Source organism: Dermacentor silvarum, chromosome 1, assembly GCF_013339745.2.
Source record: "Dermacentor silvarum isolate Dsil-2018 chromosome 1, BIME_Dsil_1.4, whole genome shotgun sequence".
NCBI lineage: Eukaryota > Metazoa > Arthropoda > Arachnida > Ixodida > Ixodidae > Dermacentor > Dermacentor silvarum.
The window spans coordinates 423,600,466-423,744,644 of NC_051154.1; the positions used below are offsets into that span (position 1 = coordinate 423,600,466).

The window sequence follows — 144,179 nt, forward strand, 5'->3', positions numbered from 1 at the left end:
GTTTGATTGGACAACGATTGTTTTAATGGTTTTCCCTAGCGAGGACATTCCTGAGTTCTCCCACTCCATCAGTCATAAGTGACCTCCTCTGACACTGCCACCACTCACTACTGCTGCCACGACCGTTTGGTAAGAGCTTCAACGGATGACCACGTGCACTGCTCTGGAGACCGGATTCTTGGCCCTATCAAGGTCTTTCAAGACTTTGAGCAAAACGCTGAAGACATCAACATCGATCATCATCCTTGGTGTCATTATTATTATAATTATTAGGCATTTTATTTGCTGTTGGATTTCCTGGCGAAAGAAAGGAAATTGCATATTATGCAAAGTGCTTGCTCCCCCCCCCCCCCCCCACACACACAAATTCAACCCCCCCCCCCCCCCCCCCCCCCGGCAGAGATCCTGGGTGCGCTTCTGCGAAGAAGCGTAGAGTAGCATCGGCCGGGGAATGTTCAAAACGGTCGATGAGTGCTTTGATGTCGGCGTCACGACGTTGCTCGTCGGCGATATGAAGGAGCTGTGATACTGATAAAACGCAAGCAGCAATGTGTGTTTGAGGAGTCAGAGTCGTCAACAAGATAACGCGACAAGCTGTCAGCTTAGTGCAGGTGGCCGGACCTGTACACCACGGAATATGAAAATTCTTGCAGCCTCAAAGCCCATCGACCAAACCGGCCTGTAGGATCTTTTAGGGATGAAAGCCAGCAGAGAGCATGACGGTCAGTGACTACGGAGAAAGGACGACCGTAGAGGTAGGGACGGAACTTCGCAACCGCCCAGACAATTAACAGCAATGCATTCCCTTTCCGTAAGGGAATAGTTGCGTTCTGACGGCGATAGGAGGCGGCTTGCATAAGCAATAACGCGTTTTAACAGCGGAGCTGTTTAAGCTCTTGGTTAGGCCGCGTAGTGCGAACAAAAACTGTGGGCCGATCCTGGAGGCAGTGCAGAAAGGGTCTAAGCGCAATGTCACATACCCCTGTGAACTAGCGAAGCTGTTTAAGCTCGACGATGGTCCGTCGAGTGTACGCCAAGGTCCATCTTGAGTACGCCGCAAAAACTTCCGCCGGGCGATGACGTCACCATGCGTTGCCTAGCAACGCTTCGCCCCAGCTGCGTGAGCCGTGACGTCATCGCGCCCGCCGCATCGCTTCGCCTTAGCTTTGCCGAGCCATGACGTCACCGCGCCGTGCGGAGTGGTTGCCGCGGCTACGCCGACACGGAACTAAGCCGTGACGTCACTGCGCCAACCTACGGGATATATAGCTCTGCGTCGCCGCCAAGGTCCATCTAAATAGGTCGCGAAGCTTGGAACGAAAGGTGTACCAAAACCTATCGCCAGAGATATCAGTTAGTGGCGCACATTTGAAGCGCGACTAGGTGAGGGGGGGACAAACGCTGAAACTAGGAAACCTATAGAAAAAAAAATGTTCGAAAAATTTTAATCCGAATACTATCATACTAGTAAATATTCCGTTTCAAATATTTTTATTTGAAACGAAATACCTTTATTTGTACGAACTGTACTGATTGCTTTGTTTGTTCACTTATCTCTGTGTGCATTGTATAATTACGAGCTTCATTTGTATGAATTAACTGTACTGACTGTTTTTTTTTGTTCAACGATTTTCTTTGTATAACAACCCACTCCCCTCATTAATGCCAATTGGCCCTGAGGGTAAAATAAATGAAATGAAATGAAAATGAAACGAAATATACCATATAAATTAGAACGCATTGAGCATATGGTAACATATACAGAGTGTTTCAGCGAACACTTAAAATTTTTTTTAGTTGCCTGTGGCAGATAGCACAATTCTAGTAGACGAGCTGGTCTACTCGAAGAGGCGGACATGCAAAAAAAATTGAAATGCATAATCCACTAATTAATAAGAACCAGCGCCTCCTAGAGTAGGCGCTTCAAGAACTCATTAATGAAGTTTTAACTAATTATCTTATCTGTTGACGGACACGACGGACAGGAAAAGTGTATGCTGACGGACACGAAAAATGCGTAGAACCATAGCCAAGGTAAATACACCTGGTAGCGAAGCTTCCATAGCAGCCCATACGTTGAAAACGTGGCGGCTTATCGGCGGCTCATGGGGCTTAGCGCCATCTGTGTGAGGATGGAACACTTCCGGCAGAAGAAAAAATAATTTGACGTCATATCCGTTCAAAACAGAAGTGACGTCATTTTGTTCTCATAGGCACGAAATTTGTTTTTGGAGGCCTGCCATTAGAGCTGTATATTCAAATGCCCCGCCATTCGACTAGATGGGCGTTCCGAGCTTTCAGCGATGCAGGAAAAGGTCAGCCGTACGGGTGTCGAAATCGCATCGCTTCACAGAACATACTTTCTTTGGAGGCCGACGAACGCTCTGGGCGTAGATTGCGTAGAGTGCTCGTCCTTTCGTCGGACGCCAAGCCCATCGGCCAGCGCTGTCGCACGAAAACAACTAAAGCAAACACGTATGTGACGGTAGCAACTCACTACTTTTGACTGCACAGGTTAAGAAACAATAAAACTACCCGCGTCACCTAATTCAGACAAACGTCGACATGCAAAACAACACAACATGTGAGGGGGGCGTATTGTAACAGGTGAAGTTTAAAAGCGCGCCTTTCCACGCACTCCAAGAGTTGCATGGCATTGCAAGTGATAGCGGCGTCAACGCCCGCCGCTATCGATGGGCGTTCTCACGATGGGCGCTGAAAAAAAGGCATTTATTGATAATTATGAAGTAAAGTAGAGGTGTATCTTCTTTTCTCGCCATGCGTATATAAAATGGATTAGGAATTTTATTTTCGTTGAATCAATCCGACTGCGTCTCGCTTTAAATAAATAAAAAAACGTTTTTTTTTTATCTTTCCCAGTATTTATTCCCTCCAAACATAGTCGCGCTTCAATCGCTGCTCCCATAACCACCCTTGCTGATGTCGGTGACAATTAGTTCTGGGGCTCTATTCTGAGCCGCTATTCTGGACATTCCGCCATTTTCTTCGAGGCGTGACGTAGGCGCGACGCTTACAAAATGGCGCCGATAGCCCCGTTTCGCTTTCGTAACGTGACGCAAATTTGACGTTTCGCCTAAGAAACTGTAATGTAGGCATTGAACATAGCGTGGTTGATAAAGCAAAACAGTTTTCCTCCCCAGTGAAAATAAAGCAGCTAGCTCAAAGCGTACGATTATTCGATCAAAATCGTTTCTCGCTTCCGTCGTCTGCATGCGTGCAGGCTGTCGTCTGCTTCATTAGCTAGGATGCGTGTCCTCGGGAAACGGAATGAGTCATCGTATATTGGCGCGCACGCGCTTGCTTTCTACCTTGAGACAATATACGCGACCTGCCAGTGATGAACTGCGCCCGCTCTAGGCCGCGTTATCGCTATCTCGTGATCCGCAAGTGACTCAGCCCGACTCGTCTGGCTGAGAAGCGGCCGAATATCATCGATAGCGTTGCGCGCGCCACAGTTATACGCTTGAGCGACGCAAACGCCGGCACTGCCATCTCTTGTGCACTTCGCCGCTTACTCGCACCGCGAGAGGAAACTTCAAGGCGCCGTCTTGCGTACATTTCTTTTTGTAAATTAAAAAGTCACCGTTGTCATAGCCTCTGATGACGCGAAAAGTCATTAATATTGATTACAATACAAACACAATAGTGAAAAGTGCGAAATGTCGCAGAAAGTTTGCTAGTTTCAACCAATATTATTTCAAATAAACGTGTTTTTAATAGAAATGATGGTTCAAAACACAAATGCCAACACCACCCGAGAGCGATGCAAATGCTATGAGCACGCGTTGTGAACAAAAGATTTTCATGGCCCCAAATGACAGGGAAAATGCGGCGATACGCATGCCTCTCGACTGACACTGCATATGGCCGCTCATTACCATAATTCGCGCGGCTCGTCGCACTACCAAATTATGGCGGAAAATCTGTGCAATGGCGGCCCAGTGCAACGTCACGCAACGTCAAATTGACGTTTACGAAACGGCCCTTCCTGTGACGCTCTTCACGGGATATTCTTTCAGCCAATCAACAACTGACATGCCGGCTATCTTGAAACGCCACCACATATTCGCGAAATTGCAGATGCATTCCACGGGCTTCTGCACGCTACCGTACACTTTCTTTTTAAAGCGCTAAAGTCGCAATATAGATGCTAAGGACCACGCAAAAGTATTAGTCGATAAAATTTGCAGCTCCACGTCACGTTTCGTCATTCTGACGAAAACGCAAAATAGCATTTTGCAAAACTTCCGTTTCCCGGCACAAATTTCAAAACACGTGACCTCTGGACAGCCAATGAGACAGCCAAGATGGCGGATAATGGCGGCCGTGCAGCCGCCATGCGTGTCCAGAATAGAGCCCCAGGGGCTCTATTCTATTCTATTCTTTTTTTTTTTTTTTGGTGGGTGACCTCAAAGAGCCATGTATGACCTCAGCTGTTGCGACTATTGGCGCTTCGTTCGGCATTTGAGCATTACAAGCTTATGGTCCCTAAACAAGAGTTTCTGCGGAGACAGTCAACGCGCATCTAGAAACAATCGCGTGTCATAGCGCGCACTGTAGTAGTATGTACATAGGGTTGTTCGTTTTCGGGTTCTTCTTTTTTTTTATTCGGGGGGTAAAAATCGGGTGCTGTTTTTCAAGCTGATAATCGCGGAGAAATCGTTTTTTTTTTTTGTTTGTGGAACCGTTCCCAAATTCTGTTTTTTTTTTCCAGGTTAGATTTACAAATGTACTAAGTAATAGATTACATACGCTTTTCTTTTTTTTTTTTTTTATCTGAGGGCATCACGAGCATCGATCCTTAACGCTCACGCGTTAAATCTAGGGATCTGTTTCAGGCTGGTAATCGGGAAAATACTCCGAAGTTCGGCGTTAGTTTGGAAATTAATAAGTCATAATGACAGCAAACACAATTGATAACTTCTAGGAAATGAAACATTTTATTCACGAAAAGCTGGTCATTTATTTTTTACGCATGATTTTTACACTGTAGTAGTATATACATAGGGTTGTTCGTTTTCGGGTTCTTTTTTTTTTTTTTTAATTCGGGGGGTAAAAATCGGGTGCTGTTTTTCAAGCTGATATTCGGGGAGAAATCGGTTTTTTTTTTTTTTTTGTGGAACCGTTCCCAAATTCTGTTTTTTTTTTCAGGTTAGATTTACAAATGTACTAAGTAATACATAACATTCGCTTTTCTTTTTTTTTTTTATCGGAGGGCATCACGAGCATCGATCCTTAACGCTCACGCGTTAAATCTCGGGATCTGTTTCAGGCTGGTAATCGGGAAAATAGTCCGAAGTTCGGCGTTAGTTTGGAAATTGATAAGTCATAATGACAGCAAACACAATTGATAACTTCTAGGAAATTAAACATTTTATTCACGAAAAGCTGGTCATTTATTTTTTACGCATGATTTTTGATATACATTATCATCTGCATGCGCAACATGTCGGTCTCCATCCGAAACCTGTCCGATCTTTGAATGCATCTCAGCTGAGAGAAAGTTCTCTCGGCCTCACAGCTTCCATCAGCTAGGTACAACAATGTCAGTGCAGCATTTGCCAGCCTGGGGTCGCGAGCGGTAGAGTAATGCCAATACTCAGTGAGTTCGACAGATGTGTTAGTGAGGCTTGCTTCCAGCAAGTACTGGTTAAACTCGCCGTGAAGCGAATGCACGTCGTCGGTCACGGAAACGAAGAGAGGTCGGTAGTTAAACTTAATAGCTAGGTTGTTATGTGGTTTTGGAATTCGAGGAGAAATCGGGTGTAACCCGATTCCCCTGAAACATGTTCGGGGTGTACAAAGCGGGTAAAATCGGGTTTTACCCGAAAACGAACAACGTTTTCACGTGACGTCACGTCTGCCGTTCCGTCCCTTCGGTCGCCATTACTGCATGGTTACCATGCTTGGATCTCTCGTTCGTTCACTGCTGACTACAACGCGTCTGTGACTGGCTTGTACCAATGCTTATAGAACCTGCTTCTATAAACGTTGGCTTACACGACAGTTTAGGCCTGGTGATGCCGAAATACAAGAGTTCCGAGTTTTGCCCTTCGTATTTCGATGGGTTTTTGGGTCCAACGTGGGCAGGTTGCGAGCTAGCAACCTGCGACGGCGTGGACATGTACTTACAAGAGCTACGAGTCGGCGCAGATAGGCCTCTGCAGATGCGGAGTTGCTGCCAGCCGCGCAACGCAAGTGGATGTGTTTAATTATCTGGTCTTGTCAGGCGACTTACGTAACCCTGCTGCAAATGAAGGCTTAAAATTCACCTGGTTGCTCTGAACTACGTACTTCACAAGCGGCTGGGTGAAGAACATTGTAGCAAGGCGGTCACAGTCGGAGCGTGTCACTGTATAAGTCAACAGCGAATGAATTCTTGCACACCAGGAAGTGAGAACAACGGCTAGATTATCTAGGTTTTTTTTTTTTTTTTTTTTTTTTTTCTACGGCTCTGTTCAGGCGCAGCCGATTTGCCATGCGAGTGGCCGGAGTAGCTGCTGAGTTGATCAGTTTGTGCCCTAATGAGGTCATGCAGTGAGCCATAAATCTAAACGTGGTAAAACGTTTCTCACCATATTTTTTGGCGCATGATTGATATAGCTGTCTATCCAAAAGTAAACACAAATCTGATCCAAAAGACATTAAGTTTATAGTTCGCACAAATAATTGCACGTTTAGGTGTCAGTGTGTCATAACCGTTGTATACCCTCGCGGTAAAGCCACCAAACCAGCACCACTTCGGAAAATGTGATTCCAAGCACCATTTAATTTTCCTTTTCAGGTACACAGCAGAGTTAGGAAAAAAGGCAGTAAGATCTAGTCGGAAAGAGCGAGCATATTACTCGAGAACTCCGGCAGTGAAATCGACGGCGCGGCTTGCCGATATATGGCTAATAATGCATGCTTTTCCACGCTGTGCTGATGTACTTTTTCCTCACCTGTGATGATGTGGCGACCGCGGACACAAAGTTCTTGAAGTCATTCCTATAAATACGGGCAAGCTAGAGGCGCTTTTCGGAGAGGATTGTCTTCCTTTCACATTCTCTACTTATTCAGCTAAACTGTGCACACCTACGTCTGTTTCCATATACAGCTGGGCCTCTTAACAGTGTTGCTTTTTGCGCGGCAACTAAATGTTACTCATATAGGCATTATTGCGCACGTAACAAGAAATACGGAGCAACGCGTACACAGTAGTCCGTAGGGCTTCGCTTCGCTGCCGGATCGAACGGTATACCCAGCAATGGCGGTGGACTCTTATTATGTTGTGTGCTATTGGGCCTATTTTCGTAATATTTTTATACTTGTGTGTTTAAGAACGATAGGCAGTGTGTTGTCGGCACATCGTTCGGAGTAGTTTATTGGCTGTTTTCTTTGTTGCTTTTTAACACGAAAGTGTTTTATTCCGGGGTCCACCAAGACTTCAGTGACGTATTTCCGTCACGGAAATACGTCATAGAACATAATACAAAGAAAGAAACCAGAAGAAAAAGTTCCACAAACATGCAAAATTTGGAAATCGAACCCACGACCTCTCGGTCCGCGACGATAGATCGCCGAGCGTTTAACCCATTGCGCCACAAACGCAATTGCAGAGAGCTACACAGACGCGCCTTATATATCTAACACTCCTCCGTGTACCCGCGCTCTTGCTCGGGGCGGTGCCGCCGCCTACGAGCAGAAAAGAGAAGTACTGCATTATGACACTAACGCGCACCGACAGTGAACGCTTCGGTAGTCTCAGCACTACGATTATAGTGCCTAGAATATACTTACTAGTGTGCCGACCGCCGGGCGTTTCTAATGGGAGACGCTGGCACCGCCGGTGATGCCTTCCGCCGGAGGCCACCAGACGGCGACACTGTTTGGGACCGTGCTAACCGAGCGGCGCATCGCGCGTCGCTTGCGCTTCGGATGCACTTTGGATGCGCGTTCGTAAGCGCAGTCGGTTGCGGCGCGTTGTAGCTTTCGAGCAAGTAGCATGTGGTGCCTCCGCATGTCATTGAAGACACGTTTCACTTTCGTGTTCTATACCGATTCCTATATAAGAGGGATCAACCACATTTTTTGTGAATGCGCAGGTTACACTTCTCCGGTGCCGCAGAGTATAGGGGCAAATTCGTGTATTTCTTTACCTTTGGGCGTTATCATAATGCTCTTTCTCTCTCTCTCTTTCTCTTATATATATATATATATATATATATATATACACACATCTAAGAAGCCAACAAACAATGACGCCAAAGGCAGTATATAGACAGTGGATGATGAGAAACAACTGGCCACAGATGGGATACGAACCCACGTTTTCGCATTACGCGCGAGAAGTTCTTCGTGATTTCAACAAAAGCAAGAGAAAACAATGTCGACCCAGTCGGGTAAAGCTGATCGACTGGCTAAAAAAAGAAAGAAAATCCTTTTTAGGCGACCTTCTTGTTCCCTTTAAGTGTCTTTAATGGCGCTAGCCCCTCGACCTTAGCTTAACGCACGTCCTACCACACCCAGAGGAGCAACTGACTTGTCCTGATGCGCCGGTGGAGCGCCCCTTAGGACACGAACAATGAATGGTTCATACCCACTTAAGCAATGGCTCATACCCCCGTAAACGCGGCTTCCCCATTACGACGACAGAAGAGGAGTGAAATTCTATGCTGGAATGATGAGCGGCCACAGAGCCAGCTGTGGAAGAAGAAGACGACGACGACGAACGCGGGAGCAGTGGCACGAGCACCGTTACTAGATTACTTTGCAATCTAGTAACGTTGGGCACGAGCGCGTTCACGCGGTTCCGCGCAGGGGCGCCAACGAGCCAGCTGTGGAAGAAGACGACGACGCTCGAGCCATTGCTGATGATGATAGTTAATCATCATAATGATGAGAAAGACCTGACGGTTAATTGGCCCTTTCCTTAGCTAAACTTATGCTCCTATATCATATCGATCCTATACAACTCTTAATTGAACCATTACCTCCTTTTAGACGGGCATTTATTATTCTCAGGGTTTCGGAGACACCTCAACTTCCGGTTCCCTGAGGCCGACTTCCGGTGTGCTCCTTGAGAAACATAATCTCACTAGGAGCTAGCACCATTATATATATATATAAAGGAAGAGCTTGAGACAGTATATTCAAGTCATACAAATTGGAGGATCATACAACAACAAAAAACAAAAAACACTTCTTTCTGTAACAATAAAGTATAACAACGATTGCGGAAAAGGCTTGCCGGACACCCGTTTATAGCCAGAATATGTAAGATCTTAATTATAGCGCAGTGACGCTAGTCCCGATACACATCTATAGAGAGCGCGTGGTCTACTATTTGTGAATACCGGTTCGCATGGTGCAACGTAAAAAAAAAAGAAGAAAAAAAACAACAACATTGCAAATGCACCACGTCTCATAATAGCCTGGCAATAGCTGGCGGCGGAAAGAGCGCAGCCAAAGTCGAGAAGGACACGCGCGGGGAGACCTTGCACCGATGCTTACCGTTAATCATCCGCAACGATCTTTCTAACAAACGTCCGTCGTTACGAAAGAAAGCCTTGATGGTTATCCGCCATCTCGTATTGCTCTCGCCGGTATGCTTCGTCCCCCCCTCCCACAACCAGCGTGGCGTACAACTTCCTGTAGATAAAACGAAAAGATTGACGCGAGCGGAAAGGAGCTTTCTTTTCGCTCCCTTTTGACGTCATAACATCGCCTTCGAGGTGGAATCGAGCGGAAAGATATAAACTGTAGGGTAGTTTTCACTGCAATAGAGTTTCCAAAATTTTCGTAGGAAACTATGTGGGGAAAAGCACTGTTTAGCCGGGTGATAGAGCATCACAAAAATAAGAAGTTTCTTCCTTTCAATGGAAAAAAAAAAAGAAGAAGAAAGACTTGCACTGAGAACGAAACAATGTCCCATCCTTTGAAAAAGATCTGGCAGCTGCGTACTGATTGATTGATTCATTGATTGAATGATTGAATGAATGAATGAATCACGCGTGGCAAAACTGAACAGTATACGCGCTGGACAATATACGAGACGCCGCGGTGCAGCGCGCCGGATTATTTCGGACACCAGCAGCTCTTTGCCATTTGCCAGGACACCTGCACATTGAATCCGTGACCTTGCGATCGGCGGGGGACTGTAGCCGCGACCGAAATGCCGAAATGTTTGCGAACCTTCGCAAAGCGCTCAATTCGTAAAGGCTTCAACGATAGCTCCGCCGCTAGGAGTGCAAAGTAATTATAGAGCCAACTTTACCTACTATATAGTATATGCTCAAGCAATAGCCCGATATATAGCCAAATAACTAAAAAAATATGCAAATTAAAAACAAGAAGAAAAAAAAACAGGGACTGTTACCGCTTTTGGCTTCTGAACAAATACAGTTCTTAGAGAGAACAATACGTCACCGCTTTGTTCACTGTGTAGTTAAACTATGTATATGGATACTTTGAAATTATTCGGTTATTTAGCTTATTTATTGGCGTTGCGCTACTAAGCCCGAGGGCGTGGCCGGGATCGAATCCCGGCCGCGGCGGCCGCATTTCGATAGGGGCGAAATGCAACAACGCCCCTGTACCGTGCATAATCCGGTGTACGTTAAAGAACCCGCGGAGGGCAAAATTAATCCGGAGTCGATCCGTCACTATGACGTGCCTCATAGTAAAATCATCGATTGGGCGCGTAAAAACACCAGAATTCAAATTAGTTTATTTATTAATTTACTTCATCGCAGCTGCCAAATATGACAGGAAACTGAAAATAAGCACAAAATTAATATCCCGAAACTGGTGCAGTCTTGAGAATTCCTTCCAATTAGTGGATGCGCATCGCCTTACGAACTCAGTTCGTAGATGGAAATATCTGTCGTAAATTAATTGATTGAAAAGTTACTTAGCGTAATTGCGTGACTTATTCTGTCGGGAACCGAGGGATCGCAGAGGAGCGCCCGACCAAGAGGACCAGCTCAGCAGGCTTTCAGAACGGACTAGCGCGTGCCGTGCTTGCGCCTGCCTGCACGCGCCGCCCAACTTTATTCTCGTCGTCATTCGCAGCCGGCCCCAAGTAAATTTTCGACAAACCGACGCCGCCATAAGACCGCACCGGTCTTGTGAAACGGCAGTAATGTATCCGGTAAGGTATGTTCATGCATTAACATGTCCGTTGCTCTATCGGATACTGGAGTTAAAATTATCATTTGACCTCCCAATCAATTCAAGTTTACTCAATACATTAGAAATGATACATATTTCTGCATATACAGAAGGAGGTCCGAATGTTTTAATCACCTTTGGCGGGACCTCCTGGGTCACCTTTGGCGGGACCTTTGGCGGGACCTCCTATTTGCCAAAACATTAGAGCTAACAAAAACTTTTTTTTTTTCTTCGAAAATGTGCTATCTCTATTTACCCATCGGTGTTCGCTCGCGAGGAATCGAAAGCTCACGTGCAGTCGTGAAAAATCAAGTCAGATTTAGATTATACATTTTTATTTTTTTTTTATTTATTGCAATACCCTCAGGGCCTAGGTGGCATTACAGAGGGGGTGGGTACATTCTTATTAGACAAGCGCAATAATGAGAACAACAACAAAGCTGAGTATGAAAAAACCAAAACAAAACAAGAAAAAGAACAATGATTAAAACAGCAGTTTAACAGGTCAATACCAAAGGCCTTGAACGGCAATTGCGTTAGCAACGTTATTATACATGTAAAATACAAAACTTATTGAAAGAACAAGTAGCTGCGCAGGTTATTCTGTGAAGTGGTCAACAACTGCGGCCTTGAATGACTGTACATCTTCAATGCTGGCGATGACACTGGGAAGGTGGTTCCAGTCAGAGCTAGTCTTTGGTATAAATTAATCATGAAACAGGTTAGTATGGCAAAAAGGAATGGCGACTTTATGCTGGTGATCAATACGTGCTGACAAATACGAGCCAACTTTTAATCGCTTCTATAAAACCGGATCTATTGTTATTCAAATTTAAGTTCTCTAGGCTGATTTGTGCGATGAGCTGAACTTCGGGAAGTCAGTTAGCGGCATGGTTATCGGTGCAAGCATTCTTGCACGTTTAGCTCAGTTTTACCTCGTGTTTCCGTTGAGACAGAAACATGAAAATGTTCGTTTAAGGGAGAGAGATAAAGTCCTCTATTTTTTGCATTTACTTTTGTGTTATCATACGCTGTTCCTATGTCGCTCATTAAACCTCTTCATCTTCGTCGTTAAATGGACGAAGTTTGCAAGGTGCCCCACCCCTCGTGGTTGTGTGCCCTATGTTAAAGACAACAACAAAAACAACAAGGCTTACTGCAGCCCTGGCCCAGCGGCGGCCGGTCCCCATGCAGAAGGGGCGAAAGATTTCCCAGGCCTTCAATGCGGCTGGCAGGTGAGCGCTAACATTTTACCACTGTAACCGTATTCGCACTGGTTGCCCAATATTCGAGATGAAAGACTCGAATTAGAATGATGCCTAAAGATTGGTCGTATTTCAACGTAGCAACATTGTTAACCCCCTATTATACTCTTTTATTCGCAAACGCATCAATTATTGTATCTCAACATGGTGCAACGCCCATCCTATACGACACAATTAACACCGCTATGCAGCATTCGCTTAATCAGGTCGTCCGTATATTGTCCTTCAGCCCATACTGTTTCAGTGCCTCCGCTATGCTTTACTGCCCCGAGACGCCTTTGCTATAAACTAGCCATACCGTTGTTCAAGATGATCAACGATTCTCTCTCGCCGAACATACTCTCCAGGGCTACTCTTGTTAATTTATATCGGACAACATTCACACGTTCGCAACAATATTTTATTACCGTTAGTTCGTGCGCATTATGGAAAACCTACCGGCTACTTTGCAGCGCTATGCTTTTGGAACAGCCTCCCTCCAGACTAATTATTAAGTAATTATTAATTCTTAAGACTCATTATTAATTAAATTAAGATTAGGGCCCTCGAGATAGCGTTGTTTGCCTCTTCCTTCGACTTTCCCACTGCTGATGCTGTCTGGCACACCGCGCCAGTGAGTGAAGGCGACGCGAGAAACTCGTTTCGACCTTTGCACCGCATCGAATGTGCACAATGCGCTCTGCAGCTCTCCGGGCGTCGCTACATTAGCCTCTTGACAGCTGTAATTATCCGTGACCCCCCGTAAAGCAGTTAAATGTTCAGATACATATTTGTGTAGACAAAACTATTTGATACATCACTGCGTGTTCAACCGGGAGCCCGCATCGGGACGCCGCGCTCACCTGGCGCCAGAAGCATTCGTCGCCGCCGTGAACCGCGCGGCTAGCTGACTTTTTCGGAAGCTTGGAGTGCTTGTAGCTAACACATCCTCAAAAGGGGTGGCCAGATGCAGCTGAACTCAAGGCGCTGCCGAACAATAATAATAGAGAAATGCGGGTCATTTTTTGAAGATTTTCGAATCCCTTGCGGGACGCGGGACAATAGCCCTCAATGCGGGACAGTCCCGCGAGTCGCGGGCCGGCTGGTCACCATACGTACAGCCCCGTATAATTCGATTAAAGTTTAATACTTCTGCCACGATGCGATGTGCCACGTGAGGCAATGACAGTGCTCAACCCTCTCAGAGGTTATGAAGTATGGCGCAAAAACAACGCCTCAAGCAAACACCTACCCCTGTGTGTTCTGTGTACTGCGGAGACAAACAGCAGTGGTGCACGCAGAGTAACGTTTAACATCAACTCACCCCCCTCGTGTTGGCCTAAACGTTGAAGAAACAAAACATTCGCCGTCAACGTCACCGATAAGTGTCGCCAATGAAAGCGAACAGCACAGAAAGGTTCGCTTACATCGATTCCCACAGTGCGTGGGATCCGCATATTTTTTTTTCTCGTCTTTTGTTTTCTTTTTCTTGCAAGTTGTGTACTTTCCCTCTTTACAGCTTATAAATAATTCCGTTACGCTTTGTCGTGTACAATTACACTGCTGCTGCTGTAGCGCTACATATGTCCTGTATTAATACGCGTTAACCTATACGATAGACAAATTACTACTTCTCTTGAGCTACATATTTTATGTATTATATACATTTTCTGATAGGAACCCCGTTTCAGCTGTATACCTTGGGACATCCTTGTATGTATGTTTCTTCATAAATCGAACTGAAAATGATGTGGCAGGGCTGTTGTTGGGGATTCTGAGCTCTGAGTCACTGGCAATTCTCAGTCTTGTTAAGTAGCTTTCTGACGCTGACAATAATGTAGTAACTGTGCAAGCAACCGCTCAGCAGGTTCGTTTTTATTGCTTCGTCTACGTCGCGTTTGTTCAAAATAAGCGCTACGCGCCGGTCGCGCCATCTCTCCGATGCGACCAAAAGCGGTCTCGGGGGGTGCTCCCGATGGTGGCGCCAGCCCTGGAGCAACGCGGAAAGGCTCCAGATGTCGCAGTAGGTATCGGGAGGGGCGCTACCATCGGCAACTGCGCCACGTGATGTGGGGTGGCCGTGTTTCTCCCCTGCGATGAAGGAGGAAAAACGCATCCAATGTGTCCCAGGAAACTGTGACGACCGGGTTACATTTAGTGGCGAGCCTGCTCCCTCGCACATCACAGTCGGGCAGTTCGTAGTATGCTCAAGCAGGCCGGGCTCTTGGGAACATTTAGCGTGCTCTCGCTCGGCTCACTGTGCTCCGTCTGGATGGCTGGATTCATCACTTTCTTCCTCTACGTTATCACAGGGGGATGGAGATTCCTCCGGATAGTCTTCTACACGGCACGCCGGGACTTGACGTGAGTGCACCTGCCACATTTTCTACTTTTCCCGAAGTTTAGTCTCTTCGCTCATGCTGGGAATTCACGCCGACCGGTGGCTTACGCTACGGTGGACGGCCGGCGTAGCCGTCCACCGAGCTGAGACCACTGTTCGTTTGATTCCGATCAGCATTTCGGTTATTTGTTTTACAAACGTCACCTGCTGCGATGCTTCCTACAGGGAAATCCCGAACCGCAGTCCCCAACCCAGCCTTCCGCAGATCACACTGCGGCGGTGTTTGTGCGTCTGAATGAATTTTGCAGCTGCCGACCGCTGTTCTTTATTGCACCTGTCAAAGCTGTTCATCGTATGTTTTTCTGCTAACCCATCGAACTGTCAACGACTGCTATGATATGCCCTGTGCTGCGACAGTTTTGTCTACGCGCCTGAAGCACTGCTCGTAAAAAATGTACCGGCGAGCATAACCTTTATTTACAAATCTTATCTGCCGTAATTTAATATCGAGCACCAATGTGTGCAAGTTGCTTATGTGCGAAGGTGATTGATACCTTAGCTCGCATTCAGGTCGTTGATACGGAATCATTAGCGTCATGAAGTTCACCGCATTTATCCGCTGTCGTTTGCATCTTCTAGATTCTGTTATTAATTTACACTGTCAGCGTGTGTCGCCGCGCGCCGCTCTATTTTTATGCCCCTCGGTGTAGCGGCTCGCGTCCGAAACAATGTCAAGGATTTCGTTTTGCCGAGAAGTTTGTTTGCGAGCGGTGGGTTTAATGCGATACGCAAAAAACGCAAACTGTCAGCCGCGAGCATGAGTGTCTGGCCCGAAGGTGACCCGTGTGTGGTTGCACTCGTCGTGAAAAAAGCGATGGCGCGGTTTGCAGCCTGAAGGCTGCACGTTCCCGCAAGTGACTCGCGACCGCACTGCGTGTCGTGTTTACTATCGAAAGGCAGTAAAACACACTTGGCTGACCTACATCCTCGGCTCACTGTACTTGTGACTCGGTTGATTCTCAAACTGCCACCGTATAATTTCTCTCGCGAGAACTCAGCCGAGGATTCCACAAACGCGAGTGATCTCGTCGTTGCCTGCTCTCTCCCCCAATCTGACAACGATAGCCGGCTATCTCTGGGTGCCTACAAATATCAGTTTGAAACAAACAAACAAAGCCCGCCATTCACAGAGCCCGCTTGTGATGAGAGGGCCTGAAGAAAGTCAGCGTCTGGAGGATTGCACTGATGCAGGTAACTAAGCGTCCGCGTAGCTCTGTGTGTAGTGTCGTCCGCATCGTATTTTGTGAGGGAGCAGGTCGTTTACGGTTGCTCCTGCTTCTAAGGCGCCGTTCTTACTCGTAAATTGCGACGGTAACGCCGACACTTTGGATGAGCAATCTCTTTTGAGTGAACTGTTCCGATCACCAGACGGTTATTTTTCTAAGCTATTCCTGCAGGGGGGTGCCGGTTGATTGGTCGGCTTCTTAACGTCCCAATGCTGCACCTGGGTTATGAGGTACGGCGCAGTGAAAGGCTAAATGTTAATTTTAGCAACGTGCCAAAACCATGATCTATATGATCGCGAGGCACGCCGCAGTGCGGGACTACGAATTAATTTCGACCACCCGTTTCCTTCAATTTCTCCACCATCGTAGTGCGGCAGCCGTGGCCGGGAGTTGAACCGTCGTGCTTATCAGCGCTACGCCATGGCCACTGAGCCACCATGACGGGTACCTTTCGATTTGAAAACGTCTAGGAAAAATATCCCGTGTGCGGATAGGCCAATTTTGTAGCATCATCTCGATTACTAGACGAGGAGGACGCAACTCTTATGACAAATCGCATTGTGATGTAAACTAATTAACAATTATCACTAATTATCATTGTGATTATTATATTTAGGTTCACGTCCTAATGGGCACGATTGAAGCAAATCCCGGTCTTAACACCGGTTTCGAGAAATACGTCCTGAAAATTTCGATGGGGGCGGAATGCAAGGATGTCGTGTACTTGGATTTATACCCCTGTCAAATCTGATGTCATTTCCGTCGAATGGCATTAAGTGAACCTAATGTAATTTTTCCTGCGCGCTCTCACACGGCGAAAACAGTAGTTTTGAACATGATGACCATGACCTTGGGTTAAAAAAAAAAAAAAAAAAAAAAGCTAACAAAACGTGCATTTGTCATATCTTTCTCACAGCTGCACTAGTCAAGTCACGCTTAGTCAAGCCAAACGAAAAACATTGCCGACGACATAGGTCTCCTATAAATGGCCTTGCCATAATTTCATCAAAACTTAGGTTAGTGCTTCGGTCCACTGCGCGCAACTTTTTTGGCTCTGCGCACGCCACCCTCAACGCACGTGTGCAGGGACGGACCGAAAAGCAAGCATGGCTCACACCGGCGTCCAGCCGCTCGAATAGCTGTTTCTCAAACAAGTTGTGATGAGTTGTACGTTACTAAACTGGCACTTACGTAGTAAAACCAACTACAAAAAAAAAAAAAAAAAAAAAAAAAAAACTTAATCTCGTTTCGTAAGCGTACTCTGCAGCCACTACTACACCCGCCGTATCTTCGCGTTCCTGCGGTCGCTGAGAATGGCGGTGTGATGAGGCTATCTGTCGCGCGATCGTCGCAATCTGTCGCCCCTATTTTCTGTTCGCCCTTCGTCGGTCGCGGAGAACAATGCGAATCGCAGACCGGCACTCCATCGAGATTCCGTTGCAGCGCAGGTTTCGGGAGGGTATTGGCTATCGGGGCGACGGTGGCGTTCCCGGCTGGGCGCGTGTGAGATCCGTTAGGAACCTGAGCCCGTTTCTCACGCCATTGCGCGTGTGGTCGGGCGTTGCCACACTCTAGCCACACGCTGGTGGCACCGGCTGTCCGCCACTGTCGCGCTGTCGTCAAGCGAGCAGGAGCCGCATCGCTCGTCGGGGATTTCCGTTATGTGAAGTAACTGTGCGGGTTGGGGAGAAACACACCCCCTTCCAAGCATCCCGTAACGGCCGAGCACCAGGCCGCGTGCTCGGCCTTGTACCTACGGACTATTCTAACGGTAGAATACCGGCGGCAGCTCGTGTACTTAAGATTTAGATTCGCCGAAGCGCAGAAGCCCTCGTGTACTTGTATTTAGGTGAGAACGGTAAAAGAACCCCAACTAGTCAAAATAAATCCAGAGCGCCCTCCACTGAGCCGTAACCCACTGAGCAGTTTTCGGGACGTTAAACCCAGCATTTCGAAACACAAGCGCGCGCCTTATAGACGCATGAAAAGGTGGTATCCAAACAGAATAATTTATTTGTTGCACAGTCTCACATTGGCGTTAAGGCTGGCGAAGAGGTCTTCGGACAACGGTCGCCTGTGGCGAGGGGGTTTTGCGATGCATAAGAGGCGCGGTGGCACAAATTTCACGCAAATGGAGAAGCAACGTGCGTACGAGTAATTTTTGTTGGGTGAAAAAAAAAAAAATTGTGGGGTTTTACGTGCCAAAACCACGGTCTGATTATGAGGCACGTCGTAGTGGGGGACTACGGAAATGTGGACCATCTGGGGTTCTTTAACGTGTAACTAAATCTAAGTACACGGGTGTTTTAGCATTTCGCCCACATCGAAATGCGGCCGCCGTGACCGGGATTCGATCCCGCGACCTCGTGCTCAGCAGCCCAACACCATAGCCACTGAGCAACCACGTCGTTTTTTTCTTTTTTTTTTTTCTTTTTTCTGGTGTGGGGAAGAGGGGGGGGGGGGGGTACACGCATATTACAAATCCCGCTGTCATTTCTGGCGGCACTTGTATTTTTTTTTTTTTTCGCCGCTGAAAGGGTTAAGGCCAAAGCCGCGGTTCACCGGCCGCTGAATGACTGCAAACACGCGTTTCGTGGACTTTCCGCGCAATTTTTTTTTTTTTTTTGCATTTCCTTCAAAGCGGCGAGTGTGTGTGTGTGCAAAGTATTCACACGACGTAAGGCCTGCCTGCCTGCCATGGGGCCGCTCTTGCGGCGCGGTATATTTAGCTCTCGGTCGCTATATCCATCCACGCTAGGTGGCCACCATTCTGTTTATTTATCTATCTTTTGACACGCTTCTTTTGCCCCTGGATGAGCGGCAGTCGTGGATGCAGCTACGGAGGAGCGAAGGAAAAATAAAAATATATGTGCATACTTATGCGCGCGCCCCCTTTTCTCTCTTTTTTCTGGGAAGAAGAAAAGGAAAAGAATCGCGAAATGTCCCAAACTATACGGTCGTCTCTTTTCCTTTCTCTCACCCCCGTCGTCCTCATCGCCCATGGGCTGTCAGTCACGCTGCCTTGCGCACGCCGTGGTGCGTAGGTAGTACACCGTCGCGTGTTTTGGTGCGCTTCTCGCTGCAAAACCATCGCGCGCGCGCGCGCGCGCCTGCGTTAACTTCTTCCGGTTGCGCGCGCGGTCTAATGGTGGCCGGTCGAGCGCAGCCCGGGAAACTCGGTCGTGGTGTCCGCGCGCTCGCCGGCGCCGACTCTAATGCACCGCACCACCTCCTGTCGAGCTCTGCGAATGCCTCGCAATAACGCGAGGCCTAGTATACGCGACCCCGCATCCGGGACGTTACTCTAGTTACGGGACAACGACCACATAATCTAAAGGGGACGACCGCGAACGACCAGCGATTAATCAACGTGCACGATTTCGCGCACGCCGCCGTTGGCAGTGGGGAAATGTCGATGGGAACGCGAGACGGCTTGCGTTCCGCTTGGGTCTCGGCAATGCCCAAGCCGACTTTGGGTTCGTGGCTGTGCAAGCCTCTATAATCTATAGGACTCTCCAATAGCACGATGCCACGGGATCGAGAAGTGTGCACTGCCTTGCTTGTCGTCTTGGCTGTCACGCTCGGTATGACCTGCGATAGGTGAACTGCGGCTTGAACTTGTAGTAGTAGAAAAATGTTTGCTTACTGAATAATATATACAGATAAAGGGACGGAAGGGAAATCTCTGCTGACCGCACTGTAACTGTCTACATTGTTGTACACCTGAACGGCGGACTGTAGCCGGATGGTGGAGGTTAGGGGAGTAAAAAGACATGGAGACAAGATAGCGGAGCTGTTGCAAAGATAGGAGGAAACTACTTTCGTAGACGTACAGTGTAGCGACTGGGTAAAAGTATACACTGGCGAACGACGATCAGCGCGTAAAGCCACGGCGCAAGGCTTCCCGACGGTGTTATCGTTCAGTCCTTGCGTATCGCGGCATATATCGCGCTGCTGCCGTCGCTTCGGTCACACTGAGCGCGATAGTACATGCGGCATATCTATCAAGTGGGTGGTACGCGCAACATCTGGGCGCGTGCGTTCTGCGTTACGCACCTTTATTGTAACGTCGGTCTGGCGCGAGATTTCGCGACGAGCAGGTGATAAGCGCTTGTCAGCTTTCGACGGTCGGATGGGGGGTGTATTTACGAACCCTGTCGTATATCGTCTATGCTTCGGTAGGTGGTGCCACAACTGCACATAACTCGGATGAAAATGCAGCGGGGTGTTAATTATGCCGTAACTTTCTCCCGCAAATTTTAGTCGTTGTCGCACATAACCATTGTATGGCTAGCGAGTAACAAAGCGTTGAATTGCAACATGTACGGTTGTCTGCTGTCTCCCCAATTTCTTTTCACTTTCCTTTTTTTTCTTCTTCTCTTTTGCGTTGTCATTCACAACGCCCAGTGCACTGTTACATTCATCTCAGTTACGTTTTTCTTTCTCCCTCTCTCTCTCTCGGAAAGTGTGTCTATGGCCCGCTTTCATTTTCCTTCCTGCGCGCGCTGATGAGAAAACAACGGAGCACCCCGTTTGTCGGCTGTAACGCGGGTGGAGCAAGGCGGCAAAAAAAGAAAAGAAAAAGAAACAGCGAAATGAAAACTTTATTTGGGGCCTCGGTTTGGTCTCGCACCAGTTCGCGTCCCAGGCCTCTCATTTAAGGCGCCCCGCAGTTCATGCGGCGCAACCTCGGACGGCCACTTCACTGGAAGCGGGGGAAAAAAAAGCAAAAAACAAATAAGGAAAACTGAGTCACGTCTTTCATTGATAATCAGGTTATACACGTCTTGGATATACCCGCAGATGATTGAACGACCACAGCCTTCAACTCTTGGCGTAAGCTTCGCTCTTTCGGGGGATGCTAAATTAACTCGTAACCAGTGTCGCTCGTGGCCGCCAGCGCTTCCGTAAACTTACCACTGTGCACGTCACGCAAATGAGCGACGCGCGCTTTTCGTCCGACAGTATACGCGAGTATGTCGGACCGACCCCGTATTTCGCGTTCTTTCTTGGCGTATGGCAACTTTCCGTGATTAGGCAATGGCTGCAGCGACCCGTCGAACTTGGAAATGTTCGCAAACAAACGTTCGTGTATAGTTTCGGTGCGCATTACAGCAAGCGAGGTGTTCAGAATTAATCCGGATCCCTCCCCCTACTGTACGTCTCTGATAAGCCCGTACGTTGACTTGGCACCGTAAACCCGATCAAGCAACCAACCGTTCAATTGCCGGACAATCATTATCTGCGCCATTTCACCTACAGACGTCAACACACTTCTCCAGAACGCACGAACCACGTTCTCAGGACTGCGCTGGCGATATCTTATGACAGGTGGCACAAAATCGGCTGTATGTGAGGTTGCATGACTACATGTATACAGTTTCCATTGGTTTCTCTCGACCTGGTGGTCGGCTTAAGCTTTGACGGCTGCTTTGGCCCTCGTGAGTGTGTTCTATAGACAAGTGTGTTGACCTCTGTACCACTGTCCAGAACCGCGTTCGCGCGTCGTATGCCGTGGTAGAAAGTTTGTGGCGTGCTGCGATCTTTGAGCGTGTCCGCTCTTCTGTGTGTGTTGGCTGGCTGGCTGGCGCGATGCGACGCTCGTTTGGTCGCGGCACTTGTCGGTCCCTCGCTGCATTATTACATCATAGGCCTTGCTGCGAAGCATCCTTATTAGCGCCGCGCGTGCGCTCGCGGTTTCCTCTTTCAGCCTTTGCCGCGTTACGTCGATCGCGAGCGTGTAGTCGTCGGAGGGATGGAGAGGGTGGGCACGTTTGGTGAAGGCCGGCGGTTGAGTGCGCAATGATCATCATTCTCCGCCAGGTTGCCATCCTTCGCGCGATGCCCCGGAGCGGCACCCGTTGGGATGGAAACTAGAAAAAAAAAAAAAAAAAAAAAAAAAAAAGCTGTCGAACGTAAATGTGCGGACCCGTCGTCGTGTACGTGTTCCACCTTGGCGCTCGCCGCTTGTGACCTTTATACTTTCCTGGTTGTGTTGTTGCCTGTTGCTCTCTGAAAGGCAGCCGCTTAGTTTGTTATGGCCATATCTGGCGATCCTTTGTTTGTTTAGTCTTTCTTTCAGCTTTCTTTTTTTCTCCCTGCCCTCTTTGGCCTGACTTTTTATTGGTCCTTCATGGGCCTCTCGTGGTTGTAGCAAAGGCTGACTTGATGCACGTCTGTTGGCTGAAAAAAAAAAAAAAAAGGCAGGGAAAAAAAATCGGTACTTTACCTCTTTTCCTTCCTATAGTCGAGCCTTCAAAGCGCATTTTAACGGCCCTAAAGAGCGCGGAGGACGAGTGCCTGCGATGTTATCGTTATCTAAAGTTTTTTTTTTTTTTTCTATCTCTGTCTATGCGTGTTTAATTCAGGGCTGCGATGTAAACTTGATGAATGACCCTTGGGGCGCCTCCACTTTACGTTAAATTCAAGTTGTAGTGAACGTGCGGAAAGAAAATACGGGGAAGCCGAGGGCCCGATTTTTTCATTGTTTCTTTTTTATTAGTTACGACTACACGAAGGCACCAGACAATGAAACCAGGGAAAGCATAGGAGAGGTTAACTGTTGTTTTATGTTTAAATGTAGAAGTAATCAGGAAAAGAGATATGAAAGTGGTAGGGAAAAAAAAAAACAGCTTATCGCCGATGGGAGCCAAACCCACATGTTCTGCATTACGCGCATGCGATGCTCTGCTAATTCAGCTGCGGCAACGTCCGTACTAGATCTGGTCCTGGCAGTGTTAGCCCGCGCCAATCACCGGCCGCGGCTGTGGTTCGTCATTTCAACCGCTGGCGTCACGTATATAAAAGTACGTGAACTTCATATACGGGCAGGCAATTAGCCAATAAACCATTTCGTATGCTACCTCGCGGCACGCAAGGCCGCCGAAGTCGGCACCCGCGCTAAGCGGGATTGCTTACAGGTGCATGAGGTTCGTGCTTCGCTCGTCTTCACTTGTTTTAACGGTTGCTTTACTAATGCGCAGGGGCAAGAGAAAAAGGGGGGCGCACGCCCGGTTCTCTGCAAGCGTCGCCCAATGTGTCGTAAACGGAGGAGGCGGGTGCCTCTTATTATAGTTGCTTCTAAATTTGCGTCTGGCGTGGATGACCGCAGGAAAAGGCGGAACGCGTACGTGTCGAGAACGTTTACTCAAATGAACCGCCGCATGGTCGGAATCCGATAAAAAGAAAGGTTGCGGAAATCTGGAGACCTGTACCAAGCATTTTGTTTTAATGCTTATATATTCGGTGATTTGACGTTGACGTCGTTTTACGCACCTTACGGGACAAATGGAGAGGGGCGCGTGGTCTTCGCTGCGTGTGCGCCTTATATTGGCTTTTGATGTAATAACTGTATATTCCGTACCGAACTTTTTTTTTTTTTATCATACGCGTGTGCTTCATATCCGCCCGTACTGAATCGGAAACTTCGGTATTCTGTGCGATAGAAGCAAGCTCGCACCGTTGAATTGAATGCTTGGGCTTTACGCGCCAAAACCGCGATTTGATTATGAGTCACGCCGTAGTGGGGGGGGGGGGGGGGGGGGGGGGGGGGATTAATTTTGACCACCACCTGGGGTGCTTTAATGTGCCCCCAATGCGCGGGAGTAAATGCAGCAACTTTGCTTGAACCATTGAAAGGCTATGAGCATAATTTCCAGGCGCGCGATGTGCTGTGTATAGGCATGAATAAAACATGCCAGCGCCGTTGGACTATGGGTGCGACGCGCTCGAGGATGGTTGCAAGGGGTTGTCGTACCTGCCTCCATTGTGATTCGAGGTTTCGTCCAGGGATGGAGGACATGCGGTCATTTTCTTGCACACGTCGGCCCCGAGCCGTCGTCCACAGATGCACGGGCGACCAACTTCCGGGAAGAAGAAAGGAGAATTTCGAGGTGCTTAAACGCGTTCGCTGTGTGGGTCAGGGCCGAAGGTGCCGGCGCCGTCTGTACTATATACGCATGGCATTCACGGCTCTCTAAGGCATTTTTTTTTTTTCTCTCCAGGCTCGGTTCTGACATTGTATGCGAAAAACTTGCGGTTCGTTCCTGCACCTTTTCTTCCTCAGACGCGGCTATACAATAACGCCTTGCGATAAAGCCTCCAAAGAGGATAGGATAAGATAAAAAAAGAAGGGGGGGGGGGGGGGGGAAGGAGGAAACGGACTTTCGACAATGAAGGCCCTCGGGTGATTCCCGCCGCTGTCACGAGCGGGCGATGGCGCGGTCCTCGGAATAAAGAGAGAAAATAAATTAGTCGCGTTTTTTTCTTTCTTTCTTTTCTTTCCTACTCCTGAGAGAAAGTACAGTAGAGTTCAGGAAAGCCAGCTTTGTAGTATTCGCTTACCTTCGTCCGAATCGTAGCGCAAAAAGAAAAAAAACCCTGTTTTACCGTTTTCTATGGGAAGGATAACCTTGCCTCGAAAATTAAGAGCGTCGCTTTAACCACAATCAGGGCCGTGGTTGCTTATTCTGAATGCGGAGAGGAAAGTTAGCGGAACGCTTAACTGTTTGAGCTCGCAGTAAGGCTTTGTGTTTTTTTACGTATGCACGTTGCCCTTGCACGGTGCCTCCGTCGGTTAAAGACACGCACCGCTGATTGTTCAGCGGTGAAATGTACCGATATAGGATTTTCGAGTTTACGTGGCTGCAGCTTGGCCTTTCGCACGGCCGAGTTTTTTTTTTTTTTTCTTTTTTTTTCCCGTTTGGCCGTGTTGGGGCAATGCCAGTCGCCTCCATATCTCGTGTGGAACACCGCAACAAGTAGTAGTAGTAGTAATCTGAAGTAGTAGTGATAAAGTTCTTGCTGACCGCACCGTTACTGTACATCGTATCCGCTGGCGGCCGAACGGCGGTCAACAGGGTGGGGTGGAAAATGTAACCGAGATTGTTATTTGTTCGAATATCAGCGCTGTATTCCTCCACCGCCAAACATTGTCAGCGTAGTTGCTTTCTGCAAGTCTCTCACGTGAGGGGAGGAAAATTAGGCGTAAACTTGCCGTCAGAACTTTGGCATACCTGGCAACTCTCCCGGATTTTCCGTAATGTTAACGAATTTGGGCTCGTTTACGATTTTACGAACGTTGCGTCAAGTTTGACGATAAAAATGACCTTCCGTTGGAAGTCTTCTCGGGGTGAAAGGATGCTAGAGGGATACTCGCTTCTATAGCAAGTTCATGCAGGCGATTTTTTTCTTTCAAGTTCACAGGTTGGCAAGTACAAAACAACAGCGCAAGGCATCTTGGCACCGGAGCATTTGCGCAGTTGCTCACTTGAACCCACGGTCGAACCGAGCGCTTAATAACGGGACACGCAGCAGACGAGACACGAAAAGCTACGCCGGCACTGTGTGCACGCTGTATACGTTGTGAACGCCGTTGGGATAAGGCCGTGAAGCAGCGAGGACTCTAGTGCGACAAGCTGTATCCGTGCTCGGGCCCAGCGCACTTGTCGCTGCTCCTTCCCAAGTAGTTTGTGTTTGAACAGCTGCGTGCTCGACGTCCAGGACGCGTCTTCGATTGTACGCTCGGCCCGGTTCATCAGGAGACGTCTTCGGCCGCGGTTCAAGGAAGTTTGCGAGGCCCCTGAGGCTCAAGCAGCTCCGAGCTTTTTTGTTCGTCTGGCGCGACGAGCCGAAGGCGCACGTACGCGGCCGTCTCTCGGACATTGTTTGTTTTCGCCGGCGCCAATGAATAACCTCTGGCGCGGCCGGTGTGGTTGCCGGAGAGACAGGCCGACCTTGCGGAGGGTGACGCGTGTGCTTGGGGATCTGCAGTCAAGGACGAAGTTGCCGTGCACCTCTGAGAGCCGCGCCACCAGCTCCCGTGCGCGTGGCCTCGTTCGGGGGGGGCCCCCCCGTGAGGTCCGAATCCGGAATGCGGCTTATTTACGGCGGCGGCGGCGGTCTCTCGCAGCGAGGGCCGTACGGTGTGTTTGGTAGGGGGACGTCGTTCCGTCGTTTCCGCTGGCAGTGGAAAGTTCGCGCCCATTGCGTCGCAGTCTCTGCGAAGGCGTTGGCTTCAAATTCGAGAGCTCCAGATTAGGCGACGCAAGCCGCTCGGATCACAGCGAAACTCGAGGAAACTTGGGATTCTTAATTGTGTACGCTGGCCGCTTGCGTCGCCTAATCAACAGCCGAAACCATCCGATCAAGCGGGAAAAGAGCTTGTGCCCCTCTTATCTCTGGGTTGCATTTTTTTTTCATTTAATTATTTTTTAATCGATTCTCGTGCAATTGTTTGCATTGTGGATGTAGGCTTTGACGTTGGCCGCCGAAACACTGCTCGGTATGTGTGCTGCTCGAATCACGTGGTTATTGACTTGCGGCTCGCCCATCGGCTGCAGCTCCGCGGATGACTGCTACGCTGCCGAGATTTGTAGTACGCGGGCGTAGCTCAGCATTAGAACACGCAGGTAGCCCGTCGAGAGCGGCCACGTCAATGTGCTGCAGCTCCCGGGGGAATACCGACAGCGTAGTTTGCCGGATCCTCAAATAAACACTCAGTGTTTATTTCAGGATATTTCACGTCGCGGGCAGACTGCCTGCGATGTAGGGGTGCTTCTACGGGCTCGTACGCGTATACAAGAAAAATAAAACATATAGGAAACTACACAAGTTCGGTGACGTCGTCGCGCGTCTTCGTACGCAGCGCTTAAGAGGGCACTAGTGTGCAAAAGCGGGATGCCGACCGGTCTTTACTTTTTTTTTTTTTCTATTCTAGATGTGAGAACGAGCTCCTCATTTCTTGGGCTGACGCAGGCACTGATTGCGCGCACTGCTATTTCCGACGACGAACGCGCGCTGTGCGCACAAGTCGTCGAGGTGTCGCATTGCGATCAGCGCCCGCGCGTTTGAAAGAAGAAAGTGTCCCCAAAGTTGTCGGCCGCGCCACTGTGTGAGCTGCGATGTGACGGCCGGATTCGCATTACATCTCGCTGCAAGGCGTCTGGTTCTCGCGGACGCTGAACCGCCGCCGTCCTGTTGGCAAGCTGGGCACCGGACACTCTCCAGAGCGCGAGGAATACTGGACGATGCGCGGGCGTAGCGAGCATTTCGGCCGTTGTCTGCCGCGAAGAGCATGTAGCGTCGGCTGTAACGAGCATTTGGTTTGTCCATCTGACACGCGCGTGCACGTATACATGCACGCACGCACACACACAAATCATTCCGTCGCGGACCCGCGGTAGCGAGACACGTACTGACGGCATGCTTCCACGAAAGCGTAACAAAAAATGTTGCCCCTGGCTCAATTTTGCTGCAGAGCCACTCGTCGCTGACGCGCGGCAATCAATTAGCCCCCCCGCCCTTCCATTCCCTGCGTGTGAGTGGCGTGGCTGCACAGAACGCACATTTGGGGGTTATTTCGACAGATTGTTAGGCCCATCTTCTGCGAGAGAGAGAGAGAGAGGAAAGAATGTCGTCGGGAAGACTTGCACCGCTCACCCGTGTTTTGACAATGCTTTTGCTACGCGTGTCTCGATCCGATACGCTCAACCCCTTTTACTTTCCCTGTCATCTGTCCCACGCTAGAAGGTCCGGGAGGGTATATCTTTTTTTAAGTGCGTCCCGTACAAACACCTCTGCTTTTGTGGCCTTGGTGGGGAGTCGGCAATTTAGTGTATACCTCTGTTCTGTTCGAGGAAGCTTACGCGCGATGCCGCGGTATAATACGGGATTTCCCCGAACGCGGACGTCTTCTGAGCGCCAGAATGAGAAGGAAAGCGCTGTCGGTGTGCCGAGTTTTTTTACCTGCATGGGTAGCGTTCAATGGTCATTACCTTTTTTTTTTTTTTTTTTCTTTTTGTTGCGTCTCTCTCTCTCAATCGCCCGGTCAACTAGGCTTTTCTTTACGCGTGACTACAGATGCCAGCTGCCCATCGCTTGACATTTGTTCCCTTTCACGTTGAGAAGCATTTTAGCCGAGGCCGACTGCGCACCGCCGTGCTTCGCTGTTGCTGCGTTTTTTTCCCCTTCCCCTTTCTTTTTTTTTTTTTTTTTTGCGGCTTTCACTATACAGCTTTAGTTCATCGTGTTTAGCGTAATAGCGGGAAGCCCTAAAAAAAAAAAAAAAAAAAAAAAAACCGAGATGACAGCTCCACCTATCGGCAAAGTCAGGCTGTAGGCGCGACGGCTTATGGCCTCTGAGATCAGAAGATCTCGGACACTATAAGGTCGGTTGACAGCTTGTACTGCTTGTGCTGATTTCGCCACGAATCGGCAAACATGGAACGTACAAATACAACGCGCTCCCCCGGCTTTTGTTGCGCTGGCTCGCACTTTTTTTTTTTTTTTTCGGACGCGCACACACAGAGCTTGGCGAATAGATGGAATCACTCGGGTGCATTTAAAGCCTAATGGAATAGCGCCCGTACGTAAACTACGCTATCACGCCTAAAACTCGCTTTCTGCAAAGTTCACTTGCGGAATGGTAACGCTATTTCCCTTAACACCGCTATTACGCTAACGTTAATCTAAAACTCTCTAGTGTTAAATATTCGTTTAGCGGAAGGTTAGTGGCTTTCTTCTGCTGTGCGCACTCGCTTTGACCGGTCGCTGCGACCTGGGCATTAATTCGATCGAATCCGAGCCTTTCGCCGAAGCGCCGTATTCTTCGATCTTGCTGACGGACGCGCACCGGGTGTCCGCCAGTGAAAATGAAGGAGTAATAATAATTTTGAACTGTGGGCCATCAGCGAGACCTTCTGTGTTCAGTCCAGTTCTTCGTACACCTTTCCTTGTTAATCGTCCGCTAATGGTGCGAAATTGATGCGCACACTGAGCGACCACTGAGAAGTCCGTTTAGACTGATAGAGTATGCTTTCAAATCCATATTATCTGTTCATTTGACGGAAAAACGTTGATTATTACTGGAATAATAAGTGCAAGCCGAACTGCCCCCCCCCCCCCCCCCCACCTCCTCCTTTTCATTAATGTTGCTCTGGAACCTCAGCGCCGGCAAGTCAGCATAGCGTAATGACTCAATATATGCGTATACTTTTTTTTTTTTTCACCCGTATTTCGTCCGTTTTGGAGCATGATAATTTATCGAACCTCGCTAGGTTGATTCCTTTGTAATGCCGTTTCGTAGGCCTTTTACTGAAAAGTAGCTAACAATACGTGCGAGTAGACGCTCTCCAAATTGATGACGTCACGGCAGGCCTTATGCAAGAACTTGGGGGCGGCGCGTCGCCCGTCCGTGATTGGTTTGCTCGTCTTTTCCGAATTGCCAAACGGGCTCGTATACGCTACGAGCGGTGGGCAGAGAGTCATTTACGGTTTAATCCTCTTTCGTGTCTCCTTAAGCGCGGCGACTATGCACAATTAAATCGGATGCACTCCGAAACGTTGGCACTGGACCTCCGCGACCCATGCGACAGATGGCGCGTGGGTCGGTCACTCGGGCGCTGGCCCGCCTACTTCTTTACGAACACTACACGACGTCACGCGCCTGTTTTTTCATTTGCGTCGCTAGGGCCCGAACGGCGCGCGAATGTGTTACATTTGTTACCTCCACGATGTTCGATTTTGTTCTGCGTCCTTCATTCTTCCTTCTGACTCTTCTCGTAAGTCAATCAAACTTTAGTTTTTTTTTTTACCCAAATGAATGGAGAGGGCTGAGTAAGAAGCAGCAATTAACGGCTCCAGTGAGGAATGCTCAACATGGTTAACGCTTGCTAAACGTCAGGAATGTGACCGCGTCGTCGCGAACTGCCCGTCAAAAGAGACTGAACGAGCGATACCGTGAGTCATCGCAGTCTCGTGGGAAGCAGTGCCGTGTGTGTAGGAAAAAAAAAGAAAAGGTTCGCCACTTGTGTTTGCAGCACGCTTTCCACAGGTGGTGATGACCGCAGTCAATTCTGCGGCGGCACCGCGTCATGGAACTGGTAAGCGAGAGCTACCGGTTAATAAACAAAAATAGAAATGATCAAAACGTGCAGGTTGCACATTTCGATTCGGTTGCGTGTTGTGCGCTGTTACAGGTGCGCGCTGCGTTCGACGACAAGGCAACGACCCCGCCGCGTCGTATTTGAAAAGTGAGTCTATAAATAGAGCAGTCGAATGACTGGCTGAACTTTAATTTTTGGAACTCTGATTTGCGTACAGTTGGCTGATAGAGAGGGGGAAAAAGTTACGGTGAGCGCAGAAAAAGGAGGCGTGGAAACGTAATTTTTCCTATTTTAATTTCCGGCCTTAATTTATAGCTTCATTTACACTTCAGGCTTTATTAGTTCACGAGGATACTGGAGGCTTCATCAGTTCACGAATATAGCTACATGCTTCGCAGTTTTTCTTTATTTTTTTCTCTCCCTCTCTCTTTCCGGTCGCGTAACCATGGCTCAACGAATCAATGCCTCTCCCCCCCTCGCCCACCTTATTAAACACCTTCAGGTAATTCGAAACACCCAGAAACAAGACGGTTCTCTGCGTGGGTACGCTTTTTACGCGCGCTTTGCGTCTTGCCTTTTTACACTGCAAGTAGCGAACAGGTTTCTTTTTTCTTTTTCTCCCGCAGCCGCTTGCATAGCGCTTGTGCAGCCGAGTCGTCCTTCACTGACTGTCTGAATGAGTCTGCGTAAGGTTGCCCTTCAGTCTCTCTGTTCGGTAATTTAACACCTCCTCCCCTCTTTCTTTTTTTTAATCGCTGTCGTCCGCGTGAGAGGGGCGACGCTTCGCGTTACCGGTTCGTTTCGTAGAAGCGAGTATATATGCACGCGCACGATGGGGGACGCGGCAGCCCTTCCGCCGCGACCGAGGCGGTCTTTGCCGCCTGATATACGAACGACGACAGTCTGGGGCAGTCACAGAGGTCGCGCACAGTGCTCGGGTTGCCCTGCGTATCGCCTTCTTTCGCTGGCCCCGTGGTGTGCGTACTGGCCTTCCGAGAAACTGCCACTTCCTGCGACGTCCCGCTTTTGCCCGAATGTAGCGATTCTGACCGGGCTTCGCCGTCTTGTGTGCGACGGCGGCTTGAAAGAAGAAAAAAAAAAAAAAGTTGTGAAATGCGGTCTGCGAGAATCGCACGAAGCTTAGTACGCGACGAATCTGAAAGCTGGAGCTGAGATAACTGATTTCTCTGTTCGTATGGATGGTGAACGCAGCTGCGTTCGGGACTTTAGGAAACGATCAGTAAGTATAGGACGCTAAGCTTCGATGGTCAGTAGCTCGAGTCTGCAGACCAACTAACACTACGACGACGCATACCTCAGGTATCGCCCGTGTTAAATATTGGTCAGCTAGGCTACGTTGCTTCGTAGACGCCACGAGTGACGTCGTCCTAATTTCCCGGGTAGACATCGAAATATTTCGAATAGATCGTGAATATGCATGCGACATTTTGAAACAACGGCGTCCCTCATGTACAGGGTGGTCGTTTTTAAGTTTTTTTGGAATTTTTAAAAATCGCCTGTGTCAGATAGCGTAAGTCTTGTCCATGAGCTGTATTGGTGATGTTTAGGTGTCAGAACGTCATGAACACCCTCCACTTCTCATTCCGAAACCTTATTGCTCTCTTGGAGAATGAGAAATGATGGCTTAGCGTCGAGTTATACTCGAAGGAAGTCGGTACGCGCGCGTTCGGATTATCTCTCTAGGGTCAGCCGAGTGGCTCGTCGCGGCGGAAAGCAAAAGCGTTACAGCGAACAGAAACCAAACATCAAAAGAGGCGTCCAGTAGTCGCCCTTTCTATATATGTACGCGCGGATATATTTGCGGCTCGCAAGCGGGCGGAGCCTGTATCGGGATCTGCGACGTGTCTGCAGTCGAGCCTATCTGCATATACCCGCGACACTGAGTGGGTTGCGCATCGCACCACATAGCAGATTGCAGCAGTGACGTCCACGATGTGCGCTCGTGTCAGCGTTTGATAATGGACGCTTTTTTTTTTTTTTTTTTTAGGCGTTTAGTGGCGGGCTCACCCGACGAAGGGCAGCTGTGTAATCTGCGGTGACAGGCGTGTACGTGTGCAGTCTCCTCCGCGTTTCGCTACCAGTATTGCTCGCCCACCACCGTGTTTTTTGCGCGACTCTGGCTCGAGTGGCGCATGCCCCCGGGGTTGCGCCATGTCAGACGGTGGTTGGCTGAGAAGTAATGATATGCGTCGGACAACTTTCTGTGGCAATGAAGGCAAAGCTACGGAGGCGAAGCGGGCACAAGTGAGAGCGCTTCCGAAAACAGTCTCGCGTTTTAATCCACGTCGGTGTAGGCTCGGGAAGAGAAAAACATAAACAGCTTATTAGCAACAGTTAAATGAGGCAGAACACACCACTGAGTGTAAAAAAAGTTTACTTATTCTGCGGCTTTTCCCTTCCGCGTCTGGGCAAATGCGAAACCGTCGCACGTGGAAGCTGCGTCGATTCAGCGTCTGTTCCGAGCAACCAAAAGCACTTTCAAACGCTGCCCGGAATATACTTGGCGCGGTAACACATGCGCAGCATCCACGCGCCCCTAGCTCTTTCCCTTCATTTCCACAGAAAGTTGTCCGCGAGTTTAGTTGAGTAGCGCGCGTCGTCCGCGATCTACAGCTGCACTTCTGCGCTGCTTCGTTATTTCTCCACCCGGCGAAAAAGCAAGTTTCATCAGTAAGGGATGATGCCCTGCGTTGTCGTTTCCAAGGAGTTTTCTGCGCACCCGAAAAGCTAGCTGCATGTGCGCCGCTGTTTACAAGCGCTAGACTAGGAAAGAAAGAAATTCGGCAGCAGCTACATTTAAGACTGCTTACGTGTGGAAATGCGAAATACATGTGGAAGACTGCAAGTACAGGTTATATAGATTACGGAAAGTAAAGTCGGCCAGTCTCTAAGAGCTTCTTTTTACATTTGATAAAGCACGGGCCATGGTAGCTCGGTGGCTGTGACGTTACGCTGCTGGGCTCGGAAGTCGCGGTTTCGATCCCGGTCGCGGCGGCAGCATTCCGATGGGGGCGGAATGCAAGAACTCCGGTGTACCCTTAGCATTGGGCGTGCGTTAAAGAAGCCCTGCAGGTGGTTAAAATTAAACCTTCACATTGTCCCTTGTAACCTCCTATACGCCCTGTGTCGGGATATTAAACCCCACAGTTTTTTTTTTTCCCTCCTTCAGAGAAAGCACTGACAAAAAGCGAGTGCAGTGTTCGTAGTGGTCCTTGACGCCCTCCGAAAACCCCTGAAAACCAAAATGACACATTCAAGTCGATTACAAGCTTCAAAATTGTCTCAGTTGCTTAAAGGATACTTCGCTTTTAGTTTTCTGCTATAAGCTTAGCAGATTTAGTTTGGACTTTGGCTAAACACGCAGCCGCGAAGTGTGTAAAAAAAAAAAAAAAGTATCCAGAATTTTCTAAAAGACTATTCACCTTCCGGTACGGAATACGAAATGAAAGCTCCGATAGGTCATGCGTGCAAGTGCCTTTTCTTTCTCCACGGGGCTTTGATCAACGCGGGACTTGCGTTGCCGTGATTTCCGGTGCCTGTGCATCGTGCGTGACGCGGGCGGCCGCCTATGGTTTTTGGATTTATATCCCCCAGCCTCGACATTTAACTCCCCCCCCCCCCCCCCCCCCCCCCCGCTCTTCGCTTGAGGTTTGATATGTTTCGATTTCTTCCACTACACTGCTTCGGGCGCGAAAAGAGACCTGCGTCGGCGCGAGGGGATTGAACTGCGCTGCAGCGGCAGCAGTGCTCGCGTGCGACCCCGCCGCGTGGTCCACGAGGCGCGACTAATACCGGCTTATCAGTGTTGCGCCGTTGTCTTCCGGAACTCTGCTCGTGACGGTTCTCCGGGATATCAGACCCTTTTTTTTTTCTTTTTTTTTTTGCGGGCGGCGAACTGTGACTAGGCCGCATTCTCTCCTTTTCGTGGGAAGTATAGACTGTGTTCTGCCCATTTGCGTACCTTTCTCTCTAGCTGCAGTGATTTCTTCGCTTTTCGTTGATTATCTGGCCGGTTCTTGAGCGATCGACTTTTTCTTTTATAGTTAACGCATTACCAGTCTCTACAGTTGCGAAATTCATCGGCGCTGAAAAATAGAAAGTAATAATGCTGGGATTTTACGTGCCAACACCACGATCTGATTATGTGGCACGCCGTAGAGGGCGGGGGGAGGGGGACTGTGGATTAACTCTGGCCACCTGAGGTTATTTAACGTGCACCCAATGCCCGGTCGTTGGTTCTGGGCTCTGTTCGTAGTCGTCATTCCTTTAGCGTGTGTAGTTTTCGGTGTACACTGGTTAGGGTGGTGCACGCGCGATCTCCAAGTTCGCGAACCGCCGGTCTAACCACCGTTAGCGACCAGACCCGCTGAAACGGCCGTGCTTACATTGTGTGAGGTTATATATACCTCGAAATTAAACCAATCGGTGGGTGTCGCCGTGGCGATAAGGAAGAACGGAGCGCATGGGTCTTGCTGGCCGCAGATGTGCGTAACGTCCTCGCATCTCGTGGCTCATTTGATTTCGGAACCAATTCGCGCCTCGGCTCTGCTGCGTGCTCCTTTTTTTCCGAGGAGCGATGGCATTGTCCTGTAATAAGGACGTCCGTCATTTCGCCTGCGCCCGCCGTTTTTTTTTTGTTTTTTTCCATCCTAGCGTCGACCTGGTACACTTTCTGCCCCATTGTTGTAAACGCTTCCTCCTCCTTTCCATCATCGTTAACGACCTTTGGAATCTCAGTCCTAATTGTCCCCGCAACGACACCGCGTATTGCAGGCTCCGGGTGCCCTGTCGCAGCAGCAGGGCTGCCGGTTCGGTATGGTTGGGTGTGTGCTGGAACATGAATGTGAAACAATCGAGTCGTTCAGACGTGCAAGTCTGTGTTCGTGGGCCGCGCTCGAGAGAGAGAGAGAGAGAGAGAGAAAAAGGAACACGGAGCCGCAGACATGCGTGCACACGGCTCTATGGTGCGGTGTGGCTGAGGTATCTGGTGTGTGTGTGCCGGCGCGCGTTACGCAAGCGCGTGCGACGTTTTGTGTGCGCGCAACCTAGATCTTGGCCGCGTCTGCGCGGCGCGCACAGGCCGGCGCTTTGTTGAGCGAGTGGGGTTGGGGTTTGTGGAGTAGCGTGCCGCGGGCGGCGGAAGTGCCGCGAGATGGGGTGGCCTCCTTGTGCGGGAATCCCTTTCCCTTCCAAGTCGACCGCGGCGGACGCGGCCGCGCGCGCGGAGGCGCCCGGGTCAACTGCACTGCGACTCGCCGCCGCGTCCCTCGAACAAGTCCACGCGCCTCCGCTGACCGGCAACGCTGCCGCCAGTACACTACCGTTGTCCAGAACGGGGCATGCATCCATCACCCGCGGTAGCAGTGGCCGGATCTGCAGAGTTGCTAATATGGCAGCCATGTTCGGAAGGTTCGAATTGCAAACGAGAGCCTCTGCGGCACGAGAAAGGTGTACACGAGTAGAAAGTTATGACCTACTGAAGCGACGAGGCGTTGCTGCTCGGTTGCGTGAAGCGCGGGCACGAACTACCTCTGATTCCCGAGCAGCGTACGGGCTATATGCCCCTACGATGGCACCGCTCGATGCGAATGCTCTGGTAGGTAATTGCGCCCCGTGTGATGGTCCGGGTTCGACTCTCGATGAAGCCAAGGTGCGCCTCTCCAGAGCGCCCGCGTTGTGCCCTACTGGCCTCGAGCGCTTTGCCTCGCCGCATATAATGTATACGCTCGGCGATTCCGATTCGGCATGCGACAGAATGCGACCTTCGACTGCGCACTGCGCGCGTGCCTTCTATTCCACGTTCTTCTTGGCCGGGGCAGGGGGCCCGCAAGGTGCGACGACGCACCGGCGCGAGCTCCTTCTCCCCCCCCTCCGCGTCAGCGTCGACGGCGTCCTTCCCGCCGCGCTTCAGGGCGGCCGAGTGTGACGGTGAAGCCGTCACATTTCGAAACTGGGATTTTGTGCCGCCGCCGTGGACTGCCTCCCTCGCCGAGCCTCTTCTTCGCCCCCTTTGCCTCCCCAGTGTTGCCGTCTCGCCCGAGTCTCCCACCCGGGGCGGAAGGTTCGCGACAGGTTAGGCCACGTGCGGCTGCCGCCTCCTACTCGCGCAGCAGGGTGCGCCGGCAGCCCCCATTGTCGTCGGAACGAGAGATATGTGATCGAGGCCCCGTCCGCTTCCGTCATTCTTTCATGCGATGACGAAGCGGGGCGCCGAAGGCGCGTTCGGCAGCGACGACGGGCGGCCCCGGACGAAGCCTTGTCACCTCGGGCCGCTTGCTCGCCTGGCGGCTTGGCGACGCGCGTCGCTGTGTGGGGGCTGCGCGTGTGCAGCCGCCCGCGCCGACGCCAAGTCGTGGGGGCCCTGCGTGTAAACGTGGAGGGGGCCATGATTTGGGGGGGGGGGGGGACGATGCCGGGTAACGCGACGTGCCTTCCCCCCCCCCCCCCCCCCCCCACGTGGCGCTCGTCGCATAACTTGGCGTGGACGACGGCTAGTGGATATGGCTATAGCCAAAGTAAAACCAAGAGAGCAGGCTAGCGCAGCAGACCCCGAACATTATTCCGGTAGCATCGTGCCCTGTAGCGCTACAGCGCGTGTGCGTACGAAGGCTGCCTAATTAGCGACGTAGATATCGCGCCAGCGATTGATTCGTCGTGCGATACAGAGTTATTTGTAAAATTAAGCCAACGATAACATATGTCATCGAGCAGCGGTTATTCTGCTTTTCTTGTGCGCGTGTTCTTGTCTGAATTGTCACATTGTCATTTCAGTTATATTTCCATCGCGTGAACGTAAAATAAAAACAAATGTTCACGTGCCGGGGCTAGCCTGGACCGGGCTCGGGCCGACAGACATATTTTATCGGGCGGTCAGGGCCGGCGTTGGAGCCCGACTTTGGCCCAAAGTCGTTGCTAGCGCTCCACTTGCAGAAAAAAAGTCAGATTGGCCACATGCCGGATCTTGCGCCGTCGCACAGTTGAAGTCATTTCTCACAGCGGTAGCGAACGCGTATCGAAAGTCGAGCCACGTGCGGTGCACCAACCAAGCAGTGAAGAGCTCAGCTTCCTGCATCTGCCTTCGTTTGTTCTGACGCCGCGGGCTCGCTTTTAAGGTGCTCTTTGCCGCTTGCCCGGCACTTTTTTTTTTCGGTGCCGCGCACTAAATCACATCGCCCGTCGGCACCTGCCCGATATGAGTGGCGTGCCTGTTTTGCAGTACGAAACATTCCAAGCTATATTTGTCGTTACAGGCCGCTATGTCGCCTACGTCTGCGGTGTGTACGATGGTAAGGGCGAAAACGTAATGATTATGTTTTCATTTTTCTGTCATCATGTGCTTAAGTATTGCGCGGGGGACAGACATGTTGATCCGCCGTTGATCGGGGTGGGCTTTGGGTCTGACACGTCGAGCCCGTCCTTTGTCCATCGTCGGCCCGGTCTGGCCCGCCTTGCGCATTTCTAAAAAGAAGCCGACCGCTTTTATAGTGCGAGCTCAGTAGTCGTCGTATAGTGCGATGTGGAACGGCTCCCATGCCCGGAAGGGGGGCTACTGTTCCTTAATGCCTGCATATCGCGGTATATAGGCGTCACAACACGGCCTTGACGACTGACTCGGTGACGTGCTGCGTGATCTGTGCGTACTTTGGATAGTCTTGCACATGTTTGCCGGTTGAGTCGTAGCCTCGCCGGCAGTGTTGGGCCGGTTTTTCGCCTAACAGTGCGCGATGTGGCCCTAAGCTCCACACTTCGTTCTCCTCTTCATCGTTGGAAAGGGCGGCTTGTTCACAGGACGAAAAGAAATGCGAGCTTTGTGTAAAGGCTTGTGACACACGATCTCCCCGGCTATTTCGGTTTTAATATCACGCGTTATAGAGGCCTTGCTTGTTGCGCGCTCGATAGTGCGCAGCCATCGTTCGCAGAGCGGAGGTGTGAGACTTCTAGTCGGTCCCTGCGGCCCTTCCAGACGCTTTCTTATTAGTCGGCAGGAGTGATAAGAACACGCGTGCAACGAGAGAGCATTTTGACTGTGCTGCTGCTGCTGCTACTATGCATCCCTAGCTCTCTCATCTAAAACGTTGAAGTTTTCACTACTACGTGACTGTTTGGCTGCGAGCTCCAACATGTTCTCCCGCATAGATTTCTCTCTCACACAAACAAAAAGAAAACGTGTTGAAATGGAAACTGTTCGCAAAAATACGTAATCCGGAGGAGAGATTACGTGCCCACACATGCTTCCTGAACTTTCCTTGTGTGCAGACTCGAGGCTGTTCCGTTTGTTCTTTGGTATAGGCGTTGTTTGTGGAGTGACAACGTCCGACGACTACGTTCGCTTGGTTCGGGCTGTGCACGTCTCCACTCCGCGGCATCCTACACCAGCTTCATTCCTTTGTGGAAGTATCGCGTACTTTTCGAAGTGCGAAGTTCAAAGTACTCGTTTTCAACGACAGAATGCCGAGCGCATTAAGTTTGTAGGGATTCATGGATACGGAGGTAATTAAGGGCGGGGTTTGCGAAACACGGGTCGCAAGAAGGAACAACACAAACGCCATCGTGTCGGCGTTTGTGTGTTGTTCTTCTTGCGTCCCGTATTTCGCAAACCCCGCCCTTAATTACCTCCGTATCCATGAATGCTCGTTTTCGGCGCTCATTTCAGCGTTATCGTTTCGACGAGGATTTACAAGTGGACTCGTTCCCGTCCTGCGGAGTTGTCCTTTCTGTAATAGGAAATCGAAACTATAAACCTGGTTTCTATACTTTCGAGCCAGAAAGCCACCATACAGAGAGGGCTTATTGGAATGCAATGCCAGTTTGCGTGCGGGCGCGCATTGTCTCGCGCGCAGGCCGCCCCCTTGATCGATCTCTGTAATATGTGCCCCGAGGAGCAGATGCTACAGGTGTGCTCGGACTGAAGCTTTTCCGCCGCTTGACTCAGCGCGGCCGCATTGCTGCCCCCTAGGAGCACGCGGCGGCTCTCAAAGTAAAGCAGACGCATCAAAAAGAGTGACACGTCATATGTGGGACTCGTCACACTGCGGCGCTTACGCGGGTGAAGGGACACAGCGCGTGCTTGTATACTTTGCACTGCCATACACGTAAGTTACTGTGCGCTCTCGAAATATTTCCGGCGTGACTCGCGTGTATAATAAACCTTTCCCTTTTCGCTTCCTCCGCGTTCTAATTCCGGTAGCGACCTAATCCGGCCGTTTGTCTAATGTTCTTTTTTTTTTTAATTATTATCTTTGATGGTATTGGCGGAGCTCCGTCATGCGCCTCCGTTTACTCATGCAAGGAAGCGCCAGAAAGAGATATATATGCGGGGTGCGGTTTTTCCGATATCTTGAGTTTGCGAGCTCATCAAAAAAAAAAAAAAAAAAGAATAAAGTGCACGAAGTGAGGCGTTAAGTTAAATAAGTGACTTTCTTTCTGAGCTGCTGGCTGTCTGGTTTTTTGTGTTTGTTCAATTGCTTGTTTACGGGTTTGTTGTTTTAGCACTTTGCGTATTTCGCAGCATGAGAGCGAGAAAGTGGGCAATAAAATTCGGTGTTAGAGCGACACGTCATTTCCGTTCTTTCTTTAAAGGTCAGATTTTTCATTCCGCATCGGCCGGTCGTGGCCTAGTGGAAGCTTCGTTCGCCTACTCCTATATAGGTACAAGGTCGCGAGTTCGACTTCCTGCAGCGGCGGCCGCATTCTGATGGGGCGGTATGAAAAAGAACGTATACGCTGTCGGCGATATGGGCAGACATGAATTAAATTCGAAATTTAAACACAGTGCCAGGAAACGAGAGAAGTGAGGCGCACTCAAAAGCTCTTTCGAAATCGTGCATCAACTAGCCCAACAGCAAACTCTCCTAAAATAATTTAAGGATGATCAACCCTAAGTAGTAGGAGGTTGTATTGATGTCATTTGTGCCCACTTTTGGTTGGAAAACAGTGTACCAATTAAAACGATAAGTGCAGCCCTGCCCACGCTTCTGAGCCCAGAGGAAGCTTGTTCATTTATAGAGGGGGGGACGGGAGAGAGAGAGAGGGGCCGAGGTGCTCTTTTCTCTCTCTCTCTCTCTCTCGGCACTGTTTGTATCATGTATGCCGTGAGTGAACGGCAATTGGCCCGCTTATAAGTTTTGACTTTAAATCGTTCGGTTTAATTGATCTCTGCGGCCTGAAAGAGTCGCTGCTTTACGCGGTACGTACTGCTTCACGTTGCCGTTTCGACGCTCGTCCGGTGTCCTCGACACGTGTCATCTTAGCACGGCGACTCCAACGCACACAGCTCGTCCGGCTGGCAAAACAGATAGAGAGAAGAAAAAAAGAAACCTTGCAAGTAGAGTTACATTACCGACCGCGGTCAGGCTCTCTCGAAGGCTTTGGCGCACTCGTCTCTTGAGCGTTCTGTCAGCGGCGATCCAAACGCTGCCGTGTATACTCGCGGTGTTTTCTGTATAAAGTTCACTCACTGGTAATATTTCGGTAAAATTGAAAACATTTCATTATTGTGGCCTTATCAGAAACTGTGCGCGTGCTATTGCGCTCAGTATGGATTACACAACGCGTGACCGCTTTGCCACACGCTTTCGCGCTGTAGTTCATCATAATCCGCTGAGCGACAATAACGTTTTCTCTCTCTCTTTCTCTCTCATACTGAGCGTGAATGTACATCCGTCTCGCGTCTGTGTGGTGAGGCGTTGCTCTTCAGTGACCCACGAAAAAAAAAAAAAAAAGCGTATGGTCTGCGCAGCTTGTCTGCTTGCAAGGCTAACCCCGCATGGCTGAAGGCACTTCGTTTATACCCCCTTGCTGCCGGTTCGCGTTTGTAGCGATGCCCCCACAGATGTCACACTCGACTTCGCGATACTTTTTGCGTATTGTAAACAGATGGATATCTTCCGCGTATAGGCCTTGCGGGTTTTGTTGCCATTGGCATGGTCCGCAAACTTGGAGGTTGTCCATTTTATGCTCGGCGCGCCGACTTGGCACTCGGTGATGGTCACAGTTCTTCGAGGCTGTATAGCGTTGCGATAACGTTTCTGGAGGGTGGCTGATATACTGTTTTTCGGCTCTGCGATGCCCGATAATCTCTGCGCGGGTATCTGAACGCTAAAACGCCACTTGAACCCTTGAACTTCGATGTCAGTGTGTTCGTGGCCGTAAAGCTCGCGCTGCGCTTGCAAAAGGGGTGCGCAACTTCAGTCACTCATCTGACCTAAATTCATTGGCCGCTCGGTCTCGCGCCAAAGAACGTGGCCAAAAGAAGTGCGGCATGTTCCGACTGCGTCCTAGAATTTGGGCGCTGAATAATAGGTGTGCTGTGCACATGCACTTGGTTTTGGTGACGCTTCAAACTGTTTTGTTTGTTTGCTGCGCTGGTGTAGTTGAGACCGTGACCTCAATACATTTCACGCGGAAGGACGTGATCGTCCCACCGCCAAGGTTTTTTTTTTCTTTTTTAATAAAAGTGAATAGAGATGACGCGCTGTTCTTTGGTTCACCCGCGTTTGTGATTTGTCCAGTTTTTTTAGGGGGGGGGGGGGGGGGGTGACGTAGCGAGAAACGAACTTACAAAAAAAAGTAAGCCATTTTGTTGGTTATCTCCTCAGAGTCTGACGAAAGATTGTAGCTCACATTATTGGTGTGTACGAGGAAATATAAAACGCATTTTACTCGCGATTTGGAATGCGCTGCTGCGTCGTCATCTAGCTTAACAGGTATATAACAGTCTCGTAATTATAGCTCGTCATCCGAACCAGACTACTGTCGCAGTCAGCGACCGACGAGCGTGGGTATGCAAAACGAGTGCTCGTATGTATTTATCTCATAGCGTTTTAAATTACGCCGATAGCGTTTGCACATGGAACCGGTTCAGCGAGAGCCTCGCGCATCTGGATAGGTCTCTCTGTGTGCGTATGTATGTTTGAGAAGGGTCGTATTCGCGTCTGTGGCAAAGATAACGGCGGGGGCGTCGCTCGCAGGCTCACCCCTCTTATCTGCCCATCGATGTGATGAACGCTCCGACACATGTGCAACATCTGATAACCGGCCTTTCATTTTGGTGGGAACTCGTTAACCACGGAGAGCTGGTCACAGAACTTGATTGTTTATGTACTGTTTCGAGAACGCAAAGTTCGAGAAAAACCTTGAATTTCTTAGCAGTTTATGACAGTAGCCAGCAAAACTGTACAACGCAACGTTGTTCGCGTAAATTAGTAGTACACATGCAGGAAATATACGAATACCGGACTGCGTGGCCCCGCCTGATAAAATATTCAGCTTCTTCTCGGACCCCGTGCTCCGTAAACTTGTGGCGCTGACTGTGCGTACAGATGCTGTTGACTCATGAGTGTCTGGATGATCGTAGAGTTAATTCAGCGCCTGAATAGTAATTCCACTATCCGCGCGAAACACAATACGTGATGCGTATTGTGTTTTGTGTTTCTGTGGAATCGTCAATTTTCCATTCTGGACTCCCGTGTATTAAGATATTTCGCGGCCTGCAGCGTTCAGAATCGTCCGCGCAGAATTGTTTTTGACATAGTTGGTATACTGCCGGTGATTATTTAACCTACGTTGATAACAGTAAAGGGGCCGCTTCTTTTTATTTCTTCATATGTCGATTCTGCCGTGGGAATTTTTGTGAACATGCGTATCATCTTTATCGTCCGAGTCGACTCGATAGCTGTAATCCCCTCCGCCGCATCCTCTGTGGTGCCAAACGAGTGGTTAGGGCTTACTTGACCATTATCCGTGTTGCACACTCCAAGTTAGTTCGTCTATGCCGAGTTGTTCCCAAGCCCCTTTTAGTTTTGGTTCGCTGTATAGTTTGTCACAGGAACGTTTTTTCTGCGATACGGGTCCGTCCTATCTCCTGGCATAACCACCTCATATGAGATTTCTCAGTGTCGGAGATAGGGTTAAGGGGTCGAACACCGACTCTAACCTTCTCGACCTCCACGGTAATCCCTCTCCTTCCTTGTCTCGTTCACTTTTATCGTCACGCGTCTTGCAGCTGGAAAACGGTTTCGTGTTGAAGGCACCGCTAAAGAAAACGAAGTTGAGCGATATATATATATATATATATATATATATATACACTCCCGCTGCTCCTCGATGTGGCGCGCCTTCCCTTTGGAAGGCGTCGTCCTTGGCAGGCGTGTGGAACACAGCGCGCTTGTCACGTGACGCGAAAGTGAGAATGGTCGCGAAGGTTGCGCCCTCCGTTTAAACCAACCACCACAAAACAGCCGACGGCACAAACGAGGCGCGCTAGAGGACGAGGGGGATGCTCTGCTCTGCTCTTTCTTCTTCATTGTTAGCTGCCCCCGAGTGAGAACCCGCGTCGTCTTCTCTGTGGCCTTCGCGCGGGTTTACCCAACGTGCGCTTGCCACGCAGCGCTCGGTGGAGGCGCGTGCATGCGGCTACGGTGTGCATACACATCGCGACACTATTAAAGTTACACACGCCAATGATAATTTGAGCTCTATATTGACAAGTTATCCTTCTACGACGCCAAAAACTCATCTTACCGCGAGGTGAAGCTTGGTAAGCCAGAAAGGACGCCAAAGCGCGGGACGGGCGTCGCCGCCGCCGCCATTGGAAGTTCCCGCGCCACCTACAGCCGTGACGTCATGGATTTTGACGGCGTCTACTCTGATCTAGTTAGTTTTTCATCGGTCAAGATGGATTACGTTGTGTTCCGAAGGAGCCGAAGACTGACCTTCAAGAATCTCTACTGAGCCACCAAGGCCCAAATACGAAAAAAAAAAAGAAGAAACTTCAAAATTCGTGTGTGTGTATACTTTATTTAAAGAGGTCTGGAGGCTCGACTTAAGCCGAGGCGGGCCGCTCCCACGTTGGCACTGTCAGGCCAAGCCCTTCAGCGACATCATGGGACCTCTGATGGACAGCCCTTAGTTGGTCTTGAAGCAATGGACTTTGTATTCTTCTTTCCCATCGAGTCCATTCTTCCAGGAGGCTGGGAAGAGTTGCGGGGCACCCTGCGAGCATATGTTTGATTTCAATGATGCCATGACAATCATTACATTCCATCCTAATCTCCCTCTCTGGATATATTTTGTTAATGTGGTACGGCGTGGGGTGTGTACCCGTTTGCAATAAGCGCAGCGAGACTGCCTGAGCCCTGTTTAGTTTTGAGTGTGGCAATGGGAATTGCCTGCGACCTAGATAATGTTTGGTTATCTCATTATAAGTTATTAAATGATCTCTATATTCTCCGGCCTGATGGTGAACGGCTCGGTTATGACTGTCACGGTTAGCAAGTCCTCGTGCCAAGTCATGCGCAACCTCGTTGAGGTTTACCCGAGTCTCGTCCACTTTCCCCGTATGCGCAGGAAACCATCGGATTTCTCTTCTCCTAATCCTAATGTTTTCAAAGAGTTTAGCTGCAACTTCAGCTACGTAGGCTTTATCAAAACTTTTATAGCGGCTTTTGAATCACTGTAAATCAAGGCCCACTTATTACTCCGGATGGCTAGAAATTCGTGATGTAACTCTAATGCGCAGGCCTACGGGATTCGGCGCGAAATTCAAGAAATTATGCTTTGACCTTCATTTTATCATGTCCTATTACCGCCAAATCGCGAAAATAATGTGTTTTTTTCTTTCTTTTTCGTCGAAAGTGGTTTGGTGTGTCTCTTTAGTGTCCCTTTCAATGGATTCTAAGGAGGCATGCAAGATATGTTTATACCGGTAAAGTATTCATTCAGACCTCTCTCACTCCGTTCATTTGGCATAAAAAGGTCGATCATTAGTGGGGCGAATGTGAACCCGCCCTTCACTTTTGTCCATCTTCTTCTTTTTTGTAATTTTATTTGCCGGGACCTCGGTTTGGCGCGTCACTGTGACGTCACCGTTTTCACTGTCGTGTCTTCACATATTCCGGCTGAGTTAACGCCGGGAAATTTCTCGGAGCTATATCTATACACCGTTTCATACTTAACCTGCAACGCTGTGTAAACTACTCAAGAAGTTCGGTAGTCATGCAAAATGTATCACTCCGCGTGTTTCGTTGCCGAGCTTGGTGAAGGTGATCTAAAACATCGTATTAACAGCCGTATAACACAATTCATTCATTTTGTAAGGATGAAAAGCTTTATTTCATTTATTACTGTTGCTAAATATGTAAACAATGTCATGTAACGGCTGGTAAAGAACACCGAACTATTTCTTGATGCGAACGCACCTACTGCAAGCAGTCTTCCTAGCCTCCACAGCGTGGTACCCAATGTTCGAAATGCCGTATATGTCGAGTCTTTCGTTACTATTATAATGTAATGTAGTCTTCCTTTATGCGGTCAAAATCCACGAAGTCACAGGGGAACTTCGGGGCATTGGCGTTACCCTGCACGCTCCTGTCGTTCTTGCGTCTTTTTTTGGCTTGTAACAAATCGCCTCTCACGGTACAAGAGTGGCTGCGGCTTTGCTAAATTGCGGCAGCGTGACTGACTATAATACAACAGCCGACTTGGAAAAAAGAAAAAAAAAAGGAAAAAAAAAAACCGCACATGGTTTGCAGCATGTCGTCCTCGCCCATTGTACCGTGTCGAGTCTGCGAGCACTTTCCCGGCAACTTTCCTCCGCATTGTCGCGTCTTCGTGCATGCATTGTTTTTCTTTTTTATCCTTTCCTTGGCGCCCACATTAGGATTGCTTCGGTTTGCGCCTCTTTGTCTTCGCATGCCCTGAGACATCCGCGGGCGGTTGTGCAGCGGTTGTGTAAGATAAAGAAAGAGGCGTTTAATAGGGTTCTCATTGTTGTGCATGCACTTGCGGCAAAGGCATGCTGGTTGAGGAAAGGTCACCGCGGGAGGCCAGGCGGGCGGGCCCGTCTAAGATTCTTCGGCGAGTTGCGACCACTTGAATTTTTAAGCGAGTTCCTCGAAGTTCCTTCCGCGTGTATGCACAAGGGCGTTTCAGTGAAGGTTCTCGGAAAATTGCTGGGACAGCAGCGCAGTAGAGATATGCTGGTGGGATTTTTCTCCTTTCCTTTTGACAAGACGCATTCGCGGCGGCGGAACTTTTGCGGTAGTCGCAAAGCGCGCTATATAGTCCGAATTTCACCAGTTTTTCGGCGACTTCAGGGCAAACGTGTCATTTCGAAATTGCGGCTGCAGCCAATGCTCGGGGCAAATGTCCGATCACTAAGAGTCTCATGGGAGTGTTACTGTTCGAGAAAGCTATCTCAAAAAAAAAAAAAGAAAGAAAGAAAAAAAAAAAAAAAACGTGCGGCGAAATGTGTCGACGTTCTCTGGTGTTGTCTCGAAAGGCCTTCCTCACGCGATTCGGGACAATTCTATGCCTAGAACGCTTGTGTATCTTTGCCCAGGCGCCATGATTATTTATGGCTCGTATTTAGGCCTGGGGTGTGCGTAAAGATCTTCCCGTGTTACGGCGTTCACTCGGAAATAGTGTCATCGTACGATTGGTATGCAAGCGTTGTTCAAGTAAGTTCAACAAATTCGCTACAGTATTACTCCCGTGGAAAGGGCACCGTCAGACCTGGTCGTGGCACAAAAGTTCTTTAAAGAAGTGCTGACAGGAAACCTTTCTCTAGTTTTTATTGCTTTATTGGTAACCGTCGACATTATAATTACGCTATGGAACCCCAATTCCCCGAGAGCGCTCCGAATGAGGAATTGCGTTACCTTTTAATGCGACCATTTCAAAACGCGCGCAAAGAGCAGCGCGGCTTCGGACACGGCTCGTCACGTCACCGAAACCTGTTGTGGGGGTCTCGTGGTACCAGATACCACTGACGCGTACACACACCATGGCCGTACTGCCGAAAGCCGAGTCCATTCAGCACTCGATGGGACAAGATGTGAGAGCGTATGACCTTCAAACACCACACCGGAGCTGTCTGGCGGGCTCTTAAGTTGTTTTGGGATACCACGTAAACGCCTCCTCCTATTTTGGTGACCTAATGAGCCTCCCTTATTTCCTCTCTTTTTTTTTTTTTAACGTCAAAAGCCGCGCTGCGCGCTCGACGCGCGTTTTCACCGGGTCGTTTACGACTTAAACACAACCTACAGACACGATATCTTCGGATTGCAATTCTAATATACGAGTAAACATAATTCTGTTACGCGGAAGCTCAAAACACAAACCCCTTTTTCCAGCTGCCGTTTTCTTCGGTGAGCACGCCACGAAAACTCCCGACCGACTAGAGGCTAACAGCTTCCCTGTAAAAAGGGGCTACCTGGGGACGCGACTCTGTCCCTCCGAGCTCGAGCGTTTCCTTGCACTCGCTCGAGCTAATGCTGCGTTTGGCGCGGTGGCATTTTTGTACTGTTGTTATGGCTAGTTTGCTCGCTTCCATTGTCTCGGCGCCTTCCAATGCTTGTCTTTATCTCCACACACACACACACACACACACACACACACACACACCTTTCTCGAGTCTGATCCGACCGCTCGCGCGACTTTCGCCCGAGCGTTGACGAAACGGCGAAAGGCGGCGGCTGCTGTCGCCGTCACTATGACGTCCGCGCTGCGCGTGGTCGACCTTGGCGCGAACCAGCAGGCATGCTATAGTGAGTGGTGTTGGCCGCTGTTTTTGTTACCATTGGGGAGGAACAGACAATACCCCTCTCACGCCGCGGCCGTGAGGGTCTTGTTTGCTGGCTGGAGTTCTTAGTTGGTCGGGGTGAGGATGGGAGCTGCTAAAGTTGTCCAAGAGCGATATAGTATGTTTTTGTTCTTCTCATAGCTCCCTTACCTAATTGCGCTAAACTACAGCCTGCTTTCGCGACGTTCTTTGTCCGTGCTGGTATGACTAGACACAGTTGTGTTTGCACTATAGAAGCGGGATCCTTATCGATAAGTATTCAGTTAACCAAGTATTCTGAAGCCGTTCGCCCTTAGGGGGTGGGGGGATTGGAGATTGCTCGGGTGATGGAGAGGAGTCTCTCTTCCAATAACTGACTCGATGCGCCTCCCTTTTGTGCGGGCTGCGTAAAAAAAAACGCTGTCTCGAAAGCAGCAATTCGCCGTTAATCGGTCGTGCTCGGCTGCCGCAAAGCTGCAGCGTGAGGTGTTCCCGTGGCTCGAACTGCGTGCACTGTCAGAATGCGCGAGCAACGCACAAGTGGCGGTCTTGGGTGAAGGTTCGCATTTTCCTAGCAAGTCCGCGGCAGTTAAAAAAAGAGAAAGAAAAATACATTCTTTGGTTTCATGTGCCAAAAACCACGGTCTGATTGTGAGGAAGGCGGTAGTGGGGGGCTCCTGAATTAGTTTGACCGCACGTGGTTAATTTTGACCATCTGGACACATAATTATAGTGCACGAGCATTTTCTGGCTGTGCAATACTCCTCCGACTGACATGGAAACGCGGCGCAACTCTCACGACCGCGCGGTGGTCTTCTCGAATAGCGACGAACCTCGTCCAAGCATGCGGCTTACGCCGATCGCGTTCGAATGGTGCAAAACGTCGTGCACTTTTCGAGAAGGCTTGCGTGGCATCACAGCCAAGCGCGCTGGAAGCCACGGTCGCGGCTGCGGCGACGAGTTGTTCGTGCCGCCCGTGGGCTGAGCTCGCGAAGGTTCTGTGCCCGATGGAGGTCGTTGTAGGGAAACGTCGCGCGCGACTGACGTATCGCGAAGCACTGTATCGGCTCGCGTATGGGACACTGAGAAGTTTCCTCGCACGCGTCATGCTTGCATAATGCGCATAAACGATCGCTCCGTGTGGCATAGGTTCGTATTGTGGGAAAGTCAATGGCATCTTGGGGGGCGGAGTGCGGAATGTGGATACGTACTACACAGCGGCTTCGTTTATGTGCACTTTGCGTTTCTTTAGTTACCTCTGTAGTATATTTACTGAGCACAATGTTCGTGCGGGCACGAAGCTTTGCACGCTGCTAATATAGTCGTAATATAAACTGCTTATTTCGTATCGTCGGAATATGCGCGGCTTGCGTTGTAACAGCGGGCTATACGATAGCGGAAATGTATCCCCCCCCCCCCCCCCGCCCCTATTGAACTCCCGCCAGCCTCCAGAAAGGCCCGCCTACGCACGAATAACGTGAATACTGGCGCATATAGTAGAGAGACGTGGCGCATTCTCAGGGATCGGCGGGCTCGCTCGGTGGAGCCAGTTTTCTCTTTTCCTTTTGCCTTCCCCCGCCGGCCGGCCATGCAGGAAGGAAGGAAGGAAGCTGGTAGCCGCCGTGGCGCGCAAATTCTGTGCGTTTGGCGGCGCGAACCGTTTTCTGCGCTCGGCCGACTCACCGCCGCTCGGCCCAGGACTTCCCCGTCGCCTGACCCGAATAGCGCGCGAGCAAGGCACGCTCGCTCGTGTGTGTACGAGTCTCTCTCTCTCTCAACCCCTCGGAGTCCTGGGGGGGGCCAGCCAGGTGCCGCGGCGAGGAGAGGCGGCCTTCGTAAGCCACTGGTGCTGCCCCCCCCCCCCCCCCCCCCCGCTAAAAAAACCTGGAGCGTGCACGCTGCCGAACGACGCTAATGATCTAACGTGCCGGCATGACAGCGTCCACCGCGGCGGGTGCATAGGCAAAAACGGCAGGCCAAAATTTAGACAGTGACAGCGGACGCGCGCTGAAGGGCAGTCGAGAAGGATTGCGGAAAGAGAAGGCGAGATGCCCTTTCTTTTTTTGCCACTGACCGGTGCCTGGGAATGAAGGACTGTCGTGAGGTTCGAGTGACCCAAGTCGCGTGTCCTCTCACCATGGCAAGATGAGTCCCGCCGCTTTTTCTCCGAGGGGATGGGACGCGCGAACGTACTGCAGTGAATGCCCCAGACTTTTTTTTTTTTTTTTTTTTTCCCTTTTGTCTGCCTTGTGTACGCGTCCAGGAGAAGGCCCGGCGCGATGGTGACTCTCAGTTGCGGGAGCAAGCACTGTTGAAATCCTCTTTTCGGAGATCAGGAATTGACGTGCGGTTTCGTTCGCTTCCGCCGATTTGCGCTGTTTGTCTGATACTTCAGACAGCCCCCTATAAGAAACAGGTTTCCAGCTGGCTAGAAATAACCCATTAACTTGATGCCACGTTAGAAGTACCCCAGGAATAAATTTCTGGCTACGGTACTGGCCGAGATGTGGGCGGACGTGGGAAGGCTCAGCCCGCAGCCAACGTTTGGACAGCAAGACTTGTCTTCGTCAGGCAAACGTGGGCTTCCCTTGCCCACCCACCGTTAATCAACTCAACTCTCCATATTCGTGTGGCCGCATTGACTTGTTTGGTTAGCTTTGGCTGAGTGTGTCGAAGGGAAAGCGCTTCGCGCGTGCTCTACTTTCTCGGCATTGCCATAACGCTGTTTCGCAGCTGTCGGTCGCGGCAGAGCGGCTTTGGCCAGGAAAACAGGTTAATTCGGCGCGATTATGGTTCGTGGCTCGTATGCAGGTTGCCATATCAACAGGGAATACAGAAATTAACATTAAATTCTGGTTTTTCGCGTGCCAAAACTACGATCTGCGTATGAGGCACATCGTAGTGCGGGAATCAAGGATTAATTTTGACCACCTGGGGTGTACCGTGCACCCAACGCACGGTACACGGTAACCCCACCCCTCTCTGTTTTTTCTCCTGTTGAAAACAATCTCGATTTCGTCCTGAATTGTGCATGCCTGTTGTGTTTCTATTGACTTTATGTTGGCTACGTTAAATATATTTGCCGTAGTGGAACGCGGTTAAATCAAGTTTGTCGACCGATAGCACGGTTTTGCTTGCTTTGGGAAAGGACACAGACGCTGCTCGGCGCCGTCAGCAATTACCGCATCTACGATTGCACCACAAGACAACGCACAGACGCTGCATGCTCGGCGCGACAGCAGCAGCGAGCGAATTGACCTTCGTGCTGCGTCTCGCTTCAACGCGAACTAATGAAGCGTCGAAAGCACAGCGCATACGAAGCTACCAGCGCTCGGCGCACTTTCGACACATCGCAGGTCGCTTTGAAGATGAGGCCCGCGCGGCCGCGCACATCGCAGGGCGCTTTCAAGATATGGGCGCCCACGCGGCGTACGCAACAGCCGCCCGTATTGGCAGGCTAAGTCCCAGTTTGGCCTTGGCTGAGCTTGAAGGTCAAATTTACGATTTACAGAACCAGAAGTTTTGGAGTAGTAGAGCTATCGGTTTAAAATGTCTGTTGAGCATGAGCTGCAAGTGGATAGCAGGCGTTATTTTTGCTCTACTGGGGCGCTGTACTTTTTCTAGATATACCATTCATGTCCTTTCTGCATTCGAGAACGAACTACAATCTCGAAAGCGCAACTCACGAGGAAACCTTCAGTGCGTGTTAAGGGCGCTAGGTTGCGTTGGATGTTTATGAAATTAGCTTCGACCATCTTGTCGAAACGGTACGCGGACCAATTCGTTCTTTTTTCCGTACATCGCTCTAATATGAGCGGAAGCCACACATCCAGCAGTAGCTAATTCGTTTGCTTGTTAGCAGGAAGTCTGCGAGAAAACCCTCCATTTAATTTTTTGTTTCTTCACGCGGAAGCAGCTGCTATAGCAAATTGAGCGTTTTAGCCGTATCGCTTTCGCTATAATAAGCAGCGGATGTGCCGCTACAGGTGTGCGCTGGTTAAAACGCATCGCAGCGCTATAGTGTTATGGCAGCGCGGACAGGATTAAACGCTCTAGCTTTCTCGGCGTTATCGAGCGTTTCAGTCGTCGACCTCCATCGTCACTTCAGCTAACGAACCTCCCCTGTCGTTTCCGTAATCCGGCTGCGCAAGCTGCACGTTCGCGGAGCTTGTGAGAGATAGGGGAGGCGGGTTGCCCAAGAAGGTTTACCGCGCGCGATAACGATAAATGTCGACGCAAGGATTTTGCAATCGTCGGGGCAATCTCGATGCCGTCGTATTAGCTTGCCCTATAAGAGATAGTCGAGTCCGAGCGAGTTCCATTTACGGGTTTTCTGTTCCTTTTTTCCCCCTTGGTTTTTGTTATCTTTTCGTATCTGTAAAAGTTCCTAATTGCGCTTATATCACCCGGTCGCGGGCACCAGGGCTGTATACGTTTTTGGCACTGCTCACCTCTCCCCACTCGCCCGATCGACCCGCCGACCTTGGCGCCGCGAGCCAAAAGTTACCTTTCCTTTTTTTTTTTTTTTTGTAGCGCCGAAATATGGTGACCTCATTATTTTTATGTTGCAGAGTTTTTCCATCTCTGTTTGATCGACGGTTCTGCACGCTACTAACCCTGAGCGCGCTCAGCACTGCGGCCAAGCGCGATATATATTATCTCGCGCGCCCTTCCGTCCACGCTGATTTGCATTTCTTTTTGTTTTAATACGCTAATCTCGCTCGCCATCGGAGATTCCGTCTCAGTCCTGCCTCGCTTGGCCCGTGCGCCCGCCGCCGCCGGGCATCTCTTCGACACCGTGCGCCCCCCGGCTTGAGCCGATTCTGATCGGTCCTCGCGTTTTAGTTCTCATCCACGCGGCCTTTCGTTTCCCGCTATCGGCGGGTGGCGCGTCCGGGGAGGATCCGCCATCGATGTCGCGAGGTGGGAAACTGTGCGCGCGCGCCTTTCTCGCGCCCTTCGCACCGGGGCCCGGCTGTCACGTCGCGTGGCGCCACGGCCGCCTGGATCGGCGCGCGCGGCGGGGTTGCTCCGGCCGTCCCATTCGGACGGAGAGGGTGTAATTGCGAAAAGGGGCGTGGCCGCTGCTTTCGCCGCACCGCGGCGCGCGCCTCCCACCCCTCAAACTCCCTTGCTACGGCTGCGCGCGAGACGATTTGCGCTATAATTCGCGCTATAATGAAAATATTGCTTTATAAGAAACCGCGAGAAGTTGTGCCGAACAAAAAGGTCCTCAAAAGCACCGATGTCCCTTGACGCTATTTTTTTTTTTTCTTTGCACTCCAGCCTCTGTCAGGATGATGCTGCCTGAAACGCGTACACTCGTAAGCCAAAGTTTTGCGGGAAAATTATTTCCGCGCGCTCAAGCGCAGCATGCCAATGGAAAGCCTGCACGCGAGAGAAGGCATTCGAGCTCTATCTGCTAGAAGGAATGCCAGCTGACTGACGAGGCAACCATTTTTTTTTTGCGCGCGCGCGAATCCGCAGCCAGCAAACTTTTGTTTATGACTTGCATTTTCCCCAGCTTGACCAATTGACTGTCAAAATACGCCTTGGAAAGCGAGAGATATGACCCGGTGCTTTTAAATGGAGAGCTGAAGTCGCGGCAGTCTTGCATCTGTACATGCGAATGCGCTGTTTATTGGGTTAAATAAGCGTGTTAAATAAGCGAACTCATATCGCGCGTCTTCCTGCACGAAGTATCAAGCTGCTTACCTGAGTCGCAGCCACGGACAGACATTTTTCAGCAACTTTCTGAGCCATCAGTAAATAATTGAATGCCATGTTTGTATTCATGGCGAAATTACCAGCATAACACATTCACAATACCTACAATTTATTTACGATAGCAAACACACAGCGCTTGTGCACTCGCAGGACTCCTTCAAACGCGGAGAACTTTTCGGCTCAGTGGCTTACTCATTAGTTTTTTGCGGTAAGCCGCTGTGTCCGTAACGACTGCGCCAATATTTGAGAGTAGGGGCTTTATAAATTTGCTTGCAATTCATGAAGAAATCGATGATGCATGCTTTTCGTTTGCCTGGCAAGCAAAATGAGGGCAGCTCTCTAAGTGAGGACAAATTAAAGCTCCACTGCTCCAGTTTCCTCCACTGGAAATGCGTGAAAACTTAGACCAAGCTTTTTCTTGGTGCTCGACTTGCAGCACGGCACGCAGCAGTACGGCATGTTTTTGAAAAATACAGTAAATTACAAGCAGAATTTCAGGTGAGATTATAAAAACAAATCACTTGCCTCAATTCAATGTGGTACAACAATGTGAAATGCATATGAAAGCATATATCCTAGTTACACAGGGCCTTCAGCAGCAACATTTCCAAGTAACATATAGTAGTTCGAGGCTTGAAGGAAAAGCCGCTTCAGCACCACTGATGTATTCGCGGGAACTTCACAATGTAAATGCGACGCGCATGCAAGGGCCCCGAATAATTAATTCGGCCGGTAAATCAGGCTGGAGAAAATGTACTGCAAAATTATTATTACCACCGTGATGTCTGTATATGAAGACTTCTGTGAACACAGCGCTCGACCCGAGAACGTAGCCATACAGTGACCACGATGATGAAATACGCTTCTTTTTGAAGGGAAAAGCGAGCGCAAGAAAAGAATGACGAGCCTGGTCAGGGGAAGCGCTTCAGCACAGCGGCAACTCACTCGCCAGAATACGTCTCAAGGCGCATGCAGTGCGCCACACAAAGTCGCGTAAACACCCTGCCTATGCGTTAGCTGCATGTCTATCGTATTATGCTACAAAGAAACACCCTCGCTGTGTAAAGCTGGCTTAAGAATCTATCACCACGTGCCTTGATTCTCGTGCAGTTTCTTGCAACTGTCAGTCCACTTTGGGCCAAGAATCAACCTATCTTCACCACGTGCACGATGTCAAATGCGCATCTCTCCAAGCATCTCCACGGCCGCGACGCCGTCAGCAGAGGGGTGGGAGCACAGCGCCGCCTCACGGCGCGCGGGGCAACTTCCTCAATTACATGTTTTCAATGGGGCGCGCGTCGAATGGGACGGCCGTAGCAACCCCGCCGCGCGCGCCGATCCAGGCGGCCGTGGTGGCGCCATCATGATTCCATCAGTCACCGACCGTGGCGTCATTGCGAGCAGTGCACCGCAAGGTTGCTTATCGTCTCCGTGCTGTTTTCTCTCCTGCGAATTACGCGATGCGCGCGCGCGTGTGTGTATAGGCGCGCATTCTGTGTTCTTGTTCGCCTTCGGCACTCGAACGGATAGTGTCGATCTGTATCGAAGAGTGAAATGGTCAAGGGCTTAAGGGAAAAAAAAAAAAAAACGGTAGATGTATTGCGTCAAAGCCGAGCACTTGTAGTGGGTCCGCACCAGCGCAGAATCTGAGCGTTCTGTAATCGCTTTTTATCTCTCTCTCTCTATCTTTTCTTTAATCGCGTCTACCGGTCGATACTGCGCAGCAGCGTGGTGGTCGAGAGCTGGTCACTTGTGCGCCGTACATTCAGTGTTTCTTTCGTTTCTTGCGTTATCTAAAGGTCACGCAAAAAAAAAAAAATGTGATCGCTGCTCGTCAGGGACAAGGCGTTCTCACACCTTGCACAGAGAGCTCCTTCCTGTGCGTATATACGTAACCCGCAGTGCGCTGTATATACGCGTGCTGCGCGTATCATTCCATCAGCGCAGCGCCGGCCTGCGTTTAATCAGATGTCGATCGGGCCGTGCGTTGTAATTAATCCTCGTCTTTGCAACGCGGCGCTCATTTACCTTCGTTCGCGTCCTCGACAATTGCTTGCGTATGTATGATCCGCGTGAGCGTCCCGCGACGAGGCCGTTCTGCGTGTGCGCCGGCGCGTGTCTCATCCTGCGCAATTCATTACGTCCGCGCAATGCATATACACCGCAGTCGTGGGTATTTCCGCCGTAACGTTTTCGCTTCCACGTGGCGTGTTCGTTACGCTTGACTGTGACGCGCTTATTTTCGTTCGTCCTCCGGTTTGTCAACACGTACCCGCACTGTGACAGTTGTTTCCAGCATAGAGCTTCCTACAGTAATCACTAGGGGGAGCTCTGGCGCTGCGATCGACCATGGGGATGATGGATTAGCACATGGATTTGTCTGATCTTCGTGCTTGTGGCTTCGTTTATTACGCTTTATCTGGACCTAAATTGGACTAAATTTCAAAGCAATTAATATACTTTTTTTAATGCGTAGGGTATAGGAAGACTCTGCAAGCACGCATGATCGCTGCTAATTGCAGTGTTTCCGCTTTCCACGCGTCCGTGGCGTAATGGTTTCGATATCGGGCTTCTGTGTTCGAATCCTGCCCTCGGACAACTTTAATAAGGTTTATACTTGACTACTTATAACGCCGTACATTCTTAAAAATGATAAATTTCCAAAGTCGCGTAGTCATTTAAAAGCCAGAAGGACGAAGTTTAGGCAAATACGTCTACTATGCCCGTCATTACCTAGCTGGCTTAAAACTTTGGTTAAATTGGTTTAAAACTAAATTGTGAGGTTTAACGTCCCGAAATCACAGTTGTTCATATGCTGCATCTTTGGTTAACTGCGCGACGATCTACATGACACGATCTACATGTTAATTATGACCACCTGTGGTTATTTGACGTGCAACCTATATCTATAAGTACACGAGCGTAGTCGCGTTTCGTCTCCATCGATATTCGCCTGCCGCGGCCGGGAATCGAACGCGTGACCTTGAGCTCGGCAGCAGAAGGACGTAGCCTCGTGAGTTACCGCGGCGGGGTCTGTATTCGAGTGTCGCGTCGGTGTCTAATACACCGAGTAGGCGTAGCGGGGGGTCTTTCACGCAGCTCACGCGCGGAGAGCACCAACAGCTGTTACGTTAGCGCGCAGGTGTTTAGAGAGGCAGCGCTTGCGTATTGTTTGCCGGTTTATACGTCACCAAAACTGGTGTTCGTATATTTCAGTGCGACCCTACATGTAGGACATTTACCGCCGTTTCATTTGGTAGGTGAAGTTGATCGCGTCGTTGCGATCGATGTTCAGATGCGTTTAAACGTCAAGCTTTCCACTTCGTACTTCTCACTACGTGCATATACACGCCCCTACTTGCAATGCTGCCTGCATCGCAAGAACCAGCAAGCGCATCGGTATTCAGAGTATGAGGGAAGAAGCTTCTCGCGTCTACCGATTCCCACCGGGCGTGGGATCCACGTATACTTGTTATTGACGTTATTCCTGTAAGGCGCTTCTTATTTTTGCGCGGTACGGCTTTACTTTCTACTGATAGTATCATTCTAGAATGCGTTGCTGACAGCGGTCATCGGCCGGTTTTATCGTACCGATGGCGGTCGAGCCTTCTTTTTCTACAGGGCGCCGGAGAATATGTGACACGCGCTTGTGAGTGACAGGGCAGCCTAATATCGGAACCAAATGATCGAGCTTGTCTGCTGCGTTCACGTGCACAGCGCGCGAGTGCCGATGCATGGATGCTGAAGGCGCGAACGGTACTTTGCGCATAGACCTCAAATCACGATTCTTCAACGTGAATGAATTGAGATATGTAGTGTGAACCACATCCAAAGCCGCCAAGTGAGCTTCCCTACACAATGAAATTCATTCCTAGCTTGGCTGCCGTCGTGGAAGAATCGAGGCAAAATTTCGGCTGCATTTAGCGCGATGCAGACTCGTACATCCCTGGCGGTGTCAACTCCCCAAAGCGACAACTACATTGAGCGCGTTTGTGACGTTTTTTTCGACGTGGCAACGCCTGACGTTAGCGCGTCCGTTCCACGCCGCTCCGTGAGGCCTAAAAGCACAGAAAAAAAAAAATATGTTCTTTAAACGGTAACCTCGTGGAACAGTGCATGGCTGGCATTTAAAGCACAAACCGAACGTGAGATGGACGCGACGACACCGGTAAACAAGTCGCGAAAATACGTCGGAAATGCGCGCCGTGTGGTTGTTACTTCAGGAGGGAAACTGATGACCCACTCGTTCACGACACCGCGGTTCGGGCACGAAATTCGAAAACGGGGAAAGCTCCGCCTTCATTTGCTCGGCTAATAAGCTAGTCTTTTGTTTCTTTCTCTTTTTTTTTTTTTTTTTTTTTTTTTTTTTTTTTACTTTGCTTTGAGGAGATTCAGAGAGAGTTCCCAAAATCGAGTAGTCTAGCTTCATTTTTTTAAGTGTCCCTTTGAGATCGTCTGTACGAAATGGGAGAAGAGGACGCCGAAAAGCGCCGTCGAGCTGTATCACCCGAGCACAACCGAAGTGTCGAGAAGCGAATGCGTCTTGTAAATCACGGCTCCCGCAAAGGTTTTGCGCTCTGGTTGTCGTCTCGGTGGCACATTCAACGCCTTCACTTAAGGTGTTGCTTCACTAATTGGCGCATGGTTTTAAGGGATACGTAAACAAGAAAATACGATGATCGTTTAAAACGCGACACACGTTTGTCCTGGCACACTGGTCTTGTGTCGCCGGTGTCTCTCGCCACGCCGTTTCGGCACAGGAAATACAAAGGCGATTGTATTTCATTTTACCTCCGTATATGCGCTCGCGTGTGCGTGTTTGCGAAATCGGGGGTCCGAGCGGCCACTGAGACTTCAGGGCTGGTGCCATACCGCGTGCCATGCGAAAGGAGAAGTCCGGAGGAACGAGAAAATGAGTTTTGTGTACAGTAATTTGCATGACGAGGTTCGGAAAAGTCAGCGAGGGCGGCGAACAACTCAGTTCCCCAGGTCCCCTAGGCTTTTTTAAGTGTTCCTTCACCGGCCTTCATTGCCAGCAGCAGGGCCGGAGAAGTCCCGTTGACCAGCTCGCCGTTGGGATGCACGGTGTCGGGAATGTGGGCTAGCGCTCAGCTTGGACACACTCGCCTTCCGGCGACACTGCAATCAACCATCTTGATTGCAGTGCTTGCATCTTTGCCAGCTCTCGGGCTTCGATCAAGCATTGAGTCGAGAACGCCATTCAAAGCAGCACGCTCGCGGGCGAAGCACCTTTGTTCAGAGGGGAGTGTCGGGCATAACAGCGTGCATGCGTGTACGTGTGTGAACGTTCGTGTCAACTGTGATTTTTTCGAAGAGATGCTGCTTCGGTGAAGGTGCATTCTTCTCTAGATTACATTAAATGCCATTGGCGTAGTGCATGCAAGACGGGACAAAGAGGTGTGTTTCTGTGCCTCTTTGTCCCGTCTTGCATGCGGTATACGCCAGTGGCATTTAATATGACGCACCAACAGCCCAACGTGCAACCTTAGTCGCCTTCTCTAGAATTTCGTGCGAGTGTTGTTAATTTCTTGATTCAATGCCGTGACTATGTCTCGTATTTTTTTGCGTGTCTGAAGGGAGTTCACGTGCTCGCTCAGGGTGAATCGCCCCAGAGGAGGGAAAGCTCGGCGAGCGGACCCTGCGGCAGAAACAGATTAGTCGCGAGTCCTAGACCCGAATTCAGCAACGTTTTCTTTTTGCTCCTAATGGCGGTTCGTTCTCTCGCGCGCCGTCATTGTCGGCTCCATTAAATTGCGCGTGTAAACGTTCTTGCCCCTGTCGCGAAGGTCCTGCTCGACATCGTGCTTTGATTAATGCCCGCCTAATTGAATTCGACTGCCCCCGGTACTCGTATACTATAGTATGGCGCGTGCTTTGCCGTTGTTCCGTAATTGATTCTGGATCGGCGGCCTTGAGGTCTGTAAATAATGTTCCGCGGGATAAATCGTTTCGCGCGCGAGTGGTTCGTGCTTATAATGACTGCTTCGACGGAATCGATGAACAACAACAACAACAACAAAGTGTTGTTCGCTTCAAGGTAAGTTATGGTCATCGCGCTTCGCTACAACGTTCGCTTTAAAGTTAAAAAAGAAAACTCCTGATCTTATGGTATACTATAGACACATTCTTGGCTACATCCATTTGTAGCTGAAAGGATATTAGCAGCTTCGAGCTGAATGACGAGTGTATACTGCTTCCTGGTGTAGCCGCATGTCTCTTCCCGTAGAGTGCTAATTTATGACGAGGAAATTTTTATGCCCGCGGACGCGTACGTCTTGAGCGTGCATGGCGAGTGTGCCACCCGTATGAGATATCCTTTCTGCGCCCTGAGGTTAAAGCGGCATATTCTGGATAGGGACCTCTCCCACACTTTCGCCCTCGGTTTCCCCTTGGGGCGGTAATTGGCGTCCCTTGGGGTGAGAGAACCGCTTCGGGCTTGTTTCGTTGGTCTCTGCCGGTTTCTTTTCTGCGTCAAGTTTCGACAGTGGCATGGTGGCAGGGCTCTAGCTAGCCAGCCCGAAGTCCTTCTTCCCTGCACGTCCTCCGCGGGTACTTTAATTCGTCCTTGGGTGCATAACGTCCTTCTTGGAAATCGAGGAAAAAAAAAAAGAAAAAAAGACGAGCGATATAGAGACAAAGGGGGAAAAAAAAAGACCTCTCCTGGCGGACAGAAGAATAGCCGTGCGAAGTTGGCTCTGCCACCCCCTTTGTCCTTTCGTCGTCTTAATTCCTCCACTTCCACTTCTTCTGCGAAGTTTTTTTTTTTTTTTTTTTTTCTTTTTTCTCTTCTCCAATACCAGGAGGAGGCGTCGTCCACGAGTCGTTGCAGATGGGCGCCTCTGAGCGCGGCCGCTGTGTGTGTTTTTTCCTTCCGCCTTTGTCGGCAGCTGCCTCTCTCTCTCTCTCTGAACGCTGGAGTCGTTCGGAATGCGAACGGCGGCCGATGCCGCGCACCAAGCTTCCTCGTGCGGCCGCCACTACACACACGCACACACCTGCGCACGCGCGGGAGAGAGAGATGAGTCGCGCTATGGCAACGCCACGCATAGACATTTTCCTGGCTCTTTCAGTGTTTGCACTTTCCGAACGTCGCCTCGACTGGTTCCACATATTTACTGCCAAGGCATTGTGCATGTATACGTTCGCCGCGCATTCTGAGAGGACCGGCTGTATACACTTTTCCAGCGGCACTCTCGAACCAGCGAGCCGCAAGCCGATTTTTGCCGCCTGGTGACGAGAGTAGCAGGCTTGTGGGCAACGCCTCCTTCCTCTGGGCTGTTGCTGGAGCGTGTTCCCCGTTCACGTTATGTGGTGGCTCTTCAATGCGTGCGCTGTTTTGCTGTTTTTGTGAAACATTGAAATGTCGTTCAAGAACAGTTTATTAACAGGGCATCACTGCGTTGTTTACGGCTGCAGTTATAACCAGAAGAAGAGGAACGCTGCAAGAAAAGAGCTCTGCGGCACGCACAACGTGTTGCAAGAGGTGTGCGGATGCAACGTGTATTTGCTGCATCGGTTTCCCGCTGACGCCGATTTGAAAAGACAGTGGGTCGCCGCAGTCAACAGAAAAGATTTTGTGCCGTTGCCTTCATCACGTGTATGTTCTGCGCATTTTGTTGACGACAAGCGCACCGATCTAAACCCCGTGCCGATGATTCGCCTGGTCAATGCGGTGGACCAACAACTTGCCGACCCAACCGCTCTGGAGATAGTTGTAGGATTCCAGCGACCTGTAATTCTTCCCAGCCTGCAGGTCGCATGCCTTGGAATTCAACAAGTAAAAAATTATGTCGGGGACTCTCACAGCAGGCCACTCTCGCATGTCGTCCAGCCATCTCTTCACCATGCAAGGATGGTCATACCTGCGGCCGCCTAAAAAAAAAAAAAAGTTAGCAAAAGGGTTATTGGTTTCCTCGGATGGGTAACAATTAGCGTGAATAAATTATTTTTTACCGAAAGTGGAAAATAATTAAGTCAAGGAGAGCAATGACACCTGATGTAATTATGAGATTGTATTCGAGAAAACCATGATATGCGGCACAACCTAGTCGGGAACACCAGATTAATTTTAACCACCAAACTGTGGATACGCGTGTGTTCTCGCATTTCGCCCACTTCAACTTGCGGTAGGCGTGGCCGATAATTGAACCCGCGTGTACGATCTCAGCAGCGCGACAGCCTACCTTCTAAGCCTTCTAAGATACTACGGCTGCTCACAACGATAAGTCCACAATATGCCATCAATTACTGCATAATTCTCGCACGGACACACCGACAGCGATTTTGCTCCATCCGGATCTATGCATTCACGATCCGTCAATCGAGACTGCAGGCAGTCGCATGCCTTCCCTAGGCACCGAGCCAACACCACCCAGGAAAGTCTAGGTGGTGATGACTGAGCTTAAGTAGTTCTACCCAGATTGTTGGCGCCCACGCAATTAATCATTTTTGATGTCAACAAAAAATATGTAGGCGCATATCGGCCTCATGCGACAGCATATCGCGACGAGTCAATAGCGAGGTTTCTCGATTAGCTTCAACGGACCACCGACTTTTACCACGTTGAAAAGCAGGACAAGCACGACGTCAATGCAGTACAGCTACAGCGAACTGCTCGCACGAAGAAACTGCGAGCGATAGCTTTCAAGTGCAGCGCTAGTGCGGTGCCACATTTACTGCAGCTAGGTGAACAATTTTCCGACAGCGGCACGGCAGCGTTGTAGTGGCATTTGACGAGCAAAAAGTGCTACTTCATCGTGCTCGCTGTGAGAATTGTCACTATAGCGTTGTTGTGAACATTAACGCGGTGAATTAAATCAGAAACATGTTGAGTGAACTTACCTCCCAAGTCCACGGGCTCCTTAGACGAAACACCGGCCATCGGAACGTAACCGCGGCCGTGGAGCGCGCACCACTCATGCACAGACACCACAAATTGCAAAGCACTCGATGCCGACCGTCCTGTTAGTGAGGTAAGCTCAGAGGTTCACAAACAAACCGAACTAACGTCTCCGCAAAGCTTACACAAAACGAACACGAGAACTTGAGGACGTACGATGAGACGAATGTACGCGTATCGACGGAAAGACCGGAGAGCAAACAGCCCAAGATGGGTCCGCCGCAAGATGTCGCTAGCGGTGAGCTATCTGGCGCTATGGCGGCGTCCAGGAAGGCTACAGTGAAAAGGTGTATAGAAGGAAGCATTTCTTTCGAGCACGAAACGTGTTTACCGTATTTTCCGGACTATATGGTCTGTCCGCAAGGCCAAACATCGGTCGAAAATAGTTTTGTGTGCGCGCGCGCCTTTTAAGATTGTCGGCAACCACTATCAAATCAAATCGATTGATTTTGGTTTTCATTTGAACCACTATACAGTCGGTAAGCGAGAAAACTATTATCGAGTGGTAAGACACTGGGTTCTTTATTTGACTTTATTAGCTGATTTCTCTATGGTTTAGCACGGCAAAGGTTCCATGCGAAGCTGGGCCTCTCCCCCATCTCACTCTCTTTCTCAAGCGGGCCTACGATGTTTACAAACATAATTTTTTGTCCGCCTACGATCATAGGCGTGAAAACACGGTAGTTCTTGCTGGCCGACGGTTTTCAGTATCTCCGGCGAATTACGTATCACTACTATTACGCTTGGGGCTGATTCTTGCGGCTGTACAGAGAGGTGAAATAAATGAACTTGTTTCGGACATCGATATTGCGCTGGTGGCCGAGTTGAAGTGCACAAAATCAGTTTTGTCGCAGGTCGTTGATGAAAGCCGTGCGTAAGAGCTGGAGACGCGGTATGGCTCAGGCTTTTGTGTCAGTGACATACTATACGAAGATCATTGAGCGTCAGAAATATCGGTGGCACGTTGCATGTCTCTCCATGTTGTCGAATAGATGGCCCTTCGCATGGTGGATTCTTCTTTCATGTTTGAAACAGCGCTGGCACACATTTTCGAAGTTATAGAAACTACACAACACGCTTCTCGAGTTGTATACAACACAGTTAGCAAGTATGAAAGTCGGCAAACACTAACTTAATTTTAAGCTTAAGTTTGCCTCTAAATGCCGGATCCGGCGTCATCGACGTTATCAGGCGTCATAACACCGAGCAAAATTTGCTGACGTTGTGTAGCAATCGGGCTATAGGCTTGATGACGCTGTTTGATTTAAAAAAAAAATTCTGGCAGAACTCATCTGCGATGACTATCCAAGTATGAGAAGAGCCGAAACGTGTCATGTATCGTGCGCATAGAACGTTAGGTTAACTGCGCACTAATATAAATTAAACGTTCCTGTTGGTACCGTTTACAAAACGGACTAACCCGCTGTGGTGGCTTAGTGGTTATGGCGTTGCGCTTCTGTGCCCGTGATTGGGGGTTCGATTCCCGGCCGCGGCGGCCGCATTTCGATGAGGATGAAGTGCAAAAACGCTCGTGCACCGTGCATTTGGTGCGCACGAAAGAAAACCCCCATGGTGGTCGAAATTAATCCGAAGGGTCCCACTACGTCGTGCCTCATAATCATATGGTGGGTTTGACGCGTCGCATCCCAGAATTAAAACAAGAAACAAAAACACTGACTAAATATAACTGCAGCGCTATAAACGACGTTCAGTGCCGAACGCGTGGCAAGCGCCAGTATGAAAAAACTCATTTCTGAATTTGCTTGTGCGTGCGAAACCGACCGCGATCGAAATTACGAGAAAAAAAAATGGCACGTTTTACTATACATTCGCTGCACAAGTATAGGTCAGGACGCGTTGCATTACGAATGCTCTTCAGCCACAGGTATATGTACGTTGTATACCGGTTGACGTCATCTAGGATGCACGCGTATAGGCTGATGACACCATTTGGATAAGGTTATCGGGGTCGAACATTCGGAACGCCTATACTGCGCGGTTCAGCAACTGTGCAACGCGGATATCCGCTTACGCGGAACACTTATCGATCCGATGTAGAATGGAAATCTTAGTGGAGACTTCTCGCAACCGCTGCGACGCGATTGACGCTCGCGATAAATGCCGACACGTGCGCGCGCCACTTCTATAGGGCATCGATCTCGGAATCTCTTGTGCCTCTTTGTGCTCGGCTTCTGACTTCGCGCAGACAAATCGTCTTCAAAGATAAGGTGGGCATGCACCCTCGTTCAATTTCACTTTCGTCTTCGTAGCCGCGCGTGGGCTCGAGAAGCCGCGGATTTTCTGCACTGTTGACCTTCGCGCCAATCTTCGAAGTGCGGAATCAGTGTACGCTCACGAGCAGCGTCTTCGTGGACAATGCGCTGTGTGAACGTTCGCGGTGTTATCGTTTCTGCTACTGTGAGACGATTCCGGGATCATTGGTTTCTGCAGGCGCCGCTGGTATAGCGCAAGAGCGTAGTACAGCGGGAACGACACTGCGGTTTTGCAGTTTTTTCTGGAATGACGATTTTTGTTTACAAACGACTGAACTCTCTATAGCGTCAATTTTAAAAGCGCTAGAACTTTAATCGTTGTGAAGGACAGGGTATGTTGATTTTTTTTTTCGTGGTATATATCGGCGGTCAGTGGGCGGCGGGCCGCTCCGGAGAGAGAGAGAGAGGGAGAGAAAACGCTGGCGTGTTTTGGGTGCATATATGTACAAAGGAAACCATCACGTGGTAAAAACGTTAGTCTAGAGCACTAATCTATGGCGTTTCCCGTGCAAAGTTGCTGAGGGATTTTAAGACTCGGTCAACCAATCGAACTTTGGACATTCCGCAGTGTCCGAAACTGCCCGAAAACCGCGCAGCCCTTGCTCGGTCCCGTCGCGAGTTTCGGTATAGATTCTTCCGCCGTGGCACAGGCGTGCTTCGATGTAGCACGCAGGCCATCGCAGGCTGCGAGAACGTGTCGGCCGCCTCGGGAAACGAGTTCTTTTATCGGTAATGACGTTCTCTTCTGTGGCGGGGAGGTTAAGTGCGTATGTTCTCTTGGGCGGCAAAGAACCAATCTTTATCGGGCGTGCGGCAGCGTTACGCCGTTTTCGGCGCGCGCGATATACCGACAGTTTCGCGATCTTGCGGCAGATTCGTCGAAGACCGAGCAGCAGTGCGAAGTAGCACCGACCGTTCGAGGTTGCTTCAAGGTTGCGACAGTTTCGCGCGGCGAACTGTCGGAAGCGTGTTGCCTTCCTTATATCGAAGCTTGTTGCGCGCTGTTTGTCCGTGAACAAGGCGAAATATGGCAGCGACCTCCGATTGCGCGTGCTTCGGTATATATTATACACGCGCGAACGAAGGCGTCGCGTCCGCTGCCTATCGACGCATCGGTTTGTCACCGCTGACTAGCAGTTCGCGGCTTCTCGGGGATGCTGGTAAGGTTACGTGAAATAGCAAGGACGTAATACGCTGCCTTCACGTGAATAGAATAGATGGCGCTTGTTTCGGGCGCTGAGCCGTGCCTTCCCCGAAGGGTTGCAGAAAATAGCCTCTTCCTCTCCCCATCGCTGTGTTTGCGTGGCATTGGTTGACGAAGTAATGTCGATAGGTAACACCATCGTGCCCCCGAAGAAAAGCGCCCGGGCTCTTTGTGGGGATCGTTATCAACTCGCTTTGGCTGCCACGTAATGATAATTGTCCGAACGCGGCAGTAGATCTTCGCCCAAGCCCATGCAGGGTCGTTCAAGATGGATATAGTGCGTGTACCCGGTAATAGATTGCGGAAAGGCTGTGCGTAGTGCCCCCCTCCCCCCACCCCTCCCCACGTTCATAAACATTATAGAAATTCACTGCAAAGTCCCTGGACATATCTTTTATTTTCGTCCGCCGTATATGCTCCAAGGGCCGATATCGCTTTTTGTGGCGCGTTTGTAGATTTCTCTACGATAAAGTGCGGACAGCTATGAGAAATGCAGCTTTCGTCTTGCAAGGTTTCTGTGACTGCGCGATATATCTAGTTCATTTGCGCGTACATGGTAAACCAAGTACTTTGCATTGGCGTCAGAGTTGTTCTCTCGATGCATACGTATGCAGATACCATATAACCGTTCTTGAATTACCACGTAACACCCGACGCCTTTAAATAGAAGCCGAGTCAACGGCCTTCGTGGTTCGCAAGCTTTGCCGATCTGCAATATACCTGCGATTCGATCGGTGGTGCGGTTTGATTACTAAATGACGAGGGACGATGACCTCTGTGGTTACACAGTCAGTCCAGGTAGAGTTTACGGTGTCCTTCAGTTCTGTATTATGGCGGGATCGAGGTTTTGGCTAGTGTTATGATCGGCGAGGCTATGACAGGCTGTGACGTGTATGCAAGCGCGAAAAAAAAAAACGCATTGAATGTTTCGGCAATTATGCTAACGTTTATATATGCCGTAATTGCGTTCGTGCACATTCACATTACATGGTATCTGATTTCCAGCAAATGTGAAACTGCTGTGGTGGTGTTTGTTATCGCGATTACAAGTTATTGTTATGGGCTATAAATATAATCTTGTTGCCATCATCAAGTGTCATTCCGCGACGGGAAATTGTGACAGCAGCGAGCGTCGATGGAGGTGAGTTCAGTCAAGCCGCCTGCAAGGGTGTGGGTTGGCTTCGCGCAAACCGATTAGTAAGATGCATGTGAGCGCGGTCCCGGGGTGACCAAGCTTCGTGGCAGCGTCGGACATCAGACTTTGCGCGATAATCGCCAATACGGTTATTCGCGAACAAAAAATCGCTGAATTAATCGCTTAATTTGTGACTTCAGGGGACACATTGTAATGGAAGTCTGTCAGTACCCAGAGCAATGACCCTTTTTTGCTATGAAACTCTCTCTAACCTTGCACCAACTTCGAGAACCCCACATGCGCCGTGAAATGCCTTGCTGTTCCAGTTACGCTTTCCGTATACTCCACGCGAAATGAGGCGCAGGTGTTTTCTAGCAAGAGGTTGTTGCACTTCGTGTACTGGCTGACTTCAAAGTGATTCAGCAATTACAACATGCCTCTAAAGTAAAAGACGAATTAGTGAAATTTCGTTGTACTGGTGATTATTGCGCATATTCTGATGTTCGCCGGAACCTTAAAGCTTGGTCAGTATTAAGGTGAACATTTTGTCGCGAATCCCCTAGGTTATAACGTGAAGACAGTCGGCGGCAAAAGCGAATAATAATGAAACGCATTAATCCGTGTTGTGCACACCTTACACCTGTTTGAATGCACTGTGTTTTGTGACCACAAGTGCGCAACAGTGCAACGCCCTCGCACCAGTAAACGAGAACGCAGCTGGTGGCGCTCTCCGCAATCGGCACGGCTGGGGCTGGGGCGCGGAAGGGTTCCGGAAGCGTTGTTTTATTCCGTTTTAATGAATTCGAATACGGATAATCTGCATGTATTTATAGTACGTGTATTGCGTACCACGCAGTTTCGTAATATACCGCTATACGGTCAATGTCCGAGAAAGGAAAGCATGTGCATACAGCTAATGTCGGTCGTATGCCCTTATTTCTTCTCAACCGCTCTATATCGGACGCCTTCCACATGCACTCCTCGGCTGTACTCCTCGGCTTTACTCCTTGGCTGTACTCCTTGGCTGTACTCCTTGGCTGTACTCCTCGGCTGTACTCCTCGGCTGTACTCCTCGGCTGTACTCCTTGGCTGTACTCCTCGGCTGTACTCCTTGGCTGTACTCATCGGCTGTACTCCTCGGCTGTATTCGCTGGCTGTATTCGCTGGCTGTATTCGCTGGCTGTATTCGCTGGCTGTACTCGTTAGCTGTACTCGTTAGTGCGCGAACATCCATCGCGGGTGCCTGCTGTGCAGCTGCGGCGTCGTTTTGCCAGATAGCTGCGGGCGTGGGCAACTTCAACGCGGTCACCAACGCCATTATGGCCTTTATTCACCTCCCCTCCACCCCTTTACACACCCACGCATACTTGACGCCGCTGTTAGTGATCGCTGGTTCGTTGCACAGTTCCGAACATGTGTCGGGGGCGCCTGCAGGATGAATCTAGGACGAAGGCGCCGCCACGCAATGCGGGACGTGACTTGCAATTACTTGTGTATTGTTCACCCCGAAAACTGAATTTTTTCGAACGCAGCACAGGCACTAACAGTGGTGTCTGTGGCATCTTGCGCCGTAACGTTAAACTTTGTTGTTGTTTTTGTGGGACTTTGTGTAGAGCCACTTGTTCTGCAGAGACGCGTGCAGCATGCAGTACCCTCGTATATGCCACGAGTGAATGAATGCATGTCAATTCAATTTTATCGATAAGTCGCATCAAAATACATAAGTGACAGTATAATTACGTGAACGAATGAACTCGGTATGGCAAGCTTTGCCTATACGTATAGTAACAGTGCTCTCATACAAGCTGCTCTTTTGAAAACGGGCACTGGGCCGGTGGGCAATAACTTTAGCCTTCAGCCCGGCGTGCTCGCAGTGCCAGTATACGCCGCAAACCGTTTGACTCCAGGCGCGAAGGGGCAACAGTCGGAAGGGGGAGAGGGGCAGAGAGAGAGAGGCCGAGATTCGGCGAGAGCGGACGCTGCGTTGGAGAGAAGGGACGCGGGCAAGCCGTGCTGCCTGCCGCCTTGTTTCCGCGCTTGATGATAACCTCGAGACGGGATCGGCTACCCTTGACGTCATTGGCGGCCGCCGCTGACGCCATTGCCGCGGCAACAAGCGGAAAGCCCGACAACGCGGGTGAATTTAAATGACGTAGAAGGCGAGCGTGGTATTAAGGTATAGCGCAACTCCTGGGCTGTGAGGTCCGGCGTTCCATTCTAAAGGGCTCTTCGACGCGTTGAGTGCGCGCTCCGTGTGTCACGTTCCGTACGGAGGGCGCCGAATTCGGGAAGACGCGCGTATAGTTTTGACGGCTTGTCTTTACTGCTATTGTCGCCGGCTCTCGACATGTTGTCGTAGCAGTTGCCTGATGTATGCGGTGTGAGTTTATGATTGTTATAATTTATTTACTGAGTTGCCCGTATAACAGATGCAGGATTACAGCTTAATTATTGAATCTAATAGGAAGTTCGTTTATTCCGCGTATCAACATTGACTTTGCATGGATGCAGCGCTTAAAACGGACGAACCAAAAGAAGAAAATCGCCAAAATATGCTACGTTTCGCTGTTTGATTCCACGATTGACTGTAAACATCCGTGTCCAATGGGAAGCTGTCTGCGCGAGCGTCGCGCTTCCGTGGCTCGGGACAAACTGCCCGCATCACGACCTGCATCCCCGGCCGGCAACGGGAGTCGTTCGTTCGGCCCAATCGACTCGACTCGCGTGTCTGCGTGCGATTCGCTGGCTGGCCGGACGAAGGCCGCGCCGATTCTCTCCTTATTTATGGTGCGGACAAAATGGAGGAAAATGCCTGAACGGGCTTGAATGTCTGTTCCGCTTTGCTGGGCCGCGAGCCTTCTCCTCCTGCCTGCCTCGGGAGCGTTTTCAATTGCCCACGAGCGATGCCACGAGGAAAAAGTTTCCGAGGAGGAAATCTGTTTTTATGACGCTTTCCGCATTATGTACCACTGTGCTCCAACCGCCCTTCAAACATGCCTTAAGCGCTTGCCGATGTACCGTATGAGCGGCAAAACTTAATGGGGCGCGATATCTCTCAAGAACCCATGCCGCAATGCCAAAACGCTAAAGCTCTTCTTAAAGAGCAGATTACAGCCAATCATGATGTCGGACGTGAGGCGGCTGGCCAATGGCGAACAGCACTTACGCATGGTAAACTTTGCCAATTCGGCCCCTGAATGTTTCCGCCGCCTGGTGTTACGACGTTCGAGCCCTCAAGACTCCCCTGCTTGGCATACAACGTTACGACATGCTAGGTGACCGACGGAGACTGGCCTTTGGCGTCTGTACACCAGGAGGCCGGGCAGTGTTGAGACGCAGGTTTGCAAAAAACTGTACAGTTTATTTGCACCGTGAGAGTTCAGAGCTAAATTTAGCCTCTCGCCCGGCGTTCAGAGGGGCATAGCTCGGCAGTATACAGGGTGTTGCACATTTCGCTGCGTGCGTTCGAAAATAGGTTTTGCGCTCACCGCTGCACTGTTCTTGCTAAAAAAATTGCAGAAGGATCGCGCATTCTGGAGTGCGCATAGTTCAGTGTAACACTTGCCACAGTTAATTGCCTGGTTTCTAAGAAAAAAAGTGCAAATTTATCTTCACTAGTAGGGATACGAGCTGACGCCGCGCCGTCGCAAGCATGAACTTGTGTCTCCGCCTGCCGGCAGCTGTAGAAAGCGGGCGGTCAGGGAAGGTTTGCCGCGGCGGTCAGGGAAGGTTTGCCGCGGCGGTCAGGGAGGTTTGCCGCGAGCGGCCGTGGCCCGCTCCTGGAACACGCGACTGCACTCCAAAAATGGTATGCAGAAACTCAGGCAGCAAGACAGAGATGCCGATTCGCGCACACCATGCACATTTGACCACGGTGGGCCCACTACGACTAGGGAGCGAGCACGAATGCAAGATTAGACTGTATACGGCCCCCGCACTAGCTGCATCATAAGTTACGCATGTAAAATTTGTAATGCGGGAATAAACGTCACTTGTGTATTTGGTTACGTCATTTCTGTACCCTAGTGCTCATTGGCGGCGAGAAGTAGGAGTAGCGCCCTCTCGCGAGTGACGTACGTCACGACCAGGACGGCGCTCGCTCCCGCTCGCTCGGCTACCGCGCGCGCGTTCGTTCGCTTCGTGCATGTTCGGTGTATGGGACGCGCCAGCCGTAATTGCTGAATTTCTGCTAAATCATGGGGTTTTACGTGCCAAAACCACGATTTCATTATGAGGTGCGCCGTAGTGGGGGACTCCGGAAATTTGGACCACCTGGGGTTCTTTAACGTGCACCTAAACCTAAGTACACGGGTGTTTTCGCATTTCGCCGCCATCGAAATTAGGCCGCCGTGGCCGGGATTCGATCCCGCGACCTCGCGTGCTCAGCAGCCCAACACCATAGCCACTGAGCAACCACGGCGGGTGGCTGCTTTCTGCTGTCACGCATTAAGTGCAGTCTCTTTTTCGAAACTGCGTGAATCGTGAAAATTTGCTGCTCGGATATCGAAGCTATATAGAGTTACAGGGGTTACTGCTTTTGCAACGTAGAGGTGCGCCATGTCTGTTCATAAATATTGCGTAAAAACAATGTCTGCAAATTCAGCATGGAAAATTTTAATTGTACGGTGCTTCGCTCCAAACTTAACATTTCTTGAGTACTTAGTTATGGCGGACATTTCGTTTTACACGGTACAGCAATATTGGAATTTGGTGTCAACATTGTATATAAATGAGTATGTTAGAATAGGATACCGGCTGCGAAGCTTTCGTCAAGCTTCTTATTGCTCTGTTGAGTTGTTCTACTCAAATGTGGGTACTGCAGTAATGCGTAAATACAAGAGTTAGGCGCACATGTTTTACGAAAAAAACATTTGCTGCTACTTTCACCTTTCTCCGAAACAGCCACCCAGAAAAAGCATTCTACATGGTATAGCTATCACCTGAAAGGTTCGTGGTTAAGATCGAGAGCCAAGCCATTACGTGTCATGCAATGTTTCATGGCGGCCTGAAGCGATCCTTATCGGCAATATGGTAGGCACCTCCCGCAATGGAAGCAACCGACAGTCATTATGACGTTGTGACGATGGGCGCATTGTTCGCGAAACCCTTCCGTTCGCTACAACTTCGAATTGAAACCATGAAGGAGTCCTTTACAGCGCCATTTGGAATGCCTATAACGTACTCGAGACACCAGAGTGCAGCTTTGTTATGCAACATTGTCACGCAACTACCGTCTGCATGACCATGTCTCGAACTACAGTGGTGTTTAGCTATACGAATAGATAACTATTCGCTACGTCAGCCCATAAAAGACGCCCTCGTACACCCGCCTTATAAAGAAGACACTATATATGCAAGCCTCATATGAACTCACTTGATTTTTGACCTCCTTCGGTGAATGCTGATATTTTCTGTGTGTCCCATACCACTAAACAATGAAGCTTCCTCTTGGTGACTTTAGCCGTATAGTCTAAAAGGCATATTTCGCCCAAAAAAGTTGCGCCTAGCAGCTGTGTCAGTTGCGCAAAGCAGATCGGACAGAACGGATGGACAGCTCGTCGTGAGCAAACAAGATTTAGTGGGTTTTAAAATCAAGGTAAATGTTGTGGAAGTCATATGGCCAGCGTTTGTTACACGATTGTTGCACCACGGCTACCGCTGCAGAGTGTAGAACTGCGCATGAAAAACCCACACCGCTCTGGACTGACCTCCGTTGGCCGCATGTTGGCCGGCACTGTAATGTTGTCTTTGAGAAATATATTGTTGTCTAGAAAAGAAGCTCTCCCAATGAATTTTGACGAACGAAGACATCGTCAAAATATATTTGAGAGGACTGTCATAAGTGCACCAGCATAGGGAACGAGAGCGAACAACCGGAAGCGTACCGCATTGCGGTTGCGTCCCCGATACAGCCTACCCGATATTTTTTTTTTTTTTTTCTGAGCGCCCGTCAAATTTTGAATCATTTCTACTCGCGAGCGTCAGTATACACCACGCTGGTTGAATCGCGAATCGCAGAGCGCCTCCTGGAAGCGCAGCTACGTAGATCGTCGTCGCTCGAATCCAAATGCCCCGCGCACGTTCGGGCCGCGGAGGGTCGTCGACACGGCCTCTGCGAGCAGCCGTTCGGGCTTCATTGGCCAAAGTACCGGGTGTACGGGTTGCTGGTATTTCGCCAGTGGTAATGGATGCGTCTGCTGACCGACGTCTAGGCGGCTCTTTCGGTGTGTAGTGGCAGGCTTTACCGCAACACGATTCTCCACGTGCTTTCTCTTACCTTCCAGGCTTGTGTGGCTTTCCGGTGTCGCCGACTCGCGGCCTTGCCTCGGTTTTGGGGATAATTTCTCGATGTACGGGCGTCGTGCTGATGCCGTCATCTTGCTGTTCCAGTTCTTGCACTACTTTCAACGTACTTAAAAAAAAAAAAAAAAAAAAAAAACCGTAAGCGCCGGCTATAGCCCAACTTCAGTCTTCACCAATTTTGCTTACTTGCGTAGTTGCATGGAATAAGATGCGTGATTCTAAAGCGCAGTAGGCGTGCTTTAGAGGGACGGTTTCGCTTCCGTGCGGCTTTGATGCACGTGCTGGGCGCAAACAGGCGCGTTGGTCAGCTTGATGTGTTCGCGTTCGCCCTCCCCTCCGTCAGTTCCTTCGCGCAATCACGTGCGGTGTCGAAAGCGTGTCTTGCGGCATCGCGTGCCGGTTTTTGAGGAGTTTAGAGATGGCGACACGATGGGTCAGGCACGGACCACGCTGTTGCGGCTCCTTAGCCGTTGTTAGGTACGACCAGCAACACGCCTACATGCTGCTGACCATGCTTCGTTCGAGGAAAGTGGGGCGAGACGGCAGTTACTGTTGGCCCGACGCACTGCGCATAATGGATTTTATGATTATGAGTCAGGCCGTATAGTATGGGACTCTGGGTTAATTTTGACCCCCTGTGGGTATTTGACATGCACGAACGTTATTGCATTTCGCCCCCATCGAAATGCGGCCGCCGCCGGGGTCGGAACTCGCGACCTCGTGCTCAGCGGCACAACGCGGGTAGATGGGGCGTCGTCTCTAGAAGACAACTACGTGGGAGTGACACGGACAAAAGCTTTGCTGGATGGCGACATGACAGCAAGGATGACACGGGCGAAAAGAGGCGACGGCACAGAAATACCGCGACACGAAAAGGGGGGAAAAAAAAATATTTCCTTTGTGAGATGAGTAAGGGTGGAGTCTTTGGTGAACGGACATGTGTGTGGATTGATCGGTGGGGTTCGCGTGCGTTTCCTTCACACGTATAACTGAGGACACGAGGGCTTACAAGGAGTGGCGCGAAGTGTGTTGGGAGGATTTTGTGGGTTTTCGAGGGATTCAATACACCGTCCTGGTATATGGAGGCGTGCGAGGCGTCCAGGAGGAAAATTCGAATCTCGGAGTCTTAACACCGTTTGGTGTTTCTGATCGCGTACTCGTAGTGCTCGTGAAAACGACTGAATAGCTTAGCGCCGGTGACGCTGCTATAGCGCGTGGTTGTATAGGCTCGACAGCTTGGCGCGATGAATGTTAACAACGCGTGATTGTAAGTGTTGAGATGCTCCCTAACTAAATGGATATATACCAAGCGCAGCAACTTGGCCTCGTGACGCAGCATCGAAATCATCGTTGAATCTCTAGACTGTACCGCGGAGCATCAGGACGGGCGCAATGACCCCTGCCGCATGATTTTTGCTAAACCACGTTCTGTGTAGCAGTGAACGCTTCATCAGTCGACGAGAACCGTACGTCCAACAAGACAGCTTCTCCAAACGGTTTCCTTTCGTGGCGCTGTCGTAACTACGGGCCACATAAATGCCAGTACCCTATCTGCTGCTATCCAGCAATATTTTTTAATGGCAATCAGCTATAGGCACGCGAGCGCCCCTTCCTGAAGCGTGTTGCTTTATCTCACAGTAGTACAATGTCAAGGGGGGCGCGTGGCGGCTTTTGGGAAGCTGCACCTGTAATCTCTCTAACGGTGAGAGTGAGTCACACGCGCCTGCTATAAACATGTATCTTGGTCGTTCAGGTGCGAGAATACGCGCACATCCCCGAGAAGCGCGAGCCCTCCTCCTCTATTTTGCATGCACTCGTTGCCATCCAGGAAGGATCGGACTCGCCCCCGGAATAGTCGGGCCCGTGACCTCCCGAGAGGTGCACGCTCCGCCGCTCTCCAGCGGCGTTTCGTTCTCCGACGTCGGTCTTCTCCCATTGAGCCCTTCGCCGCTGCCGCCACGCGCCGCGTTTTGCGACACAAGGACGCCTCGATCAGTAGCCGCATCACAGGCTGCTTGTTGCGCCGCATTGTTTGGCAGCATCCCCCTCCGCATCCCCCGCTCTGATCGTCGCTTTGCCTGCCTCCTCGGGTGGCGGCGGGCGAGGGAGGTGGAAATCGCCGGTTTGCCTCTGACCCACTTCTGTCAGTCTGGTCGTGTCGCTGAACGCTCGCTATGCCACGGCGGTCCCCGAGTAGGTTCGTCCTCTGCCCGATTATATATATATATATATATATATATATATATATATATATATATATATATACCGTATATGACGGAAGCCGAGTTTACTCAGCAGGTCCGTCAGTCATCGATTGCTGGCCTCGCTTCACAATGTTTGTCTGCGCGGCGTTTACTTTCTGTTTCTCTTCCGTCATCCGCATTCCGCGGCTGTTGGACGAAGCGAGCTGTTTCCATCTCGAATTTAATGGAATTGTTTCGCCGTGCTACTAAATTGCCGGCCATAGTTTTTTGTACACTGCGTAGCGTCATTGTGCAATGATAATGCTGCTGCTTTTCTGAGGCATTGTATACTTTTTCGAGGTGTCGTTTTCGGCAAAATTTACCCCTACGTTCCAGATTCGCGTACTTAATTGTTTCGTGATGTTGAATAGGCGCTAGATCCGCCTCGTCCTCTGTTGCAGGCGGTGATGTCCCGCTGATATACTGACCTTCTGCGCAAGTGGGACGTGCCTGCCCAGTGTTGTTTAGAGCGGTTCACCTTTTCCTCTATTTGTAGAAGCGACATTGCTTCCGCAGGAGAAGGAGCAAGACGCGAACATACTATTTGTTCTAATTTTTCTTTGATGGCGTTGACGTCTCCCGAGACAACACTGGAGGCGGTGAGAGACGCCGTAGTGGATAGCTCCGGATTTATTTTGCCCGCATTGGGGGTTCTTTAATGGGCCCACCTCTGACATTTCTTTTTCCTTTTCTTTTTAACATATTTCAAATGAACACACGCATCGCGTACAGTGTGTCGTGAAGATCATCATATACAAAAATAGCAGTGCTACGCGCCGAGCGGAAGCTAAAAAAAAAAAAAGGAAAAAAAAAAAAAAACCGTGGGCCTCTCCGCGGGCTTTTCCGGTGCCTTCGCACGTCGTGACGTCAGCAAGGGGGTTACGCGTCACGTCATCAGGGCAAACGCTGTCGATTGGTACAGTGCCAAGATGAGGAGAGCCGGTTCTGTTCTCCGAGATCGGAGGTGGGGGGGGGGGGGGGGGGGGGGGGGGGGTTGTTGTACGCCACTGAGCCTTTGATGAAGTTTCCATTCAGTCGGCATGGGAGGGGCGATTGGGGGCGGACACTGGAGGATGTTGCCTTTTGGTGTGTGTGTGTTGACGCCACCCGTAGCTTTCGCTGCGCTGCGGCGTGGAGTTGGTGAGAGCCGCTGTACAACGGAGAACGGAGGCCGTCTTTTGCACCGTGGGTGCAGAGAAAGAATTGGTTGGATCGAATACACCTATAAGTACACGGGGTGTCTTTTTTTTTTTTTAACATTTCGCCTCTATTGAAATGCTACCGCCGCGGCCCGGAATCGGAACCGCTTGACCTCGTAATTCAGCAGCAGAAAGCTGTTTTGCTTGAACGAAGGTATAGTTAATGAATACGTCATAACGCGAAAAACGTGATATGGGAGTTCAAATGATCCTGGAGGATTTCGGAAGGTGAAGTAAGTCTGAGCTGGGGGGGGGGGGGGGGGGGGGGGGGGGGGGGGCGAACGAGCACCGCTCACGCCAGGAACTGAAATTATGTGTGTGTGTGTGCGCGCACACACACACACACAGAAAACACGCTAGCCAATCATTAAAAAAACAATATGTGGAGGCTGCTGCCCACTCCTTGTATGAACCTTGTCAGATCACTTGATTATACGGAGGAAAGAAAGAAAGGAAAGGACGCTTATGCCTCGTGGGTTACTTTAGCTTGTTGCGGGCGTCTGCGCATTCAGGCTATTGCGCCGCTTTTGTCTCGCGAAACAGACACGCTGCAGCACCAGTTGAGTGCGCATTTGAACTGCTTGCTGCCGCTGTGACTACTGCACCATGACAAATTACTGTTAGAGAGGGGAGAAAAAATTGCGGGAGTTGCGTGATCGCGAGTCGGTCAGTGCGTAGCGGTAACAGCGCCTCGGGTGCAAAGCGAGTCCCACTACGTTGTTGCGTCGCAGCCATTGGCCAGAAATGATGAGCGATGCAGTAGGAAAAAAAAAAAAAAGAAAAAAAAAAGCAAGCGACGAGGGAAAAGAGCGGGACGTTGTCTCTGCTTAATTCGTTTTTCTTCTTTCTATTTTTTTCTTTTTCACGGCGCGCAGTTTTACACCCGACGGGGCCTGAGGAGGTTCGCTTTCTCACCAAAGCCCTTTCTTGTATACGTATAAATGCAGCAGCTGGCGCGCGGTGGTGGCCAGCGTATTAAGCGAGTGCGTCCATTCTAGTTTTCCTCCGCACGAGCGGGTTCTTCATGCATTGTGCGCTGCCTTGCGGTGCACGTATCTCGCATTTCTTTGTGACACTGTAGTCGGAGACTGGAGAATACGCGTAGGGGCAAGTCCTCGGCCACTAGCCAACCTAAATGTGTGCGGCAGCCTGCAGGGAGCGAAGCAGAACGGCTGTAGCTGGGCCGGTTGATTCATACTTGCAGGTTTAACATGCGTACACCTTACACGGGAATAGAGCAGCGGACAGAGTTTGCGAGTTAGCGCTTGTCACGTGTCTGCCTTCCCGTCTAAGATGCGAAAGTCTCCCGGAGGAGCTTCGCATACATGTGCGAAACGTCTCTTTTTGCCATCATCACAGGCAGCCTTCTTGCGCCGATCTTGTCTTTTTTTTTAGAGGCGAACACACAACGCCGTCCCTTACACCCGTCGCGCTGGCTCGGGAGTTCCGTTGCTGAGCGCGATGTCATGGGTTCGATTCCATGCCGCGGCGGCCGCATACCGACGGGGACGGAATCCAACATCGCTAGGGCACCTGCGTTCGGGTGCACGTTATTGAAGCGCAGGCGGTCAAAATTAATCCGGAGCCCTCCACTATACGACGTCTCGCATAGCCGCAGTGTTGCTTCGGGACCTTAAACGATCGTGAATCAATCAATTGACGGGCGTAGACGCGTAGAGAAGGTTCTCATTCCAGCTCCGCCGTGGCTTGTGCACCACCACGCACTGTGCTTGCTGAACTGAGGAGGAAGGAAGAAAACAGCCGTTCGCGGGCCTCCGCAGAGTCAAGGTGCGCGCGCGTGTGTGTGTTTGTGCGTGCGACGTGAACCTTGGAGCGAGTGCGCGGAAAGAACAAAAACAAAAAAAGTGTTGTGCCTGCCCGTGCCACACTCGAGGGGCAGTCAGCCAGGCGCCTCGGTGTGGCTGGCCCCTCTACTTTCCTCGAAGCGCCCGAAGACAAAGCAGGAAACGAATTTAAAGAGCGCCTATCGCAACAACGCCGAAGGTCTCGCGTTCTTCTTTCTTTCTTCCTTTCCCCTCAGGCGGCGGCCACTTCTCTCTCTCTCCTTTTTTTCCCCTTTCCGCGACTCCGACGTCACTCGTAGCTTTTAATCTGGTCCGCGCGCACGCACGTTGATGAGCCTGTCATTTACTTTCCCTTCGAGGTGTATAGCTAGAGTCCGAAAGGTATTTTCTCGTTCTCTCTACCAAGGTCTCTTTCTCTTTATGTAGTTCGCTTATAAGATCGTTATGTTCTCTTTGTAAGATCGTAGCTCTTATAGCTGTCCGTGAAGACTGCCTATCTGCACCAACAACAATCTCATGCGTGTGATGGAAACGTTCCTATAGCGTCTTTGTTTTTTCTTGTTTTTTTTTCGTCAATTTACGTAATACGGTGACTTATCCGCAGACTGCGTGTAGCATGTAATATTTTAGTGTAATCATTCGAAGGCAAAGGCCGGAGGCACCTTAACTATCTCCCCTTTCGGTGAGCGATAAAAAAGCTAACCGAGGGGGTTGATATTAACGCCAATAGGATACCAACAGACAATCCTAAAGAAAAGTATAATTTCTTTCGTTGAACTGTATAATTAAGTTGAGGTGAAGGTTAAATGTACCATATAAGCTTCTTATTCTTAATAAAGGAAAATAAAATGTTACCGCCGGTGGGAGCCTAACCCACAACCTCTACATGACGCTTGCGATGCGACCGTCCACTGTCTCTCTCTCTCTCTTGGGTATTTCAGCGTGTCATTCGAAAACGCAATGGTGGCATGAGCGATGTTTGCTCGTAAATATTTCGGTAAATTCGCAAATGCAAGAAACCGCTGGTTTCTCTGAAGCGCGATTGTGATACGGTGTTGATGACTCATTATCGAATAAAAATGACTTTGAAGGCCATACTTCTTTCCCGTAGATGACTTCATTTTGTGACGTCACAAATTTCCAAGACCCCCCCCCCCCCCCCCCCCCACCCGCATCCCCCGCGCGCGCACACACACCGTGCTGCAGATATTGGTCCTTTAGGAGGATAACTTGCTAGCCACATCCAACTTTCTTTTATTTACGAATTCACTTTATTTGTTTGTAACCGAGTGACAGTTAATTATTTCCGGTAGCTCATTGGCATAAACTGTCACGCCATTAACTGTGGCGCTCCGCGTATGCGTCGGTATATACGCACGTCTGACTTTTGCGTATGTGGTATTTCCGGGCAGCGCCAGATATCTGCGCTCGATAAGAGCGACGCATTTGCTCGTACGCAGTCTATACTAACCTAACCCGACTTAGTATTCGCCCTTCTTGACCGTGATAGCTTGGCGTTTCAGCGCGTCCGGTATTCTATTTCCGCCTATCCGCGTCTCCCTCCTTGACCGCCATGGGGATCCCCCTTAGTTCTCACTTTTCACCCTGTTTAACAGCTAGCTTGAGCGGTATTTGCTTTCCGACTAATGCGCTCCCGGAATTGCAATTAGTGCTTTATTGATATATACTGCATGCAGCGACGGAGAGTGTAACAAGCAGAGCAAACAAGAAGCGAGCCCTCCGATTCATGCGTATTCACGCATTTGCCCGGCGCCTGCAGCGCGTGCGTTATCCGCAGCGATTTAATGAGCCTGATTGCAGGCGGTGGCTTCCCCGAGTGGCTCTCGGGCATTGCGTGAAGGTGTGTGTGTGTGTGCAGTGCACGTGCCCTGTTTCAAGGGCTGGGCCTTGAACGCAGCCGCCGTGCGTATCGAGGCGAATCCCTCCGCGCGCGCGTTTGTCGCAGCTTGGATGTCTTCAGCGACCGCGCAGTACGTGTTTTTCGCATGCCCCCGGTACACAAGGTGCCCCTCGCCCTTGTTTGTTGCTTGCAACGTGCCCGAGGAGGAGGAAAGGCGGCGAGGTTCCTCGACCCGTGGCGCCCGTATAGTCGCACTCTCGGTACTCGTTGGAGGAAGCGCGGCTACAATTACGTTCAGTATAGCGTCCGTGTAGTAGCCGAACATATGACGGAGAGTTAGAGATATAGCGTCTTTTTTTTTTTTTTTTAATGCTGAAATCTGTTTGATATTCTCGCACTGTTTGTTATTGTGCTGCCGTAAGGTGAATCGCCTATTGGGATAAAGAAAGCAAATCTTGAGAACTTGAGGGTAACAAACAGCTCTTTTTTAAAAACAGGACCAAGACGAGCGTATACGAGCATCCGCTTTTTTTTTACTGTCGTCTGCTATTACCTCCGAGTTCCTAAATGTTTTCAACCAGCCCAATTCGCTACACGTTTCTGCAAATCTTGGGGTATAACGTCCCAACACGGGCTATGTATGAGAGACGGCCGTGGTGGCGGGGGTCCGGATTAATTTCGATCACCGGGAGTTCTTTGACGTGCATGTAAATTTGAGTACACGAGCGTGTTTGCATTCCACCTCCACCGGAATGCAGCCGCTGGGAATCGAACCCGCGACCTCGTGTTCAGCAGCAGCAGAACACCACGGCCTCTGAGCCGCCGCGGTGGCTCTAAATGGGACCACAATAAGGATTACAGGTTCGCAATGGAGGGGGTGTCTCGACGTTCGCAAGGTTTAACAGATGACGTCAGCGTGCACGCTGATGAAGGGAAGCTCAAGATTGGGCCGTTGTGTTCTCTATACACACTCACACTGGATGAAAAAAAATAAAAAATCTGTTGTAGAAAAGAAGAGCTTTGGCAGCAAACAAGTCTAAGAGCCTGTTACGTGGCTGCAAGGTGAAAAGCCGAGGTTCCGATCTCCAGTATATATCGGGAGACAGTATACGACGGTTTACTAGGTGTCGATCCCTGTCGACATACTTGCAGCATCAATATGGGTCGAAGTTTCCTGCATGTGCCTGCGCGTCGATGTCTAATTTCAACGCGAGATTTCATAATCTGCAGGAATGGTGGTTCATTTTGAAATCGAAGTCGGTTCTGTACATCCCTTTTTCTCGCCTGCAACTGACAAAGCTCGGAAGAATTAAGTGTGTCTCTAAACTAGGATGTTATTTTTTTTTCTTCAAGTGCGAACCCTCCTCGGATGACTGGTGATCTAACCATTAGGCCACACTCGCGCGTATACGTGCCAACGCCGACTAGCTCTTTGAGATGATCGACGCGGGTGTCACATTGCGTAGCACGGTTGCTCCAGAGCACACGCACCCGAGAAGGGGCTGCTCCGTTCGGACAGCCTGTGACGTAGATGATGCGATCCGGGCGAGGGCCTTCGGTATGTTCTTGCACTGGCATTGCAATAACGCAGAGACTAACGCAACCCTCATTATTCATTTAAAACAAAACTTCGCTGTATGTAGATTCCAACAAGGTGCATTGGATCTGCCGCAATTTTTTTCCCCCTCGTTTCTTCCTTGTGTTGTTTTTGATCAGGCCATGGGCAAGACTGCTGAATGCAGGAGCGCGAAGCGTTTATTTTCTCTCTCTCTCTCTCTCTCTCTCAATCTGTCTATCTCCCAAGTACGCACGTGCTCGATGCGGAGCGCTGTGCAAAGCCGAGAGAGCCGACGGAGGACATGGTCGGGTGCACAAAGCGCACATCTCTCTAAGAGCTCCGTCTCTTCGTTCATCGCACGGCGGCGACATTCACGATTTGTGACGATGACCTGACATACTCGGAGAAAGGTACCGAAGCGGAACCTCGGAGACTTGGCTGAAACCCGATTCTAAGAAACGGGGAAGTTCGACCTGGATTGCACCTTGGCGAGAAACAAAACAGGGAATGAATGAAAGAAAGAAAAGAAAGGCTACAAACGAGTAATATCATAAACCCTAAACTTGGAAACCAGCGTCTACCTGAAAACAGACCTTCTATTCTGCAGTGCACGCCTCAGAATGCGAACCTTGCCTGAAGAGTTGCGCCAGCTCGCTATCGTTTCGTTGCGATGCTGTCTGTACTACGTGACCTTGCCTCTCCACTATGCCCTTGGCAACAGCAAGCTCGACTGCTTCGACATCACTATACGTACGAGCACCGTAGCATTGTCAACCTATCTGCACACATCCCCCAGCTGCGAGGAAGGCGTGTCGCGTGATTAAAGAAACGAGGGAGGGGAAGGGCCGACCACCTGAGGCAGAAGAGCCAGGCAAGCTCTCCGCGGTGTTTCAATCATCCTTTCGCGGACGCTTCCACTTGTCCCGTGCCTGGGTTCGCCGGCGTCTCGAGAACGGTGCTTTCTCTCCTCCGACTCCGTGGCTGTAGCGGCAGTGGGTCGCGAAACCTGTCACTCACGTCGGTGACATCCTGGTGTCGCGGCTGGCGCGTGGCCAACGGTGCGCCGCACGCACTGCGGCGCGCGTTTCCTTCCCGCTATTTCCCGTCTTCAGTTTTTTTTTTTTCTTTCTTTTTTTTTCTGTTCTCTCGTCTCTTCTCGACGTTCGAGGCGGAGAGGAGATGTGTTGGTGGGCGTAAAAGCGAAGACGGCACAGGGGGTACTTAGGCGAATGTGCTTGTTGTACCTAGTGTCCCTTTACCACTTCTTTCAAACACCTCCAATCTGTTCGTTACTGATTCGGTACGTGCTTTGAAAGAATATGTTTAAACAGAAACTATGCACCGCGGCCGATTCTGAAAGACGAAGCTGCAGGCAGGCGTTAGCCAGTGCAGGAGCGCGGCCATGCGAATGACGCTACGCAAAGCGTAGGGATTTCGCGTAACTTTTGTTTCGCCCTCCCTGGTTGTGCCTATAGTGTCAATTAGTGTTTTTTAACAATTGAAAAAAAAAAAATTCACCCGCGTCGTTCAAGCCTCGAGCACCTTAGCGCGTTTCGTACTTTTTACGCTCCCTGCAGTGCCAGGTTATGTGGCAGAGAGTATTGAGCTACTTGACAATGTTGAACGCCGGTGCGTTTGCGTGCAGAGATAACCGCCTTCGCGCCCGGCATTAATATATGACGATGATTTTTATTGGCATCCTGATGAGGATTTCTAACGGGGCGGCGACAAATAGTCACCTAGCTAGCTTGAGCTTATCGAGGTTTACTATGCGGGAATCGGCGCCAGACGTTTTATGCGCGTATAACTGTCCGTTTACCCTCTCTGACGTGTTTATTTATTTATGCATTGCCTGTTCCCGCTCGTTGCGCAGGCTGGCTGTCGGTCGCGTGACGTGCACTGCCTGTCCACCTACGTGCACTCGCGTGGAGCGTGATCGATCGTTCAATGCGTGTCGCGCTTCTTCGCACTTGCTTCGGTCGGCTGCACCCGAGACGGTCGGTCTCGAAAGGCGGTGCCGCTGCCGCGAAGTGTCCCCGTCTCTTCCTCTGCCGCCTCATTGCGTGCCTGTCCGCTGCTCTAGTGCTCGGCGCGCGCGTCTTCGAGGAGGAGGCCTGTCCTGTCACGGTTCCGTGCGTGCGTGCGTGTGTGCGTGTGGCTCCATTGCCCTCGAGTTCCGCGTGGCTCTGCATGTGGTTCCACTTGGGGAGAACCAGTCGGCAACTGTGAAAACGATGTGTTATCGGGAAGAAGGGCGAAACCGACCGCGACCTTTCGCTCTGAGCAACTTGTGTCCATATATAGTAATAGTTGCGCACGCGAAATCCATATTGTCGCGTTCCTTTGTCGCGAAGCCTTCGCGTATACGCTGCTCGGACTTTAGGTGGATGTTGGCGGAATTCGTAGACCGCGTGGAGGGAGAGACATGATCGCTTGGCGCGTCCCACAACTGTGGCAAGGAGGGGCTTGCTTGAAAGGCGGTGACGTCTGTGTCGGAATGCCACTTACATTGCTCGTGTGTCCATGGCGTGCTTCTTTTATTTTCCCCCTCCTCCTTGTTCTCTATGCCGGGGTTCAGCCTGCAGCACCCAGAAAGAACGTATTTTCCATGTGGCTGATATCTTGCGCAGTGTTTCGTAATGAAGCCCCGACTAAACTCGCCATGACTGAGGGAATCCCGTTATGGGAGGTCGCCGTGTTCCCTTCGGCAGACAGGTGTCCATTATACCGGAGGACCGCTCCACCCACCAAATGAGGTCGCAGAGCGCGCGAAAAGAAACTTAGCGCCGAGAAAACTCTCTCGAGCCGAGCGCCATCAGCAACGTAATGATGTGCCTCGCGCCTGTCTAGAGTATGCCTCTTGTGCGTGAAATCCTTTGACCAAAACAGCAGAAGCCCACTTACGCGACAATGGAGGACCGCTGAATGAAAAAGAACGTAGCCGACCTCGCGCCGAGAAAAACAAACCCAGAAACCACTTTATGTGTAGGAAGCTTAAAGGTCGGATTGCCAACCGTCCCGAATTGAGCGGGTACAATCCTGTTTTTTGAGTAAATGCCCCGAGTCACGACTTGACCCAGCCGTGTCGACCAGATGTCCCGAACTTACCTTTTTTTCTACTGAATACTAACAATAAACGAGATTTCCTTTTTTTTTTTAATGCCTGACAGCTCGATTGCACATTCTTCTCTTTTGTCTTCAGTTACTTAGTCATAAACAGGAAGACGGTTTTGTTTTGTCGCGGTTCTAGTTCTCTTGTAGGCCCTAACTGTTCACCAGCCTCTATCTGCATTGGTAGCCGTGTTAGCCGGGTAACTACGTACTGCACCTTTCTTGTAAATCGTGACATGGTAGGGACAAAAGAAATTTATGGAACATGGTTGCACGTACAGGACTGACGGCTCTTAAGTCGGTCGCCATGCCTCCTATCCCCCGTTCCCGACTTCGCCTACTCGAAAGTTGGCAACTGCGCGTCGTCACGCAAGTATCCGCTCCAAAGTTGTGTAGAAACTGAGTACGATAGTACAAGACTTCGCCAGTTGCGGTCAAGCGCAGTTGGCCAAGCAGTTGTGTGTCCGAACGTTACAATTCGCTTTCGTAAACTTAACGAAATTATTTTGGAGCTCAGCGGCGGCTTTCTGTCCACATCCAACCACATCGTTTTCCTTATCGACGTTACAGCTTGGTTACAGTTGCTTTAGTGCAACGGACTGACTATAGCATCGCATAAATTTTTCACATGTACATAGCGCGTGCAAAGTTAAAAGGGACATTCTCGGCACGGGCGCTGACGCTGCTTCAGGTGTCAGTTCTGCAAACATCAGTGTTCGTTGACCATTTATCTTTTCATGCGACGATAGAAAGCGAAACCCTTTCCACTTCCGTCCGAGTATACAGGCGGGGATTTTTTAAAAGTCAATCTACCTTAATTAACCGAACGTGACGCTGGCTGTGGCAGCACTCTATCGTCTGTGAGAAGTTCTCAAAAAGAATCAGGGGCACCGAGTGGCTTATATAGCGTGAAAACAAGGAAAACGCAGGAGAATATTATTCCGTTCTAGCCATGCCACATTTCCGTGTCGGCCGTGTATAGGCAAAACGGCAATCCTCTCCCTGCCTTGTGTCGGTGCAGACGCAAGGCGGACTTTTTTTTACGGTACGGTCAGGCGCTTTACAGGTAACGTGATTTGGCCAGAGCTCTCTATATACACACTTTTCCCTACTATTAAACTTGCCTTCTTTTTAGCGCCGGAATCATTTCGGCCGGGGTCTGTCCACCAGCTTCCTATCCAAATCTAAGTCAGTTTGCGCCGCCACATGCCGAGAAGTGGGGGGAAGAGACAATGACTTGAGAGAGTGGGCCGCCCCTGCCGTCACGCGACCACCAAATGGGTCATGCGAGAAGCATATGGTCCGTGCTGCATATGATTTTAGAGAACGACAGTTGAAATAATTGCGACTCCGCGGGCGTGCAGAGTTCAGCGTCCAAACGTTTCATGCCCCCTTCCATTCATGTACGGTACAGAAACGAATAATGATCGTCCAAGTGTCGATATCGTGTCAGGGGCTTGTGTTAGGTAATATATACAGCATAGCTTTCGTTCATTCAATCGTTATTGCTCATTCAGGTTCCTTTCAGTTGTGCAACTCGGTTATAGTGTACTGCTGGTTACTTGGTTGTAGCGTATGCTCTTAATTTCGGTGTTACGGAAGGGCTGGCATTATTGTTGTTGTTGTTGTTGTTGTTGTTGTTGTTGTTGTGGTACGTGATGGTATCGCAACACTGCCGCGCTGGTCTGCGGCGCCTGTCGTCGCAGCTGACGAATTTGTTCTCCCGGTACTCGACGAAAAAATTCGGCAACCACAAACTAATCGAAATTTTGTATCGGATTCCGCTCCAAATACCAGTATTCGCACGCTCCTGCTTGACAGCAACTATTGCTTGTTTCTCCCCCCCCCTCCCCCCCCCCACACACACACACCACCACACACACACACACGCATACACAATAGAGAGAGAGGGAGAGAAAAGTAGAGCGAGAGAAACCGCCCTGGCTTGCGTTTTTCTTCTTTTTTTTTTGCATGTATTTTTGTTTACCTGAAACATGCCGGCATGTACAGCAGCTCTGCGGTTCGAGCATTCCATGGAGCATTCCGATGATGCCTCTTCCCTCCTACTCCTGCGGCGGTCATTCCGCGAAGCATTCGACCTTTCTCATTACTTTTCTCCCGGGCGGTGAGGCGCCACGCACGTTCGAGTAGCGGGAGCAGCAGAACGGCAAGAGTGAAAACTAGCTGCTGCTGGTGCTTCTCGGGGAACTGGTTTTTCACTTGCCGGAAGGAAAAAGGAAAAATTTCCGCGGCGGTGCGTCGTTCTCTCATCCTTGGCACCCGCTCTCCTCGCCTCGGGCGCGCGGCGGTGCTTCCCCGCGCGTCACTACGACTGTCTGTCTGGCGCGCGCTGTTTTTACCGCCGCTCTGATGGGGGGCACGCGAGGTGCGCGTCCGCCCAGCGCCCAACTGGTCGAGCAAGCGCCGCTGTGCCAGCCAGCGAGTGCTTCCTCTACTGTGGCCGCCGCCACCGCTAGCATCTTCGTACGCCGGCAGAGACCCTAACGTCGTTGCTGCGAATTACGGAAAAAGAGAGGGCGCAGGTAGTAGTAATCTAGCTGAAACAAATGCGCCGCGCTCACGTGGGAAACATGTGCGGAAGCTGTGCAGATGTTGTGCTGTGCGTCAGTCATTGCGTTAAAAACAAACGCACCGCACTGAGGGGCCGTATTCCACTTGGCGATAGTTCGCCTAGGCGACAATTTCGCCTTCAGGCACGCGCTGATTGGCTGGTTGAGCAAAATTGAATGACGACGGGCTCAACCAGCCAATCAGCTCATCCAATTTTGCTAAAACAGCCACTCAGTGCAAGCCTGAAGGCGAGATTGTCGCCTAGGCGGCCTAGGCGAACTATCGCCGAAGTGGAACGTTTCAGCATACGACCCCTGCTGACCGATGAATTGCAGCGAATCATACTTATTGCACTTTATCTGTGGGGACCTGACATATTTTAGAGCTCCTTAAGATTTACACGCTGCAGACAAGCATTTAAGGCCGTTGTAGGCACAGAGCATAGTTTAAAAAAGTTAACAGCAAGCGAAAACCCACAATGTGATAAGCATAGTTCATTGACTGTACTATATTACAGATTAATACGTTAGCTTAGGCTGCCTTTATTGCCTTCACTTCCTGCTCATTTCTGCTTGCAAAACTTCTCCAGCAGTCGTCCGAACTGTCCAGTTCTTGTTTACATAAATTGGGTGCAAGATTTCCAACGGTGAAGAAATGAGCAAAATGCTATAGAGCTGCTGGAAGCAGCATTGAAAAACAGTGCTTCAGCTTGTTAATCGCATATACTGGCCGTTCACAAACTGCGAGGTCCCCACTTGTATTATTAGCTGTTGCTACTTTTTCAGCATGAGATCTCGCACCATGCTATGAGAAGAGTACATATTTGTCAAACCCTCATACATAGCCAAGCTTGAAAACGCTCGACTCATGTAATAACTGGCCCTGAAGTATATTATGGCAACTATGTGTTAAAGGAAAAATTAGTCCCAGCATCTTGTACAAGCCATATTATAACTAGGGCTCAGCATTTTCGGCTTGAACTGGGGGGGGGGGGGGGGGGAATCTGCCAAATTCATTTCACTGAATTCGGTTTTAACTGAAAAAGGCCAGTTACCTCAACCACTGGGTGCACGTGTAACAGAGTGACTCGAATGTTTCTGATCATTCTCGTGGGCGCATCGAGACGCCAGCAGATGGGTCTCTTGTCTCCGTCATGGAACCTCTACACCACCAGCATCTAAGGTGAAATTTGTGAGAGAAAGGTCGAACTCGCTTTTGACAATCTTGGAAAAGGGTAGAATCACATGCTTGCGTGCGATGTGTATTCCTTGCTCGTGATACAGCAGGGGTGGGCTGAGGAGGCTCGAGGCTACCACAAGTTGTTGCTGACATCGTAGACCTTGTGGACAAAGAAAAACAGTCTGAACTTAAGTCAACTGTAAAGTTGTGGCACAAAAGTAGAATGACAGTATCATAAGAAATGTTTCAGGTAGCATGGGGTGCACCGCTGCACTGACATTGCGAAGTCTGAAATGCCCCATACTTCTTGATCTATGAGAGCATCTTTACTGTTAGTAACTCGCTGTTACTGGCACTAATGCAATTCAAGCCCTGAAGCAAGAGCTATGTGAATATCTGCAATACGCTGTCCTCTAAAACGTGGTACCGGTTGTCTCCTGGTGATCACATTTGATTGGTTGACTAACATTAGGTACCGCTGCACTTCACCTCATTAGCTTTGTCTGTTTCAGGTGTAAACATTGAAAGGGCATTATCTAAATTTAGGGTGATAAACAGAAATGGTGCATAGTAATGAAGAAAACCTGGGCAAATGCGTTTGTTTGTATTGTGATCAGATTAAACAATAGTGACTTGATTGGAAGTGAAATGTATGGTTGCTGCGTGGGCTCAATATCTCACTTGTGTGTGCATGTTTCTTCCTTTCTGTTCCAGTTTGATGAATAAATATGCCATTTTTATGCCTGTCATTTTATTTTAACAGCAATGCTAAAACCAGAAAACATATTCACTGGAAAAAAGAAAATGTTCAGCTGTATAGATATTCACCAATAAAAAAAAAACGAAAATATGCATTCAAAATAAAAACTGGGAAGGCTGAACCATAACTATAACCATTGCTGTGATGTGCAGCATGCATCTTGTAGGAAGAGGACAAGAATCAAGAGTAACATGTGTTTCCAATCATTCTTCATGCAGGGGCCTGATTCGGATCACTAAGACGGGCTTATACTTCAAATCATGCCTCAAAGCCAATCGAACAGTGCCTATGGTGTTTCAGTCCGTGGTCAACAAGAACATGGACAAGGTGTGCTTCATCATGGAGCACAACCGATGGACGTTCAAACAGGTGAATGCGACTCTTATGTTTATTCGCCACCCTGCTTCACATTGGACACATGATAGCTGTGGCATGACAATGAAAATGTTGTCTCACGGTGTTGTACATTCGATCTTGCTCAGGTACGCTTTGCACTCGTAAAAAAAAAAAAAAAAAAAAATGTCGATCTGCTGATCACAGTTTCGCCGCATTTGTTCGAGAAGTATAACAGAGTATGCAGAAAGTAAAAAGTCCCATGTGGTGGGCTAATAAAATGTGCTGCAAAAAAAAAAAAAGGGGGGGGGGGGGGAAGTACACAAGGAGTTCAGAAGGAGGTCATGAGCATCATCACCACCCCTCTACTGCATCTATTATGGTTTCCATGTTGAAAGAACTTAATTGTGCTACATACTTTGAAGATAATGAAGTGGAGGGCACAAGTGGACATCTTATTATGGAATAACAATGAGAGCTGACTACTGCCAATGCTATTCTCCAATCAAAAAATGATAATGCTGCTTCCACATACATAAAAGCAGCCTACTGAAAAACAGCATCAGACAAAATGGATTTGTATTCCTCTTTACTTACCATATGGTGGTATGGAGAACAATATCACGTAGTAGGTAAACTTTTTACTGTAAGACTTAGGTAATATATATCCATTCAATTTATGAAGGGCCTGATAGTAGAAGGAGACACAATGCATCATTGCAGTTGTATATGTAATAGTAAATTTTTAAATCTTTCTTAGTCTGCAATGTTAGTGAAATAGACAGATGTACAGGTCAAGGCTCTGTGCAGGAGAGTTCTTATGCCTTGCAGTGTATACAGTTCAGTATGATATTGTTGAAAACATAATTATTAGCTTTGATATGAATAAACACAGATGCCTGGTTGCATTTGAATGTGTATGCAACTTCAATTCTCAAACGAGTCTGCTGCGTCATGTGTTATAGCAGCTCTCATCAATGTAAACAGTAGCTTGAATATGTAATGCAGGTATCTTTTCAGTATTCATGCCTTGTGAATATTCACTGGTTGGCTGGTTTTTGGCATGTTGCTCTGCCTACTGGGAAGCCAAATAGTGAAATAAAAAGTCTTTCTTTAGTTAAGCAGCTTCAGAATGCTACAAAAACAGTGTGGGCTGACTATACTTTTAAGGTATTAGTTCACCAATATATTGAATTATCACGAGTTGACTGTACTGATTTTCTGAAAATGGTGTAGATGTTGCGCTCTGACAGCAAAATTGTTTGGTAGTTCATCACCACAGGAGTTTGACTGAAATTTTCTCTGAACGTTTTTGAGAGCATTGAATGACTTTTATTGCTTGTTCACAGGTGGATGACTACACGAACAGGGTGGCCAACTGCTTTCTGCAGCAGGGACTGAGGCCTGGTGATGAAGTAGCCGTGTTTATGGATTCTCGGCCAGAGTTTGTCATGCTTTGGCTGGGAATGTCCAAAGTGGGCATTGTGGCTGCTTTGGTTAACACTAACCTCAAGTCTGATCCGCTGCTCCACTCCCTCACCTGCATCAATGCCAAAGCCATTGTCTTTGGCAAGGAACAAGCCAATGGTGCGAATTAGCTTTTTACTATGCCTCCAATCTAGTGGAAGATGTTGGGACAGCTTTGCATTTAGACAGGCACTTGATGACCACTGGTTCTTGCTTAGCTGTTTGTATTGTTTTACATCCTGTAAATTGTACGACAACATTTTTACCATGGTTCATGAGCAATATGGTACGTAGCCAGAGAAATGCATGAGGCATCATCATCAGCCCAAAGTTTATTGTAGATTACAGAGGCCTGTCCCCAGAGATCTATAATAACCCTTGTCCTGTGTCACCCAAATGTGCTCCATACCCAGAAGTTTCCAAGTCTCGCCTCTCTCTCTGATCCTCTTGTCGCATTCAACTGGGTCACTCGAACAGACCATTCATTGCGTGATCTGCCCAGCTCCACTTCTTTTTAAAGGGGCCCTGAACCACTTTTTATCGAAGTGGAGAAAGAAATTTGAAGTGAAAATAGGCTATTTCAGAATCACTTTGCTGCAAAAAGTACTTCAATGTGTTCAGTATAAGCAGAGTTGTTGACAATCAGACACGGCCTCCGTGGTGCTCCCCTTCCTCCTTCAATGCCTTGCACTGTGAAGGCTACGGCAGAGTGGGGCAGGGCCACAATGCTCCGCCTCCGAGACGTCATCGTGGCGCGCAGTTCAAATTTCATTTTGGACTTCCGATTTTGGTGCCTACGATGCGCTAAACGTAAGCCAAACGCGGTTGTCCTCACTGAGCCGCAGTGCGCTTAGCCAGTGGACTCGTGGCGGCACCTCGCGGCTGCTGCAGTGTAGCCGACCGCAGCGACCAATAGCAGCCGCGTATTAGAGTGTGCTTTATTACGAAATAAAGTACACAGAAAGGAGTGAGGATCACGGGGTTTTGGAAACGTGAGCGTTTGAGAGAAAGGCGACTTAGCACTCCGCTTGCGAGCTCGACGGACCACGTACGACAGCAGAACTTGGCTGAGATGTTCACAACAGCGTATGCTACCCGCGGACTATGTTATTTCACCAAGCCCGAGGGGTGGTTCAGGGCCCCTTTAATCCCATCTATAACATCATCTACATATGTTTGATCCCTAATTCTCTCAATGTTATGTATCTTATCTTTGCACTGCACAGTTTATAACTTTCTTTCAAGTTCTGTATTAGGGTCTCTGTTCCTAGCACTGACAGAATGTAGTGATTGTATGCTTTTCTTCTGAACATTGTACCAATACGAAATCATAATTTCCATTAAAGCCAGCATTCACTGTGATCAAAATGATGTTATAGCTATATAAGGACAAATTGAAAAATTGGTGTATGCGGTCATCTGTGTCTTGGAAAGTAGGACGGTACCACAAGGTACATAGGCCTCTGCTGTTATCGCATTCATTCTGTGCTTTTCTGGCTGATGTTACTGCCTCATTTTTAAAAATCTTTGTCTGGAATGCGAAAACCAAAGATACATTGATGTGCCATATGCTTCTTTAGAGCATATACTCGTTTGTATATGCTTCTTTGAGTGACGTGCTCTGCTGTCTGAAATGGCTGGTGAATTTTACTTGCTGTTACTGACTCCACCCTTCTGTGAACATAAATTCACAGAAGGGTAGAAACTGCATTCTGGTCTAGATATGTGAAGCCAGTTAGAGCATTGTGTGGACAAGGCAAAATAGATTGACTTGTGTTATATCTCGGGCATGTTTATGTAGTTTCTGTGGACATTCTATATGCCCCAGCAAACAGGAGTATTTTTCAGTATGCCCATTACATATAACTAATAATTGTGTTTCAAATTCTTTACAATCACTGTCTTCATGCCGGAAGTGTCGCATTGTTCACCTTGTACTCGCATTTTTAGAGCATATATGTTCCAAGAAAATGGAGATTCCCTGTTTCTAGCTTCCATTGCAATACTATATACCGGGTATTCGAAATTAAGCTTTACGGAATTTTAAAAGATCACATGTAGCAGGTTGCAGAATTCTTATCGTTGAGCTGGGTTATTTGAAGAGGCAGACATTAGTAGCACAAGAAATCGAAACACATATTCAACTAATTAACAAAAATTGACTAATGAACTTCTTAGTTAATTACTTTGCGACACATATTGCAATTCACGAATTGTAGCCGCTGAGTTTGCAAGATGCATCCACTTGAAATGAATTTCCAGAATGACACCAGTTTCGAGATATTACTTCCAAAAGTGTGGGACGAAATACATGGGCGTTCCAGTTACTTTTGTGCTTCAATACATAAAACAGCATTCTGGTAAAAAAAAGTAAGTAGAACAACAGTGCATTTTTATGGCAAGTTTGATGGCACATATCTCCAAACTGGTGTCATTCTAGAAATTCATTCCAATTGGATACGCTTGACAAGCTCACCGGCTACAATTCGTAAATTGCAATATGTGTCGTAAAGTAAAACTAAGATGTTAATTAGTGAATTTTTCTTAATTAGTTGAATATGTGTTTCGATTTCTTGTGCTATTATTGTCCGCCTCTTCAAATAACCCAGCTCAACAGTAAGAATTATGGTACCCGCCACAGGCGATTTTTAAAAATTCCATAAAGCTTAATTTTGAACACTCAGTATAGTGAAATCAGATGAGTGGTAGCTTGCGACTTTATTGACTCAAATTTAAACACTCATTTTTCTCAAATTCTAAGACCCTTGAATCAGTGTAGGCAGCTTAGCATTGGCTTTGCTTCACAAAAAGTGGCATGCTTTTTTTACCAAATTGCGGTTTTCAGAAGACTGCTTTAGTGGCTGTCTTAAGGCATTCTTTAGAATTGCAGAGTGGTGAATTTCATCCTAATACAACATGCGTCTACGGCCCTGAAAATGTCTTCACATGATGGAGTGAATCACAATTTGAGTTTGCGGATTGCATATATTGGCGATTATACATCAACCATGCCTGCTGTGCTCACTCGGTCCTCGTGAAGTGATTCACAATACGCCCGAAAGAAACATCACTTTTGTGATTTGAGAAACACCAAGATACCATTGGCAAAATGCCTTAATTTGGCAGCTACCCTCTACAGTCCAGTCCAAGCCACTCGTTGAATTGAAACATGGTAAACAAATGTTTAGCTCGCACAGTTGGCTTGATCACCAGGAGTGAACACACGATGCATTTTCGTGCGTTTGCCCTGTTGCCCGTACTTTGAAAAGGGAGCGTAGGGCTAGGTCGTATGCATTGTCTGCTTTTCTCCACCATAAGATTGCTAGCTGTGAAGTGGTCCAATGTGCGTCGTATATCACATGATTGATTTGTCCACGATCAGGTCTGTCGTGTGAATCCAGCTTAACAGTCTAAGTCATGAACCTTTATGGTGACATTTCATTGTTCTTTCTTTATGCAGCCATGAAGGATGTGGCCCCTTCCCTTATGGAGAAGGGTGACTACCAGTACTATGTGTATGGAGCTTGTGACACCCAGCCTCTGCCAGCAGTTGATCTGGAGGAACTTATCAAGAACAGCTCATCAGTTCCTGCAGATATTGACTACAAAGGCAGCATTCATGGTAGGTTGCAAGCAGCATGTATGCACAGATTATGGTTTGCCTGTGTGTGCTGTGATGGTGTAGTCAGTCTAGTTCTCCCCCCATAATTTTGTAATTTATTAATTTTTCCAAGCAGTAGCATTCAATTGTCTTCTGTAATAATTCAGTTATTTATTGTTTGTTAGAATTTCTTGGCACAGCAGCTATGCTTGGCTATAATGCACCAATTCATTGTTTATAATTCGTGGATATTTGAGTGAAATAGTATTAGTACTTGTTTATAATCGGTGTGAAATGTTGATAGCCTTATAAGTTCAATTAGGTTCTCCATTTAAACTAGTTCTTTTTCCCATAAAAGATGAGTAGGATGACATGGAATGTTATATATGTTATATTTGTAAAATATGCTAAAAAGTTTTCTGCAGTTTTCTGCTGGGATGATATTAACAAATGGTTCACAGTTAAAACTGGTTTGCAGACAGGTTCTTCTTGCTCAAAGGAAAGATGCACATGTGTTGAACGCGTCTGGCCAATTGTAAGTTGGTGCAGTACCACTTCATAAAGTCGTTTACCAATACTTCAGTAACAGTACTGCTACAATAACCACATCCATTACTACTCAGATGGTTAAAAAGGCCTAGATTATGTTTGGCCAGCAGTGGCAGGAAACAACCATGGATCACAAATGAGGCTACCCAACAATTCCAGGGTTTCCACAGCAGAACTACAGGCAGTAATGAATGTCTTGGAAAGGACAACACAGTACAACATAAAAAAAAAGAAGCCATCATCCTTGTGGGTTCACTAAGCACAATGAAAACACTGGTTTCCATGAAATAATATAAAAACCAAATGGTTTGCAAAATACAAAACTATGGCGTGCAATAATGCACATTTAGAGGAAACTTTCTCCTGGATTCCCAGCCACATCTGAATTACAGGGAATGAGAGAGCAGATGCGCTGGCTATAGCTGCTAAAGATAAACTATTTTCTGATGCCTGATTACCACACCAAGGTTTCAGATGTCGCATAAGAAATTCAATAATGGCTAAATGGCAGAAAGAATGGGATCAGCTAAGTAAAATCAAGTTGCACTTGATGAAACCTGCACTATAGGTCCGATTCACCTGCACTTTCTGAACTAAATTAGGTGTTGCTGCACTTGTCTAGTCGTTTCGCCAGTTCAACATAGTGGCATATACAAGTCGCCATTTGTTTCACCCAGTGCAGGCTTCATGCAGGATGAGTTCACAGCATTCTCTGCCCTCAGCAGAGAGGTAGTGCAGGGCTCGTGCCAGTGGTGCTATGCCAGTTCTGCACAAGTAAGAACTGGTACTCAACTGGCAAGAACTAGTTCACAAAGTGCAGGGCGAATGGAATAGACCTTGTGAGACCTGCATAGAAATTGTGAGCAGTACGTAATAGATATTCAAGCATGTGAATATGGCAGCGAGTCATTTCTGCCAGAGGAAACGTTTCCTTCATCGTATAGCAGCAGTGGTCAAGCTATACAGAAGCCTCACACATGAACATGTCCATAGGTGCAAGTCCAATTTGCCAGCACTTTTAAAAAACTTTTGCGAAGGCTTTGCAGGGAACAAAGTCTAAACTTGAAGAATGCCATTCAGATATGGCATTGTGGTGAAATGTTAATTGTGGATCGTGGAGCTAATGTTTTCGTCAATATTCTTCAGTGGAGTGTCGTAAACATTGCCCTGTGCTCGTATGTATATTCGTGAAAATCCAACAAGTGATATGAAAAGAAAGTAATGTTGCTTAACTGCTTTTTAAGGTTGTAATTGATAAGTGCAATCAATTACATTTTAGCCTAATAAATGTGCTTGTTGTCCGTTACTTTTTTTTATAATGTGACAAGGTTGGCACAATAACTAATTGATATATTAATTAAAATGAACAATTTGGTTATTAAACTGAGCAAAATAAGAAAAGTATTACATTTAACAGTATTATAGAGCTATCTGTATAATACTTGGGAGTATTATGCAGATAGCTCAACCTGTAACCAAGTAGGCTGTTGAAACTAGGAAAATAGACTGTTTGTGCAAATATCTCTAATACTTTCGGCAGACTCACCGGGTAGCTCAGGGGCACTGGCCATATATGGCATTCTACTGCTTAGTGTGAGGTTGTGGGTCCGGCTGTCAGCTAAGGCAGCCAAATTATGGTGGGGGCATAATGGAAAAAAAAACTTTGATGTACTTAAATTTAGGTGCATGGTATTAAAGCGTTGTCAAAAATAGTCTGGCGCCCCCGACTGTGGTGTCTTTCATAGCTCTTGTGTTGCTTTGTGACATTCAATCCCACAATATGATTTGACTTAATAGTTTCAGCTATATGTCCCAGTAAAGCTGTCAGTGTTCTACTGAATGACAATTCAGTGTGGTGTATCCATGAATTGATAAATTTTCCAAATCATCTGAAATCTTCACCTGCTGCAAAGGTCTTGTCATGTCATATAATATTTGTGCATGACAAGCTGTGTCAGAGACCCTAGCAGACAGAGGCTGCTTTCTTTAAATAAAGCCTATTGCATGCAGGGGCTCATGTGCTGCAACTTCAATCTAGGTTGATATTAAAAAAGTGTTTAATTTCAGCCTAGATTTGACTTATTTTCTGAGTGTGAGGTTAGAAATTGAAAGCAGTTTCAGGTAAGTTTTCTTTTTTAATGCTTAGAACATAATTTCTCACGTTTTGAAATCTGGCTGCATATATGTGCTTTGTGATCACTCGGGTCACTTTTGCCTACAGCAAGGGATGAAGTTGTCTTGAAAAATTTGCAGCTTGTGCATACAAAATTAATAGTTGTACCCAGGTGGGTAAATGTTCTTCTAAGGTGTACCATTTGTGATCTTATTACATGCACAGGATGAAAAACTGAACTTTTCACTCTCGCCAGCCTGTTGCTTACTCTACTTTTGAACTGGGAATCACATCCTTTGGTGTATGGCAGGTGATCTACACAAGACAAGGTTGATTTGTAAAAGCTATGTTTGAATCTCTCTCTGTTTAGATAAGCTTGTGTACATTTACACATCTGGAACCACTGGTCTTCCCAAGGCTGCTATCATAAAGCACAGCAGGTGAGCGCATATTGCATTATTGGTTCTGCCACGACGACTTATGCACGTGTTGCTGTGTAGAGGGTAACAAATTAAAGATTGCAAGGCTTGAAAAAAAAAAAAAATTAAAACTTCGGCTCTATGTTATACCTTGGATGGCACTTGTACCAAACTGATCATACAGATGTGCTAGTATATTCAGTGATTTGTCCGTTCATTACGTTAAAATGTGCAAGGAACATCAGATTGTTAACTAAATTTATATTTGTGTGTTCATAATCATTTTTTACATGTGTAAAAGTGAAACTACACCTAATCTGCTGGTGTATTAATCACTCTGATACTGAGGTACAGCAGCTAAGAAAAACTTATGCTGAACTAAACAAGTCTTCATGCTTATGCTATAACGTGGCACATTTTTGTCACAGCTTGCTGTGTCCAATGCTCTTGTGCAGTGTACATACACTGGACAAAACTTGTCCAGTGTGTCAAGCACCTGCATATTCGAGACTCATGCTGTAAGCCTTTTGGACCTAAAGATGCTCATTGTTTCATTAACCCCCCCCCCCCCCCCCCTGCCAGGTTTTGTTTTAGCATGAACCAGTTGAGCTTTCTTCTGCCATGGGTGCACAGATGTCGAGGCTCTCCTATGTTTACTGCATCTTGCACCTATTGTACTTGCTCAGCTCACGAGTTAAAGGTTTTAATTATGTGCATGCATGCATGCATGCATGCATTTTGTTGTGGATGCAGGTATTTGTCAATGGTGTCTGCTTCCAAGTACATGATGCCCATCAAGGCCGACGACATCCTGTACACTGCCCTGCCACTTTACCATACGGCGGGTGGTATCCTTGCTGTGGGGCAGGCTCTCCTTTTTGGAAACACAGTTGCCATCCGATCCAAGTTCTCTGCTTCCCGCTTCTGGGATGACTGCATCAAATATGACTGCACTGTAAGAAGAAAACTACAGTCTACCTTATTTAAAGTAGTCCTTTCAAAAATTGTTTAACATTGATATTCAGTGTACTCAAGTTTGCACAAGATTAGTATGTTGCAACATGGTCAGCTTCTGGTCTTCTAGCTGTTTGTCATGATTTTGCAACATATACATTGTAAACTCATAAACTGTGGCAGGAGGCTTAAGGAAGAGAAAGCTGGATTTATACGTATATCATTGGTAGTGTTACAGCAACAACACATTTGTGTGTCACTAGCTTTTGTTTGGAGAATGAAGCTCTACAGAGGGAGTTTCCAATGCAGGTGAACACTCCATGGAAGCTACATTCGCTTCATCTATTCAGGCACATAATTTCTAAACTGCATCTCTCACATAAAAGGCACTTTAGAAGTTTCCATACGATGCCAGATGCTGCGCTTTACAATGAAGACGATGTACAATGAGAAAAAGCAAAGATATAAATGCATTTTTAGCAGCTTAAGCATGTTGTCAGTTTTTTGTAGATACACATTTCAGATAATGCATCAGATAGATGGTGTGAAGATGTCTATGGATGTTTCTGTTAAACAACTGTAGGTGAAGTACATGCATTTTTCTATGCAGCAGAAAGAAAAAAAGGAGGCTTGTGCGAATAGTGCTTTTTTGGTTCGAAGCGAATAGTAATTCTTCTCCAATAATTTCGAAGTGAATACTTAGAATGGTAGCAAGTAAAGAAAAAAAAAAACGGCACAGGGATAAGGTCTCGGATTTATTCAAGAAAAGTAAACAACTTGATTATTTACGAAAATCTACAAATTTTCGTGCAAGCTGTTCCACATGCTGGGGTTTGAGGTGCTCCTGCAGTGGAAAAAAGCCTTTCACTTCTTGTCTGGGTGGCTCGTATCGAAAGATACCTACGGGAAGCTGCAACCAGGGTTGGGTAAAGGTGGCTGCCCTTGCTTTTCCACCACACAAGGGGGTCTTCGGCCCGGGAAAGAAGGGGGGCCTTCAAGTACCCAGCAACCTCATCCGAGATTGTACGGCTTGACTGATGATGTGCACGCGAACTGAAGTGTGTAAAAGCACTCCACACAGAGTCCCCTGATGGGTCTGCAGAGCAGGTGCTGTTCTCACTTGTTGCTGTACCATGTTGATCATCTGGCACAGTCTCTTCTGCTGCCGTTGTGAGTAGAGTGAACGCCCATTGCTTTGCGGGTCGTTCAGCATAACAGACATCTTTGTATCTAGGATCGACCAACATTGCCAATGCAGGAAAGCGTGACATCTTGATATCGGGGAACCTCGTCTTGATGCTACGCAAAAGGCTTCAGGCAAGCAATGCTGCCTCACCACTTTCGGAAACATGCTCAGCTAGAACCACCTTGGTACACTGCAACAAGGGAATGACTTGTGACAGTGTGGGATATCTGTCCCCAAACAGATCAGTTGTGGCATGGTCAAGTGGCTTCAAGACTTGCACTGCTCATTCATAAGCTTCCACTCAGTTGCGTTCAAGTTTGGAACTGTGTCAGATTCTGAAAGTTCTAGAGTGATGACCGTACGGAGCTTCACGAGCCTGGCCATCATGGCATGCTCACTGTTCCATCGTGTCGGGACGGCTTGTATAACCTCGAGAGGGTCCAGCTGCATGTTTCTCTGAATTTCCTTAAGCCATCCTCGGGCCTTGGCACTCCGTTTGCATCTAGCCACAATCGCTCTGGCTTGAGCACAGAGCCGCAAAAACCCTGACACTTCTCTTTTGGCATCACTGACACACAACTGAAGGGTGTGTCCAAAACACTGCACACCATTCCAGGATGACCGCGCTACTGCAGAAGTAAAGTTCCTTCCATTATCTGTTGCAACGAAGATCGGCACAGTATCGTGGGCTGAAAGTTCCCACTCCTCGATCACACCTGTGATAAATAGCTCCAGGTTTGCTGCAGTGTGCGAGTCTGTCATCTCCGTGCAAGCCAATGCATGCACGTGTTGCACAAAGTCACTGTCCATGACGTGACAAGTTACACAAACGTAGCTGTCATTTGCCCGCGATGTCTAACCATGAGTTGTGATTGAAAGCGACTCCACTCCACTTGCAAAAATGTCCCCGAGCTTCTTTTTCACCTTCTCTTTGCGTGTGCATAGAGGTCTGGAATAATGGCCCTTGAGAACGTTGTCCAAGACTGCATGGCATAATCCGGCATAGCGAACTTCATCATGCCGAGGAAACCCGGTTCTTCGACAATGTTGTAGGGGTGCATACCACGAGCTACGAAGCGAGCTATCATTTTTGTCAGGTGTTAGGCTTTTGGGGCCGATGTTTTCATTTTTGGCTTGAAACTGTCGGCTATGAATGGCTGTTGACCACTTGCCTTGCTTGCCCCCTTGAGCTTGGATGGCCTTTCGCGTGCATCCCACTTCTCTTGGTAGTCCTTGTGCAAGTCCGGGTGTCTCCTTAAATGCGTTGCTAGGGTTGTTGTTGTACTTGTCGGGGTCTTCAGGACTGCCTGGCATTTAAGACATCGAGCTTTGGTTCCCGGGGGAATCTTTACAAAAAAGTTCCAAATCGGATAGCTGGCCATGGTGCTCTCTGGAGTGGTCCAAGGCGGCTGGGATTGATAAAATGCCGCTGCGGCAGAGACAGTCGCCCACTAAACACAATCGACCACACCACCACGCCGATGAGATGCATTCTTGTACGCCTTTGTTCTGAGTATAGTTCTGTTTTCCTGGCTTGGTTTGAATGGGAAAAGTATTACTGAATCCAAAACCGAAACTTCTGAAAATGTCTTCTCCCTGCCGCGTGTGGCTATTCGTTCGAGCCGAATACTTCGAAATTTCCGAATAACAAAATTCCAATCGAAGCGAATATCGATTAGCGCATTATTCGTTCAACTATTCGAAAATATTGAATATTTGCACAAGCCTAAAAAAAAAGTCATAAGCACTAAAACACTGCAAGCACAAGCAGCACGGCTTTCAGCAACAATTTAAAAGTACACAGGAAAAAAATGGTTTCTATGGTTTCTACATAACTGTTAATTACACCATGCACGTACACAACCGGGAGGGCTGACAAATGATCCAAGTTTGCTTTACTGGTTACTCTGAATGGATTGAGAACATGGTTCCACTTTTCTAAACTGACTACAGTGTTTCTTGCCTTGTTGATTTGCAAATAATTTGGTTGGTTTGCTGAGATTCGCTCAAAAGGGTCTTTCAAAATTAACGTTTGACATGATTGCTGTACAAATGAGTTTATCGCATGTTGCTGTGAAACTGTATGTGCCTAATAAAACTGTTTTTTTGTCTCGTCTTGGCATGACTCTTGTGTTGTAGAGCTGAAATAAATCACTTGCCTTGTTGCTTCAGGTGACACAGTACATTGGCGAGATCTGCCGGTACCTACTGGCTCAGCCGGTGCGTCCGCAGGAAAGGCAACACAAAATTCGCATGATGTTTGGAAATGGCCTGCGACCCCAAATCTGGAGCCAGTTTCAAGAACGCTTCGGCATCAGGGACATCCGTGAGCTCTATGGATCCACAGAGGGAAACGCACACGTCTGTAAGTATCAAGCAACACCAATCTTGTGCTGATAAACCATAGGGTGATAGACAAACTTTATTTTAGAAGCAATTTGCTGCTTTTTACTGCGTTTTTACCAGAAAACATTATGGATCTTGCAGATACTGTATTACAGGCATGTGAATGGTGCAATTTCATAATAAAAAAAATATATATATTGAATTGAAAGCTGAATGTATACTTATATTTTCTAATTCTAAAGATTAGAATGTAGTATGGGGGGGTTAAGGCTTGGAGATTGACTCCAACCAAATAAGGGAATTTATTAGCCCGACGTTTAGGAGCCAATTCGGCTCCTTATTCAGGGGGTATTCTTTGGAGGTGGCGGTGTGCCGCTTTTAAAATGCCCATCGTAAGAAAGAAGAGGAAGGGGGAGAAGAGCGTAAGGTGGGGAGATACTTGACAGGGCACCTGTTCTTGTCAGACGAAAGAGGTGGTAGGTAGGTGGGGGGGGGGGGGGGGTGCGGCGATGCTGGGGGCGCAGCTTCAAGTGTGGGGAGAAAAAAAGATTTTTAAGAATTATGGCTTGTGTCCTTCAATACGCATGCCCTTTACAGACCTGTTCAAATGGGGAGCTCATCAGTAAAATTGAAAGGTCACTTTTTGTTTTTCTGAATCATTTTTATTGTGATGATCACACAGATAATGGAAGAAAGGAACATTCCTATGACTAATATGTTTCAGTCGCTCCTTTGTAAATGCCATGTCAGTCACCCTCGAGGATGTTAATGAACAAGCAGGCATCCTTTTTCATGCCCTGGGTGCCCAGGGAAGTGCTTTCGTCAAAGTTACGACAGCAATAGTTGGTACAGGCAAACAGTAGAGAATAAGACCACAAAATCTGCTTTTGAAGGTTTCTTCATTATACAAGGCCAGCATGTGTCTCACTCGGTGGCGCAAAGTGCACTTGCTCTTATGAACACTAAATTTTCCAACCTGACTTGGACATAAGTTATTTGTACTTCTTCCACAGTTCCTTTCAAATCCTTTGCAGCTTTAATGTAATGGGAAACAAGGTGGCAGTGTGGCACAGCTAGTGGGCTTGTGCAAGTTTTAGCATTGCTTTTCAGGAGACAGTGACAATCAGCCAATTGTGAGCAAGCAAAATCATTCCAGAAGAAATGTGCACTGACAGCATCAGTATGAGGGTATTTTGGGAGGCAGCACACAACAATTGTTGTACAAATAATAAGTACCGATTCTCATAGCTATGTATGTGATCACACAACAGTATTGTCTGTCATTCCAGTAATAAAAGCAGACAACATTCTTGCACAACTGTGGATGCTGCTTCACTGTTCAGTACTTCAGAATTGCCTGCTAACCTCTTGTTTAATGTGCAGTGAACATTGACAACAAGGTGGGGTCCGTTGGCTTTGTGTCTCGGATTGCTGGCAATGTCCATCCTGTCAAGCTAATTCGAGTGGACGAAGCCACTGGTGAGCCACTCAGGGACAAGAACGGGCTCTGCATCCCATGTGAACCTGGTGAGAAATGAGAATCCTTGTGGTTTTCATTCCCTTCAGCACTTGCACGAATAGTGAGAGGGCCTTTTAATGCTGCTGTGTAAACCAAATGTGCTGTGTAAACTGGATGTGCTATGTAAGCATGATGAAAGTACTTGGCTTGCATGTACTATCCTATTGCCGTGACGGCTAAAAAGAATGATTCAGAATATGTTTACAAGGAGTTGCTGAAGTGCTTAAATAGTTGGTTCGTGCTTGACACCCCTGATAGTTCCAGTGAGCCATTACTGGGGAGCTGTGGCCAGAATGTTGTTTGCACACTAAGAAGTTTTGTGCTGATTTTTCTGTGCAAGATGCATGATTACCTCGCATGGAGAGAGAGCCTTAGCGTAACCCCAGTGCATACACTCAAGCACTGGTGGAAGATGAGTTCACCTGTTAGCCGTATTTGAGGCACCATGTACTGTGCCATGTCCTATAGCTTTGTGGCATTCATTCGTTCATTCATTTAATCATTTATTCATTCAGCTGCTACTCTTAAGGTGAAGGTATCACTGTTGCCATCTTGCGTGTGTAGTTCAGATTCTCCCACCAGGCGACACCACTCAGTCATGTTTGGAAAAAGCGAAAAAAATCTGCTCTTCGCCGTCGCAGCATGCCCCGCTCTGGTCCTCTTGCGATGCTGCTACAGGTGATCCGCTGAGTTGAGGCAAAGTCCCCCTCCCCCCCTTCTTTTCATGCCCCTTCTTTTCATGTTGTGCCTCGCACCATTGTTGTTTTGTTGCTGTGCGTGGTGGCTTTCTCCCTGCTGATACTTTCAGCAATGACTCGGTCAAACCTTGTAAAATGGTCAGTGCTGATGATGGTGGCTATTAGTGGCTCGTCACTGCCGCTTTTGACGTGGCTCTCATGTGAGTGCGGGCCACTGCTTCGAAAGCCATCCCGGCAGATGACCTGCAGACCAGTGCTCACTGTAGAACCTTGAGTGACGTTGATCGTCAACTAGTCTTGTTTCTTTCTCTTCCTAGTGTGCATTTTTTTTAGCATTGTTTAAAGTATGGGCCCGCTAAACGAAGGGTCTAGGTATGAAATGGTCACTGTTGCTTTGTGCCTATAAAGATAAATAAAGGAAAGGGAAGGAAATTGCTACGGACCGCAGTAACTGTCTAGCGCAGTCTGTTGACACCTGAACAGCGGTCAGCAGGGAAGGAGAGGTGGTGGTAAAAGAGTAGGACTAAAGTTTAGTATAGAATAACAACGAAATATTTACAACAGAGCGACTAAGTAAAAAGGAAAAAGAAGACCGTTTGTGCAGTGATTTCCTCGAGAAAGTTTGTCACCGGCCCCACACACCGGCACTGTTACGTCACGTGGAACAGCCGGGTGTCGAGTCCCTGCTGTTCGAAGAAGTAGCAGTGCTTTTGTAAGCTACCCCCGTCCACGTGTATAGAAATTAGAGTTGTGGGCACGACTGACACCAGTTTTGTTTCGACTGCATGTGCCGCTTGACCTGATGCCTATTTCCCGACGTTCAGAAGCCACCCCGCAAGCTTGCTAACAATACACAGAGCCCCCATTGCACGCCTTGCAGAGTCATAGAACTCTTATCACGGGACAGCAGCTATAAATTTGTAAGTTGCAGGTGAACTGTGGTGATAAGTTTTCCGGAAATTAAATACTAGTAGGGGTGTGGGAATATTTATAACTTTGAACAGCGAATCTAATAATGTACTGTTTAATTCAGTTTTCGAATTGAATAGTCATTATTCAATTTGATTTGTCTTTGGCTGTATTCGATTCGGTGACAAAGGTATTATTCACACGCCCCTATCAAATAGACAGCATAGTACACATGGTTAGGTTGCTTAATTAGGGTAGAAATTGCACACACTCCCGTGCGCTCACGGGTTCGATGGCGCACCCGCTGGAGAGCCCGCGCGAATAGTTAGATCACGTCATTCGAGTTCCAGAGCCGCGGCACAGTGGAATGGTAAATGAAGCGGTTGCACAGAACGTTTGCTTTAGGGAATTCACACGCGCTCACCGCTGCTAGTGGTCATCGCAAGCACTCGTGCACAGCCTTGCACGCAGCCCCCAGAAGTTGTCCATATTTCGCCGACAGCCGTTTTCGTGACACAGTCGTCCAATACCAAGTCCTCACATTAGCCTATGGAATACAATCACATGATCTACACAAGCAGGGACTGCATCAACAGATTATTTGCTAAAAGTATGTTTCCTAATAGTCACCAATCTGTATAGTGTAAATTGTGCACGTGTTGTCTGCCTTTTTCGCGCTGTCCATGCTTTCCTTTATCTCTCTCTCTCCTAACTTTTTTCTGCTGAATTCGGAGACCTTTGAGCGCATGTGTCACTGTATTCAGTTGTGCACACTGTTGTGCCTGCAATGGTTGAAAAGCTTCGCAAAAAGAAATGGCAGAAAACTCTGCTCGATCAGGTTGCCGTACACTGCAACAAGCAAACTGCAGGCACTGCAGTGATTTTCAAGGGTACGATGATCACTCGAAAAAGAAAGTGGGGGTGGGACCACTATGCGAGTGCGATGATTACGCAGATAAATACGATATATTTTTTAACGAGAAAAGCACCTACTTGAAATCACGTGTTTCAAAACTTCACTGGGCGTCGAAACACGTGACATTTGGTTAGTAGCGCGTGGCTTGGAATGCAGCAGGTCACACACCCATCGGTACTTTTTGATGCAGTCTGCAAGGCTCGCTCATTGTTTGCCGCAAATCCTATTGTTCAACGGCCGCCTACAAGTTGTACCGCATGTGAGCGATGGCTTTGAGAGACGTCTCCCCGGTGTTGCCGGTATGAGGGCAGCAAATACTCGCTGAAACTCGCGTGACGCTTGCTTTATTAATTTAAGTTGATGTGTTTTAGTGTAAAGAGCAGCATAAATATTTCTAAAGGTCTTGCACTACGTTATTATCCTTGCACGTATCAAATTCTAGTCGTTTGCTCGTTCCGTGCGACAGTTGGTTGTGCTTGACTGATGTATATCCAGTTCTGGCTTCGCACTATTGGCTAGTCGCTCATAGCACTTCCGGGTGACGAGCGACGAATTCTAGATTTCTAGAACCGAGCGATTGAGCGAAAAGACCGAGCAATCTGTTCGCGCGACGGTCCGTTTCGTAGCGACGACTTCGAGCAAAGTCGTCGCTCGAAGTCGTCGCTCGAAGTCGTCGCTCGAAGTCGTCGCTCGAAGTCGTCGCTCGAAGTCGTCGCTCGAAGTCGTCGCTCGAAGTCGTCGCTCGAAGTCGTCGCTCGAAGTCGTCGCTCGAAGTCGTCGCTCGTCGCCGTCGCTCGTCGCCGTCGCGCACAAAATCGCTCTTATGCGGTTTGGGCTTAACCAGCTGGCTAGCTGGCATGCACTCATGATGTACCGTGCACGGCGCTTTCTTTTTTTCTTTCTTTCTTTCTTTCTTTCATATTTTTCTCCCCGCAGCCACAAGTTAGTGAACTCATGTAGGACTACATTGAAGGCGTGGTTGCAGACACGTGTGCTTGAAGGAATGTGGGGGAGGTGCCGTGACTAGACTGAGCCAAACACTCAAACCTGGAGAAAGAATTCCCTCCGTGTTTTGCCCACTTTGTAATGTTAGTGGCGCCACATTTGACAAACGTTGGAACTGACGTGAAACAGCTTGATATCTTTTTGCACAGATGGCGCCACTATCAAAAATCGCCTGCGAGATTTATTATTTATTGAAAATCTTCTGCTTCAAGCACTGCTTAGTAAAACTCGTGAGTGCTAGTAATTACATGACACTGTATGGTTATAGTAATGTGCAACACTTGTTGTGAATTGTACATGAAAAAGAATGTCAATTTGCATGGACCTGGCAAGCAGATAAATGAGCTAAATTCACTACTCCCCTGTAGTTTCCCTTATTAACATAAGCCAATTTTATCTTCGTAGAAGCCGAGATAAGGGATTGCTGCTTGATTATTGAAAATTTCAAAGTTTCAGCTAGAATAGTTTTGTCCCGTCGTCGATAATGCGTGACCAAGTATAGTCATAAATTGCCAATTTGAAGTAATAATAACTCGCGAACTGTTCATCAGAACACAAAACAACTTCGCATAGATGATAAGTACACTGTAGCCTAGAAAACCACTAAATGTTGTTGTCCTGAGTTTAAAAGGAAAAAAGATATTCATGCATAAACTTTTGTAGTTTGGCCCATTTTTATTGGCGCCTATATAAATTTCTTATTGCTTTATACGCAATTTCTCTTCATAGAAACCTTGTAAAACATTTCATTTAAAGACACAGCAAATTTCACTTTGTTATGTTGAACAGTTTAGCCGGAAGCGCAGTACAACGGAGGCTAGTGCAGCAAAAACGGAGTTTTTTGCTCCCACTGTTTTGCCTGCCATCAGGTAATGCTTCAGGCTAGGCGATAATACTAGGTGTCATTGGGAAGCGCAGAAAGTAAGCTTTCTAACGAAATAAAGTTCAAATTTGTCCAATGAGCGCAGGAAGCTCAGTGCATCTGCAAACAATGACTAAAATGCCGAGCGTGTGCCGCCAGAGTGGGACCGCAACCTTAAATGTAGCTTTGCATTCAGAAGTACTGAGATTAAATCCACACAGCATTATTTTACACCACTTCTGTGGCATGGCACTTCCATTGAAGAAAGTTCATTGTTCTTATCATGTGTTATATTTGTATAAAGTAAAATATGAATGAGAGAAAACATACTAGCATGCATATATTTACATTTTCACTGTGCGAGATATAATATGCAATTCACTCTTTTATACAAAGTGCTGGGCTTTGGTCATGTTTAGAAATCGTCTACGCAGCGATACGACCTCGCACCATGAATAACTGGCTCAACAAATGTGTTCTAATTCATATTTTCCTGTTGATTCTTCAGCTTATGGTGATGGTACAAGATTCATGTGGCTGTTATACACTTCAACTAAAATGTTAAATTTTTTATGTTGTAAAGGGCATGGTGAAGCAATTCTTATAGCCATAATTGAATGAGCAATAGAGTATTTGTGGGAAAATTTTTTTTTTTGCTTGCTTCCAGCCTAATAAGGTGTATGTGCTTACTTTTCCCTCCCTTTCTTTTTCATTCAGATGAAGTTGGCGAACTTGTGGGACGCATTGTGCGTGATGACCACATTCACTCATTTGATGGCTATGCAAACAAGGCAGCCACCAGCAAGAAAGTCTACAAGGATGTCTTCAAGAAAGGCGACTTGGCCTTTGCATCAGGTGAGCTGACACATGATCTGTCTGTCACCCCAGTCTGCAACATTGCCTCAGTGAAATGCAAGAACAGTGCTGATGTGTCCACAAATGTTGGATTTTTATTGTTTTTAATAGTATTCTTTGGCACAAAACATCTACAGAGTATAGACAATTATCTGGGAGATGTAAAAATGCTCTTGGAAAAGAGAGGGCATGAGTATACCTGCCAACTCCCCCGATTTGTTTGGAAGGCTCCTGAATTCTGACCAGTCCTCCCGATTGTACGGACATGACCATAAATCACCAAAAAAACTGCCCCAACCCCACTGCGAAAAAAACAAACAAAAAAAGCTCGTCGTGCAGCACAGTTGCATTGTAATTTCCATTATGCACTAGGTAGCAGCCAAATGCGGTTGTATATCCAAGTTATTTGTGTGCAGGCCTAACTCAGTTTGCTTCAGATCAAGAAATGTTTGAGGAAGGCGCGTCAGGCAGAGGTCCAATATGCATTGCATAATGGCTGGTTTTCTTAGGTCAGCTTTACCACCATACAGTACTCTTATGCGGTGAAGCACATGCAAAATATTTCGGTGAAGCATATTTCTTTCAGGTGCCAATCAGTTCTGTTGATTGAAAACTTACTGATTTTCATTTCAATCAAGGATTTTCATTTCTTCAGTGAATTTTGTCAAGTTTACAGAATGTGTACACCATGCGACAACTCGCTACAGGAACGTCAGATATGAGAACATTAACTATTTGATGTCTAGCAGGCTTGAAAAGCACCTATCCAACCACTTGAAAATTATGCCTAGTGCAACACATTGTAAAAAAACAAAGAAGTGAACCTGCTGCATACGACATACTCACACTGAGCAAAAATACCCAACCATCTAATTTCCCACTTGTTTTGCTAAAATATGTCGCACACATTATTCAAAACGGCAGCACAATTCCAAGCAGAAGTGTTACAAGATGCATTCGACACATTTTAATTGTCATTAGTTTCACCAATGCGCCTGAAAACATGGGCGTGCAAAAGGGGCACTTGCCCCCCCCCCGGGACAAAATCCTGCCGACGCCTATGCCTGAAAAGAATACTAAGAGCAGAAAGGAGCCACGGTCATGGGACTCAGTATTAGGACATAGTAAAAAAAATGAAAAAGCAGTGTACCAAGTTTGTTTCTAACTTATTGTTTGCTAATGTCTGTGTTTTGCCTTTCAGGAGATTTGCTTGTCATGGACGAGTTTGGCTACTTGTTCTTCAAGGACAGAACGGGGGATACCTTCCGCTGGAAGGGAGAAAATGTGTCCACATCGGAGGTGGAAGGAGTTGTTGCAAGGATAGCAGGCCTTACAGACTGTGCTATCTATGGAGTTGAGATTCCAGGTCAGCTGGGATGCCACATTTTTCTGTTTTTGGAGGGGGGGGGGGGGAGAAGAAGCAGGCATTTGTGATGCTGCGGCAGCGGGGTAAAATGGCAAAACACTGGATAGGAACATCACAATTCTGCTCTAGTTCGATTCAACTGGACCAACTTTGCCAAGTTGCTAACTGCCCACGCTGGCAAACGCCCGCTTCCCGATAACGGCACAAAACGAAACTTCAGGGAGCTGGCGCCGGCATGGCGGCGGGCACGCACGGTGACAGTCGAAGGTGAGAGAGCTACAGGGAGTTGAGAGGGAGGGCGCGGGGAGCCACCAAAGCGGCGGAGTTGCCGAGGCCAAATTTGCTTCCCTGCCGCCCTCCTCCCTCACCTTCCATGATCTCCGCGTGCGCCCGCCGTGCCGGCGCCGCCCGCTCCCTGAAGTTTCGTTTACTGCCGTTATCGGGAAGCGACCGTTGGCTGGCGTGGGCAGTTTTGTGGCCCTCGCTCGCTATGCACTTGCGTGCTGCGATATTTCATGACTCACACCGTTCTTGCATCATGCTATGGTGCACGAATAATTCCGGTGCCCGTTTGAGGGGAGCGTTTTCCGTCTCAGCTGACTTCCGTACTCCCAGGCAGCCACACTGTAACCGGTATTTCGTCCCCTGCAACTTCACTATAAGCGATACGCGCATACATAGAGTGCTATGGTAAAATTAACGGGACTCTGAAAAGACCGTATTATATCCGGTCCTGCACTATAAGCGGTTACGTTATAAGTGGTCTATACTGTATCATGCTGAAAGGAACACTACTGTGTTGTTAAAAAAAAATTCAGTCCTGATGATCTGATTGTTATATCAAGTGCTGCAACTTTTATATGCATACACTACTTGTGTTTGAGGACTGTCCACTTAATAAGACACCTTGTGTGCATTTCATTTTGCCAGGATCTGAAGGCAAGGCTGGCATGGCTGCCATCTGTGATCCTGAAGGCAAACTTGACCTCAAGGCTTTCTTGCGGGACGTACGAAATGCCCTCCCTGCTTACGCAATACCTCTCTTTATTCGCGTAGTGAAGGATCTGGAAGCGACAGGTGAGCATGGACACCATTCTTGAAATGAATGTAGACAGTGTAGCACAGCAAAATGGTTTGTGCACTAGAAGACTTGAGCAAAGAAAGGGGGTACAGGACACGCGAAGTGCTCAACTTTTGTCAGCGCATGTGAAGCAGTGCACGTACACACTGGCTACGAATTTCTGAAATGGAATAGCTCAAAAGCCTTCTTTTCCTTGTGTAGATTGTAATCTTCATCTCCTCTTGTTTTGCCAAAATGAATTCCACATAACGACTTGCCAATATGACTAAGCATAGTGACTAAGCAGCTATGGTGCTCTGCTGCTGAGCATAAGGTTGTAAATTTGTTTTCTGGCTGCGGCACTTGCATAGTGATGGGGCGGGAATGCAAAAACACTGTGTAACTGAGAGATCCAAGTTGTCATATGAAAAACTCCAACATAAAACCCCAAAAGTCGTTAAACAAATGACCTATGACCTTTAGGCCATTCATAGTGTTGATAAAAATCAAACCATTTCCATTAAGCATATTTACATTTGCCTACGTTATATGAGAGACTGTGCTAATAATAACTTCAACCTGCCTGTCTGTAGAAATACTCATGGATAGAGATTAATGGAATTTAGTGGAATTTAATGGAGCCTTAATCTAGAATTTTATTTCGAATGAGGTTAAACGACCTAATGTTTTACCAGCAATAAAAGACTTCTTATTGAATAGCCAGCACCACCAACAGCCATGACAGCGGATGAACATTCTTTCAACTGCATTATGTGAACTTAGGAGCGGGCAGCTGGCTAATATTTAACCTTCGTACTACCTCGTGTCATCAAGGCTGCCAAAGTTGAGGCCCTCACTATGCAATGAGCAAGCAGAATAAGGGGAACCGAGTCGCTCGATTTTTTTTGTTAGTTGCAATCATATGAAGCATATAGACAATGAAGTCAGGATATGCGTAGGTGAAATTAAACATTATTTTTTAATTCATGGAAGAACAGTAAATTCCATATGCTTGTAAAGCAGTGAAAGAAAGTGCATTTTGTTCAGTGGACAAGACACCAGCTGCAATGGCTATAGATTGCAACAATGGTTTGTGTTTGCATCATAGATTTTTGACGAAAGACTAAACAACAGATACAAATAAAAACCATGACCTAGCATGCAGGCTGGCTGCATGCGATGATACGGTAGCCTACAAACTCGTCCTAGTTTTATTTTGTCAAACGAAAGGAAGCATGGCTAATGCAGATCATTTGTGCCATGCAGATTTCATAAACTGTTTCAAGACTATCCATTAGTTGTGACGATTTGGCATTCTCCATTGTGCCAATATCGGCCATTTGCGAGCACTAGAAACAAACCTGATGACTTGGACGAGTGCATCTGTCATTGCTCTGCAGAACAAACATTGCTCCTGCAGTAAATCAAGCAAGCCCTGCAATAAATTTCACATTTGTACCCTTTCCTTAGTAGTACTAGTGCCTGGTAGAAAGCACGTGCTATGCCACTGCATTATTTGGTTATTGCAAGAATTGCATCTCTAGAAGCCAAATCACTTATGCTACAGGTGCATACCTGCCAACTTTTACAATTTTAAAATGCCCAACCTTCAGTGCTTGTCTACGATTGTTGTGATGAAAGCAATAATTTTACTATATTTATTTGCATCCTGTTTGGGGAAAACTGATTTCAAGAAAATACAGAATCTTTTTTTTTTTCCTCTTTATTTACCCTAAAGATTACAGAAAAGTGCAACAGATGGTACACATCACTCAGTCAATGGTGAACAATTTGAAAAAATAAATAAAATTTGACAGAAAACATAAGTAGCCAACTTGCAGGCATTATGCTGGGTAACTGGTGGTTAAAATACCACATTTCAAAAGTAATGGACAAAAAAAATTGACGTCATTATAACGAAGAACAATTTTAACAGATAGAACACTGTTTTAAACTATGCTACAGTTAAAAAAAAAACAGACCTGTTGGATTATTTTAACACCCTTGGCAATGTCAGCTACTTAGAGCCAGTGTATAATGGTACCCAAAATTTTGAGTCTGCATGAATTTTGATGAGCCAACTTCATGAACATTTTCGTTTATGACACAGATCATTCTAACTACGACTGTAGGGCAGAGTGCCTGTTGACCGTGCTCCTGCAGAACAAATCCAGCAATTTTTTAAAATAAACAGTCAGTGTCTTGAGTAATAAAGCAACCTTTAGTAGTATTTAAAAAAAAAATTGTTTTCTGGCTTCGATTGTTGTATTTTTCAAATTATGAGTTTGACATGTCTGCAGATCTACTTGAACCCAGCTTACAACCTAGTCGCACTTTTTCGTTTCCTTTTCCCAAAACAAAGGTACCTACAAGATCAAGAAAGTGGATCTCCAGAAGCAACAGTACGACATCGATACGATTAATGACCCAATGTACTTCCTTGACCTAACGGCTAATGAGTATGTGCCTCTAACCAGGGCTGTCTACGACAAGATTCAAAAAGGCGAGGCAAGGGTCTGAAAGCTGCAGTCAATGCTACCCTGCCCCCTTTGAGGACCAATGAAATTCTCAGCTTCATACGCATTATATGTGCATGCAAAGAGCCTGGAGGAGCAGCCGTGCAACTAAGTCCTGTTGGCTGCTGCCGTAGTCGTGTCCTTTCCGTGACACTGGAGTCGCCCATGTTGCTTTTCGTCTGTGACTGCCTTGTCTTTATGACTGTTGGGCAGTCTGGGTCATGCGGCACAGTCAAGAGGAGCAGTACAAATCAAAAACCGCAACGAAACAATACATGTTCTGCAGAAATGGTAGTAGTACCTGTTGATGCTGCTGTATTTAATTGTTATCTCTGAAGCCAATTAGCCTGCCATCTTGTGGCAGAGCACATTTAAAATTGGTGCTGGGATATCATGGAAAGAAGAGGGCAGGGCCACTTGTTTAGGAGAAAGATTGCAGCTGCCTCTTGCATGTATTTTTTTTATTACATTATTCGTAAACTGTTTTTCATAACATGCCATGTGATAGAATGTCGTCACAGTGTCAGAATGTTGCTCAGTTTGCAGGCACATATCATTGAGAAGGAAGGCAGTGCCATTTCTGCTTTGTATTTGGAACAATCTGCAGTTCACACTCTTGTGCTGCTGATGCAGAGGCGAGAAGACAAGCTAGCTTGTGAAGTAGTGTGTGTTGTCCTTGCTTCATGCTGCTCCCACATTCCATTACAACAGTGATGCTTTTGTGATGAGGCTGTCTATCATCTTGCCGCTGCTTTGAGATTATGGAGATATGCTACTTTGTGTACTACAAGCCCTTCTGTAGTGTTGCATAACAAGTGACAAGTGATGCAGCCTTGCATTTGGATGCCTACAAGTGTGCACAGTGTGTTCGTTGCTATTTTAGGGCTATTCTCCGGCAGCTGTGTTTAGCAGGCTCCGAATGCAATATAAACAGAGTTTTGATCTGTTCGAAGGAAGCGTTGCAAATTTTTAGCACTGCAAATGGCAAGAGCAGTGTACACTCAAATTTGTCTAGTGGGTTCTATCCTAATTGAAAGCTAGCGGGCAAATTGCAATCGGATTATATTGCACCCAGTTATGTGCTAACATATCCTAACAGAGTAATCCTGCTATTGGTCCTGCTATTGGTATTAGTCCTGCTATTGGCTATTGGTTTCACCAACCTTGTGGTAGAAGCTCATCAGTAGCCTTGCACCTGCCTTGTTCTAGGTGGAAAGACAAGAGGAAATTCCGTGAGCACTTCCGCACTTTGCCATGTGCTGCAGATCGAGATGCAGAAATTATTATAAAGGCGCCCAGTGCATCACTTATACGAGGGTGCAGTTGTTCATGAGGCATTTAAGACCTGCTGTTGGTCGTCGCAGAATTTTATTTTGTTATGTGCAAAGACAAACTGTTGGTGCAGTGTGTTGAAAAAAAAAATGCATTTGCTATTACGAGAGCACTTTTTATCACTGTTGCCCACAGTTTGGTGAGGGAGGCAGTTTTGCCATTTACATTTTTTTTTACTATAAAAAAGGGAGCAAGTTGAATGTTGTTTCTTGCTAAGCAAGGGGGTTTCCGTGTTGATATTGTACATATATTGCTGAGAGAGAAAGGTTTTTTTGTTAGGCTTCTGTGATAAACACGACCAGACCAGCTGAAGCCATCCTGTTGTAATCAAACCTCTGTACTTAGCAAAAATAAAAATATTACAAATATCAGTTTGTGAATGCGTCTTTTTTTTTTTTTGGCAGGATGTCAAGTTTGTGTGACTACTGTGTGAAGTAGGCAAGCTTATCAAATGCACACCTGATAACTCTACTGTAAACAGAGCTTAAAGAGATAAGTTGAGCTGTATTAGTAATTTACCCTTATACAGTACCAAAAAAACCTCTCTTACAGTGAGAGAAGGCTTGATAAGCCAGGAAGCACGCAAGATCAAAAGATGGGTGAGCCTACAAGTGTTACATGGATGAGCCCACAAGTTCTCGTACTCGCTCGCTGAGACTTGAATTTTGGCGGCTCTATTCAGGCGTAGTTTTCTTTATCAGAAAAAAAAATCAATAACACATTCTAAAAGAGCCCAAGACTGAACTTGGCAAGTTCCAAGAACTTTTAGAGCCACAATGGTCCAAATAAAAAAAAGTACTACAAAATTCGCAAGGACTTGCCAGCATTAGGGTTTCAGCGCAAAATTTAAAAATTGTAACTTTGACCTGCACTATTTCTTATAATAATGGATCTATTATTGCGAAATCAATGAAAATAAAGTTTTGAAAGAATAGCTTATCAGATGTCACTGATTTAGAGCTTCGCATTAGTGTCCCTTTAAGACACAAGTGGAATTTGTGATCATTTTTACAATGCAAAATTGGCCTGCCAATATTTTTCAGGTGACCTTGAAACACCCTTGTAGAAACGAATGCAACTAGTGTAGATAATCTCTTATTAAAAATGAGTGTGACGAGCATGCCTGGCCCCGGAAGTCACTGGAATCATCTGCAGTTCCTGTTTGGGGGACAAAATTCTAAATTTGTTTGTTTACAAGGATGGTAACCACCATTTACATTTGACAGCTTGCAGCAAGTAGACAAAAGGGAATTCACCTACAAATAGGTTATACTGAATACTTAGGTGAGCACAGTATTCTAATGCAGAGCATGGTTCTTGCACGGATTTTATGGTCACAGCAGTTTGAAGGATGCTTTGTTTGCAGGGTTTGCTGGCTGGGTATAACACATTATGACGACTATTTGAAGAAAAAAAAATCAAGAAAGGTGCTCGCTGTATTCGAACTTGAGTCCCGCGATTCAGTATGGTCATATCCTTTAGCTCTAGATAAGACGAAAAAAACGTGTCAAGAGGTACGAAAACTCGAGCAAAAATAGTAATATAATCAAAAGTGACAGCTCTCCGGAGTACAAGCCAGCCATCGGTGTCGTCGCTTCCCATTTTAGATAAAACTCGCCCATGGCATTGCTTTGGCATAAAATATGAGAGAGATAAAATTGATGTAATGTACGTAGATTACACAAAAGCATTTCACACACTACGCCATAAGCTGCTGCTTAAACTAATGCAAAGCTTTTACTTTGGCTAGCTGCCCACCACTGTAGCTCAGTGGCTGTGGCACTCTGCTGCTGGGTTTAATTTTCTGTCTCGGCCGCCAAATTTCATTTGGGCGAAATGCAAGAAATGCTTGTGTACTTATTAGGTGCATGTTAAAAAAAACCTTGGGCAATCAAAATTAAACCGGAGCCTTCCACTACAGCATCTCTCGTAGCCCCTGTGTTGCATTGGGATGTTGAACCCCACGAATCAGTCAATCAACGTTGGTTAACTAATTAATTGCTCTTAAAGTCCCGTTTTTAGGTTTTAACAATGTGCAGTCTTCTGAGGTCCGTGTTACCTCAACCCATTGCTCAATACTGAGGCCGCACTTATCATTTGCTGTGATACTATTGGGGATACTGGAGACTTTCCAGTTAGAAAACAATTGTGTGCTGACGATAGTGTACTCTGTACATCAAGCATTTAATTTATTAGTGGAACATGACTATGAAAGAAGAAAAAAAAAAAAAGCATGATGCACCTGCCTTCTGTGTCTGCACGCTTCAGAAAACAGTGCGTCTTCAGTTGTCAGCAGTGCGAAGAGGAAAAGCCCCAGCTGTTCAGCAACAACTCCACGGTTGCACATCACACGTATAAGCAGCCAAAATTGTGAAGTGTGGTGACTGAAATGACAGCTCCCAGCATGGGGTTGCTGGAATAGGAGAGATTTCACTGGCCTCCTATATAAACACTTCTTCCCCAATATACCCCCATCCCCCTTTCATGCGGGTGTGCATTCGAACAAGTAAGAGTGTACGAAGAATCATTTCTGAGGCCACATTGAATATGAATCGATTAGTGCCAGAAGCGAATCGAATTGAATCGTGTATCGAATACTTTTTAAATAGTTCGAATAACGAACAACCATTATCACAATCAATACATAAGATGTTCACATCCCAGTATTCTTAAAGTTAGCAAGTTTCTGTCATTATCTAGTATGTTATAAAGCTCTGTTTATTAAAAGCACAAATTGAGCATTAGAAGCAAATAAATAGTTTCGTTGCATGCATTGGGCTCTTCAGAGAGTGCGTATGAATGCGAGTTCTTATGTTTTATGTCTACACTATGCTTGCGGGGGTGGACATTTACCGTACTTTTGTTCCAATTTGATGTTTATTTAGGAGCAGTTGATATTTTGAGATATTTGAAAAGTATTGGAAAAATATTTGCATTTACGAATAGCGACTGTTTGATTGAAAGAGCGAATCAAATAGGACGCTATTCAATTAATTATTTGAAAGTTAAAAATATTCGCACCACCCCTACAAACAACCCATGTTTGCACCAAACCTACCAAAAAGGCTCTTGCACCCACTTTACAGTGGTATCAGCACTGAAAGTACAGTGTCAAACCGGTTTACTTAAGTTGCTTAAGAAACATTAAAGGTCACGATAAAATCACTTTAGACAGGCATTCAGACATTATTTCAGATCCCTATTTTCGTCCGGAAGATAAAAAGGTTGAAAATTCCTGGAGAAAGTGAAGTCCTTGCTGCAAAGACTGGTGGCTGCTGGGTAACACGTGCATGCTGTACAAAATGACTTGTTGTTTGCCGAGTTTTACTTACTGAAGGACCTAAATACGCCACTGAAAGGACGCTTACAAAACCATACACAGAAAAACATTGACAACACTGGGGACACTTCCAAATGATTTATTTAGGGAGCAGTCCCACAAATATATACATATATAGGTTGTCCCAGGTAACATTGGCCAAGCTGTTCAATGAATAAAATAGATTAAACAAGACTGGGTACTAGATACAATTATAAGACCCATGGTGTTCGGTCGCCAGACCTCTGATGACAGAGCACCGTAGGTCTTAAGATCATACCATGCGCCTTGTTTATTTAATCTTTTTTGTTGAGCATGTGGCTAATGTTAGCTGGGACACCCTATAGAAACCAGTGTAGTCCTTCTTTACCAATAATAAACTAGACCCGAGCAGATGCTTTCAAAATTCAAGACGTCAAAGCAAACTGGTGTGGGCACTTCGGGACAATGTTGCCCCCCATCGTTTCATGTTGCATGTTTTCTGGCTTGCCAAGCCTCCTCGCATGGTAAGAGCAGCCATTTTGCTGTTGCAGAAGCATAGGTTGCCACAGCCTAGTTCAACATTCCTGTATAGCGTTCGAACACTCTTGGTAGCTCACCAAAGGAATGTACATAATTGCTTATAAATCTCCAGTGGGACCTTTTCTTGAACACATCACCATTATGAGTGTTCACTTCCTCATGTGTGTGTTGTCCAGAAACTTGAATCTCCACAGAGAAAGCTATCGGATTAGCTTGTCTTCAATTTATGCCAGAGAGCTTTTCTCCCACCATAGACTATAGAGAGTACATAGTGCAGGAGAATAACTTTCTTGCAAAAGATTGTTTATAGCAATGACTCTATACAAGCATCCCTATGCACACCTTTTAAATACCTATTGCCCCAATTAAGTCATCTCTAGATTGACTTTTCCCCCACACTAGAAATGTGAAAAAATTGAGAAGGATTACTTTGTAAACTACCTCTTCATGAATCTATAAACCAATTGCCTAATAATGTCAGTTGGCTTGCTTTTTTTTTTTTTTTTTTCATTTCTGTGCTGACTGTCGCTAACCACGTATATTCCTCTACTATGTGCTGTACACACTCCTGCTAAGTTTTGCTATGGAAAGTAGCAGTATTGGCAAATAAAGATAAATTATCCAACAAGTAACAAATATGGAGAGCCTTGGAATCTAGGTACTTACTCAATTCTAACACGCCCTCGATTGTAGCGCAGACCTGATTTTACAGCCAGACAGCATAAAGTGGAAAATGCTACTAAATGCGAAAAAAATGTGTTCATGTGTCTTTCACGAAAAAAAAGAAAAAAATTGACACCTGTTATTTTTTGAATAGTGATATTATCAACCAGCAATTTATGTATAAATATTTGGGTGTGACGTTTTCGAGTGATTGTTCCTGGAATGCGCATATGAATAATGTAGTTACAAAAGCTGCCAGAGCGCTAAACTTTATTCAACGTAATCTCAAATCCTCACCATTTATACTAAAAACCCTGCTTATATTTCTTTTTGTTCGTCCTATCTTGGAGTATGCATGTTGTGTTTGGGACCCTCGCCAGAAAACCTTGATTGACAAAATCGAGAGATTACAGAATAGAGCGGCAAAGTTCGTTCTGGGGCGGTACAGGCGAGGGGAGAGTTGCACTCAAATGAAAAGCGAGCTAGAATGGGAAGCGCTCTCCTCTCGCCGAAGAAAACTGCGTTTGAAATTATTATTCCAAATATATAATAACAAGACCGGAATTAACAGAGACATTTATCTTAAACCACCACATTATATATCTAAAAGAACTAATCATGACCTTAAAATTCGAGAATACCAGACTAGAACGAACCTCTATGCTAATTCCTTTTTTGCTCGAGCAGTAACAAAGTGGAATCAATTCTCTTGTGACCAAGTGTGCTGTGCTAATGAAGATTTGTTTTTTTCCAAGTTGTAACCCCCCTGTTTACACGCCTTTGTGCAAAGCGGGGTATCTCTAAATAAAGAATTAAAAAAAATGCAATGCCCTTGATTATGTCTAGTCACCATTTTTTACATGGTAAGAGCAATAGTAATGTTGATTTGTTCTGAATTAGGAAAAACTACTTTGTTGCATTCCAATTACACTAGACCGGGCATCACTGATCATTGCTGTTGGTGGCCTTCTTATCAATATCAAGAGCCTAGAGCATCTTCTAGCGGCCATCGTCATCTTCATAGGCCGCCTTTTATTTATGGCGCGCCCAGGTGCATGTGCATGTGCCTCATTTCTCGTGCTGCGAGGTTAGAAAAATAGAATAAGAAAAAAAAATTTTTTTCTTCTGCTTACGTCCATGGAATTATCATGCACCGGATGCACCCCACTAAATTCTCGTACCTATGCCGATATTGTGATGTACCAGACACCCTCCAATACATGGTGTTGGTGTGCCCACACCGCGAGAAAAACAGTCAAGACAATGCCTCAGAACAGATACAAGCCTCCGAAGAAACGTGGGAGGCAATGTCAACGGCACAGAGCCTGGATGATCAGCGAAGTCTGGTGGACCGGGACCAGGCTGCGGCATTAGCCAACGGCTTTCTGGACTGAGAGAGCCGCCCACCTAGGACGAAGAAAGAACACTTTCTCGCTGTTTCTAACAATAAACGTTCATTCCTCCTCCTCCTTCTGCTCCTGCCATCGGCCTGAACGGTCCCTTGTTCTTTCGCTCGCCAACTCGCGCATTGTTATAGGGGACCTAACCTCGGTCCCTATACTCTCATATTCAGTGTTGTCTATGGCATTCTTAAATGCATTGCATACCATGGCAGCCTAGCGAACTTGGAATGTGGGAACAAAGTTAACACAGCATATCAACCATTGTTGCTGGGCTAGTTGGTTCATACTTATTATGGTGTAATAAGACTACTTGCAACTAAGTTTATTCATAACAGACAGGTTCAAATTTATAGGGAAGGGTCCTCACTTAGTTTCTCACCTAACATAGCATTTAAAGTTACAGCAACATGTGGCTCGGATAAATAATTTTTAGTGCCAACGAAGTTTTGATTGTACTGAAATCTTACATGCTTGTCATATTTTAGTAAATTTTTCCAGAAAGAAAGTGTGCATTAGAATAAAGTATATACAGTATGTGAAGCAAAGCTTAAGAGGAACTATTAATTACATCCTATGCAACTAAATGCAATGCGCACAATTGTGTTTGTTTTCATCCTATGAAATGTGTAACCTCATACAGTGTTTACGTGCATGCACTGCAGAGATGACAACTTCAATATCGTGCAATGTTTATACACTTGACACAGTGATGTCACGAGGATGAAAGCGATGCTTGATATTTGGTGAGTGAGGAGGGGTGTATGCAGAGATGAGTACAATACATATATGTAAATAACATAATGCAGATCAATGCAAATGTTGGAATCCATGCGAAGTGGTTAATGAATGCTATCCAATTAACAACAATGCATACAATTTTGTTTGCTTTCCTATGCAACGTCTAATCTCATGCAATGCTTTTATCCACCACAACTTTAATCTCATGTAATTATATGTTTATGCACTACAGCACTCACAAGCTATGCCAAAACGCAAACACAAAATCGGGCAAATGCACAGTGTGATATGTCTACGCGGTGATGTCACGAGGATAAAGGCAATGCAAGATGCTTGTCGAGGGAAGACTGGCGACGACAGGTGTATGCACAGAGAAGTACGACTCATATCTATAGCTACACTCAAGGATTCTGTACCTCTTGTGTCACAGTGGCACATAACCATTCTGTAGAGAGTGAGAGAGAGAAATAACATTTATTAGCCCCAAAGGAACTAAGACCCCAGTCTGGTCCTCCTGGCCCACCACATTCTTGACGTGCTGCGCCAGAAGCAACCGCCATAATTTTTCAAACTTTCGTGGGGGAGTGGTCCATTCCCCCACAAAAGCCGGGACGCTCGCTGGGTGGTAGTTTAGGTAGTATTTGTCTTTCTGAAGATGGAGTTGGCGGGACACTCCCACAAGACGAGTCGATTTGATCGATGGGCTCCGTGGTGTTTGCAAGTGGGGAAGCCTGGGTACCTGGTAATATGTGTATAGTGTGGTGCGAGTAATGTGCGTCTTTGTGCTTTTCGTATGATTCAGGTGTCCTCTCTCAAATGTGTGTAAGATGGTGTGTTAAGAAGTGCTGATGCTTCCCTGCGAGACTTCAAAATATGTAGCCTTTCGTTCTGCTACATAATAATAATACATAACAACTTTAATGCATTTAAGGCTACTATAGCTCTTGTGTTACAGTGGCAGCACCCTTTCTCAGGGATTGGTCAAGAATGGGCACGCGTAACTATGGTGGCACAACCTGGGGGTCAATTCTTTAATAAAAAAAAAGGGGGGTCTTAAGTGCCAAAACCACAATTATGAGGCACGCCGTAGTGAGGGACTCCAGAATAATTTAGACTACCTGGGGTTCTTTAATGTGCACCTAAATCGAAGTACACGGGTGTTTTCGCATTTCGCCCCCACTGAAATGCGGCCGCCGTGGCTATATAAGCTAGTTTGCTGTGCCTTACCACGCGAGATACTGGGCGACTGACCAACACGAAACAATGGTTGGCTAGACAAAGAAAGCTTCGCTTTCAATATCTCCACAGCTGCACTAGGTTTCCTGCAGCAAAAGGTAAACAGCTATAACCTGCACTTAACAGTTACAACTGCTGCACATCAAAAGAATCCAGTAGCTGTTCTCGAGTGGACGAATGGCAGCACAAACAGCTGTAATAGTTCTAAACCTGCATATATTTACTAAGTGGGCCCTGAAGCACCTCTTGATGGGTTTTTTTTTTGTCTTTGCAAAATTTTGCTGCTTGTATTATGTCAAGGGAAAATGAAAGTCTTCATTAGGCATTCTCCTTGTGCAATAAACAATCAATGAAATCACGAATAGCTGTTACACGATTGGTTAGGCATTACACATGCTGCACCATCCATTGCACTCACTATCACAAGAGGAAAAAGCCTCAACAGAGAAACTGTAAATTCAATTTAGATGTTTTAGGGCTTCTTTAATGGCATGCAGCGTGCTGAATGGCTCGATAATGTGTTTTCACAACAAACAAAACAGAGCATACACATTTCAGAGGTTACCAGAACAGAACCACACACATTTCAGGGGTGAATGTGATGTGACACAGTAAATGGCATGTCACATAACAAACATTTTATTCGGCAACTTTGTCATCATGCGACGTAATCAGAGGCAATATAAAGTAACTGACTTGACTCATAGGGCACTGCAACAACATTCGAGTGTCATACACACGAGCAACACAAAACGCCTGTATTGGCGTGCAAGGCAAAACGGCCTAGGCAGAGCAGCACACCTGCCCTTTCAAACTATTTAACGAGTCCGGGAAACCAGTAGAGGTGCTCCTTCGGTGCCTGCGTGTCCAACCAAACCAGGCCCTCCTTTAGCAGATCTTCGAGAGCTTTCTGCGCACGGTCGTTGTCCCAGCCCAAATCCTGCACCAAAGAACCTACGGAAGCATAACCCGTAGTTCCGGCCTGCTTAATGACGTTAGTATGGTCGAGGCTTAGTTCTGTAGGCACTGATTGAACCAAATACCGACAGCCGATAGAGATGAGTTGGAACCCCTTTCCCAGCGCCTTGAGCTTCTCGATGGCTCGCAGAAGATCGTCCTGCGTTATCTCTTCTTGCCTATGGGCGCTACTGCGAGATTTAGTTACCCTCTCCCTAAGCTCTTCGAGGCTCATTAGGCCACCGTTACGGTGTGATGTCGCAAGACACACTTCGATTATCTGGACGCCAAGCTCGTAGTAGAAGTCGCCGACTCCAAGCATGTCGGCCCAGAAGCCCTTGCTAGATGCCAACGGGTCAACTCCGGCCGTGGCGCACATTTCTTGGAACTGTCGCCGAAATTGTGGGTTCTTGCGGATGTCATTCTTATGTTTGGCAGCAAATCCCTGCAACTTTGCCCGGAATGCCTCCATCTGCCGAGTCATTTGCTGCAGCTGCTCTTCGGCAAGCTCTGTACCGCGGTCCTTGAACCGTGCCTGGGTTAGCTGCTGCTTTTGGATGGCTCCAACTCCACCCACGCGACGCCGCATTCTGACGACCAGACAACAGCTTCTGCTGCAACTTCTCCGGTTACCTTAATGCGCAACGTCGATGTCAACACCGTACTGAATTTAATTCCAAACTGAGCAAGTAAACTACCGACACAACCGCTGCAGAAAATGGTAAACGCCCTTTGGCTTTGGCTTGTCTTAGCTTCACAACCAACTTCAAACTGGCGCTTCAAACCACGACGTTTGACAAAAAAAAAAAAAAAAAAAGTCTAATTTCAGTTCCGAAACAGCGAACACTGTGTGTTAAAGCATTTGTTTGGGCATATCGTTTAGGACACGTTTAGGAGTCGACTTTGGACCGTTGTTGACGCTCTGGGCCATGCTCTGGGCGATCCACGCGCGTGTCACTCCTTGTCTGAGGTCAAGCGACGACACTGCAGTACATAGCATGGGCTCCGAGATTTGTAATCTCGGAGTAATGAAAATAAGCAGAGATACTCTAGCAGAGCTTCAAAAAGTGTAGTGGTGTAAACAGGTTAGGGTAGCTAGAACTGATACTCTAGCCAGGTGTACCTCCATCATTCTATTGCGCTGCGGCAGGCACAGTTTTTGGTCCGCATATAACCCGCAGCTATTTATCTCAGTTATGGGTATAGGTTATTATTTCTATTTGAATAAAGCTCAGTTTTCGCTTTACTTGTCCCGTGTTTTCCACTAACCTCGTGCGTCACTGTGTCCACCACAGCCCAACAGAACGATGAAATCAGTCTCGGAGGCCATGTCGCACTCGAAGGATAAAATTGACCGCATCATTCCCCGATATGTTGTATTACCGAGAGCAAGACATCGGGCAACGCATTTAAGTTTCTACATTTGCCCTCGTTTAGAAAACCATCCAGTGACTCTACTGTGGCAGTATCACATTGACCTATGATGTGTACCACCTTTCAACACGTCCTTGCGGACGCTTTTCGGCGCCGCAACGGCGAACTGCCTTAAAAAGACTCTGCTTATACTTAGCTTTTAACTGGAAAGCGCATGACCCTCATTAGCGCAGCACCAGAGTCGGTATGCTACAACCTTGTGGCGGGAAGTCCTGTAGGTCTTTCCGTAAACTATTCCCTTTCTTGCACCCTGCCGTCAGTCGATTGCCCTGTGGTGTAACTTGCAACACTGAAGTTATTAGCGCAGTGATCGTGGTGCATAAAACCCTGTCCCAAATGCTCTGCGATAACAAACTATGTTGGACTTTATATTCACTATCGAGTTTCTGGTTACATTTCTCATTTCCAAAAAAAAAAAAAAAAAAAAAAAGAACAAAAAAACGCACCAAGTAAACACTTACCTTAATCCTAGGTACAAATTCAATTTTAGACCATTACCACAAAACAGTGACCTATGCCAATTAAGTTACCTATGTAGTTTCCTTAATCTGAGTTATGTTTCACCACACCCCATGCTGAAAATAGTCGCTACTTTCGCGATGTCGCGTTCATGTGGTTGCTCCACGCCGCGACACGACAGCGCGACAGGGTGTGCCTGTCGCGTCGCTTGAATATCGCGTGCATGCGGTTGGGTCTTAACTGCGCAAAAAATACATTGCTTTTCTCTCACACTCCTTAACTTACACGTACAAGTGCAGCTTAGTGCTGAACAGGGCCGTGTCACATGACGCAGGCTGCAATGCTTGAAAAGTTTAAAACATAGCATTCTTCAATTTGTGTGGAACTTTAATGTTATCACGGAGGGGGGTATCTTTTTATCTACATGCATCTATGTACAGTCAGAGCTTCGTTGTCCCATGGCAGGGCAATGACAGAAGATGCTCCCAAGTTGGAATTGGTGTAGTTATGGTGAGTGAAGACCAAAATCGACTAAAATCAGGTTCTTTTCTTCATATTTGGTTTCACCTCATCTGCCTTAGAGGAACCTTTGAGGAATAAGAAGAATGTGGCATTGGAAAATGGCAACAAAAATTGTACAGGTAAACTGACTACAGGGCTTGTGGCACGTTGGCCTACAATATGGGGTAATTAGTCGGTTTTGAAATTCCAAGCTAACGCAACAGGGCCTCTGTGAAGTCTTCACTGACACAGTCCGCCATTACCATAACAATTATAGTATCAAGTGTGAACTCCACCACTGGAGAAACTGGTTTTGCCATCATTCTTGCGTAGAAAGCGACATCATGCGACTCTGCACCTCGCTGCTGCAACAGCAAGGAGGGGCCAGATTTTGTCGCCGTTTTCCCAGTGCTTTCTATGCTAGTATGGCATTTTTATGCATCAAAACCACAAGAAGCAATGGCTTGCTTGGTGAAACCCAGAGGATGGTATTTAGTTCAGCACCACTTAATACAGCAGTATCGAACACATATGACTGAACTCGGCGTGTACATTCATCGGTTACCAGAGCACAGAGAAAGTGCAAGGGGCCTGTACGATGGGTGAGAAAACATTGCAGGAGTAAAGCAACTTGTGATAGTTGGATCCCGTTCATGTTGAATACAAAGAGCCCCAAAAAACATGCTCTAGACAAGATAGATGAAAGCTCGACTGTTCGTCCATCTTTTGCAGTGTTCTTTTTCTGTGCTTTTTGTATTTAACATGACCAAGAAAATACTCTATTCTTCATTGTATAGTTTACAACACGTTTGCAAAGAAGCTTTTGCCTACACTATTGTTAAAAACGTCCAGTGGCACACTTCATCTTGCTTGCACAGCTTTATCATATTACTCCTATTTGCCATGGTTCATTTGCTGAAAGCTGGAAAATACAGTGTCATAGATGCCAGATTAGTGCCAATGTGGAACAATACTATGTGACCCTTGGGTAATGCAAAAAATTACTCAGCCATGTCATGAATGGGTGGCAAAAAATTTGTGATCAGTGTTAGGTTATGCAGTGCTGGCAAAGCTTGTGTGTGTAACGCTTTATGATTAATAAAGGTGTTTATGCTTGAGATTAACAGGGGCTACTATAAAAGTGCTGCAGGTAAATTGAGGTATAAATTATGCAAAAAAAAAAAGACTGTTCATGGTGTGCACAAGCATTGTTGTGTGCTCACTTCTACAAGTTTGGCAAACATGTATGCAGCTTTACAATGCTGGAAAACTTGCCATGTGCAGAGAATGAAAGGGCTGTGTAAAGACTTTTGCAAAAGTTTAGCGCCCAAATTTTGATTGCGAAAATTTCAGCAGCAATGTATACCTGTGTCGAATCTTGGCGATAAGGGAAACAGCTGCAACACCACCAAGAGTAGCAGAAGAAGTCCACAATATGAAACATTAACCTGGGACAACTGTATGTTGCAAATACACAGCTGCTGCTGCTGCTGCAAAAATTAGGCTTGGCAAAACACGCATTAAGAAGAAAGCATCGTGGCCTACTAAAATATTATCCTGTGCCGTTTTTCTGACAACTCATTTGCTTGATCTGCATTATCATTTCTTGCTAAGAATAAATTTATTACGAGGGCACTCACATTAACATAAGCAGTCATTTCTTGTGTGCTATAGCGTTCACAAAGCTGAATGCAATAGAAGACGATGCTGGCGACACTGCAGCTTGTTGTCCAAGCAAGAACCACCTGAGGCAACTACAATTAGTAGCACTACAACAATTTGCAATGACACACAGCTCTATATTAATCTCGCACGCTGGAAGATGGTTTAGTTACTGTGCCCACATAAGCCACACTGCAATATCTAACAAAACATAAGACACCTGTTGCATGTCACGCTGTTATTAAAGGGACTGTCTAGTGCTCAGAACACATCCTGTATGTTACATTGACAGGTACGAGCATGCTTTTATTCCATAAACATGAAATTGTACTTTTTAATTTGGCTTTGAAAGTGGTGCAAGAATGACATGTATTGTCGTTTGACAGCGAAACAGTGCAAACCAAATTGTTTACTGGCACACGACTTAAAACCAGTGCAGGGAGAGTTATTTTGCTTAGATACATTAACACATTGCTTAAAATTTAATTTTATACACTTCAGCTCACATTTCTTTGCGTCAGAGAGTATAATTTTCTTATTTACAATGTGCGCGTGCAGAAAAATGGCACTGCTGTTATGCAGATGAACGAAGTGGTACGTCAATGTGTGCCCTCTTGACATGATGATGTGCAACAGTATGACTAGTGCTGTGGGAGTCGTGCGAAGTCGCTGTCATTTTGATGATGCCTAAAATGTGCTGCGCTGTTTAAGGCATGCTGGCGTCGTCGCAACACCAGTGTAGGCATTCCTTACTCCAATGTACTCGCTAGACCGTTGCAGAAAAGGCATGCATTTTTGCAGCAGTGCCAACAGAAAGACACAGACTGTGCCTGTAGGAAATACATAAAATTATAGGCGATTAAAGAAAAAAAAAAAAAAAAGAGAGAGAGAGAGAGATGACTAATGACTTCCTTAACTGATTATGTGCCGAGACCATTCCTGCGGGAACTCCATGCGTTTACAGTTTCTCACTTTTACCGACGTGGTGGCATTGCCATTGCATCCAGTAATCAGTGTTGCGGGCTTCTGTACACAGTTTCAATAAGAGACTATGCAAATAAAAAAATTATGTTAAAAACATTCCTGCCCGCTTTTCAAAGAAACCACTGAATGTTTTGACACTTCGAATGGTAAGCTTTCTATTACGTTACAAAATAGAAGGCACTTGAAAAATGGTAGACAGAATGATTGATGTCATTCACTACCAAACATACACTGTATCACCAAAAGATAGAAATCAACTGTTTTTATTTTATGAAAGCAGGCTTCAAGAATAATGGATTAGTAATTTTCTTGACAACAATCCTGATGCTAGACCTTAAGGTCTACTCTTCTCATACCAGATCAGCCAACCTTCTTATCTCTCTCCTCAAAAGTTTTACTTTTTCATGCGTAAAACCTTGCAAGGGCAGTTGTTAAGTCCTAAGCAAAAATAGTTCATCTTTCAAGATCACGGTGGATCACATGATTTGAATTTACAATCACAGGCAAACTTCTTTCTCCTTTTTTTAGAGTGGCATTCAGGACCTGCACAGTAAAAACAAAAAGAGAAAATGTTAAAATGATTCATGCAATTTCCATGGATTCATGCACTCGGGAAAGCAATAACTCTTCCAAGTAATGAAGCTGCAGTGACCAGCCTCATAGATAGGGGTTGCAAGAGAATAGTGGCTAGGTTAAAACTCAGCTGCCCATTCATCTCATCTTATGGCTTTATATTTAAGTCTTGGATTGCTGTCAATAAATGCATGATCACATTCAACTTGAAAAAACTGAGTCTTCAACAGTTTCATTTTAAAGGGGCCCTGAACCACCCCTCGGGCTTGGCGAAAAAACGCAGTCCACGGATACATACCTGCCAACCTCAAGACTTTCAAATTCGTAAACTCGCGACCGGGGGGGGGTGCACGGGAATTCTGCCGAAGAGTACGACTTCACAAACACACTTGGCAGTACTGATGGAGTCTAGTACTGACGAGGCTTTGAGCACGCCATCACACTTCACAGCCACTACGGCTACGAAACACTGGAGTACCGGAGTCGCACTGCACCCGATGCAGCAGCACATCGCAAAAAAGTGAGGCCCACAAAACAGGTCATACTCGGGAAAAAAGCCTAGCGAAGGTGACAGGCGAGACGACAAGCCACAGCCTCTGATACAGAAACTGTGCCTGCCGCATCCACCCGAAATCGCCGTCGTCTCTGGGGGCGCCACTTATGTACAGGTGGGTCTCTATGTTGAGAGTAACGACAACCAGTGACGTCCAACGACCTGATGACGAAGGCAACGTCACAGAGTGAAAAATGACCTTACTCTGCAGACAATAAAGGTTACGGCGCACATCCCCATCTCTATGCGCCCCTATGTAAGTGGCGCCCCCGCCCACCTGAGCAACGGTGTGACTTTATTAGGAACTTTAAAAATTATTTCGCGAATATAACCACTTTTCCATAAAAATTGAACTGACATTCGTAAAATCGTAAGAGTTGGCAAATATGCGGATAGCATACGCTGCTGTGAACATTTCAGCCAAATTTTGCAGTCGTGCGCAGAGCGTGGATCTCGCAGGTGGAGCGCAAAGTCACCTTTCTCTCAAACACTTTCTTTTCAACAGAAGCTTGCTCCTCAATCTCTTCTAGGTGCATTATTTTGTAATATAGCAGATTCCGATATGCGGCTGCTATTGGCCAATAGCTCACATCAATCAAGAAGGGTATTTGGATTATTGCACTTCTTGCTACTGTTACTGTGTATATTTATTGACGCAGTTTAATAAACAGGCAGAAGTAAGCAAAAATCTGCTTTCAAACTTCAATAATACAGTGAACTCTCATTAAGAAGAACTCAGTTAAACCAAATTCTTGCATATAATGAAGAACATTGAAACGTTTGTTTGGTTTTTCATAAATTCAATGCAAAAAAAAAAAAGAATTGCTTAAGATGAATCGCCTCAGACGTAATCTTCAGTGAAGACGAACATTCGGAGTGGCCGCCACCGCTACCGATCCTGGAGGCTAAGGTGCGCGCCTTAGGCTAAGGTGTGATGCGCCGCGCCCGGTGTTATGATCGGCTTGGAACTCTGTATCTCAATTGTGGGAAACCAAACCCACGCCCATTCCTGTGTCAGGGCAATTATCTTCTTCCAGAAAAGCGGTTATGATCTTCCTGGAAACTCTACCTCTCAAACGTGGGAAACATGCCCAAGCGCTTTCCCCGTGACGAGGTAATCACCTTCATCCTCTAGAAAGCGTCACCCGTCTACGACCTGAGCAGACGCAAAGACGAGCAACCAAAGGAGAGGACACGAGGGAGAAGAGGTCGTCAACTTGACAACTCGACAAAGCCACTGACACTTCCACAAGTTCCCCGAAGGAGACATTGGCTACACCACAAGACCGCGAGGGGTGATTTAAGGCCGTCCTGGTCCCCGTGTAAGGTAGAACCACTCAAGACTCGGATAGAATCACAACCATGTACCAATGAAGTGAATACAGTCTTCCATTTTTCATCACGATGCCCGCCTTCTTCGCAGTCTCCTGATTCTTGCGGTGACGACCCACCTCACCCGGTGGAGATCGTATCACCGGGGCATGTGCATCGAGGCACCCACTGGAGGCGAAAGCAAGAGGAGGAATCAAAAAAGTAAAAAAGGCTAAGAAACTCTCCTGGCCAATGCCGCTTCTTAGCGGAAGCATGTGATGCCTGCTTGAACTCCCCAGTGAACGTTTTCCAGCAGCACGAAGGCACAGAAGGATTTTTAAGGTCATTAGATGAAATGACATCGTTTGTGGCTGCTCGCTGATTTGCACAGAAGCAACAAACATCCACCACGGACTGGATGAAACCAAGCAAGAGTACCACTTGAAGACAGTTTTCTATTAAGTTCAGCTAAATAAATGCTTTTTATGTCATTTTTCCTCCGTTGTAAGTCTATTTACCGTTTTGAATTAAAATATTTGGATACAGCTGGTGATGTTGCTAATTATTCATGTTGCCATTTAATATCATGTTGCCACTTCTGTTAAGACGAACTTCTGATAAGATGAACAAAATTTCATGGTCCCTTCGAGTTCATCTTAAAGAGAGTCTACTGTAACTGCGTACTTCTGGAAGAAGCTGACTAACGTCTGCTCACGCTTGACTGCGGCTGCCCGGGTAGGAGGAATTAAACATTTGGCCACCCTGCTTATCGGTGTCGTAGCCATTAAGTCTCGCTAATTTTGGCTAGTTTTGATCACTCAACTAGCCTCGAACAAAGCATAACTTATGGTCAAGCCACAGGTCTGGCCATACAGGTGGCCAGACCACTTATGGTCTGGCGGCTCCTGGTTAGGGACTTCGCTTCGTAATGAGCACTTCAAAATGCGCAAGTTGGATGTGGCTACTATCAGTCGGTCAAGCTGGTGCAGGACAAAGCCGGTCCCCACCACATAGCACAGCCAGACAGGAGCATATGAGTGCAAGCGCGCACTCTAGCCCTGTCATGCACAAAGCAAAGGCTGAAGTTGCATGTAGCTGTGGTCTGTTACGTAGCATAGATACTGCGGCCACTACGGGGTGCTGCGACGAGTCCACTGGCTGAGCGCACTGCGGCTCACTGAGGACAACCACATTTGGCACGTTCTAGGTGCCAAAATCGGAAATAGTGGCGTCTACGTGAACATCCAAAATCAAGTTTGAACTGCGCGCCACGGTGACGTTGTGGGCACACCCAGCTCTGCCGTAGCCTTCGCAGTGCAAATCATCGAAGAAGGAGTGGAAGCACCGCAAATGGTATGTTTGATTTCCAATATTAACTCCGCTTCTGCTGAATGCATTGGAAAACTTCTTGCGGCAAAGTATTTCTGAAATAGTCAAACTTCAAATGCATTTTTCGACTTCAGTAAAAAGTGGTTCATGGCCCCTTTAACTCACGCACATTAGTTTGGGAAGCCCTCCTTAAATTGCACCAATTGTAAAAGTGCAACCTCTACACTGCAGACTGCAAGAGGCAAACTGGTGTACAGCTGGCCCACCACCAATATGTGAAATTTATTTAATTACAATTGTTAACTATAGCAGAACAATAAATAGAAAAAGATAAAAACAGCAAGCCACTACCATCTACTCAATAAGGGTCTCGTGAAAATGGCCCGATTGAATAGCCACAGTGGACAGTTGACTGGAAGCACAGGCCAATGATGGCATTGATAGACACTGGAGTAGCAGGTGGACACGATTGTATAATAGTGTCATGTAAAGGCATGGCCACACAGAGGAAAAACATGCTCGGCACGCCGTGGAAGCTTTATTGTACCGCGCAAGAGCTCGGTCATAGAGCCATTTTTTGTGGCATGCCACGTGCCGTGAAAAGAGGCGACCAATGAGAGCGGCCCCTTCAGTGACATGCACGTGGGAAACTGGTGTCATGCAGATCTACTGGACAGGTCAATTCCCACTCCTGAGTCTAAACTGAGACATCCTGATGGAAAGGTTTTTGGAGATAGTGCACCAATATCAGATTCCGTACAAGATGGACGCTGAATACAAGGACACAGAAGCGACACCCAATACATACTTATCCTTGTCTTTTGAACACGGCGACGCTGCAACAGAAGGGAGCACACCAGCATGATTATGCTCACAATGGCAACAACATTGTAATCATCACCTGGCATGACTTGTGTTAAGAATGAAGGCCGAAGAATGTAAACACAGTGCCAGTCTGTCAGCAGATGAAGGTGAAAGTGAGTGAAATGTAGCACCTACATGCAGAGTTTCCATGCTGTCACGTGACTGCCGCAGCGGTGCACTGCCAGTCGGTGTGGTCGCACTGCCACATCAGTGTTTTACCATTGCCGCTGAATCGCATGCATTCCCCCCCCCCCAATGTGGCCATGCCTTAACAGTGTACATGGACACTCCACGTAACACGTGTCCATGTGACACTGGGCACACCTTGGTGGGGTCCTGTGTAACATGGCTCCACAGGTTGGTGCCATCATCAGTGCTGATGCAGCAGCTGGTGAAACTCAAAGCTTGGGGGCAGCCTTATAACTCGAAAATTTGTTTATGTGATGCAATGAGGTCCCGTTCCGGCAGTGCATGAGTGTTAATGGGCAGCCTGTCGGTAGACATGGGGTGAGGAGACACGGTGTATAGTTGAATCATTGCTTCCAGCACTGAAGGGGATCTAGTGAAGCTGGACATGCGGAAGACGCATAGTTCATGTCGGAGGACAGTGGACATAGCGAGCCAACAGACAAAAGCTTTGTCTGTGTGGAGGCAGCGAACCTATTTGCAGGTATGTAAGAGGCACATGCTAGTGGGTAATAAATGACCATGGCCTCTAACAGGGAGCTTTAAAAGACCGGGCCAGGGGCCATACTTTGGATTGACCATGCCTGGGCATGTCATTTTAAGTGGATGCAGTCTGGCTAAACCAGTGGGCAGAATGCCTGTTGCTCCAGCGAGGCATCGCGCTGGATGCCACGTCAAGCAAAAAAAGAAAGTATCCCTGACAGTGATCAACTGCGGTAAGATTAGACAAAGTGAAAGCATTCTGCATTATTCATCTGTCCTGAGTGCAACTGAACTCAAGGTGAGGCATGAACAATTAGTGGCACCATGTTTACAGCACTTTAGTGATTGCATGCACATTATTTTCCTATAAATTTATGTTTGGGTCAGATGCAAACACAAATTGTTGTGTACATATTTTCAGCAAACGTTGTAGATGAGGCAAAGAAAGAAAAACAACATTAATATCTTGAAAACAACTATGAAGTTTGGGACTATATCCAGAAGTACTCTTAGCACCCATGCACTTTGGCTCCTACTGTTTTACCTGCAAATTCACATCCAGAAGTACTCTTAGCACACATGCACTTTGGCTCCTACTGTTTTACCTGCACATTCACATAAAGTTATTGCCGGGTATACCCACCCAACACACCGCCCTTGTGGAGAAAGGGGTCACTTGTCCATGAACCAGGGCTGCCCGTCATGAGTGCGCCGGCGTGTCAGTATCTCACAGCCAGTGTCTGTCACAAGCAGTGTTTGCTCAAACTGGGCTGAGCGCTTGCCATCTGCCGTTACTGCCGTCCAGTTGTCAGGCCACACCTCGTCGTGCCATGTGCCTGCGTGCACAGATACAAGGATGTGGGCAGGTCAGTGCAAGGAAATGGGCAGAAGATGCATATTTCAATGAATTTAGGCAAAATGGATTGATCATAAAAATAAAAAGCAAGCTAATGACCTACAATGTTGACAAGCCAATTTTCATATCAAAGCAAAAGGAAACTATGATACAACAAGAAGCTGAGCCTGTCCTTTGCTTCTGTGTAACTTTGCAAACTGTGGATCAAGTTTCCGATGTGCGGACCAATTCATGGTAACTTCAGAATTATCGTATGCAAGTGATAACTACCTATTACCTACGGAGTGACTGCTACTTATGACTTAACTGGGACAAGAAGAAACTAGAGAAGCAGATAGAGTATCTCTTGTTTCTTCTTCTCCCAGTTAACATGCTGTTTCAATAAGCATGCTTTACCAACAGGCCCAAATCTCAACTCTCTGCAACTTCATCTATCAAGCCCTGCATATTATTTAATCAAAAGCCATGTAGTGAATATAATAAAAAAAAAGAAAAAAAAAAGAAAAAAAAGAAAAAAAAACTTTTAATATAAAGTACAACCACAAAGGAGTGTTCCTGCAGATGTCAGACTTGTATTGAAATAGGGTGTAACCTTGATATAACGGACATAGCCACTCACCTCACCATAGTCGGTTGAGGTGTAACTGTCATCAGCCTATATTTATGTCCACTGCAGGACGAAGGCCTCTCCCTGTGATCTCCAATTACTCCTGTCTTGTGCTAGCTGATTCCAACTTGCGCCTGCGAATTTCCTAACTTCATCACTCCACCTAGTTTTCTGCCGTCCTCGACTGCGCTTCCCTGCTCTTGATATCCATTCTGCAACCCTAAAGGTCTACCGGTTATCCATCCTACGCATTACATGGCCTGCCCAGCTCCACTTTTTCCGCTTAATGTCAACTAGAATATTGGCTATCTCCATTTGTTCTCTGATCCACACCACTCTCTTCCCGTCTCTTAACGTTAGGCCTAACATTTTTCGTTCCATCATTCTTTGTACGGTCCTTAACTTGTTCTCGAGCTTCTTTGTTAACCTCCAAGTTTCTGCCCCATATGTTATCACTGGTAGAATGCAATGATTGTACACTTTTCTTTTCAACGACAGTGGTAATCTCCCAGTCAGGATTTGGCAATGCCTGCCGTATGCACTCCAACCCAATTTTATTCTTCTGTAAATTTATTTCTCATGATCAGGGTCCCCTGTGAGTAATTGACCTAGATAAACATACTCCTTTACAGACTCTAGAGGCTGGCTGGCGATCCTGAATTCTTGTTCCCTTGCCAGGATATTGAATATTATCTTTTGTATTCTGCATATTAATCTTCAACCCCACTCGTACACTTTCTCGGCTAAGGTCCTCAATAATTTGCTGCAATTCGTCCCCATTGTTGCTGAATAGGACAATGTCATCTGCAAACCGAAGGTTGCTGAGATATTCGCCGTTGATTCTCACTCCTAAGTAAAGGGACACTAAAAGAAAATATTGAGTTAATTTGCTAGCTTATCTGTCTAGAAGCCAATCATCGTTTTCTGGGCCCCAATATACGACTTTGTTGCATAGAAAACAGCCACCGAACGTCCTGCTGCTGCTCCTCAATTTGAATCACCCGCGGCAAAACTGAGGCCATGACATAATCTCCATTTCACTACCTCTGCCAGTATCAGCAAATCAGCCACTCCTCTCTCAACTCGCGTTGGCAGCGTTACTTACCGCTTACCTCTTGCCTCAGCTCCATCTCCCGGTGCCCTAATGTCGCAACATAGATCACATGAGAGAGGTACCATACTCCACAACAGGTGACACCAATCTAGCTTTCCATTAGTCATTTTTTTTAAGTGTCCCTAGTAATATCAGTCACCGCCTATACGTGTTTCTGCGAACCAGGATCTCAGCATCTGGTTCCGAGCAGAAGCGACACCATCGCGTGTACACAATGCGTACATGAAGCATGTACGCATTGGCGCGCGTGTGTCCTTTGATGTTTTCTTTTCTTTTGTTATGTGACTTTGTTTTGCTTTAGTGCACTGAGCTTGTATTGGGTTGTATTCCTGTTCCCACTCCTGCCTAAGGCCTCCAAAAATGGCCGGCAGTATGTAACAAACAAATAAATAAAATAAATAAATCTGCTGCCTGCTACCACTGCATAGAGGTGCTAGTGTGCAACAGCAGCAAAAGCGGAAATTCCAGAAGCAGAGCCGTTGAAGTTGGAAACCCCAGGTGTGGAACAGGTGTGAGTGATGAATCGGGGCAAGGTGGCGCATATCAAAGGTTGGTGTTGCTTAGCAAAAGCAGCGGCGGCACATGTATGGAGGGGGCTGTAGACCCGGCAGTCTCACATTTGTCAAATAATGCTGAGACAGACCATGAGCAATGTAACCTGCAGCGGCTTGCCAAGGTGGCTTACAGCAACTTCGGCATGTTTCACACATGCTTGTTCTTGCCAGCCTTATAAAGGAAGGCAACTGATTCTGCAACGCAATACTGTGGCTCCTAGACAAAATGAATTTTCACTCTGGGAAACCTAGAGAAGAGAAAGACTGCACTTAAACTGGAGCTTCACGCACCTTCCGATATCATGGGTTCAATAGTGAAGCAGTGGCCAGCTTTCATCACACCAATGGCTTTGTTTTCTGAAAGAAAAGGCAAACAGTGAGAGAAGAAATGCTAAGAATGATTGGTTAGCACATCATATCTGGATAAGATATAGTAATGCCAAAATACTGCCAGATGCTTAAACCAACTCAAAGGGAAGGCCACGCACAGAGCTTGGCAGTTCACTTACTAGCATAGTGTGGGACACTAGGGGCTGTGTGAAATAATCTGGAAAAAGATGCAAAAGAGCACTGCTGTTATACAGAGATAGGAATGTGATGAGCAGGGACTTGCGCATAGAAAAGTGTACTCCAGCAGTTAAAAATTTCTAAACCACCAACCTTTTATGAGTGCAATAAACTTGCTTTAAAAAATGTGCTTTTCACACAGATGGCAAAATAACTAGTACAGTAGAACCTCGTTGATAAGTTCTTCGAGGGACCACGAGGGAGAAAAAGAAAAAAAAAAAAAGCGCTGGGAAGATACAGCTATGAGGAAGGCCACAGATCGCCACCGCGTCAGAAACAGCTCTTAATGGCTGCCAGCACAATTATTAAACTATTCGGCACTTGTAATCGAGGGTTCATACAGAACATTCCACTCAAAATTAAAGTTTAACTCAAGGATTTCAAGGATGCCAAAGGCCAAAATACAAGGAGGTGGAAACAAAAATTATTTGCAAACATACATAGGAAAAAAAGTGACATTTTCTTAGCTGCCATTTCTAGCAGCTAAGCAGATGCTGAGTTGGAGACATGCTTTAAACTCTTCAGGTGGCTTTTCAAAGTTCACTTTCCCATTGTAACAATGTCAATCGCCTGCATGATGATTAGTAGCGTCCAGCTTCAGCCAAAGAGACTTGTCGCATTAAAGCCAAATGGCTGAAGCTACTTTCCACCAGGCATTTCTAGAACCTAGGGCTAGAAAATGAAGGATGGCTGTGGCGTGAACCTACTAGAAAAAAAAAAAAAGTCACTTTAGCATAGGCCAGAGCGTGAGGGTGAAAACCTGTGCACTCAAGACACATCTATTAAATTACTTGACATTCTCATTCGACTGCGTTGTTACATCTTATTGTTTTCTCCCACCAAAGGTCAAGGGTGCGACTCCCACCGAAGGTCGTGGCTTCGAGTGCCTTAAAGGGACACTAAAGAGAAACCGGAAGTTGAGCTTAAATGGTAGATTATCCTTTCACGATCACAGCCATACCATTGTTACTGCAAACAGATGTTTAATAAGCGAGAAAATAGCGAAAAACTGAAGAATAGGTGCTGACGCCCCTTCGAAATTCCCGCACTACGTGATGTGACGTCGGAGATTACAAACGCAGGCCGGTCGCGATTGGTCGAGAGCGATTTATTGCTGTTAATAAAATGCAAAATGAAATACATCTTAAACGTACATAAACAGCATTTGCCAACTTTTTAAACCGTTTCAAGCGAGGAAGTACAAGTTTAGCACAAAATTAAATAAATAAGAAAAAATGGCATGGCGATACATGCGGCCGTGATAGTTTCGCAGTTTCGTTTTTGGTCAATGCATCGTCGCGCGCGCCTGTTCCGCTCTACGGTGTTTGGTTGCGTGTTGCGTGGCCTGAAAAACGTTGACTTCACGGGAAACAGCCAGAAAATGCCTCGTGTGTGTAGTGTTGAGGGCTGTATAAATGGCCCAAGGCGCTTGATCAGGGGCAGCGGCAGTGTTGACTCGATTGTGTCCTTTCATGTGGCGTCGCTCGGAGAGCCCCGGCTCCCCGGCGTTCGCAATGGCTCAGTGCTCTGCCGATGAATAAAACGGCAAAAGAGCCAGAGAAACCGATGGTGTGCTCTCTGCAGTTCTCGCCCTCGGATTATGTGTATAATCTTGCCCTCGGAAAGTATCTTGGCGTGCCCCAGAGGCCAGTCCTTTCTCGAGCAGCTGTTCCCTCAATGCAGCCTTCATCAAACCTCCTACCGGTGCCCCTGCAGCAGCAAACTGGCGGCTTGGTGAGTGCTGAATGTCATTAAATAAAGCCACGAAATAACCATACCGAGTACGTGCACAACTTTGTACGCTTGTTCTGTCGGGAAGATCGTCGCCTGGCGGACCGGACGCTTCGCCTCCCGTCGATGAAAACGAAGCTCTGCATTCCGCCGGCGCGGCCGGCAGGCTCACCGCCATCGCACGCGGAAACACCTACCGCTCGAGCACAGAGGATCATTTCGCGCTCCGTTTCACTGAATATCGCTGAAATGCACTGCTTTCCTGGCGAGCTCTGCGTTGCAAGGTTCAGCGGCAGCTACGGTATCCATCGCGGCGAACGCAAACGCAGCGACCATGCATGCAGCCATGATGCATTCAGCCCAGCGCCTCGGCCGTTTACGCAAGCGGTGACGTATCATGGCGCATTCTGATTCGCTGAGAGCAATGCAATCTGTGACGACACTGCTTCAGCGCCAAATCTAGGGTGAGAGAAATTGAGGAAGAGATATTTGGTCTTTGTTTACGAATTTCTCCGCTAATAACTCATATTTTTGCACCCAACAAAAACGGCATGCATTCCTGAAGGTCCCTCTTTTATTCCAGCTGAACTTCCTGTTTCTCTTTAGTGTCCCTTTAATTAACTTTGCCTTAACACCAAAGGTCGTGGATTTGACTCCCACATAAGCTCGAGGGTTCGACTCCCACTGAAGGTCGTGGGTTCTAATGCCCGAATTAACTCTATCTTAATTAATTTTGCCTTTTTTTGGCATTATGAGCAGCATCGGAGCCAGCTGTGGAAGAAGACGAATGCGAGACCAGCTGCATGAGCGCAAGGGGCAGTATGGAAACACTGGCATGATGAGCGGCGTCGGAGCAAGCTGTGGAAGAAGACGACGAACGCGCGAGCACTGGCACGAGCACGTCTGCGCGAGGCAGGCTCATATGACTTTTGTATCGCATGCCACGTTTTCCAAGGCCACCATCTGATGAGGCATTTAAGGCTTTCGCCTTAACAGTGGTACACATTTTAAAAAGTATGGGCCTGGACTGTAAGCTTTGAGTATACCAAATTGCTTGCCATATCTCTTACATCCTCCTCTCGTCATCGTCACCCATCATGCGCCTCTTTCTTCCCTCTTTCTTTCCCTTTTCCCCTTCCGCCAACACAGAGTAGCTGGTTTGAGAAATATACCTCAGGCTGACCTCTCTGCATTTTGTATCATTAAACTTCTCTCTCTCTCTTTAATAGTGGAACGGCTTAGTCGCTTGAGCTGATCCCACGACAATATTAATTTCAACAAAACTGTCATCAATGGCTGCGGAAATGCCACATTGCATCATTTAACGACACTTAAAAAAAAAAAAAATTTGGGGTCATTTCCAGATAGGCAGTGTTTATGGCATAACCCCGATGCGGACTTTCTTACTTTGAACGCTCAAAAGTCACCCCTAGCCACAATTTTCAAGGAGCTTTAAGGGCCCTTGAATCTTTTCCCAAAGCGAAGGGCTTTCAAGGATTTGAACGAGGTGTATGAACCCTGGTAATGTGACTGTGGACAATGTGTGCGCCCAAGTATAATTAAAAGACACGTACGATGTTCCAGGACAGTGGCCCCTTTTAACTTTTGATATGCTTGACCGCATAACACGACTCTATTGTGGCAAAGCTGACTAAAAAGAACCGGCGATTATGCAACGCACGTAAGACCCTTGCAAGCCCCAAAATAAATGTAGTCCTGCGCTTGGTGGATCTGGCCTAGTGTGCATGGTTCCCTGTAGGTTTTAACCAATGCACGTTTTCTTTCGATATGTTCGTGCAGCACCTGGTTAGTGCAACTTCAATCGCTTATTGCAAACTTTGGTCACTAGTTGCAACGTACTGGCTGGTTGCCCCACAAAATTTATGTGACTGCCGCATTCAAAAGCAACGCAAGATGTGGGAACATTACAGAATGGCAACTTATCAAAAGTAATCATAATACAGTAAAACCCCGGTGATACGATCACGGCTGGTACGAATTTCGGTGTGATACGAATTCGTAACATTCCCCGGCCGAAATACATTGCTCTTAATACGAAAAAAATCGGCTGTTACGAACGCATTGCCGCGCCAGCAGAGCGACCGGCACAGCGGGATCTGGGCGGGATCCATAGACGCAAAGCAACCGGCCACGTCACGCGGCTGCGCAATCTCTCATTGGTCCCCACGTCGAGTGGGCCGGACCACAACACAGCCTAGCTGATGCTTTGACCAGAGAGAAAGACGACGAGGACCGCTGCAGCAACCACGAGCTGCCACGACGTGCTGAGGCGTTCAGCGGCGTGCGAAAACACTCATGAGATCACGTGCGCGCACTTCTATGCCTTCCAGAAGGCGATCCTTGACGATTTGGGCAAGAAGAAAATACACACGGATAGTAGAACCCCGTTGATACGTTTTTCAAGAGACCGCGAACCCCCCCCCCCCAAAAACCCCCGTAGTTTTGACCGAAAGGCGAAGCAACGATTGCGATAGCAAATTAGTAAACAATTACATGAAGTAAGGATAGTAGTTTTATCGGCTGTATAAACTTGTAAGCATAGGCATACTAATCTAAATTACGGTGTCACGCGCGCACATGTAAGCACGAACCCATCTCACTCGATAACACCGCTGGAGTAAAGGGCCGTTTCTAGCCGTTACAGTCCCGACTATAATCTCGACTGGCGCAGCGCAACTGGCGAAGCGTGACTCCGTTCACCCACGCGCCGATAACGTCACGGGCCTAAGCGCGGCAGCAGCGGCTGTATCGGCAATGTGCTTGCAACGTGCCGGTCACTTGTTGCAACGCACTGGTCACTTGTTGCAATGTACAAGCTGGCTGCACCGCTAAATTTACGTGACTGCCACATTCAAACGCAACGTAAGATACTGGAAAATTACAGATTGGCGACGTATGAAGGGAAACTTAATACATGGAAGTCAATGTAGGATTTAGGTCGGGACTACGAAAACGCGACGTAGCAGCCGGGAAAACACAGCAGCGAGGAACGTATCAATAGGGTTCCACTATTAGGAATTTTTTCTATTAAAAATAAATTCATTTATTCTTGATTTTGTGTATGTTTTGATGATACGAATTTTGGGTGATACGAATATTTCATGCGACCCCACGAGATTCGTATCACCGAGGTTCTACTGTAGATGGGAGTCGATGGGATTTAGGTCGTGACTGCCAAAACATAACAGCGGAAAACTAACAGCGAGGAACATATCAACAGGGGTTTTACTGTATAATACTAAAATATTGCACGAAAAAAGGATAACACACAACCCACACAAGGAGGCCATTCCCAAGCCAGCATGCTACATGCTAGGTGCGTAAAGAACTGCAACACAATTTTTATATCTAAAACAGATGCATAAAATTTTGCTATGTGACCAAACTATGCAATTTTAAATCCATAGAACTGAGCCACAACTTTGTAGCGATATTTTTTTCAATGCTATTCCTTTTCATGCTTTATCAGTAGTCAGAGTGACACCCTCTGCTCGAGTTATCAATGTAATCAACTGGCCGTGAAAGGTGGAGGATTACAGCGGCCATAGAATTAAGTAGAAAGAATCACTACAAAATTGCGGCCGTGCAATGTTGAAGCAACTGTGCCACATCAAATTCAACTACAAGTTGGCTACTTCTGACTTGGACAAACCTTGTACCAACAAAAACCATGTGCCATGCTGTAGCTGCATGCATCATGGTACCGACCTCAACCGGGTGTTCCTTGGAATATACCAAATACAGAGCAGTCCACATATAACAATACCACAAATAACGATATATTGGTTATAATGATGAGTCGAGCTAAGAGTATCAACTTATGCATTAGGGCTATGAGAAAAAAAAACATATATAACGATATGCTATTCACCGCACATGGGACATAATGATTGAAATTTTTCTTCTGGGCGGTGTTTTTCATGCAGAATATTCGTGAAAATTGTGTTCCTACGTTGCCCTTAACCGAGACGGGGCGAAAAGTTTGCCTACGCGAGTTCGTATCTGCCGCCATTACCGCGCAGTGCATCCTGCCCGCGCACCGATTGCAAAAGCCACGGAGAGCCAACGTTTTTAGACTAGGTTAGGTTGCGGAGAGCATTGCAAGTGGGTGCAGCGTGCACAAGATGGCGCCAGCTGCTTCGCCCCCGCGTCACTGGCAGTTGCGCGAGGAGAGGGCGGAAGAAAGGTGA

At 47.5% G+C, this 144,179-nt stretch overlaps 3 protein-coding genes across 3 annotated transcripts in view; 1 reads left to right on the forward strand and 2 right to left on the reverse strand.

The window, feature by feature from the left end:
- The first annotated feature begins 14,469 nt into the window (after positions 1-14,469).
- Positions 14,470-115,733, forward strand: LOC119437641 (long-chain fatty acid transport protein 4). Its single transcript, XM_037704632.2, has 12 exons — positions 14,470-14,780; positions 89,575-89,725; positions 91,039-91,276; positions 94,617-94,778; positions 97,790-97,859; positions 98,592-98,793; positions 102,151-102,343; positions 103,708-103,851; positions 108,951-109,088; positions 110,290-110,454; positions 111,385-111,531; positions 113,877-115,733. The coding sequence occupies exons 1-12, from the start codon at positions 14,620-14,622 to the stop codon at positions 114,032-114,034; spliced, it is 1,929 nt and encodes a 642-aa protein (XP_037560560.1). The 5' UTR covers positions 14,470-14,619; the 3' UTR covers positions 114,035-115,733.
- Positions 115,734-123,705: 7,972 nt separating this feature from the next.
- Positions 123,706-124,939, reverse strand: LOC119437642 (vacuolar-sorting protein SNF8). The gene has a single exon (XM_037704634.2). The coding sequence runs from the start codon at positions 124,787-124,789 to the stop codon at positions 124,058-124,060; it is 732 nt and encodes a 243-aa protein (XP_037560562.1). The 5' UTR covers positions 124,790-124,939; the 3' UTR covers positions 123,706-124,057.
- A 4,548-nt stretch (positions 124,940-129,487) lies between these two features.
- LOC119437643 (methionine aminopeptidase 1) overlaps positions 129,488-144,179 on the reverse strand; it is a 63,505-nt gene continuing 48,813 nt past the window's right edge. Inside the window, exons 11-14 of the mRNA XM_037704635.2 lie at positions 138,180-138,217; positions 137,962-138,027; positions 135,183-135,375; positions 129,488-129,783 (exon numbers count right to left, since the gene is read on the reverse strand). Of these exons, the coding sequence (XP_037560563.1) occupies positions 135,212-135,375; positions 137,962-138,027; positions 138,180-138,217 (268 nt within the window). The 3' untranslated portion in view covers positions 129,488-129,783; positions 135,183-135,211. The remainder of the gene's footprint in view (positions 129,784-135,182; positions 135,376-137,961; positions 138,028-138,179; positions 138,218-144,179) is intronic.

Coding starts and splice junctions, on each gene's coding strand:
- LOC119437641 (XM_037704632.2), top strand. CDS start 14,620: ATGCTCAAGCAGGCCGGGCTCTTGGGAACATTTAGCGTGCTCTCGCTC. Junction 94,779..97,789: donor CTACAAAGGCAGCATTCATG/GTAGGTTGCAAG, acceptor CTCTCTGTTTAG/ATAAGCTTGTGTACATTTAC. Junction 102,344..103,707: donor AGAGGGAAACGCACACGTCT/GTAAGTATCAAG, acceptor TTTAATGTGCAG/TGAACATTGACAACAAGGTG.
- LOC119437642 (XM_037704634.2), bottom strand. CDS start 124,789: ATGCGGCGTCGCGTGGGTGGAGTTGGAGCCATCCAAAAGCAGCAGCTA.